General features: G+C 33.2%; 15 protein-coding genes and 1 pseudogene across 27 annotated transcripts; 7 read left to right on the top strand and 9 right to left on the bottom strand.

Moving 5' to 3' along the window:
* The first annotated feature begins 5505 nt into the window (after positions 1-5505).
* TFIIS (transcript elongation factor IIS) lies at positions 5506-7578 on the top strand. Of its 2 annotated transcripts, none has more exons than XM_022278358.2 (3): positions 5506-5660; positions 5886-6081; positions 6399-7578. In XM_022278358.2, the coding sequence occupies exons 2-3, from the start codon at positions 5920-5922 to the stop codon at positions 7368-7370; spliced, it is 1134 nt and encodes a 377-aa protein (XP_022134050.1). In that variant the 5' UTR covers positions 5506-5660; positions 5886-5919; the 3' UTR covers positions 7371-7578. The 2 variants fall into 2 exon arrangements, with proteins under 2 accessions (XP_022134050.1, XP_022134049.1); XM_022278357.2 differs by having other exon boundaries at positions 5520-5723.
* Positions 7579-7704: 126 nt separating this feature from the next.
* On the bottom strand, positions 7705-18658 carry LOC111006415 (RING-finger, DEAD-like helicase, PHD and SNF2 domain-containing protein). The gene is made up of 20 exons (XM_022278354.2): positions 18499-18658; positions 17190-18020; positions 16904-17110; positions 16726-16787; positions 16112-16595; positions 15146-15346; positions 14380-14635; positions 13879-14119; positions 13593-13762; positions 12968-13510; positions 12496-12662; positions 12190-12406; positions 11907-12107; positions 11446-11562; positions 10688-10930; positions 10394-10598; positions 9666-9874; positions 8797-8948; positions 8367-8631; positions 7705-8154 (listed from the first exon to the last, which is right to left on the bottom strand). Exons 2-20 carry the CDS (start codon positions 18011-18013, stop codon positions 7903-7905), a joined length of 5016 nt encoding a protein of 1671 aa, XP_022134046.1. The 5' UTR covers positions 18014-18020; positions 18499-18658; the 3' UTR covers positions 7705-7902.
* An 871-nt stretch (positions 18659-19529) lies between these two features.
* On the bottom strand, positions 19530-24501 carry LOC111006528 (uncharacterized). Of its 2 annotated transcripts, none has more exons than XM_022278523.2 (3): positions 24278-24501; positions 23288-23481; positions 19530-22906 (listed from the first exon to the last, which is right to left on the bottom strand). In XM_022278523.2, the coding sequence occupies exons 2-3, from the start codon at positions 23406-23408 to the stop codon at positions 19914-19916; spliced, it is 3114 nt and encodes a 1037-aa protein (XP_022134215.1). In that variant the 5' UTR covers positions 23409-23481; positions 24278-24501; the 3' UTR covers positions 19530-19913. The 2 variants fall into 2 exon arrangements, with proteins under 2 accessions (XP_022134215.1, XP_087979317.1); XM_088123191.1 differs by having other exon boundaries at positions 23288-23438.
* A 2423-nt stretch (positions 24502-26924) lies between these two features.
* On the top strand, positions 26925-30240 carry NRPB4 (RNA polymerase II, Rpb4, core protein). Its single transcript, XM_022277815.2, has 7 exons — positions 26925-27083; positions 27885-27968; positions 28669-28777; positions 28912-28989; positions 29398-29431; positions 29527-29595; positions 29974-30240. The coding sequence occupies exons 2-7, from the start codon at positions 27920-27922 to the stop codon at positions 30049-30051; spliced, it is 417 nt and encodes a 138-aa protein (XP_022133507.1). The 5' UTR covers positions 26925-27083; positions 27885-27919; the 3' UTR covers positions 30052-30240.
* A 750-nt stretch (positions 30241-30990) lies between these two features.
* Positions 30991-33380, bottom strand: LOC111006503 (sugar carrier protein C-like; annotated as a pseudogene). The gene is made up of 3 exons (XR_015790336.1): positions 33126-33380; positions 31757-32723; positions 30991-31606 (listed from the first exon to the last, which is right to left on the bottom strand). The product of XR_015790336.1 is annotated as a sugar carrier protein C-like (transcript).
* Positions 33381-33717: 337 nt separating this feature from the next.
* Positions 33718-37626, top strand: MEE50 (ARM repeat superfamily protein). Of its 3 annotated transcripts, none has more exons than XM_022278397.2 (3): positions 33718-34122; positions 35239-35957; positions 36062-37626. In XM_022278397.2, exons 2-3 carry the CDS (start codon positions 35351-35353, stop codon positions 36931-36933), a joined length of 1479 nt encoding a protein of 492 aa, XP_022134089.1. In that variant the 5' UTR covers positions 33718-34122; positions 35239-35350; the 3' UTR covers positions 36934-37626. The 3 variants fall into 3 exon arrangements, with proteins under 3 accessions (XP_022134089.1, XP_022134090.1, XP_022134088.1); XM_022278398.2 differs by having other exon boundaries at positions 33718-34131; positions 35239-35828; XM_022278396.2 differs by having other exon boundaries at positions 33718-34131.
* A 1317-nt stretch (positions 37627-38943) lies between these two features.
* LOC111006642 (protein NETWORKED 4A) lies at positions 38944-41822 on the bottom strand. Of its 2 annotated transcripts, none has more exons than XM_022278670.2 (3): positions 41602-41822; positions 40972-41088; positions 38944-40747 (listed from the first exon to the last, which is right to left on the bottom strand). In XM_022278670.2, exons 2-3 carry the CDS (start codon positions 41060-41062, stop codon positions 39252-39254), a joined length of 1587 nt encoding a protein of 528 aa, XP_022134362.1. In that variant the 5' UTR covers positions 41063-41088; positions 41602-41822; the 3' UTR covers positions 38944-39251. The 2 variants fall into 2 exon arrangements, with proteins under 2 accessions (XP_022134362.1, XP_087978496.1); XM_088122370.1 differs by lacking the exon at positions 41602-41822 and adding an exon at positions 41174-41558.
* Positions 41823-52760: 10938 nt separating this feature from the next.
* Positions 52761-56588, top strand: MES17 (methyl esterase 17). Its single transcript, XM_022278577.2, has 4 exons — positions 52761-53233; positions 53348-53488; positions 55760-55894; positions 56049-56588. Exons 1-4 carry the CDS (start codon positions 52955-52957, stop codon positions 56355-56357), a joined length of 864 nt encoding a protein of 287 aa, XP_022134269.1. The 5' UTR covers positions 52761-52954; the 3' UTR covers positions 56358-56588.
* Positions 56586-60057, bottom strand: LOC111006572 (thioredoxin H4-1). The gene is given in 6 exon segments (XM_088123096.1): positions 56586-56818; positions 57079-57201; positions 57377-57491; positions 58183-58223; positions 58226-58261; positions 59698-60057. Coding segments are annotated over 6 exon segments (489 nt in total). The 5' UTR covers positions 59722-60057; the 3' UTR covers positions 56586-56668.
* Positions 60058-61028: 971 nt separating this feature from the next.
* On the bottom strand, positions 61029-65866 carry LOC111006472 (uncharacterized). Its single transcript, XM_022278435.2, has 3 exons — positions 65133-65866; positions 63891-64163; positions 61029-61545 (listed from the first exon to the last, which is right to left on the bottom strand). Exons 1-3 carry the CDS (start codon positions 65739-65741, stop codon positions 61282-61284), a joined length of 1146 nt encoding a protein of 381 aa, XP_022134127.1. The 5' UTR covers positions 65742-65866; the 3' UTR covers positions 61029-61281.
* An 844-nt stretch (positions 65867-66710) lies between these two features.
* Positions 66711-69017, bottom strand: LOC111006723 (large ribosomal subunit protein uL16). Its single transcript, XM_022278804.2, has 4 exons — positions 68882-69017; positions 67519-68020; positions 67233-67314; positions 66711-66912 (listed from the first exon to the last, which is right to left on the bottom strand). Exons 1-4 carry the CDS (start codon positions 68889-68891, stop codon positions 66847-66849), a joined length of 660 nt encoding a protein of 219 aa, XP_022134496.1. The 5' UTR covers positions 68892-69017; the 3' UTR covers positions 66711-66846.
* Positions 69018-70475: 1458 nt separating this feature from the next.
* Positions 70476-74804, top strand: LOC111006722 (autophagy-related protein 18c). 2 transcript variants are annotated; one of them, XM_022278801.2, is made up of 5 exons: positions 70476-70636; positions 71734-72520; positions 73208-73466; positions 73889-74012; positions 74509-74804. In XM_022278801.2, the coding sequence occupies exons 2-5, from the start codon at positions 71813-71815 to the stop codon at positions 74612-74614; spliced, it is 1197 nt and encodes a 398-aa protein (XP_022134493.1). In that variant the 5' UTR covers positions 70476-70636; positions 71734-71812; the 3' UTR covers positions 74615-74804. The 2 variants fall into 2 exon arrangements, with proteins under 2 accessions (XP_022134493.1, XP_022134494.1); XM_022278802.2 differs by having other exon boundaries at positions 70479-70636; positions 71740-72520.
* Positions 74805-76120: 1316 nt separating this feature from the next.
* LOC111006721 (GroES-like zinc-binding alcohol dehydrogenase family protein) lies at positions 76121-80897 on the bottom strand. 2 transcript variants are annotated; one of them, XM_088122889.1, is made up of 7 exons: positions 80551-80897; positions 80321-80429; positions 78513-78604; positions 78095-78353; positions 77423-77566; positions 76695-76757; positions 76121-76417 (listed from the first exon to the last, which is right to left on the bottom strand). In XM_088122889.1, the coding sequence occupies exons 1-7, from the start codon at positions 80895-80897 to the stop codon at positions 76325-76327; spliced, it is 1107 nt and encodes a 368-aa protein (XP_087979015.1). In that variant the 3' UTR covers positions 76121-76324. The 2 variants fall into 2 exon arrangements, with proteins under 2 accessions (XP_087979015.1, XP_022134492.1); XM_022278800.2 differs by lacking the exon at positions 76695-76757.
* Positions 80898-81102: 205 nt separating this feature from the next.
* LOC111006720 (alpha/beta-Hydrolases superfamily protein) lies at positions 81103-84863 on the top strand. Of its 4 annotated transcripts, none has more exons than XM_022278796.2 (6): positions 81103-81298; positions 81581-82103; positions 82716-83034; positions 83225-83323; positions 83399-83510; positions 84396-84863. In XM_022278796.2, the coding sequence occupies exons 1-6, from the start codon at positions 81103-81105 to the stop codon at positions 84590-84592; spliced, it is 1446 nt and encodes a 481-aa protein (XP_022134488.1). In that variant the 3' UTR covers positions 84593-84863. The 4 variants fall into 4 exon arrangements, with proteins under 4 accessions (XP_022134488.1, XP_022134491.1, XP_022134490.1 ...); XM_022278799.2 differs by having other exon boundaries at positions 81158-81298; positions 81508-82103; XM_022278798.2 differs by having other exon boundaries at positions 81158-81298; positions 81424-82103.
* Positions 84864-85417: 554 nt separating this feature from the next.
* Positions 85418-91564, top strand: LOC111006719 (alpha/beta-Hydrolases superfamily protein). Of its 2 annotated transcripts, none has more exons than XM_022278794.2 (9): positions 85418-85599; positions 85692-85888; positions 86158-86187; positions 87079-87205; positions 87304-87450; positions 89060-89190; positions 89267-89404; positions 89537-89635; positions 91048-91564. In XM_022278794.2, exons 1-9 carry the CDS (start codon positions 85503-85505, stop codon positions 91258-91260), a joined length of 1179 nt encoding a protein of 392 aa, XP_022134486.1. In that variant the 5' UTR covers positions 85418-85502; the 3' UTR covers positions 91261-91564. The 2 variants fall into 2 exon arrangements, with proteins under 2 accessions (XP_022134486.1, XP_022134487.1); XM_022278795.2 differs by having other exon boundaries at positions 85441-85599; positions 85699-85888.
* Positions 91565-107700: 16136 nt separating this feature from the next.
* LOC111006178 (cytokinin hydroxylase-like) lies at positions 107701-110600 on the bottom strand. The gene is made up of 5 exons (XM_088122337.1): positions 110152-110600; positions 109791-110017; positions 109388-109629; positions 108894-109287; positions 107701-108476 (listed from the first exon to the last, which is right to left on the bottom strand). Exons 1-5 carry the CDS (start codon positions 110444-110446, stop codon positions 108057-108059), a joined length of 1578 nt encoding a protein of 525 aa, XP_087978463.1. The 5' UTR covers positions 110447-110600; the 3' UTR covers positions 107701-108056.
* Positions 110601-114604: the final 4004 nt, after the last annotated feature.

The following is a 114604-nucleotide window of genomic DNA, read 5'->3' as shown; positions in this document are numbered from 1 at the left end:
GATAAAAAATTTAAGTTACCACCCTCTATATTTTCGTTATATTGACAAAAACACTCTAGAATATGAAACCGGCTATAACGTCCATATGATATGTTGTTTTATACTTCTCGAAATTTGGCCAAAATCCTAATATTTGTATGTCGAGATTGTGGGCCCAAGAGAATATGGGTTCAGATCCGCCGCATGTTTAACGTATTGGGCCGCTGGACGATAATTGGGCCGAGATCAGGCACTCGGCCTCGGTTTGTGATTCGCCAACCCTCCGTCCGCATACGAGCAAAACCGTCCAGCACTAGAGCTAGTTATTTTCATATTTATTGTTCTTTTCAAATATATATATTTCATATTTTATTGTTTTGATAACTAATATTCTAAAATAAAAACGTTAGTCATTATTACTTTAAAAAGGCTTTTATATGTAATATTTCTAATTTAAAGTCTCTTCAACAATAAATATAAAAATGGGGATTAAATTTCTAATCTATTGAGAATAAGTAAATGTATTAATATTAAGTTCAGTGATTTAAAGTTTTTTTCAAGACAATAAAGATAGAAATGGATGATTCAAACTCTAATCTTCAGAGAACGAACAAGATTCATTAATGCTAAGCTATGCTCAATTTTCCATTAATAATCTAAAGTCAATCACCGTCTTACTAACATTGTTTTACATGTGATAAACTTAATGTTAGTTTGATTGACATGCACACTATAACTCTTCTAGGTTGATCACATGATTATTGTACGACATTCTTCAAGTTAGATGTAATGCTATTTTAAAATACATATTTATTTGTTCATCTGAGCGTAGCTCAACAGCTTTTAAACATATATCATAAATCAAAAGATCAAAAGTTTAAATCCATACCTTACATTTTTTTGTTGAACTAAAAAAACATATATATTAAGATTTCACTGGACCGGTTTACCTTTACTTTGACATTTCATCATGAATTTCGAATGGATTAGATTAGAACTACCAATAAAATCAACAATTAACTATAATTGATCAATGATTGAAATACAAAGTTATGTTGTCCAATAATTTTTTTTAATATCGGCCAACTTACGTGCACCTCGATTAATTTAACGAGGTAACTGTCTGACTCTACAACATCTGGTGTCGGGAAACACATAGTTACTAATTCCTAAGGTAGGTGACCATTATGAAGTCCAATCATTTTTTTAGTTCAATAACATGCAAGATCCAGATTCGATCCTCTAATTTTTTAATAAATAATATTTGTTTGCCATAATATTTAAAATAATTTTTTAATAAATGATTAACTTATTTTAAAGGGAAAAGGTTTCAAATGATGCTAATTGTATTTTCATTTTAAGAAACAAAATAACAATTTAAAAATGTAAATGACAAGTTTACATTCCGCACATGGGAAACAAAAAAAGAGTAGTATTGGCCATTGAGAAAAAGTGTCTAATTCGATCCTGAAAACACGTGGAGCGTTGCGATTTGGAAAAGGTGATATCCACGTCATCAGAAGAATCAGACGGCTGACAAATGATTCCCGGTTCACATGATGGATGGAACCGGATCCATCTTATAAAAACTTCCTGGTCTCTGTAATTGTATTAGGTTTGCCATTGGAATTTGTTTAGAGGCAAAGGAATTGAGAGAAGAAGAATGGCAGGCGAATCGACTTTGTTCAAGTTCTTGAGCCCAACACGCCGTCTCCAACCTACCGACATCAAAGCCGCCGCCGGCTGGGGTGTCGCCGCTGCCACAACTGCTCTGTGGCTCATTCAGGTTTTTTTTTTCTTTCTCTAATTCCTCGATCTCTACTGTCACTTCTGGTATTCGAAGATTTATATCGTGAATCTTTTGACTTTCTTCGATTTGTAATTTGCATCTATCTTCTGAAAGTTTATCATCGATCTTGTTGTTGGCTTTTCCGCGTTCATAATTCTTGCTTCTGGTGTTGGATGAGTTCCGGTGGCGTATACGTGATTTCTATTTTCTGATTTTCTCAATTCACTGTCGTGAACATATATCTTTATTATAGTGATTATGGGATTAGCTTTCATTTTCAGCTGGTCATTATCAGTTGAGATCTGGAAGAAATGGATTCCTATACCTAAGTATTCCTCATTGATGAGGAGCACAGGGTGTTATTTGTTTATTTATTTTTACTTGTTTTCTTTTTCATTTTTCTTCTTTTTTTGTCATTGATCGAGCAGAAAACGATGGACTCTTTGTTTATCAAGGCTCTTGGGGTTTCTAGATACAGTGTTTTAGTTCTTCAGTCTTCCGTAAGAAAAGCGTTTCTATATTTGTTTGACAATCATTGCTTATTTTCTCTCTAGCATGGAAGTAAAATTGAAAACAAACAGTCGGAGTTTTATTTTCTCTTCCATATTCAAAATACTCTCTGATGACAACAGAATGAAGTAACTTAAAATGCCGTCAAAGACATCCCTTTTCATCGACATCAAAGTTTTAGAGTTTCTAAAATTTTGGAGTAGGTTCTCAACAAAGAAATTTTTTTTTGTAGTAGGTCATCGACTCGTCCTGGGCCCAAGACCCTACCTGAGCAGAAGTAATGATATACCCTGTGCTGTTTCTATGGTTCTTCTTAACTCCCAATTAATTTTATGACTATACTCTGGTTTGAACTGTGGTTTAAACCATTGATGAACTTTCTTCCAGTACCTGCTCCTAAGTTTCCATTGATGCTGCCACAGATTCCTAACTGTTATCAACACTTTCGAACACTATTTGGTGTTATGCTAATAACTTTGCACCCAAGGTTCTGTCATCAGTACACTGAAACGGGTGAGAGCCTTTCCGTCAAAGCTTGCTACTGATGTCTTCAACTCCTCAGCATCTGGAATTCATTTGATTGTAAAGTATTCATCTGCTCGAAACACCATCTTCTCCCATTTCAAATTCTCATCTTTAACAAACCACCTTCTCTAGCGATGCTATGCTCCAATGTTTATTCTATCATAGGAAGCTTTACAAACCAATTCTTAAGAGTCTAGATCACATGACATTTATGCTATTACGAAATTCAAATTTGATCTCCCTTCTATCAAATCAATCCACTGTGCTATTCTGCTATGTTCTTTCCTCTCGGGATCCCAAAAATGGAGGGCTCTGATATCGGGGCCTATAGTTCCTATACTACTACTAGTGGATTAATGACTAATTATCAATTAGAAGATAGGAGATTTGGTTGATGGGGGGATGGTTTTATTAACTTTTCCTCTTTCTATGCTCCTCTTGTTCCCTTTCTATATGTTTAGTAATTGCCCCAACTTCCCCACTCTAACTAACCAAGACAGTTACATGACTGCCTTTCTCTTTTACTGATCTGGTTCACTGCCGTCTTTTCTTTCCTTTACCACCAGAGGCCTGGTAATTTTATTACTCTTTACAAAGTAAGCAAAATGGTCATTTGTTAATCGGGACGACGGGACTCCTTTTGAGCGGCTGATTTTTCTTTTCTTTTTTATTTTATTTTATTTTAAATATGCACTTGTATTTCTTTTCATTTTTCTTAATGAAAGAATCTTCTCATAAAAAAACAAAACAAAGTATGCAAAATGCAGGAAACTCTAATAGGACTGTATTTCTGGCCTTTGTAGATACTAGATGGAGCAATTTTTTTGTTTGCAGAGTTCCTTCATTACCTTTGATACTTGCTGACTATAGGGATTTTTGTTTCTCTTATGGCATTTTATGGAGAATACATTATCTTCTTTTTAGCATTTTTCTTTATTGAAAATATTACATAACAAATAAAGGAGATGAGACTTGAACCTACAACAGTTATTGGTGCCTAACCATTTAAACTATGTTCAGACTTGGCACATTTTAGTACTAGGATTGTTTTAGAATATCTTTTCTTATCCCATAGAAGAATGGTTGTCGTTTTCCTACTTGGAAATGCTATACAGATACTAGAGAAAAGTTAATTATGTTCATTTTCCCCGACTGTTTTGAATTTTTGGAATGTTCATCTCTCGTTCAAAAAGTCTGTGCCAATTAATCTTTTACTACATGTTATTTTCTTTGTAAAATAAAAGGGAGCCGTTTGTATTATGCTGGAGCTTTTAGTTCTAATATAATATTCTTGAAGAGAAAATGAACTGTATACAATCTTTCCCCCATTGTTGAGGTTCCTCTGTGGTGGCATTTAAATATGTTCCAAATCTTACCGTTCCTTCTCTTTTGAATGCCATCGCAGCCATTTGATTGGATCAAGAAAACGTTCTTGGAGAAACCACAAGACGCATGACTTGTTATTTGAAGATTCACCACAGTTTTTGTTAATAAGTATCAGTTGATTGCCGCGAATGGGTAAACTGCAGAGTTCATTGGAATAACATGTTTTGTAATGCACTCTGTTTTGATTAAACTGAGTTCTTCCTATTGCTCCAACATTTGAAAATTTATTGTTAAGCTCAGGTTCATATGTTTCCTTCCCCTATCTACTTTTATTTTCCAGGACGTTTTCCTCCGTCGCACACGGTTTATTCACTACTCGACGTAGTTGCTAACCCGGGTATCGGTGGAGGTTTCTGACATAGTGATTAGGGTTGGAGATTCGATCTTCGATCTTTTGGTCGGTCTCTTTCTATAAGATACAGAAGTCTCCCTACCATATGGCTTAGAGAACTAAACTTCTGTTATTAGATATTTAACTTGATTTTTTAAATTATTTTTTCATACCATTTAAAAATTAAATATGGGAATTTTAATTGAATTTCGGCGGAATGATAAATTTATTTTAAAGACTGTCATCTTTACTTGGATGACATAAATTTAATCTTTAACATACGGAAAAGATAAACAAATAGAAAACGGGTGTTAATTATTTCTTAGATTTTTTTAATTATATATCATTCAATAGTTTATACTTAAATCAACAAACATAATACTCAATTTGCAACTACTCGAACCCTAACGGTGCATTCTACATTGCCTTCTCCACATAAATTTTTACTTATTTGTCATTATTATCTTAAAAATTTAAGTATTATGATTATATTTAAGTATTTATTTTCAACAATTCAAGAATTGGAGGTTTTCCTTACTCTTCTTTTTTTGGGAGAATATAATGGGAGTCCTTGAACAGTCGAATAACATAGCTTTTATTAATGAATAATATAACATACTACTGAATATTCACTAAAACCAATATTAAAACAGCAAATTATTTAAAATGCAATCTAATGATCTTTGATTGGTGAAAGAAGACGACTTGTAAAGACAGAAAACTGCGAAACCAACGGTTTGAAGAAAACGACGTCGTAACAATTAAGAGTACAATTCAATTACTGAAGGTTAATGACCGAGTGAAATACCTAAAACCCCCTTACCTTTTTCCTTCTGCCTACGGATAAATAGGTAAATTTAAAAGCCCTTTTGACCTGTTCTATCGCTCTTGGATCTTACCATTATCCTGTAGTCCACGTGTTTCGACAGCAGCCGTCCGATCTGGCGCCTCTCTTGCTTCGTCTACCCTTATACCTCATCCCCAATGCCTTGTTTCAATTTCTCTACACTCTCCGCCGTCTCCCTGCCGAAAAAGGGGATTTTCCGGAGCCAATTGATTTTCCGTTCTATTTTTCTTGTCGTTTTTCTTTGCTTTAGTGTGCGACTGCGGGCGTTTTTGGAGCCGGCGGTTCAGATCTCTGTAAGTGTTGCTCATTCGAAATCGATCGTTTGCCATCGGCAGGGCGATATCTTTCGATTGATGGTATTCTTTTGCTTGTTCATTAAGAAAAGGAGTCAAATTTTGATGTTAATTCTGCAATCCTTTTTTTTTTTTTTGGTATGCGTGTGTTTGTATCTTTCCGCAGTATTTGTTGTTGGGATCTGATCATTTGCTCTTTTCTTCTCGTTCGAATGTGGGGGATAGATAATATAAAATTTTCAAGTTGGCGGGTGATTCGATGGAGAATGAGCTGGTGGAATTGTTTGAAGCGGCGAAGAAGGCTGCAGATGCCGCAGCAGCTCCATCAAATGATGGGGGAGCGGAGGAAAGTCGTTGCCTAGATGCCTTACGGCAGCTCAAGAAATTTCCTGTTACTTATCAAATCCTTGTTTCCACTCAGGTTTTCTTCTCATTAGACTTGATAATCGTTTCTTTTTCTAGACGACTAGTTCATAATATCATGCATGATTCTTATTATGAATTAAGCCAAAATTTCATCGGTTCCATAACATGCTGAGTTCACTTTATTTCATCTGTTATTCGAGATTGTTCACTTAATGATATCAATTCATTTGTGACCATTCCAAGTTTTTGGAACATAGGTCTGGAACCATAGTTCTTGATATGTTTTCTTTTCTGGAATTTCTTTAATCCCTGTTCCGGGTAATTGAGGTCCATTTGCCTGTGTTGATGACTCCAATATATTGCATTCTGTAGGTCGGGAAGCGCCTTCGGCACCTCACTAAACACCCCAAGAAGAAAATACAGGACTATGCATCTGACCTGATTGAGATGTGGAAGGAAATAGTTATCAAGGAGACTAACAAGAATAAGAAAAATGGAAACGGCAATTGTAAAGAGTCGCCTAAAATTGGTTCTCCCAGTGCAGAGTCTGTCAAGGTGGAGAAGTTTCAAAAATCATCTTCCATGAAGGTTGAGAGAGTTTCCAAGGTTGAGCAGTCCGATAGGAATGGCACCACGAGCTCTGTAAAATATTCTCGATCAGAAAGTGTGATCTCGGAGAAGAACATTGTCAAGGTTGAGAAAACTGATTCATTGGAGAAGGTCAAGGCTGAAAGGGTGGTTAAAGAAGAGAAGAAAATCTCAATAGATAAGAGACCATCAAGTGGCACTGCTGCACCTCCAAAGCTTACATCAATGATCAAATCAAAAGATGCTGCTCGAGACAAAATAAGAGAACTTCTTTGTGAAGCTTTCTCCAAGGTTCCTGGCGAGGCCGATGAAGATGTTATAGATGAGGTCAATGCAAGCGACCCCGTCCGTGTTGCTGTTTCTGTAGAATCCGTGATGTTTGAGAATTGGGGAGGTTCTACCGGGGCACAGAAGGCCAAGTACAGATCTATAATGTTCAACCTCAAGGATCCCAAGAACCCAGATTTCCGGAGAAACGTTCTTGTTGGACATATCAAGCCCGAAAGGCTAATTAATATGAGCACAGCCGAGATGGCAAGCGATCAGAGGAAACGTGAGAATGAAGAGATTGAACAAAAAGCTTTATTTGACTGTGAGCGTGGAGGAGCTCCGAAAGCTACTACCGATCAATTCAAATGTGGTCGATGTGGTCAACGCAAGACGACCTACTATCAATTGCAGACGCGGAGTGCCGATGAACCTATGACTACATTTGTAACTTGTGTAAACTGCAATAACCATTGGAAGTTCTGTTGAGTTTCTCGTGAGCTGCTGAAAATGTTATTTACTGAGCTGCTGCTAGTGTTATTTTGCCTTGACACTGCTGCAGTCTGTAATCTCATTTCACATTACATTTAGAACTTAGGAGTTCTCTACCCTAGGATTTATAAGGACTAATTTGTTGAGAAATTCAGTGTACAAACTTGTTTATTTGTTATTTCCTTTGGTATTTGTCCGAGTTTAATTCTTCTCTTCTAAGTAATTTACGTTCAGTTTCTGTTGGAATTTTGGTGCATGGTGTTTTCAGTTTGCACCCCAGTTGGTTGAATTAAATGATCTTATTAACCTAACATTCAACATATAAAGGATCTCCGCGGAACTGAATATTCTACATTGAATTGAATTCCAATAATATATACATATTCCTAATGATTAACAATATGAAGGGCATTTACCCACATTGTAAAGAGGGGGCCATATGCTGATAATGAAACCAATAAATAGCTTTATTCACGTTCCTTCTGAGCTTCTGAACCAAAATAAATTATACTCTTAAGAATAAAACATCCTACGCTGTATGCTCTCTGAGTCTCCTTTCAGCTGCCATAGCAGCAGCCATGGAAGGTGCCAAATGCCTCAACGTTTCACTTTCCTTATCATCACTGTCCCCTAATGGTGATGCTTTGGACGCAAACAGAGATTCGACTTCTTTAAGCGTCAAAAATGGCTGGTCTTGGTTCTTGGCATTTCCAGTGATGAAGGAGGAGTTCTCTCTGCTTCTGTTTAGCTTGTGTATGCTCTCTTCCACTGTGTCTTTAACCTACAAAGACCCCAAAAGAGTGAGAAGAAAATATTTAGATATTTCTTAGTGAAGATTGTAGTAGTCTAATCATTTAGGCTAAAGATTTTTCTTTGACATGTATGAAACACCAAGTTTTGATGAGGGGCTGAAGACGAGTGCATCATGATGGATCGTTTCTATATGTACATAATAATATGCATAACTGTAAAAAGAGAAAATTAGGTACATACTATAAACCGGTGAACGAACGTCTTATTTTCCTGTCCAATTCGGTGTACTCGGCTAATTGCTTGTGCTTCAGCAGCTGGATTGAGCAGTGGTTCAACAAGGACAACATGTTGAGCTTCTAGAAGGTTCAGGCCATTAGCTCCATGCTGGATCAAGAGCAATAAAACTTGAGCGGATTTTAACTCTGGCACCTGTGCCCGTTTCTTGTGATTTTCTTTTGCATTGATCTTCTGTCCTCTAAATTCACTAATGGCTGTTTGTGATTTTCTGCATTTGCAAAGACCAATCATCAATATTAATGGATAATGCAGACGAACTAGGAACCATAAAGATGGAGGGGGTCGAAATGAGGGAAAACAAATATATAGAGGTAGTTTTCCACTCTTGTTCGGAATTTGAGCCATTCAAATTATCATACTATCATCATCTCACCTGCCTCCTTTCATCCTGATAAAGGTAATACCATTGGCAGCAAAGGCGTATTGCAAAACATCAAGAACATCATTCCAACTAGAGAAAACGAGAACTTTTGCTTTGGAATCTGTATACTTGATCCACAAGATTCGTCTTACAACTGCTTCAATCTACAGAAGGTCGTACATAGTAAGTATGACTGCAAAACAGGCATGGACAAATGATAGAGAGACTAACACGATGTAGTTTTTGTTTTCTCTATGTTCTTATTTTGAACAAAAATAATGATAAAACAACTAGATTAACTGGTAAAAATGAAGATAGGCATGTGTTGGGAGATAATGTCCTCACGTGTCGTTCGCTCACACAAAGGCAACTGCATGACAACTAGAACTGAAATGAGATGCAATATTTTGAATTTAATGATGCAATCTGCAACACAACATGGAACCATGTCTCTACTATTCAATGCCCAATTCCAAACTAGCCCTCTCTACCGGCAACCCACTCCACGCAGCCTAGCCATCTATACTAGACTATTATCTAGGAAACATGTTAGGGCTCTCTTACCCTCATGTTTCCCTATTTCCTTCCCCACGACACCCAAGAATTCAAACATAAGTTAGATAGGAGCCTTTCGTTTACAACCAGTAAAAGATTGCAAGATCAAGCAGGCTCAACCAATTTTTGCAGTGAGTAAGCTCCAACTAGCCACATCAAAAGCATCAATTTAAGACTAAGCCCTTAACTCAACCAAGAAGTGTATACAAACAGAACAAGAACCTAATCGATTAAATATTGTTCAAGCATCAGACTAGGCAACCGGAAAACTATCTGCACAGCCATAAATTAAAGACGATTAAGAAGCTTTAGGTAGGAATTAAAACCTTTGTTCCATAGGAACCTTGAACTGTGATGAACGTTTCATGCTCCCTGGAAGTTTCGTGCAATGTTGAAGGATCAAGTATTTCATTTTTACTATCATCTGCAAAAGCAATATTACCAAAATCTGTGTGTTGGCGACAGGTTGGGCACATCACCCATTGAGTTTGAATTTTACTATCCTGCAGGGTCTTTTCAGTCATTGCGAACAAACCTGTCAGGAAAAAAGGCCGTTAGAATACATGATGAAGTAACCATTCAGAAATGGATGAAACCACAAGTTGATAGTTTTCAGAAGCAGGAAGCGCACTAGGTTCAAAGATGAATATATAGAATAAGATTTCACCCTCACTTCCGTTCTAAAGGATTTATAAGCACAAAATCATTGAATTTGATATGACTTTTGAAATAAGCAATTAAAAGTACTTTTTTAAGGTGTTTGGAAGTGATTCTGAACTTAAAAAAAAAAAAAACTTAAAGCAATATAGAATGCTAATAAAATGAGAGTTTCCCTTAAAAATACAACTCTCAAAACGAAAATGAGAGTTTCCCTTAAAAAATACCTCTCAAAACAAACTCACTCTAAATGTAAGTGCTGAATCAACTAAATCACATTTTCATCCAGGAATTTGGCAGTTGCATAGATGTAATTATCTTGTGAACTAATGTAGATCATAAAACACATATGCAGGTGACTCAAAAGACGAGCACTGATGTAAAAACCAACACTCACATTTACAGCATATCATATGTCCACATTGAAAAACCATCTTTTGATTGCTTAATTTTTCTTGGCAAACAGGGCATGATTCCTCATCAGCTTTCGGTGTGTTCTCACTTTTTTGTTCCATAGATGTTGACATGATAGCCGGCTCTTGAGTTAACGCTAGATTACTAGAACTACCTAATGGTGTGTTTTGTTTAGATTGCACCAAACCCTGGAAATAATAGAAATTGTGAGTAACAACATAACTATTCTCGATATGAAAACTTCCAATGCACTAAACAGATCTGGAAACATTTTAACCTTCAAATAACGAAGTTTTCCTTTTACACGTGATAACATAGCCAAGGACAAGAACTTATCGCTAGAATACTGGACACTAGCTGCAGGTAGCTCATGTTCACTAATCGCATAAGCTGAGTCGTCATCGTCATTGTCCCTTAAGCATAATCTCGTGGTTGCCATCTTAATTTCGTCATGAGCATTCAAAACTTGAGCTTGAGCAATGGCTAAGGACCTTGCATGTCCATACTCCTTTCGCATGTACTAGACAAATTGAAAAAGAAATCTAATCGTTAAAAATCCAGTAAGTTTTCATCTCAATGTATAATAAATTCTAGGACCAAGAATTGTCTTAAAATTTTAAAATAGTTTATGCCTATATCAACATATAAGATTTAAATATATGTTCCGAACTCTAAGCCCTAAACCCTGATCCTATGAGTTAGCTTGACAACCAAATGTAGTAGGGTCTCGTAAGAATAGTCAAGGTACGCACAAGCTAACCCGAACACTCCAGATATCAGGAAAAAAGAAAGCAAAAAATATCTGTTTGGTGTCTTCTAAATTATAGAAGATCGATTATATGGTTCACCTCTCTATCACGATGCCTAAGTCTTATAAATTAATTAGGGCTCCAAAATATAAAATTAATAAGACGAATTATTTGCTCTAAGAACATTAGAAAGCTCTTCATGCGAAAAATGGTGTCGAGGAATCAGTCATCACAGGACATTTGAAGGGTATTTTTTCTCATAAAATAGAATTTGACCAAATAGTACCTCCAGAAGATGTAGCTGCTTGTTGGCTGCTGCTATACTTTCTTTCCCTAGTTGTGTTTTACAGAAGTTCTTGATAACACCAAGAACGACCTCCAATTCAGAAGGATGCTTACACACCTAAAAATCAGATCAACAACGTACAAATTTGGAACAGGGTCTGTTGCCAGATAATATGAGGGTTGTTAAACAAGAATACATATTTCTTTCTCTCTCTCTCTCTCTTGCTTTTTTTTTTCTTTTTTTTTTAGTTGTTCGACAAAATATATACACTACAAAAATAAGCAATAATTTGAAAGAGAGGGAACCCACTTCAATTTTTTTTTTAAAAAAAAAGAGTACAAGAAATCAAACAGTTCACAATTTCCATCACGAGAAATAAAAAATAATCATATTATAAGCCAGATGTCACCAACCTGGGGCCCCCTTTCTAAGAAAAAAGTAGGTAAAGAAGAAAAACTAACCATAACTTTTTCTCCAACATCTCTTTTGTTAGATTCTTCATATCCAACTCTAGATGAACTTAAATTTTTATTTTGCTGCAACAGACTCCAATAGAAACGATTAAGTGCAGACTTCTTCTTCTGGGCTTCAACTGCCTCTTCAACAGAAGAAACCATTCCTCCTTGTACTTTATTAAGCCTGAAGAGCCTTGCCTCATATTCCTGGAAAAGAAGGAGAGCCTATATTCGTAATGCAAGTCAAAGAGAAAGATTTAAGGTAATTGTACAAATCAGGAAGAAGAACCTGAAATAGTTCGTCTAGTTCACAAAGAACACAAGGTGGTCCATTACTGTCAGCCTGGCAATTTTGACAATACCTAACACGTTCAATATCTTCTTCTTTTGGATTTTCCATCGTCTGATCAATTTCTAAAAGTCGATCAAGCACAACATTCCTAGAAGCTTCCAAAAGATCCAAACCAGTCTGAACATGATACTTTAAAGCATTAATGCTGCGGAAACTGTTATCAAGCTAGGAAATCAATCAGTAATCATGACTGGGGAGAAGGACAAAGTAATGATATAATGCAGAGAGTTTGACATGGTTTACCGGGATCCCACTCTAGATGATCTCGAGTTGTTAATGTTTCCAGATACGGCCTCTTCAATCTTTCTTATCAACTCATGATAGAAATCCTTGTTCTGTTCAGCATGATCAACTGCTTCCAGCCACCAAACTTTGTTAAGACTTTCCCTTTCTCTGAGTTCACTGCAGACCTTCAGTTTGTATTGAACAAATTAGCCATAAAAATTAGTGATATATGTAATACTCATCATGGCTGTACTAAACTAAAGTAGTTTCCAAGTGAAATTAATACACCAAGATTATCCATCGGAAAGAAATAAACTACATTTTAAGCACCCAATGATAAAAAGGATCGATAAGCAACCAAATAGTAGAACCCAAATGGTGATCATACCATCAATCTTTACCACAAAAAAGATCTTACAATGAACTTTATTATGAATGACGATATACATTGTAACAGCCTAGAGTAAAGGAGTAGCACGTAGAAACATACCTGCATGTGGGATTTTGTGAACTCTTGTTGGGCAATAGATAGCTTTGAGGAAAAGACAGCTAGATATTTCTGCCTCATAGTCTCACATGCTTTTCTAAAAGAACTATCATTGAAGTAACTACTTGACCGATGAGGCTTAAGAGGATTGTCTAATATCTTCTCTGTATCACTACAAGGAGCATACGAGGTCTCACTAACTTTTTGTTTCTTCATGGTATGATTATCATAATTTTCAGAATCATCCATCTTGGAGGCTTTCACTTCACAAGTTCTTGAATAAGATTGATCCTTTAAAGGAGATTGCGACTGGTCCACAGCTGATGGTAGTATCTCAGCAAGATTGTGATGGATGTGGATGCTCAACAAAGGATCTAAGCGAAAATCTTCATTGTTCCCCTCAGCCAATTCTAGAGCTTCTTTATATAGTGAGAAGGCTTCAGAAAATTTCTTCTCAATTATAGCTATCCCAGCAAGTGCATTTAAAGCAACAACCGACCTCCTCAGAGCTTCCTCTCCTTCTATCTTGGTCTTACTAACAAGAACCTGAGAAGTAAAACCACTTAGACTAAAGTCTTACACCAGATTTCATTTCATGAAAACTCACATATCTTGATCTGAGGAATACCATCAGTATTTCCTCCATTGTCATTGGGGATTGTTGCAATGAGCGCAGTCCCGAACTTCCTACTTGTGGGTGACAGCAAGCTTGGCGAAGTTTCAAAAGTGTGCTCAGCAGCTTTCCAGCATCGGTATGGGTGATGAGAATATCGGATGGTGCATCAGAAGAGACACAATCTGAAAAAAGATAGCAGTACGACAATGTAAGATATAACACTTTCCCTTGTGATGTAAATCATAGTGATGAACAAAGAAATGACTCTTGAATGAAGTCATAATCAACCACTAACAACCTGCGACTTTCCTTTTGACAAAATCATCTTTCAAACCCTGAATAACTTCACGGGCATAACTCACACAAGTTTCATGCTGCCTCTGGTAGAAGTGCTCTTCAATTGGTGAAAACGTTAGCCAAGTGACTTGCTCCTCCTGAGGAGGTAGCTGCAATTCATCCGTAACATGTATTTTTAAAGAGCGCCACATTATTTGCTTAAAGAATTTGTGTGTGAATTCCATAGCACCAGGATCCCTCCTCTGCAGAAGTTGTTGGTAAAAAATAAAGAAACCAGTGTATGTCAAAAATGCAAAATAACGTGGGTCAAGGATAGCTAGGAAGCAATCCCTGAATAAGACCTAAAGATAAAGAAAAAGGACAAAAAATGAACATGTATAAAAACGACTAAGAATGGCAGAGTTGTTATAATAACAAAGTTTATATGGCATTTTGTCTCTCTCTTTCCCTTTTCCCTTTTCCCTAACTACGACTGAACATTAAATCTTTGAATGCCACGTACCTCATATGGATCTCTTATAACTTCAACCCACCATCTATAAACATCAAATGGACTTGCTTTCACAAATCTTAGTAATCCATATAAATCTTCAAGTTTCCTTTGAATGGGAGTTCCTGTAATGCACCAGCGGTGACTAGCATAAAGTCGTGAAGCCATTTCAGTAGCAGCAGTAGCATTGCTCTCTACCATTTGTCCCTCATCCAAACAGATCCTCCACCAAAAGATCCTGGTGAGAGGAGTAGGGATAACAGGGTACCTAAAATGAAGTGGCCACAGCCCACATATATTTTCATGAGTTTTCAATTTCAAAAGAGGATTACATTGAAGAAAACAAATTGATAATTCCTTAAATATTTCTCCCTAGACCTCCTGTATGGAAATAGATAAAATAACACAGTGAAGGATGAATCGTTGTCATATTCAAGATTTACCTAAACAAGTTGCTAAAAGAAGAAAAAAGGATATTTAGGAACATAAACCATCAGGTTAAAAACTTAAAATAACTTGAAAGTTGAAACACAAGCATGCCAGTACAACTACATTTCACATTGTTTGCATGCAGTAAACACAGATAGTGAGGGCACAAAGATTGATATGTGATGGATATCAAGAAGATAATTCCCTAGAAGCAAACTGGTTAAAAGTATATAGTACCACTACAACCTTAAAGGCTTAAACTAAATTCTTACTCTGACTAGTTTTGAAGTAAGAAAGAAGTAATTATATTAAATTCCAAGCAACATTTCTCAGCAAGGTAAGAACAGACCTCTTCTGAAATCTCATGAATCGTCGATCACCTTCGTGTCTATCAGAATCATGGGATAGGTCCTCTTTAAGAACATCATATGATGTCAAAATTATATCAGAATTGACGAGATCGTTAATCTGCACCGACAATGTGCTAGAAAGAGAAGTATCCCTCACTCCTTCGTAGACAAGTAGTTTTATTGAACCTGGACGAGTATGACTGGGATGATAAATAACAATTGAAAAGTCAGATTGCACTACCATTTCAAATGAAAACTTTTAAGTGAACTAGTTTTAAATAGATGAACTTTTCACAAAAACGTCCAATTAAAGAGATAAGCATGCATGCCACAACAAGAAAGGTGCAGTCATAATCTACTAAGTTGAAATTGAAAGAGAGTAACGGCTATGCAGCCATAATTTTTAAACTTTTTTCATAAGTAATCTTTCAATTTCAGCACTAAACCAACTCCAATATGGTCATTTTGATTCCTTCTCATGGGTCCATAAAAGTCTCCGTACACATTTAACCAGAAGTACTGATTAGCAAATTGTCGTAAAAAACTGGCTCTGTGTAAACAAGACCTATCATATTGCTTTCTAATTGCTTAGCATTGCGTAAGTGAATTTATGTATGATGTCCTCAACCAGAGATCATAGGAATTAGGAAACATCAGGCTCAGATGAAAAGAATCTCATTTAGTTAACACTGAAGGATATTAGACAGCAAAGGTATTTTTATCATTCTTGGCTGCTGGCTATAGGAGAATGAGCAAATCCCCCTCGCCTCCTTTTATTCCTTTTCCCATTATTTATTAAGTAATCTAATGTTTCTTATTGGAAGAAAAAAGTATATTAGACAGCAACTTATTGAACATAATTTAGTCACAACATTTCAAGTTAATCGAGGTGTAAAATTGTAGGTGTCCAAAAAATCAAATGCAATGAAATGAGATAGGTAGAATATGGTCAAATAAGAGTATACCGTAAAATCTCAGCATGCCATTGGAATAATATGGGAGCTGGACAGACAATTAGAGTTGCAACTGTAGCCATTGGGGTGTCAGTAGCTTGCATCAGCTCTAAGCATGGCAAACAAACATGTTGCCCATCTCTAACGACTACATTTACTCTATTTTTTTTGTTTCTCTTTTTCTTTATACAGTTCCCACCCTCTGTATCAATGGGTCTGAGAACTCTTCCTTTAGGTGAATAACCAACGCAGTCAGCATGTTGCCATGCATCACAGATGTCACATTGTACCCACAACCCCTTGTACCTGTGATTTTCACTAACAGCTCCACATACACACTCAACACGCTCCCTTTTCAATCTTTTAAATTCAGTTCTCTGGCCTCCAACAATTTGTTGTGACTCATTACCAAAACCTTTTTCACCTTCAAACACTGACATCCGGTGAGAAAGTATGCATGCAAGTAGTTCAATGGTTTTTCCTAGACCCATCTCATCTGCAGACATCATATTATTCAGACAAAATAAAGACCATAAGAATGGATAATTGTATCAGAACTGAGTGCTGATATTAAATGAAATACCTAGCTTAGGAAAATGTAATAATTTCTAGTTGGTGGCAATTACCAGCTAGAATTCCCCCGTAAACGTGCGGCAAAGTTTTCTCTGCACTCAAAGTGAGATTTCCACTGGAGATAAACTTAAGTAAGCATACAAGAGGAAAAGTAAGTCTTTGTAACTACATCAACAAACACATATTGTTCAACTTTATTCACTCCACTCGGCCATGCTTGAAAGTAAATACCTGAAAGGATTATAAAACATTCTCGTACAAGTATCAAGACATTCCAGGGCTATACACAAGGGAGAAATAAGCTGCACGTTTTCCCCCACACCTGAGTTTCCAGAAAATCTTTTCTCCCGTTGTACCATCCAATAGGCAGCACGACGTTGATATGGTCTTAGCTTTGGAAGCAAATTGGGTATGTCTTCATCAAGCATAGGATCATCTCTACATTGAACTTATGTCAAACATTCTGTAAGTTAATAAAAACAGAATACACAAGTACGTGAATATCAAATACACTCACTTTGATGGCTTAATGGCATCATAAAAGCCAACTGTATCGAAATTTATGTGTTTCCTAGTGTTGGACGAGCCATCCCCCATCTCATGAAGCGAATGACTGTCCACATTAGTTGATTTAACAAGTCCATACTTGGCCTCAGATGATTCTACTTCAGGACGCAACCAAGCAATGGTACTCATCATACTCTTTTTCCACAACTGCCTGCCGTTATCAAATATTGACTCACAAGCATCAAGGGCACTCGATAACATTTCCACCCTCAACCTGAGAGATCCTGTACTACGGGAAAGGGTAGCACCCATAACTGGCCTTAATGTCATGAACTTCAAATTTGCAAGATGAACAAGGCCAGAAATGGCATCATCTGGTCCATCAAAGTTACCTGATAAAACCACTGAGCAAGCATCCGTACCTTCTTCCATGCCTTTATCGATGAGTTCCAAAGATATATCACTTGAAGATAAAATTGGCCAATGACCAAACTTAATACGACCAAGGAGAAACTCATTTACATTGCACAGCCGAAACCTTAATGAGTACCTCGAGCTCTCATAAAAACTATCATCAAATTGAAAACCGACAAAATGGTGTTCAAACCTCAAATCCATTAGAACAACTTCAGAAATATCAAGGTGCTTATTGGACTTCCACCCAGTCGGATCAACTTCAACGTAAAAGGGCTCATTAATCTCATTAAGTTTGATGTCTGATGATTTCTCAGTTTCCAAAACCACACTTATATCAACCTGTGTCTCGGGATTCGCATGAATTTCAAGTCTTATTCCACCAGAGCGATGAGGTCGACTTTGCTTCCTTCTACCCATTCTATGACTATTTTAACAAAAATATAGCAATTATCAAGCTGAAAAAATGAATATGTAATTTATATTAAATAGCAAGCTATAATAGTATTATAGTGGTAAGCAGTTGAACTAAAACAGACAAAATTAACTTAAATGAGTATCTGAATGAAAGAGAACATAAAGCCCCAGCTCACTACACAGAAGCAAACGCCAAAGATAGTTCATAGTTGGAAAACTGAACTTTCTTGTGCATGAGAGAGAGGGATAGCATCTGAACCATAAACAGACAACAAACCCAAATCATAGAATTCAAGAGAACTTCACCTGAACTATAAATCCTCTAAAACAACAAAGCTTAGACTAAAATGTCGAAAGAGAAGATAAAATGAAACCCGAACCTGGGAGATTATCATAGAATTCAAGAGAGTGTCACCAAAACAAGAAATTCTGTAACAATAAAAACAAGCAAATTTTGGAACAAAATGTCAAAGAGGGAAAAACTGAACCTGGGAAGCTACGAGTCTGATTATAGGTGCACCACGCCAATGATGAACATAGCCAATCTTTGTGTGAAGTGGTGAAATTCAAGTAAAATTACAGAGAAAATACATTAGCCTCTGCCTGACGGGTTACTCAAGTTGAAGAAAACCATTCAGCGTCGTTCGATACGTCGTTTTGGTTAAGCGCGAGTTTCGATCGTCACGGTGACGCAGAGTCGGTTTCGTACCGCCGGTCCAACAGAATTACGAAAATGCCCCTATGGAAATTCTTATTGGATATTTTTTTTCTTTTGGGGAGGAGATATTCTCATTTTTTCTAATATATTTGCAACTTTTTTTTATTCTAATATTTGTAATTGTATTCCTATTTTTAAATGGAATGTAGTATTTTTAAAAACCTGAATCTTTTTTTATTTATGCATGTATTTTTTCTAAGTAGTAAGATTTGTGGATATAGGAGATTGAACCTCCAACCTCAAAATAATTAATACATATCAATTACCGTTAACCTATACTCGTATTATGAGTGCATTTGTTTATCTAATAATTAAGATGAATCGTACTCAAGATAATAGTTGATGGAGTCTTCTTCCTTGCTTCTAACAACTGTGAAGTCACCGGATGAATTATTGAGTAGATAGATCATATTTGGACCGAAAACCACAATGGCACAACCCAATTTGGCCATAGTTATAATTATTTTTTTAAATGTTGTTTTTTTAATACTGACAGAAGAAAAAAAAAGTGTGTTGTCATGGTTCATCCAATCACAATTCACAAAAACATATATACCTCTCCACTCCATAAAGTATTTAGTTTTAGAATTTATATTGATGAAACTAGAATTTATAAGATCACAACAAAATTTAATTATTTCTTATTAGGTGCAGGTCAAAATGCCCGTTAAAATTATGAAAAATATTTAAGTGTTTAGAAGTTCTACACCACTGTATTAAGTAAATGACCAAAATGGCCTTCCCTTCAAATTTTAAAGGTTGGAGCTAATCCTCGAGCTTAGAAACTAGCAGTCATGTAAATAACTCAAATGTAATTATCCCTTTCCTTATATGAACGTAATGTAATATACATAACCTTTATATAACATATTCCCGTCTCTATTAACGACATATCAAACCTCCTGTAACCTGCATTAAATACAAACCAAAGAAGCAAAAGGTAGCTGTCTATACTTGTAATGAATCTATAAATACATTATTTTACGTGGAAGAATGCCAAAAACGTCGTCGAGCTTGTAACGCCTAGCATGGTTAGCAGATCCAGAAGTTTCAGCTTCATCAGTTCCTCAGAAAACTAAAATCATACATGTTATAATGTCGGGTTCAAAAGAAGTAATCATTTCAATTCCCTTCCTAGCTACTACCATTCTCATTCATTCTTATTCCCTTTCCATTCTCATTACCTTAGTTTTTCCTCTGCAGGCTTCTTGATGTCACTAACCCTCTTATGACTTGGCTTGGAGAAGAATAGCCCATGAGTCGATGAAGTGGCGAATTTGACAAGGTAGAGTGTTTTCTGACTTCGGAGGAATACTTATCAGCTTTGTAGGCGTGGGAGGAAGGCTCACCAGACTGGTATCCTGTCTTTAGATTCTTGAATTTCATATCCATGTCTCGGCGGGGCGGATGCGGAAAAACAATAGAATCATCTATTTCTCTGGAGCCACTTTTGCCAATCGCGAGAGCATAATCATCGCATTCGTTGGTCTCAGATGGCGGAAGTTCTGCAGCTCTGTGTGCATATGGAACAATATGAGTTCTGCTCTCAAGAGAAAACTCAAGAATCTTTGAGCAATGACCGCACTTGAGCTGATTGCATCTCCTTTTCAATAAGAGAAATTCTGCAGGAATCTGCAGCAACTTCAAGCAGTAGTAACAAGTTATGAAAGGGGCGCCTCCCGCCATTGGCCGAAGATGATGCTTCACCACACGATTTTTCTCTCTCAGATAATTCCTCTCATGATTTCGATGGCTGAGATGAGACTGCATATGACTGCCCCTTGCAGACAACTGTGTGCTAAGAAAATGTTGGGGACTCGAGGGACACGAGCTGTAAGAACTATAATAGTCATGATCGATATGCGCCATACGGGACCCTCGATTATGCCAGCGTTCAGATGGAAGCAGCTGCATTGAGTGAGGGCAGTTATCAGGGAAGTGTTCCATGCCAAAACGGTTCATTTGTGGCCCAGAAACAGTCTTTGCACCAGAAGTCATCCGCGACAAAGAATTGTGTCCAGGATAACTAGTTCGACGCTCATTTCTTTGGGAGTAAGAAGGATATTCTGAGTCATGCCAGCTTTCCTCCTGAGGAATCTGATGATCATAGTACACTGGCGCCCATGCATCCTTTTGAGCAGATCCCATGGAAACTCTTCCACTACCGTTTCCATTAAGATTGCAACTTTTCTCTAGCTTATCCTGCAGTTCATAAACCATTCTCAACAATCTAACCTTTTCCTCATCATGGTCCGCAAAATTGTCTGATGAATGCAATCTTGAATCACAGGACTCGTCAAACATAGAACCTGAAGTGCTGCCATTTTCGTAGCCACCATGGCAATCCCTTCCGAGTAATGACAACTTATGATATTTCTCTCTCCTTAACCTGCTTCTATTTTGCATTGAAAAGTCATGTCTTCTATTTTGACTCCTTTCATGGTACTCTATGTCATGATGCTTCTCACGAGACAAATTTTTCCAGGAACTCCTTGCTTCAATTGGAATTTCAGAATCTCTAGCCACTGCGTTACTGTTCACCAATGATTCTTCCCTTTTTGGACCTTCTACGGCAGTAAGAAAGTTGGAAGTTCCATGAATGTTCCTTGATGAACATCTACGATGGTCCAAAATCTGATCGTCCATTCCATCGTATGAGGATACACTTCCATCATATGCAGGAGAACCCTTGGTGGTTGGAGATTTGACCATACCAAGAAGGGCATCACTAGGTTCAGCACATTGATTCACTTCGGAACATTCAAAATTATCTACAGAGTTTCGATGGTCAAGATCATGGCTAATCGTTTCCTCGGGTTCCTTGACTCGTTCGGAAAGTGGAGCAAGAATTTTAGATGAAATGCTTGTCCCCACTTGTGTATCAGCAGTAATAATAGAACTTTTAGCTACTTCATTGGAAATACCTGAGCATTCTAAATTAGAATGAATCTTCTTCCTATCATCTGCTTCTGGACTTTCTTCTCCCAACAGTAAGATCTCATCTATCGATTCTGAAGAATCTCCACTTGGGAGCTTTTCATTCCCACAAGTAGCAACCCCATTCACGAAAAACGCTTTGTCTGAAAATCCAGATTGACCGTCGTGACAAGCAGGAGCAGGAGATTCGTCACCATTGCTGGCATTCTTTTGGTGTTTGCTCGAAGTTATCTGAACAAGTTGTTCGCTACGGTTGTATTCATCTCCTTCCTTTCGATCTTTCTCATCATTAGGATCCACAATGGACTCACCAGAGAACGGGATTGTTATTACTTCATGACTTGAAGTGCTAGTTTCCTCTTCTTCTGTAGGACCTTGTCCCGAGAGCTTGGCATTCCCATGAGAAGCAAATTCGATTCTAGAATAGAATTGGTTTGAGCCGCCTGGTTGCTCATCGTGGAAAGCCCGGGATTCATCATTGCTTCCAGCATTATTTAGGCATTCACTTGAATTTATATCAGCAAGCTGCTCCAGACTACAATCCCCAGATTCATTCTGATCCTTCTGAACCTTTATATCATTTGGGTCAATAAAACACTCGCCAGAGGATGACATAGTTGCTTCAGGACTTGAAATGCTATCTGCCTCGCCTACTGAAGGATCTCTGGATGGGATTGGGAGCTTGCCATTCTCATGATAAGAGCACTCTTCTTCGTAATAAACTTGATTTGGAAATCCTGATCGCCCATCGTCGCTGGCACGAGGTTTGTCATTGTTTCTAGCGTACTTTTGGCGTTCACCCAACTTCCTACGAACAAGTTGCTCACTGCCAGATTCGTCTTGATCCTTCTCAACATCTGGGTCTATAACACACTCGCCTGAGGATGGAATAATTGCTTCATGACTTGATGAAGAAATGCTAGCTTCCTCTGCTTTCAAAAGATCTCCATCCGAGAGTTCGCCATTCTCGTGATGAGATTCGCCATTATTTCTAGCATTCATTAGCTGCTCACTCAAAGTCGTATGAACAAGCCTCTCACTACCCCATTCTCCAGATTCATTTCTATCCCTCTCATTGTTCAATTCCAAATTAGACTCGCCACGGAGTGGAATAATTGCTCCATGGCTTGAAATGCTAGGCTCCCTATCTTCAGAAGGAGGGTTGACTTCATGCCTCTGGGCAGAATCTCTGTTTTGTGAGCCCAATTCCGTGTCGTGGGAACTATCTCTTCGATTTTTCGCTACATGAAGAATCAGAGTAAGTACGTAATAGCTTTCAAAAGAAGAATTACTAAGGGGCAACTACAAAGTTAACTATTGCGGTCGATTAAATATGCAAATCATACCTTTATGGTTTTAAAATAGAATCAATTCTAAGCACCCATGTTTTTGCCTCAATTCACCTTCTTATCAAACCATTAATAATTAGGAATGTATCACAAAAAGAACAATTCCACTATAACCAAACATTCTCATATTCCACTCTTAACCAAATCAAAACCGGTTTGTCCCAAAAACTCAACATATCCCTAAAGACTTTCCAATTTCCAGTACCAAAAACTGAAATATACTTGCATATTTGAAATGAAAGGTTTCTGATAAGATGTGTCGAAGAGCATTACCTTGAAGAACAGCTCCACATCCACCACATTTGTAAACAGGAATATCAGGCAACTCTGGAAGAAGCCGGCGACATCTAGGACACTTAACCAATCGAATTTTAGCAGTCAATCCAGTGGCCATCTTGCTCCAAAATCTGGCCCCTCCAAACACCTGCTGGCCACACCTCAGCAATTAATGAAGGTTTGCCATAAATCTGCAGTCACAACCATTCAGCCATATACTTGATTATAAAAACATCCAAAAGTTTTTTGATCGCTGCTAAAATCCAAACGATTAAGTACAATTATTCTTAAGATTCTCCTCAGATTGAAAATTAGCATAAAACTCAACAATCGACTATCAATATAAATTAGGAAGAAAATAACATTACATAAGTTCAAAGATGTAAGGTCCTGCTTTGATAGTATGTTAAATCACTGGAAAATTATTTATCATACTAAATCTAAAAGCTGAAGTCAGATATTTTAGGATATATTTAATCTTATCAGAAGTCATAACGAAAAGTCAACCTTCAATACCCAAAAACACGACGTGAACACAACTACTTGACAACCCAATTTCACTAATTTCATAAAATCATCATCATAATTCTTAACCTTACTTCTGGGATTAAAAAGCAGTAACCTATAAAGTTTTTAAACTGCTCGAATGAGAGGGAAACAACTAAAACAACACCGGGTTAATTTCCTCCACGTGAACAGAACAAAATCCAAAAAAAAAAATTCCAGAAATAAATGATAATAAAAGAGCACAAAAAACAGTCAGAAAACAGAGAACTCCGTGGAAACAATTCCGAAACTGGAAAACAGAAGGAGTTCCGGAATCATAGATCAGATCGAGAAGAGAAAATAATCAAACAGGAATTTGTACACTAGATGAGAAAATCCATGCATCGCACCTAAAACGCCGCAATTAGATTAAGATTGGAGAATCCAAGTTCCCAAATATATAATTAATGAAAAATAGCGCTGAGGGAGAGAAATAACAACCTGTGGACGAAAGAGAGCAGGAGAAATTCTGCATGAAATTCTTTTCTTGGACGCAAAGCAAATTAAGAAAGAATTCCCAAAAGAAAACTTCCAAAATCTTCGCGGTTCCTTCAGTAGAGACAAATCGCAGCTCCAAATTAGCGTTGCTAAGTTCTCATTCCCACTGAATTAAGAGAGGAAGAAGAAGAAGAAGGACTTCGACGGGAGGGAGGGGGCTGAAGTCAAAGACGGAAGCTTCTTTTTTCCACGGGGGAAAATTAAAAAAAAAAAACAAAAAAGTCGGGGTTGACTGGACCCAGTGGGGGCCAGTTGTTTCGTGCCACGTGGCGTTTGGATTGGAAGAAAATAGTGCACTGGCCTTTTTTCTGGGGCAGATATTAAATTCTGTCGAGGAATGTTAAATGTAGCAGCTCCCAATATTTTTATATTATATGATGAAGTATTTTTGGAATTGTAGGTGGTGACGTCAGCGTGGGGACCACCTACCTTTTTTTAAAAAAAAAAATTGAAAGTGTAAAACAGATATACAGGAGACAGGAAAATCAGTACAGGTAAGAGTCGCATTCCCACTGCTATTAATAATGATAAGGATCGTTCGCTGTTGTAGCAACTACTCTTACACCTTTCTAGTTTTTATTTGCTTTATTTATTTTTATTTTTAATTTTATTATTTATGTTTATTTTTAGTTTTTATTTTAACTTTAACTTTAAGTGAATAAAAAAAAAATAAAAAAATTTTAAGTTTAGGTTGCTTAAGTCAGTTTTGTTATGGCATAAAGTCGTTAAACTTAGTCTATAAGTTAGAAAATTTGATATCTGTGTTGCCCCGTGGAAACGAAATTTGGGAATGGACTATTGAAAATATTTGTTTATTATAAATTTTATAAAATTAAATCATTAGCAAATTTGTCAAGCTGGCCCAGTTTTCTTTGTCACTTTGTGGATATGTACCTAATGGAAATTTAATTTAGAACTTAACAAAGTTATTCTAGGCTTAAAATCCTTATGGAGAATTGTTAACTCATCCATTCCAATTAAGAATAAGTGGCGAAATAATGTCTTTCTCAAAATAATAATAATAATAATAATAATAAACTTGTCAACATGAACATAGTTTGATAGTAATTGACATGTACTCATTTTCTCGAGGTTAGAAGTTCGATCTCACGTAACCTTATTAAATAATAATAATAATCACTAAATATTGAAAACATACCTGTGAAATTAAATAGGTAAGAAAGGGAAAAGAAAACGGTTAAACCCAACTAAAAAACATAGAAAATAATAAAAAGTACCCACAAGGTCTCTCTTAGATTTGCAAGTTTTCGATAAAATAAAATTTTAACTAATTGAGTGCATCTTTTTTTTTAATTTATCCAAAATTATTATTCAATTCGATAAATTTAAGATTTTTGAATTGAATGTGTAAAAGAAATCACCTTGAATTTGGCAAGCTTTTATTAATTTGTATCATAAATGTCCAATTTCATCCAAATTGATACAAATTGTCAAAATTAATAAGCGACTTTTTGGTAAAAGTTAATATAAATGGTTATAATTTGATTTATATTTTCCCAAAATATGAGAGTATGCCGTAAAGTATAGAGTAAAAAAGAAAAAAGAAAAAACTAATTTATAATACTGGTTTTTAATAATAAGTTGACATTTTCTTTTTACTAATAATAAATTGACCCGACGAGGGACTGAGACGGTATTCAAGTTGGAGGGTAATATTGAATGATGGTTGGGTTGGGCGGCAACGTGACAATGAACTGAGATGGAAATATAAATAGATTAATAAATAATTTGCTGATTTCTAGAAACCAATTTAAACATTTTTAACTTAATATATAATTTAACGATTAAGATATTTTGTTTTTTTTCTTCTCTCTCTAAATCGAAGGTTCATCCATCCTCACATTACTAACAAATTGAAATGTTTTTAATATAAATAATATTTTGCAGGAAATTTATATTTAATTTTTAAAATTGATTTATTTTGTATTTTATTCTTATCCATGTATATTTACTGATTAAACTCCTTGCCATTCTTGAAGTTATCGAATCAGACTTCCTCCGTGCTATCTCCCTCATTATTGGTGATCATAAACTTTGAGAACTAAATGGGTCGAGATCAATGAAATTAAATTTAGATCTTGTGAGATCAAGATCGTTATTTGGAGAGCTCGTAAGTTATACCAATTATATAAAGTCTCGTATTATTATACTACATAAGTATTTTTTAGCTGAAATTAATGAGAGCAATAATAAGACACAAAGAACTTACATCTTCTACCAATTTCATCACATAAATTTTTCCTCGTTAATAAGTGGATGATAAGACAGTAAAGTATATTGCATCATTTTTCTAAATATATTATGATTCAAACAATTAGTGAATATTAAAATATCTGTAGAGGGGAGATGAAACCATAGATTTTAAAAATGTAACATATTTTGAGTTAAAATTTCAATATGTGATCGTGAAAAAAAAAACAATGATTCGAATTCGTGACTTATGACTCAAATTCTCAATAACAATTCAGCTATAGATTCATCTCAATACAAGTTAATACGGTAGAAAATAGAAACAATATATATTAATTACGTAAATAATGATTAATTTAAGGCTACTGCCACCTCACTATCCAGTGGCACTCTTTGAAAATATAATAGAAGTATGTGGGTTAAAAACGAAGAAAATCAGAGGGAGTTGCCCCGCGCCTTTTTCTGATCTCGCCGGCTCTCTTTTCGCCGTCTCGTCTCGCCGCCGGATATCGTACCGTAGTCATCTCTGTGTTTTGTGGTGCGTCCTCTCCCAGCTTTTTTCAATTTAAAATCTGATAAACTGATCATGAATTGAACGATTTGGCCTGATCTTCTTCTTCTTTTTAATGTATATACTGTTCTAATTCGAGACGTGTGTCTGTTACTCTCGATCATGGAGCTTAAATTCGAATCTTCAGCAATAGGATTTAGTATCGCCTAATCTAATCATCCTCCGAGGCCGCAAAATGTGCTGTATATGTTTCACAATTTTCTTTGACTCACCGTAATTTGGTACGAAGCCAATTAATTAGGGCTCGAATGCGCCAATTTGTTCCCTAAAGCTACTAATCGTTATGGTTAATGGAAAATTGATTTGGGCATCATTTAAATTGACATCTATCCACGATTTATCTCCAGAAAGATTAACATCAATCAAAAGTGTTTGTATCTAGGCTCGCAAAGTATTTTGAGATCTTTAATATTGGTTTTTTTAATTGAAAGCATTGGTAAGTTAGAAATTATGAAACATACTAGGGCCTTCATGTATTTTACGAGTTAGAGTTCAATCATGAGGGCAATTTCTTAATTTTATAGACTAAAACCATGAGAAGTAAATGAAAGAATCTGTTATATGTCATTCCTTATTCAGAGTCCTCTTTCTCAAGATTTTCAATATATATATATTTTTTTCTATAGGTAGTTTAACTCTGAGTTTCTCCCTTTCTTTTATTATCCTTATGATGGCTCGAAGTTTGGTAGGAAGTTTGTTATGTGGGATGCAATTTATATTAGTATTATTTTGTAGATTTAGTTTTGATCTTGCTGTACTCGTTTACAGATTCTTTAGATTGACGCGAAATCCAAATTTCAAGTATGTCTGGAGAGGAGGAAGAAAATGCGGCGGAGCTTAAAATTGGGGATGGTAGCAAACTGTCTATAAATCTCTGATTTTATAACAATATTCTATGAGATTTGAAGTTGCTCTATTTTCTATGGTGATGGGTTTCCTTCATAGATATCATATCTTGTGGCCATCTACTTAGGATGGCAGTATCTCATAAATTTCTTGGTTCCAAATATTGTTAGGTAATTAGAAATAGTTACATAAAAAAGAAGCTTTTTGCAGACACATTGTGATCTTTTTTATGATATCGTGTTTTTATTTTTCGTAATGCATGTTCTTAATATTTCAAGCTGGCTCATCTTCTACATTGAAACATTACTTCCTTAATATGTGCTTTAAGGTCCAAATAGCTAACTGCCTTGAGCTTTCTAATATTTTGGATTAATATTATATGGTCCTTGGGTTTCTGAAATTTTAGACAAATATATGTGATTATGCAAAATCTTAATTCTGATGTATGTCTTTCAACAAGATATTTATCTATTATAAGCTTTTCCATTTTTTATGAATCTATGATAACAAGAGGCTCTAGAATAGCCAAAATTTTTAGTTTACACGACCAAGTAATTATACAAAATTGAAGCATTAAGCTCTTGCCACTCTGCAAATCTTTTGGTGTACTTATAAACTCTTTCATTTTCTTGTACCTTGTTCTGAAGTGCATAAGAGATAACATTAAAGGTGAAAACTGACATTAACTTCCTTTGGTTGCCCACAGAGTTCTTGAAAGCCAAGTGTTTAATGAATTGTGAAGTTTCTTTGATCCTTGAGCACAAATATGAGCAGCTTCAGCAGATGTCTGAGGATCCAATGAATCAAGTTTCTCAGTGAGTTTTGTGTTTATTATTTATTGGTTCATAAGTTAATTTAGAGTTGATCTTGCTTGTCGAGATAATTAAAATCTAGAGATAAAGTTATGATGAAAGGTGGGCATTTTCTAATTCGGGTCTTCTTTCTGCAGAGTGTTTGAAAAGTCATTGCAGTATGTGAAACGCTTCAGCCGCTATAAAAATCCTGATGCTGTTAGACAAGTACGAGAGTATCCTTTAAACTGTATACATAAATATTATTTATTTTACGGGCAGTGGCTAGGATGGGTTCGTGCAGATCCACTAGATACTATAACTGACTCCAATTTGGACTTGTATTTTACAACCTTCATTTCCTTGCTAGCCAGGAACTATTTGGTTAATTATTACTAGGGAAATAGTCCATAACATTAGCTGAAATTCATTATATTCTCGGCAGCCACAAAATTTTATTTTTACTAGTATCCATCTGAAAAATCTCCACTACTTTGATATTTAGTTCGTGGAGGGAAATATATTTACTTTTATCACTTTCATTTATGAACTGGAAGTTTGGATTTATTGCTAACCATTTAGAATCACATAAACTAGAGGTGTTATTGAAATCTTTAAGAGGTTGAATCTTAACTAGCATACAGAATTCTGAGCAGGTATCAGTTGGCTGAGTTTGAGGTAATTACTGAATCTCTTTGTTTAATCAATTTACAGATTATTGTTCTCTTTCCTTCAGAAAGAAAGGTCTATATCATCACTCTTGAAATTTGCAGCTCTGTGTTCTTGGCAATCTTTGCCCTGAAACTGTGGAGGAAGCTATTGCCATGGTACCATCCTTGAAGGTATCTTTTGCCACCCTTTTCAAATGCCTATATTAGTTCTACGAGGATCGGTAATTTATTTTTCTGGTCCATGTAACTGGTAGTATGTTTATGGATATAGGAAGACCTATTGGATACAAAATGGATACAAAAATGATGGTTCAAGAACTTACACGGCACTTATTAAAGTTCGGATAGTTATTAGATATAATACAGATTGAAGTTTAGAGACCAATACACTTTCAAATTCATGGAAGTATTGACACAACTTTGATAGGCACTAAACTCGCAATTTAATCTTTATTTTTGAGATTCGAGAACGATTTCAAAAGTGTTCTTGAAAACAAAATCTTTATCAAATTAGGTGGAATTCCTTATGAATGCTTTTGTTGGTTTCAGACTAAAGGAAGGGCACATGATGATGAAGCGATCGAGAAGATGTTGAACGATCTTTCGTTGATCAAAAAGTTTGAGTAGTTATTTTCTAAGGCGAGGCCAAATATGTTTAAAATCCCTGCTCTTTTTCCTTTTTCCGCTTAAAACAGTGGAGAATTGTACCTTTCTTCTATGATTCTATCATTGATATTATGATTTTATGGGTAGGTTTGTACTTGTGATCAAATCTCCAATTCGAATTGCTCTATATATTAATCCTTTTCAACGTTAGATTGAAATTTGTTAATTAATAGCAAGAAATGTCCAAATCAAATTAAGGTGTAAAAAGATCAACGGTTTTTGGCCTGGCTTCTGAAGGCAATTTTACTTATCGAGTTTGTTTATGATTAACTTTTAAATTAGTGATAGATTTGCAATAACAGCTGGTTAAGACATTGGTATTTTTCCACAAAAAGGAATAAAGACCCTAATATTTTTTTTTCCTTTTTTCTTTTCATATTTTATTTTTTAGATTTCAAATTTCTGTGACGGGTTTGATTTGTGATATTCTAATAAATTGAAAATGAGTCAAATTATAAATGTAGTGAAGTGATTGAAGTTTGAAATTTGTCCTTTTTTTAATTAAAAAAATACTAAATAAGTTCTTAAACTTGTGTCGAAACTTTAAAAAATGTCTTAACAGATCATTAAAATTTTAGTTTTATATCTAATAAATATCTAGAATTCTTTCTAAATTCAAAACTCAATTAAACATTTTTTATACTTTTTTATTTTTTATTTTGAGATCCCTTATATTTTCTTTTGTCCTCATATATCTTTATCTTAATATTTTCTCCCTTTGATGATCCAATTAAACCAATCGAAATTCAATCTGCGTAAGATTGTAATCATTTTTAATTGATTTTGATTCATTCAAACTTTGTGTTAATGTTTTAGTTTAGTTCTTTTTTTCCTGGAAATATATTTTGAATTAAAACATTGGGGAAGAAAAACACCATAAATGTATCATGACATTGACAATAGAGAAACCAGAAATTTTATTCCACGACTTCAAAATAAACAGAATCCCTACCAAAACTACTAAGTACAAGAGTTAATTTCTGGAAATAAGAAAAAAAAAATCAAAAGGGGTACTGAAGTTCAAAAAAAGAAAAATTAATATTAGTAATAGGGTTGTGACTTCCGTCTCCTAAATTTGAGGGCGACTTTTAGTAAGTTGTTGAGGCACATATCTACTCCAGAACCAATGTTGTCTCCAAACACATGACATTTCTTCAATGGGTATGCCCTTTGTCTCCGGCAAGAATAAATAGATGAATATGGTCATAATAGCCACGAAGAAAGCGAAGAAGAAGAACAACCCAAATTTCATATGACAAAGCATGGTAAGGAAGATTTGGGCAATCAAAAAGGTAAAAAACATGTTCACCGACACCGTTACGCTTTGAGCAGCTGATCAAATTTCAAGAGGGAAGATTTCACTTGGAACTAGCCATCCTAGAGGTCCCCAAGACCATGCAAAGGCTTGGACATATATGCAAATGAACAACACCACAACACCAGCATACCACTTCGGTAAATAAGCAACCTCACCGGAAACACCAAATTTCCAAGCAATAAACAGAGCCACCAAAACCTACAAAATGTCGCGTTTATTAGGATCAAATCAATCCGAAGAGAAAAAAACTTTTGAAGAAATATTATTGGTCAAGCATTTTTTTTTTTGGCTCAATTTTGTTTTGGAAAACAAAATAAAAGCAATTTGAAATAGTAAAATTTTAATCACCTGGAAAATGAACATGATGGTTCCACCGAGCAAGAAAAGAATCCTCCTTCCCCACTTATCAGTACCATACAAGGATACAAAAGTTGCTAAAGCATTGATACCACCAGTAATGACAGATGAAATAAGAGAAGCATTGTCTCCAAATCCAATAGTCTTGAACAAGACAGGAGCGTAGAACATGACCACATTAATCCCTGTCAATTGCTGAAAAAATGGGATTAAAACTGACATTACCAATTGTGGTCTATTTTGCCTCTCTCTCAAATTCCTCCATGGATGTGTCACTGCTTTAGCAGCTATACTTGCTGCCATGATGTCTTGAAATTCCGCATCTACATCCTTTGAAGACACACCACGGATGCGTTGGAGCATGATTCTTGCCTTCTCGATTTCACCTCTCTCCAACATTGAAGTTGGGGTATCAGGAAGAAACAAAACTGAGATTGTGATGAACAATGCGGGCACTGCTGCACCACCTAAACTCACACGCCATCCCCATCCACCACGAATCTTAGCAGTACCATAGTTCACAAAATTAACCACCAAAATACCAATAGTAATTGATAGTTGGAAAACAATATTGAGAGAGCCTCGATATTTAGAAGGAGCCATCTCCGATACATAAAGTGGAACAGATTGAATTGAAAATCCAACACCAACGCCTAAACAAATACGACCGATAATAAGCATTGCAATATTCTGAGCAGCAGCATTAATGACAGCACCAACTAAGAACACAAAGCCACTAAGAAGCATCGACTTTTTGCGACCAAAGGTTTTGGTGACCTAAGATGCTACAAAAGAAGCCAAAAGTGTAGCCAAATAAAGAGATAAAGAGAAGAAGTGAAGATTGTGAGGGCAAGACTGTCAAATTTGGAGTACTGATTAGTTGAATTGTCCAAAGCCTCTTTCTCATAAACAGATGGAAAAAATGTCTGCAGAAAGGGAGCCATAGACGTGACGCCACCTAATCACAAAATATAAAATAAAACAATAGAGTGAGTGAGAATCGTAGGGGGAAAAAAAGATTTGCCGAATGGGATATTCCAAGTTTAAAAAAAAAAAAAAAAAAGAAAACCAACTTCGTCTTCACATTTTATGAGAAGAAAATTTAATAAAATTGTAATCCTCCGCTGTTTTACTATCGTACGTTGTTTGTAGGCTTATTATCAAATTTTCATGAATTTTAATTACCATGTTGGTTTTTCGTAACAAATTTCTCAAAATTAATTTTAGTATTTATTTAATTTATCTAATATATTTTAAATGTCTTTTATATTTCAAATCGATGAATTTTTAGTCTTTAGAAATCACATCTCATATGCCTATATCTTAAGCTAGTCCTACATATAAACAATCATTTAATTACTTGAGATACCAATGTCGTAATTAAAGATGAGTCCGCACATGACAGCAACAATGCATGTTATCAATACACAAGAAGTGAGTTCTCCAGGATAATTCTTAAACGAACCGCCTTGATTACCACTTAACTCGAAACCACCACCGACCATCTTAAAATTGAAGAGAGGAAGAACAAAGATGGATGAATACTTAGAGGAGAAAATATAAAAGGTGAAGAGATTAGATTGTAGTATGTGAAAAAGGAAGAGTCTGATGGAGGAATATATAGGCACTTATTTCCAAAGACAGCTAGGAACTAGTTTCCTACTGAATTACTAAAATCCGTGCGTGAGTGGAAAACTAAATTACGGATTATGAGATAATTAAGTCGATAAATCTAAAATTAAAACAATATTTATTTGTAAATGCCTCTATAATATTTGCTTATAAGATAATTCAGCTTATCGTGGTAAAACACAATTCAACACTTTTTATTAATAGTACAAATTTTTAATTTTGAGTTTTTTTTTTATTGAAGATAAATTATTAACCTAAGTTTTAGTTTAGCATACAAATAATTTTAATTAAAGCTATAAATCCCATTTGGCTAAATTTTCGGCTCAATTCAATTCCTGAAATCTCCCGATCAGAAAATAAAATTTAGATTTTCGTAAAAAGAACCTTTCTTCCTCTCTCAAACTCAGCCGACTCCCTGCCCCTTTCTATCCCATCCTCCGACGGCATCACACCCCCGAACGGCGACCACGAATTCCGGCTATCGACGAACGACGGCGGCGACGACAGATCTACGAGACCCGCGTCCAGACCCGTAGCAAATCCCAGCAGCAGCAGATTCTTCTCCGGCGACACCCAAATCGGCGACGAACGGCCATTTCGACGACTTGTAGCAGCGGTTCAGGCGGCGGCGCGACTTCCTACGAGCTCCGGCGAGCAGACGCGGCACGAACAGGTCTGCCACGTTCCTCTACTACCTCCAACTACCGATAGAGATAAACCTATAGGTAACTAAGGTAAGCAAAATTTCATAGAATTTTGTTTCTAATTTTAGGGCTCTGTTAGGTTTTGGAATGTGCATGAGATTTTGGGGTTATTGGAATTGTTTATATTATGGAATAAATATTGTATGTGTTCTTTTTATTTATTAATCATTATTATTTTTTTAAAAAAGGGTTTTTTTAGTACAAAAAAAAAGGGATTTATGAATCTAAAATTTTGTGGGTGTTTTGAGGTTTGAAAGTTCTGAAATCTCGGGATGTTTAAGCCGTGCATACTCTAAAACGTGGTGGGCGTCTTTTTTGTGATACCTAAAATTTTGTGAGTGTTTACAAATTTGCAAATTCTGAAATTTTAGAGAGTTGGGACTGTTATGCATAGTTTTTTACTGAAGATTGATAATTTAGGTGCATATTTTTGGCTTAAAATTATTGATTTTGGTACTGTCATGAGCGCTGTAAATCGTTGATTTAGGTGCAGTTTTTAGCTTATTTTGGTGCTGTTATGTGGGCTGGAAATTGTTGATTTAAGTGCAATTTTTTTTTTAATTTTTGGTTAAAATTAGTGATTTTGGTGCTGTTATGTGGGCTGGTGACTTAAGATTTTTGGGCTTAAAATTAGCGATTTTTTGTACTGTTATGTGGGCTGAATGTGGGCTGAAAATTAGTGATTTTGGTGCAGATTTTTTTTGGCTGAAAATTAGTGATTTTAGGTGCTTGTTTTTGGGCATAATTAAGGATTTCATCTGCTGTTATTTTATTTGAAATTGATGATTTTAGGTGCTATTTTGTTGACCGAAAATTAAGGGATTTGTGGTTGTTTCAATGCTGAAATTTTAGAGTTCAGGATTGCTCATATTATGTGTTTGCTGGAAAATAGTTTGTGCTTACATATCTTGATTGCATAAAAATTAATTTCAAATTGATTATGTGCCTTGATGTTGCATTTTGTGTTCATCAAATTCTAAAACATGAGGGCTGTGTACTGTGCTCCGCGTCGCGAGTCCAAGAGACCTTTTAGGGGATGAGTCGGCACTCCCCATCGTGATGACGTTGCGACACTTACAACCTAAAAGGAAAATGAAAATGTTCTCAACTTATACTTGGTTGTTTTGCTTTTGTTAGGAAAACTTGTCTCCTGTCCTTTTGCTATTGATCATTGCTGCCTTCACTTGAAGTTCAGAATTCTACAAAAAGGAGCTTTCTTTGTGGAGTATTAAGCATTTTTTACCTGAAAATGAAGAATCCATCATTATCTGAGCAATCTATACCTGAAAGAATTATTCAGCAATTGTTAAGTGCTGCAAAATCATTCACCTTAGAAGCATCCTTAGATATCCTTATTGAAGCTTCCAAAAGTACCGAGGGTCGATCGGATTTGGCTTCACAAAATATCCTCCCTTCTGTGCTTGAGTTGATTCAGCGTCTCATTGACACTTCTAGTGGTGCACTTCTCTTATCATCCTTGAAGCTCCTTAGAAACCTATGTGCTGGAGAAATTAGAAATCAGAATGTTTTCATTGAGCAAAGTGGAGTTGGAGTTGTTTCAAGCATTCTGCAGTACGCTATGCTGATGTGTGATCCTGATATCGTGATCATTAGACTAGGATTGCAGGTTCTAGCAAATGTTTCATTGGCTGGAGAAGAGCATCAACAAGCAATTTGGCGTGAACTATTCCCCGACAATTTTGTTTTACTCGCACGGATTCGGTACTGTGAGATTTCTGATCCTTTGAGTATGATTATTTACAATCTATGTAGTAGACACTATGAATTGGTTGCATTGCTTTGTGGTGACTCTGGGTTGCCTATTATTGTAGAGATTACGAGGACTGCATCCTCGGGTAAACTCTTAAATTTGCTTAAATTTTCGTTCTATCTTATATGTTTTACATATCTTTGGTATCATCCTTTTTTTTCTTCACACTCCTGTTTTGTTTTTCTGCAGTTGGTTTTGGTGAAGATTGGGTGAAGTTGCTTCTTTCGAGAATCTGCTTAGAAGAGCCTTATTTTCCTCTGCTTTTTTCTAAGTTATGCCCTGTTGATAATTCTAAAGATGGTGAAAAAGTTGAATCCGAAGATGTTTCATTTTCTTCAGAACAAGCATTTCTTTTGACAATCATATCGGAGATATTGAATGAGCGAATCGGAGATATTACTGTCCCCAATGATTTTGCATCGTGTGTATTTAGAATCTTCCAGAGCTCCCTTTCTATTATCGATTTCACCCCAATATGCAAGTGTAGTCTTCCAACAGGCACAACCGCCGTAGATGTTCTCGGGTACTCACTAGCTATTTTAAGAGATATTTGTGCACAGGATGGTAGACATAAAGATATTTCTGAGGATGCAGTTGATGTGCTTCTCTCTCTTGGACTTCTAGATTTGCTTTTGGGCTTACTTCGCAATGTCGAACCTCCAGCCATGATCAAGAAAGCACTTCAACAAGCCGAGAACGAGGATAGAAGTAGTCGCCCTAACTCATTAAAGCGGTGTCCGTATAAAGGGTTTCGAAGAGATATTGTTGCTGTCATTGCAAATTGCTCATACAGAAGGAAGCATGTACAAGATGACATTAGAAAGAAGAATGGAGTGTTTGTGCTGTTGCAGCAGTGTGTTGCTGATGAGAACAACCCATTCCTGAGGGAATGGGGCATCTGGGCTATGAGGAACTTACTTGAAGGAAACTTAGAAAACCAAAAATTAGTAGCTGAACTAGAAGTTCAAGGTTCTGTAGATGTGCCCGAGATTGCTGAACTTGGTCTTCAAATTGAGGTGGATCCAAAAACTCGACGTGCTAAGCTTGTAAATGCCTCGTGATTGTGACGTGGGTTCAGTATCTTGAACCTCAACCTTAAGTGAAGGGTTTAGGAAGCTTGAGTTTGAGAAAGTTGTGTGTGGGGCTTGATATCTGTCCTGCCCCATCTTCAGATACTCTTATGGTGGGAAGCCAATTTTGGGTAGAGCAGAGGATGGAGAAGCTGGGAAGTGCAGGGCATGTGGTGAATAAGGCACTTTGAAATGCAGCTAATTAATGCCCCCACTGCTATACGTTCTGCAGGAAGCAGCCGATGAACTTCAAAAACAGTTGCTGGGGAGACCTTTTTCAAGTGAGTTCTCTTCTCCCTTTTGCTAGTCCAGACTAGGCAGAGGAAGTAATATCTTCTTTTAGTGATGCATTTATGAAACTTAGCTTGCTCTTAGACGAATTTGACTTTTACCACCAGGAGTTGGTCCAGGTGATCACCAATAAAAAAAGTGAAGATTTAGTAGTCACCAATCCATCTAGGATTTTAAAATTTTACAGTTTTCTTGGTATCCAAATGTAGTTGGGATCAAATTTTCTCCATGATATTAGTTGAGGTGTATGCAAGTTAGTATGTATTAAAATGTAAAATAAAAATTGGCCTCCAAGGAGCAGCTTAGTTGGCAAGAATTTGGGTTTTAAGTTGAACTTTATGATGAACTTGTTATATAAAAAAATAATAATAATAAAAAACCATATTATGAATTTGTCTCATGTAAGATTATATGGTTGGCTTCTTTTCCACGACCCGAACACGAGCTTAATTTCAGGGAGAATAAGGTGAGTTCAACCAAGAAGATAATGATCGTTTGGTTGGGAATTCAAATTCCGTTTCTTGGCAACATTTTTTAAAATTGCTTTCGAATTTTATTATTCAAGCTGTGGAATTTTGAAAATAATATTTTTATGTTGTTATTGTTTTTAGATTTTGAATTTGAAACTTTAAAAGGTAGAATATTAAAAAATATCAAAATTTTGATAAATATATTATTTCATGTTATAAAATTATTTATTTTTTTTTGTTAATATTAAAACATCTAAAATATAATATATTATAAATAATATAATATTGTAAAATGATAATTATATAAATTTTATAATAATATTATTAATTAATTAATTAATATTATTTTATATTAAACAATTTGAGGGCTTGTAATTTGATGGAGTATTAGTCATCATATTTAGCTTTCATTTGGTGTTAAATTATCTGATTGATTATCGATTGATTACATGTTCATGAGTCGCAATTTCATAATTCTATATGCTTTCTTCACAAATATGAAAAACATTTTATTTTGAACTATTTACTAATTGGGTACTAAAAAGAAAACTATTTATTAACTGAAGAATGATATTGTTTAGAGGATTAAATATTTAGTGGCTCAATTCTCGTACCCTGTACCTAAATTTACTTGAGCAATTTCTGAATATCATTAAAAGTAATTTTTTATTATTCATCAACTTTTTATTAATCGAGTTAAATGGAAACTATACTTTAAATGAATGAATAAAGTCTTAAATGGTAACATAAAAGCAAAAATATTCTTCATAACAATATTTTGATAAGAATCCTATACGCAAAGAATTTTCAAGAACCTCTCACTTTGTCAAGTAAAAGCTAATTAAAAAAAAAAAAAACTCTAAAGAAGTTTCCAAGGCTAATAATATTCTAAGATTTTTTAGGAAATAAAGCTAACTTGTTCTCAATGTCCTCATAAAATTTTAAAAATGTGGGTAAAAATTATAATTGAATCATAGGCCATCGGTAGCTCAAATTAGGCTATTCATGAGTCTGTTCAATCAGGTTGATATTTAATAATTTTAAGATAACTAATAACAGAAGCTAAGAATGTCGAGTTCAGCGATAATTGATATATAACTCTAATTAATTAATAGGTTGTGAGTTCGAATCTCCTTAAAAAAACAGAATCCAAGAATAACAAATAACAAATACCTTTCACCAAGTTTTAGGTACTTTACAACTAATAAAAAAATTTGATAACTAAAAGAGCATAAAAAAGAGACAGAAAATCAAACAAATAAATAAATAATGTACCAGTAAGCACCTAGATATTATACAACAAAATATGCAGCTTTGGTCCCAAAAGGGAGAAAATTACTCCTACCAACATCCTTCTAACATGCTCGCTGTTTAACCAAAGCCGTTCAAACTACAACTGGGCTAAATATTTTAACAGGATATTCAATTGTCCTTAACCTACGTTTAAAAATCAACTAAATAATGATATGCTCATAAACAAATAAAATGCATGGAAAAAAATTAAAAGCAGACATGATAAGCAGTTCATAGATCTTACAGGCAAAAGATCTACGCAGTGAGTACTGGACGCTGTTTGTGGCCAACGAATGCTTGACGAAGCTCTTGATACCCACTCCTGTAGTGATCCAGAGAGAAACAGAGCTGCCTTATGGCCTCCCTTTTCCCCTCGGCCCCATCCTCGATCGTAACTTTTTGCTTGTTCACTTCTTCCTGCAACTCTGAGAGTTCCAATTTCAAATCATCATTTTGTTTTTTCAGGCTTTCAGATCCAGAAATCAAGCCCTCCTTCTCTACTTGTAAATGTTGAAGATGAACCTCCAATTCATGGACCCGAGACTCTCTGGATTCTTCATCAGCTAAAAGTTTGTGAACTGTGGCGGTCAATTCATCTTTCTCGGCCATGAGCGTATCGTGTTTCAATTTTAGTTCGTCGTGGTATCTATTCAGAGCTGCCAAACTTTCGCTTCTTGCAGATAGTTCATCTTTCAACTGACTAATCTCACCTTGCAAGGCTGTCTCATGAGCAATGTGGAGAGCTCTAGTTCCTGTTTTCTCAGCTTCAACTTGTTTGAGAATATCAGACTGCATCTGTTCTTTCTCAGCATGGAATCGCTCCTGTGAAACTTGAAAAACTGTTTCTAATTCCTTGATCTGAAGATGGTGGTCAGATTGCACAATATCTAGTTCATGCGTCAGCTTTGCGATCCTGTCATCTGAATTCCTGAGCATTTCTCTGCTCATTTCTAACTCTTCAATCAATCTTTCAATTCTGGAATCGGATTCAGAAGCCCGAGTTTTCAACTGTTCTGTTTGTTGTTGCAGTTCCAGAACTCGCATTTTTTCCACTTGAAGGTCCGCCTCCCTTTCTTCCTTATCTTTTTCAGCTGACGCAAGCTGAGCCTGCAATCCTTCCGATAACAAAAAGATTGTTTCGTTCTTCTCAAGCTTACTCTTTAATCTAGCTACCTCTTTCTCAGATAACTGAAGCTTTATATTTGAAACATTTAGTTCTTCCTCAATTCTAGCGAATTTGTCTTGCAACTCATCGTAATTTACCTTGTCTTCCTCGCCAACCCAAAATGCCCCTTTCATGTTAGGACGCTCAGTTTCTAACTCAAGAAGTTTTTTCTTCAGACCTTGGCCATCTTTTTCAGCACGTGAAACCGCATAGTTATTGTCGACGGATGAGTTAAAAGATTCTGACTCAGAGTCGGATGAAGAAGAAGAAGAAAATTCAGTTCCGTCCTTCAGAGAAAGACTGGAGCTACCACCACCAGAATCAAAAGAGATATCCAAGCCTCTATTGCTGGACATATTGAAACCCTGTTTTTGATCCGAACTTAAATCCGGAGTGCCTTGAGGAGATCCACAATCAGAATAAACAGGCACCTGCAATTGTAGCTCCGGTGACAATACTTTTTCAACCAACAATTGATACAAGCGGGAGAATTCCTCAACTTGAGAATCCATATCAGCAGTTTTCGGGAAATTATGGCTATTTTCTTTGATCGCCTTCAGCATCTGCTCAACACTCCGATTCATTCCTGTCATAGAGGAGAATTCTAATTATTTTCAAACTTTCCAAAGTAATGAGTGAGACATTACTCATAGCACAATCAATATGAGAGATAACAAGAAAATAAGTACAAGAGTTTTCTGTACGAGTAGAAGCTGATGAGCTGAAAACACTTCCAACAACAACAACGGAAGCTTATTACGTTAGGCTCGGACAAGTAACCAGAAAACTCAATCGTAAAACACTGCTTACCGTCTAGATTATTTGATAGCCATTTAGATCTGTTTTGAAAGTCAGCCTCGGCCGAAAATGGGCTCAGCTTGTTCAGTTCTGGATTCTCCATACGAACAAAAGCACCGATAAAAAAATCTGCAGGAAAACCGATCAGGAAAAGAAAAACATTGACTCAGAGTTCGAAGAATAACGTCAAACAATTTCTTCTGCTATATAGTACCAATTAATTAAGAAGCGCTGTAAGCGGACAAAGCAGCAATCAACAAAATCAGAAGTGCAGAATCCATCAACAAAACCACACATCTGAAATGAAATTCATCAAGAAAATCCAAACGAAGAGAAATCTACATAACTCAGAGTTCGAAGAAGTACGTCAAACAATTTATTCTCCGATATAGTAACAATTAATTAATGAGTAGCGGTGTAAGCTAGGACCAAGCAGCAAGAAACAAAATCGAATAGGCAGAATCCATCAACACAACCACACATCTGAAATGAAATTCATGAAGAAGATCCAAACGAAGAGAAATCTACATAACTTAAAGCAGTCACCGAATCATCTACTCCAGAAAGACACAAATCCGAAAACAACGTACAAGACGAACCAATCCTTGGAACAAATTAGAAAGGTAAAATCAGACGCAGTACCTGATGAACTTCCAAGTTCCAAGTTGATGAAGAGCGCAGAGAGATCTGAAATTCAACCCGAAGACGGAAAGCTCAAAAGCGAGTGCGATTGATTAGAGGAAAGTGGGGGCGGATTGAGAGCGAAGAAACGTAGCGGACAATGAGAAAAGTTTTGAGAGTAAGAACAGATTACAGTAACAGAGAGCGTAGAGACAGCGGCTAAATGACACTTAATAAAACTCAAAATGGTGGAAATAACGATAATTATAAAATTCCATTTTTCAAATTCTCCCGTCTTTTAATTTTACCGCCTTTTCCCCCTCTCCATATTAGCCTCTGCCGAATTTGCCCCTGGCTCTCTATATATTATACTTATTAATCACTACTAAATTAATGTTAAATTATGTATATATTTTATAATTCTATATTACAAATAGATGATAGAGATTCATCCCTACGAAGTTTAAAAAAAGTAACTATATTTCATAAGAACTAATCTTAGGTTAAGCGTTAAGCTTTATTTTTCTTGTTTTATTATTATTATTATTATTAATTTGGTATTTATATTGTTTAAAGTTTCACTATCGTCCCTACTATCTACTGTTTGATTAAAGCTAACCAAACATGTTTTACATTATTGAAAAGTAATATAGAATTTCTTTTTCTTTAATCTTATTTATTTATTTATGTTCAAAAACTTTATGCACATCTCCATCGTAAAATAAAACTAATAAATAACATGATGACCTATTTAAGATTTAATATCAAATGAGTTTTCTTAGTAATTAAATATAATAAAATCAGATAATTGTCTCGTAAAATCATAATTGGCTTGAATACTTACGAATATAAAAAAAAAGGAAAAAATAAAGGACGTGACCAATTTAGTAATTTGATAAAATTTGGAAAAAAAAATAAAGGGAAGATTCAATCAAACAGAGCAGAAGAAGACTAGGCGGGAAAAGGGGGGCTGAGTTTTGAAAAAGAGCCGCATGGGCCACTCGCTTGACGCTTTTTTTTCCCTTTTCCTTTTTTTTTTCTCAATTATTTCTCTGTTTCCGCCGGGCCCACCCTACTGATATGGATTGGACCGTCGACCTTGTTCTCCGCGCCACCACATTTTCAATTTTCAAATTTCCTTCATAATTCTTCGGTGGATCCAAGAGTAAACATAGGTTTAATTTTCTCTTTTATATATATATATATATATATATATATATATATATATATTTATTGTGATAAAGTAGGTTACATTATTTTGAGGAAAATATTTTAAATCTTAATTTGACCTTCAACTTTATGATCCGCCGGTGGCAAAGCAAAAATTATATTATATGTATGTCTAAGTACAATTTTTACTTTCAGTTTTGATTTATGTATTTATAATTTTTTTTTTCATCTGTATTTTCAAAATTTTCATTTTTGTACTTTTAAGGGATCATTTTAATATTTATTTAAAATATTTTAACACAAATTTTATACAGAAACTCTTTAATACAAAGTTATGATTGTCTTTAAAAAAATCAAAGCTATGACTATATCTCAAGAAATTTTTTCAGTACAGTATCGTGTTGAAATTGTGATCCAAAAAATGAGATAAAAAATAAAATGATCCAAAATGTCACTTTTTTAAAAATAGAGATATATAAATGAATGTTTTGAAAGTATATGGATCAAAGTAGACAAAATTTGGGGACCAAAATGAGCCAAAACTTAAAGTACATGACCAAAATAGTATTTAAACCCTGTATACATAGTTCAATAAATATGGTGTGAAGATTTTTTTTTCTTTGTTAAGTATAACAAATGCAGGTACGAAGATTATACTTGAACCTCTAACTTTAAAATAATGAAGTAGATGTCATTTACCATTTGACAATATTAAATTTGGCTATGACGTGGAGATTGAAGTTTTAAATTTTAAAGAAGCTATTACATTATACACTAAACTAACCTATGCATGCTTGGATGGATAAGAAAATTATATCTTAAATGTGCATATCTTAAAACTCAGTAAAATTGGTACGAATTATTATAATTAGTTTCAACTTTGAGCCAAATTAACACAAAAAATTATTGTCACACTCTCACTTCATTTTATAGTAATTAGGATCAATTGGATTTGAAAAATTAGCAACATGTGAACAATTGGGTTTTGTCTATTAAATTTCTTAATTATATGATTCAATTCGACTCAACCTAACACCCTTAATAATTGCTTACAATGACATCTACCCCTTAAAAAGTCATAATTATTTAAATCATATAATGTATAAAATAAATTTAAATCCTATTTTAGAAATATTAGGTTTAATCTGTGTTATTATATTTTGGTATTGAAATCAATAGAATTTGTAGGCTACTTATTTGTAAATTTGATATTGGACTAATTATATGGCTTCATTCAATTTTTTTTGTTAAATGTAAATATATAATTTTAGTAGAAATGATCAAATATGGATTTTTATTCAAAATGTAGAGATAAAAAAAAAATGTTTGGAGGAGTAAAAATTTTAAAAATGAAACTATTATGAAAATTTAGAGGCTTGGATCCTGAAAACAGAAGCAAACTTGAATTTAAACCAGTAAAAAATTATTCTAAGTATTTCTTATATTGTAAATATACAAAAATGTGGGATTAAACTTAAAAAAGATACAAAATAAACTAATTAAATTTATTTGATTTCTTATAGGATAATTATATATATGCCGCCATTTTCAAGATTTATACTATCCCTCATTTATATTTGATTTTTTAATAGTAATGGCAAATTGTGATAGTAGTTTTCATAATTAGACGCATAAAACAAACAAAAGTTATTTTCTAATTCATCTAGAGGAATCCCCTAGAATGTCTAAAGAATGAAAATTTCCACAACTTGTAATTAAAAGTCAAATTCTCTTTCCAACGGCATCACTAAAACAGCAAAAACCATACCCCACTTTCTAAAGAGGATATTTTTTGGGTCACAATGAGTACATATCCATTTATAAAATCTAGGTTTGGAAATTAAGTACTTTCAATTTTGTGCCATATTTGTGTTTAAATTATGCAAATAGCCCTTTGTAAAGACGTGGGCTGAGTTATTTATGTCGGGTTATTTTTGGAGTACTATTTATACGTTGGGTTTGTAGGTATATTTGTGAATATAAGCATAGGTCATATAAAAGATGAATTTGATAAGCTACTACTGATCTCATGATATCACTCGACGAGTAATTTGAGATAAATAAACCTTTACATATGTCAAAAATATATAGACTCGACTGATTAACTTCGGATTTTAAGAATCTAGCTTTAGATCCAAAAATCTTCTAATAAATTTTTTTTAGTACAACAAATATAGGGATATATGAAGTATTTTGAAACCTTCAACATTTAGGGAATGAACAAAGTGCCTTAACCGCTGAGCTACCCCAAGATTATTCCATAACTCGTTATTTTTAACTTTTAGATTGATGAGTTATTTAAGAAAGCTGGTAAAAAGTAAGTTTATGACTTTGATAGAGGAGATCGAGACCAGTATAATTTAGGTTAAAAAGTGGAAACTTTCTTGCTACCCCATCACTAAAGGGGCAAAATTATTCTATTTTCTTAGTGTGTGAGAGAGAGCTACCAACAAAAGAGAAAAGATATATAGTTAAAGAAAGAAAAAAAAAGTAGAGTGGAAGAAAAAGAAAAAAGAAGGGAAGAATATATAAGGGTAAGCATGGCAGAATTTTTGTAAGAAGAAGGTTTGAGAAGTGGGAGAAAATGCTTAAGCAAAGCCATGTGTGGAATGCCACCCACTCATGGAGACAACCAAACGTGGCCTTTGCATTGCTAGCTCCCCTCTCTTCCTTTTTACACAAATGGGCCAATTCATTGCTAACTCTCCTTTCCTTTCCTCATAATAAACAATAAATCAAACCGAGCTAGGTATATGTTTCAGTCCACAGTGTTCGAAAGAATTTTCAATTTAGATTTAACAATTTTCAATTTAATCTCTTACGTTTTAACAGTTTTTAGTTATATCTTTCGTGTTTGGTGAATACTAAAATTGGTTGATGATGAATTTATGCGACATGATATGTTTAATGAACTCATGGAAATTTAGAGAAAATTAGGTCACCTAGAAGAAGAAAATCGAAGCTTCTACCAACTTCTTGAAATTTTGGATGGAAAATTAAGGAGTTTTTCTATTTTAAGTGGCCTAATTTTTCATCCAAACTTTTGTTAATATTCACTCAGTATTATATCACGTAAGTTTATTATATATTAATTTTAACATTCATCAACAAAAATTGTATATTGAAAAATGTTAAAACATAAAATACCAACTTAGAAAACAGAATAACCAACTTACCATGAATTAAACAGTAAGCAATTGAGCGGTAGAATTTGTTACAATATATGTGAGTACTTTTTGATTGAGTGGAACTATTTTTTTAGTGTTGGTTTGAACATTTTGGTATTGAACATTAGGTATTTTTTTTGTTGCTCAACTATATCGATGATGAGTTTAGTATTTTTTTTTTTACTAAGTTTAAATCTCCATACCTCTTTTTTCTTTTTTTACTAAAAAAATACTTTTCTAATTTATATTTTAAAAAGTCAAATTTAGATGCTCTATTTAAATGAGTTTTAGTTAATTCTCTAACATGGGTTTGAGGGAGGTATTCTATTTTCACTCCTTATGTTTAATTTAAAATTGATTCATCTAAATAAATACATGGAGTAAAAAATCCTTTTTTCTCCCGCACACAATATCCCAATTGAGCTTATCAATTTAATTTATTATAAAATTAAAACAACTTGGTTTCAAATTATCGTAGTAAAATTATCGATATATATCTACTTTGACATCACCGTATCTAGATGTATGCGAGTACATTGTCCAAATACGATAATATATAATTTCAAACAAACAATGATTCAAATACTTACGAACGGATTCTATCTACTTAATTTAGAGTTGGATAATTTGATCTTGATTTTTTTTTGTAGACAGTTAAGATCTTTCAATTCATACCCGTGATCTTTTAAATTTTATATTAGAATCTCACCTACACGTATATGCACACAAACGTATTGTACCTTTATAAACAATTTTTTAATGAATTGGGAAAAGAAAAAGGAAAAGAAAAAAGAGAAAAGTTTCTCTGTCCAAAGGCTAAGACAAAGCATGGTTTTGCTTTGAGGTTGCAAAAGGGTTTAGTTATGAGTTGGTATGACTTTAAGTAGCTACTGGGAAAAAAAGGCAAAGCTACTTAAAATACAATAATAATAGTCCAATTATTGACCTTCCATGGGTCCTTTTAACTTTACCCAAATCCACACACCCAAAAGAAAGAAAGAAAAGAAAAGCCTTATATATATATTTTTTTTTTTTCAAAGCCAACACCTTTTTTCCGCTTCATAACCTCACTTTATTTATATATATATATATATATATATATATATATTTTCATAATTAAATACCTTTTTTAATTTGGTTCTCATCATTTGAGTTAAGTTTTCCTTTTCACTAGGTTTCAAAATCTTATACCTTTAGAAAATGCTCTATTTTTAGTTCGTGTTAATTTTTCATTAGTTTTTTCACTAGCTTTCTTAACCAGCAAAATATATATATGTGAAAAATATTTTTATTGACTATATATAAAAATTATTGAAAAATGTGAAAAAAAATTATTGAGTATATATATATGTAGTGACTTCTTTTAATAATTTTTTATGTCAATAATAAATTTTAAAATATTTTTCTCTACCTACTACTCTATATTCTTCCTACTTTTTTAAGTATAACATATGAGGGTTGGAATTCAAACTCACCACCTTTTGATAGGAAATAGATGTCTTAATCAATTAAACTCTGTTCAAGTTGACACCCATAAGGCCTTAGAATGCCGTAGAAAAGAAATTTGATAACAATAACGTTATCAAAGGACTTTCTAAAATTTTTGTATAAGGAAATAAAGAGAGATAAATAATGTGAAAAGGGGTTGGTTTGTAGATATATAACCAATATGCAAGCTCAATATGCGAACCTGATTACTCAACTGGACACCTATCTCTAACTAAAAAGTCTTAAATTCAAATTTACTTCCATACAATGATATTAAAAAAAATGTAAGTTCAATGCTATAGATATGAGTATATATGGCAAAAGAATAACAAAATTAGTTGAAATTTTGGTTAAAATGTAAAATACAAGTGATCGATAATAAAATATTATTATGATTAGCTAAAGTGAGCATAACTTAGGACACATATATATCTCCAATTAAGAGGTTGTGGGTTCGATCCTCCACCCTCACATGTTGTATTAAAATGTATTATTATGATTAATTTCATGAATACCTAAATAAATGGTCAATTAATTCACGATTATCGCAAAATGTAAAAAGGAAAAAAATAAGAGGTTAAATCAATATTGATAATTGATTTTTTCAAATACTTTATTTATAATTAGTTTTTTTAATTATAAATTTATAATTACTAAAACTCTATCTTAAAGTTTACATCTAGTAGTTTATGTTTCCTTACATCAATGCACTTCTTTTGACTAAGCTTATAACTTATTTGACAAACGCATTTATAAATTTAATGTTTATTTAATTTGTAAATGTTCAAGTCAACGCGACAACGAACACTAACTCCTCCTATTCTATTAGTTTTTTTTAGTAACCTATTCTATTAGGTATGTATTACTCAATATTTTATGTTCAATTTATGTCATTAATACCTTTAACTAACCTAATATTCCTACAAATTGATAAATAAATTTTAGTTCAATTGACACAATGAGACACAAACAATTAAAAAGGTTACTATATATTATCATAATACTAACTTATTTGACTTAGTGTATTAAATTGATTTTTTTTTTTCAGTTTAACAACAAACATGTGGAAGTGTGAATTGAACTTCCAACATCTTGATCGATAATATATATATATATCTTAATTAATGAGTTACAAACTTATTAAGTTGGATAATTATGTTACTTTCACTGGTTTTTAATCTCTATACTTTAATTTTAGCTTCAATTTAGTTATATGTTTAAGATTCATCACAGCTCCTAATGAAAACTCACTAAATGCCTCTACCATGATGGGAAAATAACAAAAATTCAATATAACAAGCTATTTTGGTATTTACACTCTTAAAAGGAACTGTCAGAGATCAAAAAAAATATTATTCATCACACTCCTAAAACAATAATGGTTTAAAACTTTACCTAAATTCATATATAGGTTCCCTAGTTACTTTTATACTTCAATCAAAATAATGGTTTAAAACTTTACCTAAATTCATATTTTGAAACCAATATAATTTACAAAGTCTCGAAATTTTAAATTAAATTGTCGTGTTAAGCATCTATATTCATCATTTCTACAAATAATTTGTCGCACTAGATTTTTGTCATATTTAAGAATAGTGATAAAGACAGCAATAAATTTTTATTAGAGTAAAAATGTTCCAGTGAAATTAAAAAAAAATTTCTAGTACAACAAATATATGGATAATGATTAAATAAAGTATCTTAATCGTAAAACTAAGTTTTTAAAACTATAATTTATCTATTGATGATTTATTAATTAAGACATTTGATCTTTAACTAGCATTGCATAACTTTTGCTAAACGACGCCGTCCATAAAATTGTTCGCTTTTGGACTGCAAAACTTGCGATGGACCCATTTTAATTATTTTATTTTATTATTTTTAAATATTTAAGTCGGCGTCGTTTGACTTTTTCTCCATTGCATTACATTTTTTGTTTGAGATTAAAAATTGATTTATTTTATAACAAAATTTCCGCAAAAATCTCGCTGCAAATATTGACTCTACGTAAGACAATTGTATCCTAAGAATACAAAAAATATAAATAAAATAATTGGTGGACGTCTTTTTAAAATAAAATTGTTTGATCTGTTTTGTTTACTTTTCTAAAATATTATTAAATCTTAACTAAATTTTAAAAATAAAAAAGCAGTCATCATATTATACATAATCAACATATTTTACCTGTGGTAAGTCCATTAGTCAAAAGATTTTTATTTCTAATAGAAATATCGTAGATATTACTTTGCCAATTTTTTTTTTGTATTCTTCATTTTTATGTATGTGCTTGATAGATGATTTAGATTGTTTTTATTATTCAGTGAAATAGTCTATTAAAATATTATGGGAATTATAATATTATTAAATATCCATGTCTATTTAAAAGTACTAAAAACATTACAAAAGTATCATATTCCTAAAAATATTATTAAATTATACACCTTATGACAAAGTGTATTTAGGAAGGGAATAAGAAATATGAAGATATGATAGTTATTCTTTCTAATTCTCTATCATATTATTTACTAACCTTGTAAAGAAATGATTCTCGATCAGTGGGATCCATACTGAGATTGAGAATTATTAACATGTCTTTAGAATAAGTTATTTATATTTATTTTTTTTATTTTATTAAGAGTGAGGAATATATATAGTTTTCATTCCCTATTTTACTTTGTCTCACTATCTTTCTTTATAGTTATTATTTTATAACTTTAAAAAGATAAAAATATGGGGTTTTGAGAACTGTTTTTTTATTTAATTATAACTATAGTTTTTAAAATAGATTATAAAATAAAGCAGTATGCAATGAACAACCTTAATTTTTAATAAAGAAAGGAATGAAAACAAAATATGTCGGTGATTTTGATAATATTTTTAATTTTTTGTTTCATTTATAACAAGCATGCCAACATTTTTGTTCAGGTGTAGATCTAATTTCAAAAACACTTTTGAAATCCAAGTAAAATTTGAGAATTAAAAAAATTATATATATAAACAGACTAAAATTTTATAAATAAGTATCTATTAAAAATACAAATTATTTTCAAAACTTTAACTTTTAAAAACATTAAACCAAAAATAAAATTGAGCATAACTTTAATAAACCGAGCTAGAAATAAATTGCAAGACAGAGAAACTTTTTACTTTATAACTATATAAGAAATTTTTTTAAATATTATAAAAAAAACAAAAATAGAAAAAGAAAACCATAATCAAATAAGCCTTCCAGCTAACTAAAAAAAAAAAAAATCTTATAGCGGTCGCAATTTAAACATATTAAACTATAAATTAATTAATTTAAACAGGTTAGGTGGGTAATCAAAATTCAAAGGGAATAATTAATTAAATTGGAAAAAGGCTTCTTGATTTTGTTTTTTAATCCAAAATTCTTATCTTTAATACCACAATAAATAAGACAACGAAAATGAAATCAATGAGGATATTGTCGGGGCCTGCAAAGTGGGCATAAAAAAACAAAATAAAAGGAAATTGCCCCAAAACAGGGGATATCTTGTTTAAAATCAGATTTTTTTTTTGCATTTAATATATTCTGTTTGTTTTTTTTTCCCAAAAATATATACTTGGCTTCTTTCCACTATTTTGCTGACGTGTCTTCCATGTCTAGGTGTCCACATCACCTAATTTTAATACATTGAAAATAACATGTAGAATTCCAATACTATTTTGGGTATATTCCATTCTAAGATATTCATTTCATATTATAAATTAACGTGTATTTTAATGGCAGATTTAAAAAAAAAAATTTGTCGAATATTATATAATATAAGTTGGATTTTTCTCGTGGTGTTTTATATTTAGATTGAATTTGATTTGAATTATGTTTTTTTTAATGTAAATTTTAAACTTTCTACTATATTCAAATATAATTTATATTGTTTATGTAAATACTTCTAATTTTTTTTAAAAAATAGTATTTTATGTTATGTTATACTATTAATCCCTATTGTATTTAAGAAAAAATAGTTTAAATTCTACTATAGTTCTTAAATGTTCTCTTTTGGTCTGAAAGGTTTTCACATACTCGTTTGGATCCTTATTACTAAATTTCCATATTATGTTTACCTAAAATCGTTAATTATTTATTATCAAATTTTATAACATACGTGGAAGAATCATATATTATATGTGTATATAATGCCAAACAAGATTTATGTTTAATGAAATACAGCAGTTTTATTGAATACAATACAACTGCTGTATTAATTTTATGCCACCCACCTCACATAAAAACAGAATTTAAATTAGTTCTGTGACCATATGGCAATATAATGGCCACCCACACACGGTTAAATGAATTCTGTTTTACATTAATTACTACAAAAATAAAAAAAAAAATTTGTGAAATCAGCTGCGCTTAAAACATAATACATTAAATACTACAATAAAATAAGTATAAAAATTTAGTGCCACGTGTGTGTATATATATAATAAACATACACATACATATATATATGTGTGTTAGTTAAAATATAGGTGGAGTAAAGTTTCAAACTCCAATCTTTTTGTCGAAATATTTACCCAACTAATCAACAACATGAGCATAGTTCATCGGTAATTGACATATACTCCATCCCTTGAAGTTAGAGATTCGATCTTTTATATCTCCAAATTGTTGTACTAAATAAAATAATAATAATCTCATGTACATTCTCACCTATCTTCCACCCTCGTTTTACTCAAATTCAATTTCTTACTTTCAAATTTAAATCAAGTGAATTGGGTGAACTTTGGTGGTATTTTATTATTATTACGTTTTTCTAAAGTAGGATTTGTATTACATTCAAATTCAGTAACTTAGAAAATTCAAAGAACGAAAAAAAGGTGACGATTTAAGTAGTCTCGATGGATGTTGTCCAATGACTAAAGTTCTACCAACGAAAATAATATTCATATATTTTTAGATTTCAAATCCGATACCAACTACGTATTTAAATTAAATAGCTAGAATATTAAATGCAACTCTGCTCTTCTTTAAATTTTTTAATTTTAAAATTTCCAACTATGACAAGTGATTCATTGGTTCTAGAGGCCAAAGGGAAAAAAAAAAATCAGATTTTATACCACCAACTCACTTTCAATCCAAAAATTTATTGCTTAGCAGTCAAATTGGTACTTATTTTCAAACAAAATTATATCATCATTGCCACGTCTACCTATTCCTATATTGGATTATATAATTCATTTCAACAAACTCTAGAATGCTTTCCCCTGCAGTTGCACACACAGAAGTCTCAATACGAGCGAGGCCGTGCAGTTGCAGACCTTCACCGGGATTAAATCTCGTCCGTCCAAGTCTCCAGGTGGACGTGATGATCAAGCTCCATCACTGTCTTCAATCGTTCCACTTCCAAGTTTTTCAACGATCGTGGAACTGAAAGTAACAATAAAATATAAATCATTAAATCTTGTAAGGTCCGAAATAAAAAAGAAAAACATTATAATGATTTCAAGGACTAGTTCAACTACAGGTTCGCCTATATATATATATTTGCAATCATTCCAATTCGTAAATATTGAAGACCGCCATGGGAGAGGAAGATAACCTGGCGCCAAGTGCCGTCTCTGTAGCAGTGCAGAAGCCGCTGCCGCAGACGCCGCACTTCGTGCTCGTTCACGGCATAAGTGGAGGAGGATGGTGCTGGTACAGAATCAGGTGTTTGATGGAGAATTCCGGCTTCAAGGTTACCTGTATTGATCTCAAAGGCGCCGGAATCGATCGCTCCGATCCTAATTCCGTCATCAAATTCGACGATTACAATAAGCCTCTGCTCGACTTCATCTCCACTCTGCCGGAGAACGAACAGGTATTTAATTTGTCGATGTATTTAATTTATTCGTCGGAAGTCTCTGTTTCTTCTATCGATTATACGATCGGGCTGAAAGTTAATTTTGAGAAATTTTTGTTGGAACTTTTACAGATCATACTGGTTGGACATAGCGCCGGAGGATTAAGTGTGACTCAAGCAACTCTCAAGTTCGCGAAGAAAATCCGTTTGGCGGTGTACGTAGCGGCGACGATGCTAAAATTAGGCTACCAGACCGATCAAGATATCAAAGACGTAAACAATCCTCTTCTTCTCTCTGCTTCTATTCATGAAATTTCATGTGTGTATGTTTAGAAATGCTAATTGAAGTAATCGTAGCGTAGTAGTGCAGCGTTTTAGTATGAATTTTCCTGCCGGACGGCGATGTTATTGTTAAACTCGTCGCCGGCCGGTGGCGGTTTAGAAGATTCAGGGCCAGGGGAAGTGAGAACTGAGAAGATGATGGCCAATGTGTGAATAGTTGGCGGTTAGGAAATCGGAGGCGCTTGCTCTCATCGCAATCGCACGAGGCAAATAACATTTAGTCAATTAATTAGTCTCATTATTTTGTCTTTAATTAAGAGAATGGATTAAAGACAGCCACCGGCCAGCTGGCTGCTAATTAACCATTTCTTATCCCCTATTACTGTAGTACTAATGCCCATCCTCTCTGACTCATAATAGTCTGAGAAGATTCCATTATGTTAAATAATTCACATAAGTTTCTGTATTCTTTTTGTGCAAAATTTAATTCAGATATACTTTATTTTTGTCGGTTACTTCATTTTTACAATTTACTGAAACTACCTTATTTAGAAGGTCTAACTTTTTTTTTCCTTTCTAGAATATTAAAATTCAAACAAAAATTAGAGATTTAATCCTATGAAAAAAATATTGTCATTGATTTGACTGGCTGAGTTTTACTTAGGTCATGAATTGGTTATAGAAAATTACAAGCAGAGATTTTTTTATAAAAAGAATTTTCAGATTATTATAATTCATATATGATCTTAATTTGATAAATTGTCATAAAAATTTAGAGTTTGTATACATCACGGATGTGATTTTTCTGATGAAATAGATTGGTACAGTGGTGCCGCAGCACCAGAAAAGGACGTGTCCCTTTCTGTGTAGTGAAAAAAAAAATTGTGCTGTAAATTTTCTGTGCCACAGTGCCATGAAATATTTTTTTATATAACTTTTAATATCTTTTAAGTTTTAACCATATTTTTATTTGGCCCCTAATTTTAAGATATCTGAATCTGTATATCTAAGAGAAAAAGTTTTATGTTATAAACTTATAACAGAATAATTACAAAATTGTAGGTTCTTGTAGTTGTTTGATCTATAGATTTGTAATTTATGTGGATAGTTTAGGGGTGATTTTTTTTAGTAAATCAAAGGTACGGTGAGTTTGAACTTCTAACTTCTTAGAATGTTACTTTTAATTGGTTGAATTATGCTCAAGTCACTAGAACACGATTTTAATAGCTTTGATTTATGTAGTTTATAAAATTAGTAAAAGTGTATAAGATAGGTTTAAGATATTTATATTCCATATGAATTTGACTTTCAAAAATACTTATTCAGAATAGAAATTTTTCTCTTTTGGAGAGAAAAAATATTTTTTATTTTTTATTTTTATAAAAAATAAATAATTGTCAAATTTTAAAAAATGACACAGGTGATTTGTGAGTCAAGTATTGGTTTAAAATAAAATCAAATCTAATAGTGAGAATAATATAGATGGTGTGTATGTTACTACAGTGCCTAGGTGGAATATTTTGCCTGGTATGTACGGAATAAAGTCAAAATTGGGTTAGGCCAGTTGGAGTTTTCAAGGCCGCAAATAGTGTACTCAATCGGAGCCGACAGCTTCCGCGAGTACACAGTTCTCACGTGTGCAGTCCACACATCTTTTTCTTTGTAAAGTTCATTACTTCATTGATTGAAGGAACTAACAATGCAAACCCATTCATTATCAATGGATTGGGGAACAGAATTTTCTACTGCTCTAAATAAGTGATTCACTCTAGAATTTTCAAGGTTTATTTATTAATTCTTTTTATTTTCTTTATAGAAAAAAGTCGTTCTCCAGCTTCATTATATTCCCTGCTTAAGTTGGCCAGAGAGTGCGTTTAACCTATGGTCTTTTGAAATGGTTTAGTAAAAAAGGATTGGAGGAGAAAGCTACGACCCCCAATTGTCAAAGAAAGAAAGATTGGAGGAGAGTATATTTTGAGCAGAAGCTTGTGTGATTTTGAGATAATTATTCTTGTCTATATATGATGGAACTTTGATTTTCCTAGTTAAGGAAGAACTTTGTTTGTACTCAAGAATAGAGAGATTTAGTAAATAAACGACTTTTAGACCTGGTCCCGTGTCTTGGACGGCAGGAATTCCTCAGGAAGTAGAATCTGTCTTATAAATGTTGTCTTTAACCTTTTTTTCTTTTCTAATCTTTCATCATTTCAATAGTACTGATGATAATTTGTTTATTTATGTATGTTGGTCAAATGTGTGCAGGGAGTGCCAGATTTATCCGAGTTTGGGGATGTTTATGACCTAGAATTTGGACTAGGGTCCCAACAACCTCCAACCACAGCCATCATCAAAAGGGAATTCCAGCGCAAGATCTGCTATCACATGAGCCCCCACGAGGTACCCAAAACCAAAATATTTATTGATCAAGATTATCAAAATTAGATTGAATTTTTTTTTAAATCTCTACTTCTTAATATGACCTTTTTTAGTTTAAGACAAACTAGGAGTAGGGGCAACATGAACCGTGTTTGAGATGTATGGCGTTTTTCAGGATTCTACGCTGGGCGCCATGCTTCTAAGGCCAGGGCCAATCCTGGCATTAAAGACTGCTCAGTTTAGAGAGGAGGAAGAATTTGCCGATAAGGTGAAACGAGTATTTATAAGAACAATGTATGATCGTGTAATCAAAAGGGAGCAACAAGATGCTATGATAAAGCGATGGCCACCCGAGATCGTATACGACATGGATACCGATCACAGCCCCTTCTTCTCCAACCCGTCTCTGCTCTTTGGCTTGCTTCTAAAGGCTGCTGCGTCAACAGGATGTAACTATACAGGGGAGGGACATTTTTATGCCTAATATAAGAACAGTATAAAATTCATGTGATCTCAACTCAACAATTAAAACTGCAAGAATAGATTTCGTAATTCAACACCGAAATTGCATTGCACTTGATAGCAGTACATCGAGTTCTTCCCTCCCAAGCAAAAAACCATAAGAACGAATGGATTTTAATGGTGGTGTGTATGGAATGAAAATTCACAATGAAATTTGATGATACAAAAGCCGAAAAGATTTCCTGTGTGTGTCTGTTATGGGCTCAGTTTTCTTTGTTTTGGAATTCTTTGTGCTGCTTTTTAGGATTCAATGTATGACATTAGAAAAAAGTATCAGCTCTGAGATTTGGTTACATCTTCCATAGCAGCTAGCTTCTGTTGCAGATCTGACTTGTTAGCCCCTACTAATTTATCTAATTGGCGTCCATCTTTAAGGAACACGAACGTTGGAGTCGCTTTGATCTCCCACGACGTACTAAGCTCCTGCACACCCCACACCTCAGTGTAAGAAATTTCCATTCAAACCACATTATAAAACAATAAACTACACCCTATTCTTTGTTTTCAACGTTCTAAAAACACAAGTATTTGATAATTGTTCTTTTATTTCTCATTTCTCATCTGAAATTGTATAGAATTTTTGGTAACAATAAAATCTAGATATACATGCCTAACTGTTAAAATTGAAAGGTAGAGTCATAGATAATGAAGTTCTATAAATATGGGAAAGTGCTTTTACTTACAGCCAGCTCGTCGACGTCAATGGCCAAAAATACCATGGAGGTATACTTATCAGCAAGCTCACAATACCCTGCTGTCATGGATTTACTGGGTCTACACCATGGTGCACAGAAATTTGCAATAACCTGTTGCATAGTTTTGAGGTAAAACAATTCTCTCACTGTAGATTTTTCTTCACTATTCACTTAGATAAATGAAAAAAGTCTTGAATTTGTTAAATGTCGAACACAATGAATAAACAAGCTAGAAATTTAGTCCCTATCCTGCCATTAAGGAAACAACACTGTAGGAGAAACTTACAATCTTGCCATCTTTGGTTGCTTCCAAGAGCTTCGCCTCCCACGTCTCCATTGATGTAATGAGATGTACGTTTTTGCTATCAACATTCTGGACCTCGCCCTGGTCTTCTTGATCACTATTGAAAAACTGCAAAATGTCAAGTGTGGATGTAACTTACTTAGAAGATAGATAAATTATTTGAAGACGCTGGGACAATATGACTGGTAGTTTTATACTGTTAAGGTGTATGAAAAGAAATTTAAATTGTACTTTAGTCATACATTTAATTAATAGCTAGAAGGCCAACCACATTCAATAATTTTTCTGAACGTGCCAAAGATGAGGGCCATCACTAAGATACCAACACTCCAACACTATCATTTAAGTATCTTTCATGATGTTGACATCATGTAAACCAACACTGACCATTAGCAGACAAGGAAAACTGGAACTTGGAATAAGAATTTCAGGATAAATCCCTTTAAAGTAGGTTTATTTTAAAAACTATGTGAAAGAGAGAGACCAGATATGATATTTCAAGAAAGAAAAATTGATCCTCCGCAAACTTAGTGGACTTGCATGATTCTGAACAAGTAAGAATCCACAGAAGCGAAGCTTTTTTTCTTTCCTTCTTTTTTCAAACTCCACTTGGTTATGTGGGCCAAGATGACCATGAACTTGATTGAATAAAAACAAAATGTATTAAGGACATGGCAGAAACTGCGGGGCTAGCAAACAAAACAAAGCAGAGAGCACTATACCAGAAATCCAATACAAAACCCGGAAGAAAAAATGATAGAGAGAGAATAATTTCCAGCAAGGCCTACCTTAGTCCAGCAACTTCCCATTGAAAATGCAAAATCGAATCTCTGTCTGAAAAATTAAGGTTGTTTCCAAACAGGATACCTGTTAAGTTACATGATATCTGTCAGTCAGCAGCACATGTAGGATTAGATATTAGTTCATTTTCTAATAGAGCTTGCAATCAGTAGTACTGGAAAATTGAAGAAAAAGTTGTGCTCCTTGTTCAAGTTTTTACGAGACTACTTTGATTTTTTCTCTCTCTCCTTTGCTTTGTGCAATTTTCATTTTTATTCAAACCCAATCTGATAAAAATTCTCGAGGAAGATAAGATGAGAAGCGTGTAGGTAGATTTCTATTCATAAGTGGTCTAACTTTGTGGCAAATTTCCTATTGGGAAGCAAGGTAACATACCTTCAAACTCAAACAAAGTACGTCTTTTCCAAGCACGAGTCAAAGAAAATTCAAAATAATGTATGCATCAAATATGAGACCATAAAATCCCAACATTAATAAACATGGCAACATTATAAGTAGCAAAGTCCTCTGTCCATTATTTTAACTCACAGGTTTTAAACTGGGGAATGATAAGTAAATCAAATCGAACCACTGTTTTTATGGATCATGGCCTTAAGCCATTATAAGGGGAGGTGGGAGGAGGAAGTTGTCCTCCTAGCAGGTAATGCCCTCATTTGATAATATACTCGTCTCCTATTCTTGTTCTCGTTTCTTTCTTGAAAATCATCTATGTTTGACAAAAAAGATTCCCCTATCTTCTATTTCAAGTGATTTTTTATTTTTAATCTTCCAGAGAAACAAAGGTAAAAAAACAACAAACAAATAGTCATTGGATACCTTTCCAATATTTTTCTCTGAAAAGATATTACAAATTACCTTTTCTTTGATCTATTAGTGAAATAGTGATGAGAAACTGAAACCAAAGAATTGTTTGGAAACTATTTCTAAAATATGTTTTTCAGAAAAAAAACAGTAAAAACATGTTTGGTAATGGTAACTAGTTTCAAATCTTCCGTACAGTGTTTTAACAAATGATCTATTTAAAATTAAAAAAATCACGATGCTATGAACAGTTATTTCAATGTCAATAAATCAATTTCTATGAGTCATTCAATCACAATCCTAAAATAAAATAAAACAAAAATTGTTTCCAAATCAGACCTCAAATATCATTCAAACGGCCTCTCTTCGAAATTTACAGAGAAAACTGCGGCCATATTGCATCAAAACAGATGTAAGAATTGAGATGCAGATATTTCATCAGCGCGGCCTCGGCCATTTCAAACTTGGCCTCGGCCTCATCAAAACAATCTCAGAAGCAAATGTAAGATGCAGACATTCAACAAAGGATACGGAATCACAGAACAAAAACACAAAAACAAAAAATAGCGCATAATCTATAAATCGGAAACAATGAGCGCAAAAGAATTTACGCATTCGCGAAATGTAGGTCTGATCGAATCAATGCAAATTCGTAGGCTGTCCATGTGAAGGAGGTGGAGTATGAACGGAGAAATTGTTACCTCGGGATAGCGTTGACTCAGCATCTTGTACAACTCGTCATTGAAGCCGAGCCTGAAATTTCAGGGGACGCAGCGGCAAGGGAAGGAAGAGGACGAAAAAATCGATAAAAGGCAGTCTAATTAAGGCGGATATGCGTTGGTTGAAGGAGGAAGAGGAATTTCTGAGCAGAGGGAATACGATCGATGAAGGACAAGCCATTTTTTGCGGCACGGGATCACAATGGAGAGCTTCCATTTGTCAACATCGCACCATCACACAGCTGCTATCCATCGTCGCACATAACTTCCATTTCAATCTGTTACACATCTGAATTTTGAAATAGAGATTTACGGTTTTTTTTTTCTTTTCTTTTTTTGAGTTCCACATGGCACATATAATACTTTAACTAATTATTATTTTCTTTTTAGTTCAAACTTTAATGCTAAAGGTAATTGTTGTATTAATTAAATTCAAATGAACGTTAGTGAATATATTAGGTTTAAATATTTTATATAATAAATTTACATTTATTAATTAGAAATATTGAAACGAGTCAAAGTTACGATTAATAAATTATGATTTCCAAAATAATAAAATTCTATATTGATATTAGAGAGGACAAAACTAGATAATGCACTATATTTGGTACGGGGTCATGAACATTTTTTAGGGGATATTAGATGAAAATGATGTAGAAACTTCTTTTGGTGATTATTTATCATGTAAAAAATGAACGGTAAACAAGAAAACAAAATATGAAAAGAGCCAACATGAGCTAATAATTGGTATATACTTCTTCCCTCAAAGTCGGAGAATCAATCCCTTACATCTCCAAATTGTTGTATTAAAAAGAAAACAAAATAGGAATATTGAAGGGTGAAGGGTGATTTTTATTTGAGGTATTTTCCGAATGTGTATTTTTAAAAATGGCATAAAGTTTGAAATTCTAAAAAAATAATATAGTCCAACCCCAAATCAAGCTAAATATAAAACATACTAAAAAAGTCAAGTTTATGCCATATTTGAAAAATAAAAATGAAAAAGTTGTTACATTTTTTAAAAAAATATACATTAAATTTGTGCTATTTAGTCTAATTTTCATGAAATTTTGAAGTAATTCATGATCTACTGTTTAAAATGTCTTTCCTAATGATTATTTTTAAATTTCAAAGTCTAACTAGTTGAAGTAAATGGAATGGATGATTACTTTTACCATTTAATCTTTATATTTAAAATAATGTCATTGAAGTTTAGGTAATAATTTGGTTGGGTTCTTTAGTTTCAAAATCTTAGCATAATAGAAGGCTCTGGAGAATCAAAGATTAATAAGCAAACTGATGAACAAGAAACAGAAAGGAAGGGGAAGATTAAACAAGAGGGATAACGTGAAAATCACAGGCAAAAGTTGAGTCCATAAACATGCCATGATAACATTGTAAGCTCTTTATTCAACTTACTTGCCTTCCGAGAACTCTAAAATTCAAAGGAAATCAAGTTGATTTTTTTTATGGATGAGGTTAGAAACTCAAAACCGCTTCAAAGAATGGCTATGAAGACGCAACGGGTAGAAAACGACATCGCAAAATCTGAAGAACGAAAGAATTTCAACTTCCTTTCTCAAGTTTTTCGATTTCTTCCTGGTGTTTTCTCTCTGCCTCTTGGAGTTCTCTCTCTGCATCCTCCTTTTCCTCAATTTGGTCAAGATCATCAAATTCCTTGGTTGCTGCCATAGCTTTCACAACGGGATCCCTTAGTTCAGATATTAGTCCGCCACCAACTTTGTACTCTTCTTCGTCCCCAATAAGGTATAACCGCTGGTCAGGTCCTGATGCCATGGGAATGTCAACTGCCAGTAGCTTCATATCATACTGTAAAAAAGAATAATACCATAACATTAAGATGAGTAATATCGTTCTTGTTATGTATAACAACATCAGATAGAATTTCTTAAGCAGCTTCATGTCTTATAAATATACTTGATTTTGAGTGTGTGTGTGTGTGTGGGTTGGTGGATGTGGGAGAATCAAATAATTCCAAAATAATGCAAATTTTCTAGTTCAATTCCAGAGGATATAGACCACAATAGCTAAAATTTACTTAAAGCCTCTTCAAAAGAAATAACCATATCATAGATTTATGTCAAAGTAGAAATAGCTTTTGGTATATTTATTTAGTTTTGACAGGATTCTTTGAAGATTAATATGATTGGTTGACAAATTCCAAACCCCCAAAAACCCAAAATGAAAGATTTTTTTGGCAGTTAAATTTAAACTCCCAAGTGCCTATAATTGGTCCCCCTTCATCTTCAAGAAACTGCACGCTGTTTTTTTCCAGCACGAAACAAACAAATTCAGAGGGAAAAGGAAAATTCCTCCATAGACTAAAACCTCGCGCATCAATGGCGGACCCATTACTCACTCTCCTCCATAGGATTCTTTGAAGATTAATAATAGTACATTGTATATAACTGAAGAAAGGAAAGTACAAGATTAATAGAATTCTCCAAAATCGATAGCAGATTCTACAACAATCCTTGAGTGTTTGCAGCTATGCACACAGAACTTGTGCATCAAGTGACTCACAACTTACCAATCCACAGGCCAATCGAGGCCAACAAAAAATTAAAGGCCTAAAAGAATGGGTTCAAACTATGGTGGTTTTCTATCCAAGATTTAAGATATACAAATTTTAGGCAGTTATTCCGTGATTTTAAGGTGCAATGTGCCACATCCAAAACATTCTATGATCTATTACTCTCTTCTTTTCCACCACTATAGTTACTCTTCCCTTATAGCCAATTGGAAGTGCTTCAATCCCTCTATGGGACTTTTGTAATTTCATGCTATAATGAAATTGTTTCTTTCACAAAAAAAAAAAAATATCTCAGTAATTTCAAACCAGATCCACCATAAGTCTAATCCAATTGCAAGAAGATTGTTCCCAGAGGCTGAGTTTTCTACCTTGCTTTCCTTTTCTTATCCATCAGAACACCTCATGGTTGGCTGTCTAATAAAAGAGACCTCAAAGACCCAGCCCAAAATTCTAGCTGTTTTCCTTTAGCCCAGGCCCAACCCCACTCTCAAATTGTACAATCACTCACGCTATCCCTTAAGAAAAAACATAGTTCTTGGCTTTGCTGCAGCCATCTTCCAACTGCATTCCGACCCCCTCATCAAACTCAATTTCATTCTTCTCATACGTGAACTTGTAATACCTCATATTTTGACCCATGCCAGAATCAGTTTGAGTCATGATAGAATTTGCTAAAACGGTCCACAGCCGCACCCCCCATCCTTTCTCTGATTTCGTCCCGACTGGAGTTGCTTTAGTGACCAAGCTTTTGAAGATCAGTCTTAAAGGTGAAGCTTTGTCATTCTCCAGGAATGGTCGAGTCTCTTCCCCACAAATTAGTTGATGGTGCCCTCCCTAGTCCCTATTCTGCCAAAATGACAATAATATACACCAACTCCTCTAGAAACTGTTGTTTTTCACCTTCAACATATTTATTCATTCTAGCTTCAAGGTTCTTTTAATCCATGACAAGAATAATGATTCTATACAATTTGATAAGAACCCAAGGTTGATAGAGTTTTGACTTTTGGGAACTTTCTCACCATGTTATGTGAATATTTGCATAATTCTCTCACCACATACTTAAAGCTCATGGCCAACAAACTCCTTGCACCATATTTCGACACTTTAACTAACTTATGTCAACAGTTCCCAACATAAGCTTAGCTCAAAGGTAATTGACACATGTCTCGACCAAGAGGTCATGAGTTTGAATCACTCATCCCCACTAGTTGTACTAAAAAAACTAACTTATGTCAACAGCCAATGTCCATCAACTAGCTTACAGATCTACTTCAGATGCCCATCAAAGATATTGGGAAAACAATTAATTGACCCATCAATGAACGAGTATATTCTTGTAATGTGCATGCTTATAACCTCTTTGACATTATGAACTAACAGGCATTCATTACAAGTTAACTAATTAATTAATAAAGCTAGCTGGTGGGAAAGTAATCAGAGAAGCAATAATAGATATTTCTCCACATGAAAAAAACGTATAAATGCATAATGATCATCCATAGATTCAAAAAGAGCCCATATTCATATCAAGAAAGAACAGCAAATGACTCTTCAAGATTTAAATGTATAACAGCTTCATTAGTAAACATATAAGGAAGTAGCAAGCATAAAAGCAAACCTGGCCCTTCTTCTTTTTGACTTCAACACTGACTAGACCCTTCCTTTCAGAACCCCTAATGGGAAAAAGAAGAAAGCACCGCTTGCTCCTACGATTTGGCGTGAAGTTCTTCAGAGTTAACCCACCTCCCGACATCACATAAGCTCTCAAGTCTGATCCTGAAAGAGGGGCACCCATGACCTCCAGAATTCCTGCTGATGTATTGAGCTTTCTCATGGCCATTCTATAAACTCTATCAGGATTGATTGTGAATCTAGAGCGCATATAGAGGCCCTTAAAAAGACACAAAGGGTAGATAACACTCAACAAGGGTAATCCATAAAGTAGGCTATAGTTCTTCATAAAAGAAAAAGTAAATGTATTATTCAATTTTCACAAACTGAGGTGAGGAGAAATAATAAAGTTAGGTCTCTACACAGCGGACAAATGAATTCTGGATTTATATAGAAGCAAAAATTCACTGTGCTTATTGTGTATAAGCAGGAGGTTTACATTCAAATTCTTTAGGTCTTGTCCTTTTGAATTTTTAGTATTATGTAATTATCCTCAAGTTCAAGTCCTTTTGGATTGCGTCCCCTTTTTTGTATAGCTAGTTTGGGGTTTGGAAATCCTTTTTATTGGGCTATTTTTATATCATTTTGCATTCTTTCATTTCTTCTCGATGAAAGCAAGTTTTCTTTTTTTGTTTTTTTTTTAGAAAAAAGGTATACATTCAAATTCCACGGCTAAAAGCTTAAAACTAAAATTCTCAGGAATCAAAGATAACATAATGAGCTCATATTGAAATAGTATGTTCCTTCATCAGATCATTTAGTAGTGAAACTAGATTGGCTAGGGATAGTAGTACATTTTCTTTAATTTTCTTCTTACCATAACGGTTAGAAAATGGTTCTGAATACAAGAGAACCTTATAAAATGCGAAAATCAGAAACAAATGTAAGAACGCCAAAGGCTTTGAAACTCTCATTCCGGAAATGAACACAAACAAGGGTGACGACATGGTTTGTTCTTAAATAAGCAAGAATGCTACACTAGTTCAATAATTTGTGATCTTAATCTCGTCTGTTCAAGGTTCTATAGAAACTTATTACCACGGTTCCATTGATGTTGATAAGCAAACAACGACATTCTTAACTCCATCCATCAGGGAGGCAAACAAAAGGATCGAAAGAACCATTTTTCCACATGAATGTAACAACTAACAACTAACACAGGGGGCGAAGAGATCTTAGAGAAACTCACAGCAAAAGCAACGATAGCTGAAGATAAAGCGAGAAATCCATACTTGGCCATGCCTTCTGAGAGCCCAATAAAGGTGCTTGCAATACCAAACATAATCCTCCAGAGCAATGCACAAACAAAAACTCCTCCAACCCCGAGTAGAACTAGATAATTTCTCCTGAAGAACGCCTCAATTTGCAACCCTATAGCTTCCCGATACCGCGAGAAGGCAGAACTAATAGCTGTAGCGGGCTTATCAAGGACCTTCTTTGCGAAATTTCCATTCAATTGACTCCCAAACCCGGGAATCTTTACAGAGAAGAATCTAAACCCAGAAGCAGAACAATAGGCGTTCAATTTAGTAGCTAATGAAGGATTTCCGGCAGCGGGCTTGGGAGAATGGAGGATCCGAGACAAACCAACATCGGAAGAAATGGGTTTGGCGCGAAATTTCGTATGGAAAGAAGATGCTGAGGAGGATGAATTTCTGACGATTGGATCTCGAAGAGGGGAGATGGGAGGGCGGGCATTGGAGGAGCTGATCAGATCATGACTGCACTGAAGTCTGAGCTTGAGGGCGAGAAGACCATCAAGAACCCTTTGTGAGGGTTTTGAGATTCTGGAAAGCATGAAGGAAAATTAGGAGAAATTTACCAAACACAAACTCGAAGGAGGATTTGCAGTAATGTTCTTCTGAGAAAACTGGACACAGAGAAGAGAAGAGAAGACGATTGCAGCGAGGAAAAGAAAAATTCGGGTGTCCACCGGCACCGAGTACCTCGATTCGGTTTTGGGCCAGCCAACCGAACCGGTTTTGGAGATGACCGAACCGATTTGGTTTGGATCAGATCAAATTACCAATTATGGGCAAGCAAATAATACAAGTCCTTTGCAAAAAAAAAAATAATAAATACATAATAATAATAATACAAGTAGAGAGAGTAAAAATGATTAGAGGTAGGCCTCATGTGGTGGCCTCTAATAACCTTGTATGTGTGTACAAAAAAGAAATTAATTCTAAAATATTATATTTGTGTAACTTTCGTAGAATAGAAACAAAACAAAACCAATGTTGAAAAAAAGAAATGTCAGAGGCGAAGAAATAGACGGGCAACTTAGCACTTGCAGTTTCTTTTTACACAAGGGAAAAAAAAGCAAAGCATTAATGTATAATAAATAACTAATTAATTAAAAAGGTATTTCATTTGAATCATCATACATTATGTTTTCTTTTAACAGTTACAACGTGTGACCTAAACTAGTGGGGTGAATTTTGTAATTGTATCTAATTGATTTAGTTTCAGTTTGCTAAAAGAATAAGTGCACGTCAATTTTTTATGTCAATTGGGGAATAATGATAATATGAAGCAAATATTTGACGCATCTTCATAAGATATTTCTAAAATCCTATCTTACAAAAAATAAAACTTAAATTTTGAAGTCACTACTGATCTGTTATTTTAAACACTTATTCCGTTAAAATTAATAAAATGATTAAACCTAATTTAGCAAACAAATTTAAATTTTTTGAAGAGGGGACGTTATGTTAGGCTATAACCTTGGCCTTAAACCTCAACTCCCTGGTTGGTATATCCGAAATTCTTAAGCAAAACTTGGTACTGAATTAAAACTGGCCTGAATAATGAGTTAATACAAACGAAATATAATGACAGAGATTTGTTCAAGTATCAAAAACTTAAAAATCAAGACAAAACGAAACAACTAGCTGAGAAGATTAGGCAGCTTCTAGAAAAGCTCTTCCAGGCTGACGATTCGCTAAAGGCCCGTGGCATCCAAGAAGCTGCAAAGTCCAAATGCGGCTCCATCAGTTAACAAATTGAAAGTAATAACCAAATTAACCATGTAATTATGACTTATCAGAGAATAAGAACCAAGAAAAATCGACAAGCTATGAGAAATAATGAAATATGATCCTACCAACCAAGTAACATTTATAGCATCCAGAGAATATCTATTATGTTCAGATGCTTCAAATGAGTCTTCATAAATTAGTTCATTACATAGAAGAGAAGTGGCGTCTGGTAGCAAACCTTGGATGGATTCTTGTGTACAAATGAAAGCAATAAAGCATGTATATGGAATGAATGCAATATAGCTTACCTTGGCGTTAACACCATCGGGAAGAATTCTGTTCTCTGCCTTGAACTTAAGATAATCAGCTCGACTGAATTTAGTGAATCCCCTGGAAAAAGAAATTTGAAACAATTATCAATCAGTAAGACTTGTATACTCCTCCATCTAATCCCAAACAAAGAATGAAAATTCCACGCAACAATCTATTTGAAAGGAACACACTCAAGGCAAGTGAAAAGTAATGCATAGCAGCGAAGCTAGTTTACAATGCAAGAGGAATAAAAAACAAGTTGCAAAAATTCTCAAGACGTACCACTTCCTGCTAACAATGATCTTCTGACGTCCAGGGAACTTGAACTTAGCACGACGGAGGGCCTCCTGGGCGTGCTGGCTGTTGCTATCCTTGCAGCGGACCGAAAGAAGAACCTGACCAATTGCCACTCTTGCACAGGTTCCTTGTGGCTTGCCAAAAGCACCTCTCATTCCAGTCTGGAGCCTATCAGCCCCAGCACATGAAAGCATCTTATTAATTCGCAGAACATGGAAGGGGTGCACCCTGACCCTCAAATGGAACGCATCCTTTCCAGCAAATTTGGCCATATACTTGTTACAAGCAATCCTAGCGGCTTCCAAAGCCTCACTGGACACATTTTCTTTCTCCCAACTCACTAGGTGAACACAAAATGGAAATTCATCCACTCCTTTCTTCTTCATTCCAACATCATAGATCCTGATTTTAGGATCAGGAACACCACGACAGAACCGAGATTTGGGATATGGCTTATTCTTAATCTGTCGGTAACACCTAGCAGGTCCTACAAAATATAATAAAAGGCAATGAATAACAAGCAGAATGAACATAAAAAGACAAATCATTTCAAACTATGACTCCTCATACAAGAGCATGTGGTGTGGATAAATAATTATAATTACATAAGGGTTGTCAGAGACTATCAACTCAAAGGAACATGATGGGATCCGCTACGCATAATTTATTTGCATAACTTAAGTATTCTAACAATCACCACCTAATATTTTCCACCGAGAAGATGCACTCAACTAAGTATGCACTTGCAACTAGAGTGCGATTAAAACAAAAAAGTTGCAATATTCCTCCATGTGCATAGTAAAAACCCCATTCTGTGTATTCACTGAAAAGCATAATGCGAAAACTAACAAGGGTGCAAGATGTAACTACTTTGAAATCTGCGCAACATATAACAATGCGTAAGCTAAACGATAATTAATAATTTGATACGAGAGATTGAACAGACTGCATCTTAGGAATTGAATGTATAATCAACATTAGTTTGCCTTCCTGCTCAAGAACACGCATGAATAACAAATTATAGATATCAAGACCAAGACATTAAAGAGACAGTTCAAAAGAAGACTAAAGCACCACAGATTCCAACAGGAAGAAGCAGAAACCCATCCATTTCCAACAGTTTAACTATGCATCCAAGATAAAGTGACGATCATCACCGATATACCGTACATTTTCTGATAAACTAATTTTTATCCTCAGATTGCGTCCGATAAAAAAAAAACGATGAAGAAGATGCATATAACATAAAAAAAAAATTAAAAAAAAAAGAGCGACAGACAAGTAGATTATTCATCAGAGAAGAACATGGAAGATTATATTAGATGAAGAAACGAAAAGATTTACGTACTTCTCCCCATCGCGAGCGTGCGTTCCTTCGTCCCTCTCTGCTCGAACTTGACCTCGTCGGCTCGTCCCTCTTTCGAAACCCTAGGTCCTTATATATGAGAAGACAGGGGAGGTCGAAGGACGGAACCGACATTTTGGAAAGGCCCATAACTTTGCCCGTGAAAGGCCCAAACCCACAGAATATATATTTTTCTCCCTTTTTTTTTTTCAAAATGGTTCCTTTTCCGTCCTCTTAGTATGGTAGAAATTTGAACTCAATATCTATACCTTAAACAGTTTAAACTGCGTATGTAATTCATATATATTGTGAAGCAAATTTTTATGCGGACCGACTTGCAAATCAAGCTTGTAACATTCCAATAGGGACTTATTAGCTCAAGAAGCCTCCTAGAAACATCCATCATCAAGTTTTAGCAGATATTTTAGGGGCCTCCATGATCCACCATATCATCTTGCAGTTGTTTGAGTTTTTAGTCATGTCTTACCTTCGAAAAAATCTACATCTGTATTAATGTGTATTAATGCATCTTTGATGGTATGTTCTACTAAACTTTTAATAAACTGTATTTATGTACCCTGTATTTCGGATATGTATTTGATAACAAATTTAAAAGTTTGAATCTTAATTTAAAACCTGTTCAACTGTGTTTAGTAATATATTTATAAGTTAGTTTGAGTTACCAATTAAATATTTAATTAAATTAAAAATAATATTAATTAATTTATTCATTTTTTTTTTGTTATAAATTTTGGAAAATCATTATCTTACAATATTATAAAATTTATAATATATTATGGTTTACATATTTTAATTAAAAAAATCAAACGAGTTTGTAATATGAAACAATACATTTATGGGTATATTTATTTATTTTTCAATGTAATTCTACAAAGTTTAAAATCTGAAAATATTGAAAATTTTTATAAATTACATAATTCATAAATAATTTTTAAAAAGTAAATATGCCAAAACAGATATTCATTTGACCAATAGATTCAGTTAATTTGAAAATAAAAAACATAATCAAAATTGCCTACCAAAAACAAGTTCTTAGTAACTTAACCCTACAAAACACATACTTTATACTAAATGTATATTGTTACTGTCAAAGTAAGAAAATAATTCACATCTTAATGGTGTGATAGCAATATTTGTCCGTTCGATAGATTTAATAGGGACTTGCTATAGAGTTGTGTAGAACAAAAAAAAAAAATTCATGAGTACTAAAAAAATAATTAATTTGTTTTTTAATGTAACATGTGGGATCGAATCCGCAACTTCTTAATTGAAAATTTATGTTAATTATTCTCGAGTTATGTTTGGAATATTAAATTCACAACTTTTTATTCAAAGATTTATGTCAATTATCGATGAATTATGTTTGAAAGATCGTATTCACAACTTTATGGCAAGAAATTTATGTCAATTATCTTTTTGGTCTTGACAAAAAAATTATTGATACTGTGTTTTTTTTTTTTAAGAAAAATCAATACCTACTTGAGCAAGAAAGATCAACCAACTTGAGCTGTTAAAATTATCGTACGAACGGTAATTTAAATATTTCAGGAAAGAAAAGGAAAAATCTCAACAAAGATCTTAAAAAAAGTATTCCAACAAAAAAACGTAAAAACAAAAATAAATAAACAAGAAGGGTGGGAGGTGGCGACGCCATATCTGCGGTTCAAGTCCCAGAGGACGGGAGAGCCGGAGAGGTACACAGAGGAACAGATCGTCGTGAGCTTGGATGAAACAAAGGTATTCTTTGATCTTCTTCAAATCATGATTATATTTTGCAATCCTCCACAATTTTATCCAAGATTGCTGAGATTTTGATCACCCTGCAATTCTTGCAACTCATCCCATTCTTTTTTGTGTAAATTTACAATCCATTGTCTTTCTTGTCTGCTCGTTCGCATGAAATCTACTGTAGCACTGACCTTTCCCTTTAGTCTTTTCTTCCCAAATTGCCTGCTCTGTTTTAACGTAGCCGTAACATCAATACCATAATTAAGATAGATGAAGTTGATGAATGTGAAGAACTCAATTGGAAGTTGGAAGAGGTAACAGGCGATTCTTCTGCTTTTACTTTTCTTGGCATTTGGTTATGGTAGGGTTAGGAGAGTAAGACGAAAGAGAATATAAAATTTCATTTCTAACAAGAATATGGGTCCTCCATTGTGGTAAATTTCATCAGTCTACTGGCGACTTGATGCAATTTTGACGAAGCATAATTGTTGCAAAGATTTATTATCAATAACCATATCATTCCTGATTCAACCTAAGGCTATAAATTTATTTCATAGCCATATAATGTCATGGGTCGAAGCATTCGAATATAAATAGAGCTGAGTTGCTAGCCAGCTCATCAAACTGAACTAGGTAATAAAACCAACTAAACTTATTTAATTACAACAGAAGTATTAACTAGTTAATATGAAGCAAACATTGTTAAATACGATAATTCAATAGGAAAACAATGCTCTTTTCAGTGTGACTCTATGAGTACCTGTCAAGTATTTGTACAAGTTCAATGAGTTAATCTTATTCTAATCCATCAGTACGTAATGTTGCTGTTGGCTGATCTATATTCGTTGATATATACTTGAATACATTCTTTTTAACTTTATTATTTCTCATTCTGTGCACGTGATATTCACAAGAACTATTGATATACCATAATTGATACTTCGTTCACATTTACAAGGTTGAATTACCAGTTTCATATCATTTTTTGTCTTGGTTCGAAGTTTCATTTTTGTTGGTTTGAATTTTTGAAATCTCCACTTCAATGATTTGATAAGGGTTACTCATTTTATTCCATATTTCCATGTAAATGAACTATTTGTAAATAGCTGCAGGCAGTGAATGATCATATCCCTCCTTCCACTTGAGCTCAGCTGTTAAAACATTGAAGGAATACTTCGACCAGAAATGCCGACTGCCCAGGAATCCTCAGAAGTTGGAGCTTCCAGATCTCCTGATCAAAATGAACCATATGGAAACAATGAGCTAGAACTACTTTCAGTGTTCTGGAATCAAGACTATAGTTGCTTTGCTGCTGGTACAAGCTGTGGGTTTCGTATTTACAATTGTGATCCTTTCAAGGAAACATTTAGACGTGAACTGGGCATTGGTGGATTTAAAATTGTTGAGATGCTGTTTCGGTGCAACATTTTGGCACTCGTGGGCAGTGGAACTAATTCTCAATATCCACCAAACAAAGTTTTGATTTGGGATGATTATAAAAGTCAATGCATTGGTGAATTTTCATTTAGGTCTGAGATTCGAGCTGTAAAGCTGAAACGTGAACACTTTGTTGTCGTACTTGAGCATAAAATATATGTTTACACACTGATGGATGTCAAGCTTCTTCATCAGATTGAGACTGTTGCAAATCCAAAGGGCATATGTTGCCTTTCCCACCATGTAAATACATTTGTGCTGGCATGTCCTGGTGTTCAACGTGGACAGGTGCACGTTGAGCACTTTGGGCTAAATGTGACAAAGTTATTTAATGCGCATGATTCTCATATTGCATGCTTGACGTTGACAATGGATGGTCTACTTCTTGCAACTGCCAGCACCAAGGGTACTTTGATACGAATTTTCAATACATTGGATGGAACTCTCTTGCAAGAGGTATTGTACCGCTAGACCCTGGATTTGACTATGGTCCCACGTTCTATTACACACATATGTGTGTGTGTGTATATATATTTAATTGAAAAGTGAAAACTGATTGTAGGAGCTAGCTCTTGTACACCTTAATGCTTCTGACAATACAATTACATCACCTTACATTTTTTGACATCAGAAAATTTGTAAGATATTTAATTTAAAATTTTAAATTGGTGGACACCATAGTTTGAACCATGATTTCAAATGCATTTGAGTTTGCAATTTGCCTTCCTAGACCAAGTTATTTATATTAGATATGATGTTGAAAGCAAGAGAAAAGAGAAGACATTATATGCACTCACTTGATTGTTGATCCTTTTATTTTTAACGCAATTAAAATAGAATTGAGCCTAACTTCGTACTTCGTGTCATGACTTTTATTTCCATGATAAAATATATTCTATTTTCAGGATGTATAAAGCAAAAGATTTGATGACTAAGAATATCATTCTTTTATGCTGTGCTTTTTGCAATAGAATGAGAATTATGAGTTTTAGGATTGATGGATGGCTTCTTTTGCACTTGTAATGTTACCTTTTCTTTTTTCTCTCTCCCTCTGTATAATTTTTAATTTTCCTTATTATAATAGTTATGAAGGGTTTTAGTGCCGCTTTTTATGTTTTTGTTGCATGTACTTCTTCTGTTTAGGTACGAAGAGGAATGGACAGAGCAGAAATCTTCAGTCTTGCTCTGTCCCCAAATGTCCAATGGTTGGCAGCAGCAAGTGATAAAGGCACTGTTCATGTTTTTAGCCTTAGAGTTAGAGTGGTTGGCCCAGATCCATCCCCTGATACAAATGTAATTCAGGGACCCACACTATTCCAGCAGACTCCTTCTACTTCCCTTGATACCCTCGTTCCTTTGAATACTGGTTCAAACCCAAGTTCATCATTATCGTTCATGAGAGGTAAGGTAGTTTGTTTATCAGTTATATTGGGGACTTTGAATGGTTATGATTAAACTCCATGATATTTATGAAGCTTAACATTGTAGTTAGAGTAGTTTCGTTGCAATTTATCCGGGTATCTGTTATTTTAAACAGAACAAATAAGTTTGGGAACTTCTAAATTTCTGAGGTTGGGATGGTAAACGACATTAGGATGGCCAACTGTTGATTGAAGTACATAACTTCAGTAGTAATCTGTACTCCTACTTCTTAAATTAGAGAACATGCCAATCATCTTGATGGGGGAAACAATGAAACAAAAGAACTGTTCTCTTTCTTGTTTGGTTTTGGCGAACGGGGCCAACATTTGCTTCATATTTGTGTTTGATGGAAGTTTTCTGAACTCGTGAAATCTTTTACTAATCTTTCACCACACAATGCAGGGGTTTTACCGAGATACTTCAGTTCAGAATGGTCATTCGCGCAGTTCCATTTGCCAGAGGTGACACAGTTTATTGCAGCATTTGGATCTCAAAACACGATCATTGTCGTCGGCATGGATGGGAGGTAAGCAATTGAATTGTAAATATGCTTTCATGTTTCCCTCCTGCTGTTTGTTGTTCATGCTAATGCGTAAAGAGATAAGAAAATTTGTTTCCTAGATCCAAGTTAACATATGATATATTTGTAAAACCTGTTTATTCCATTTTTGTTCTTAATCCCTCAACCTTGCTTAAAAAGTCATTTTGGTCATTGCACTTTTTTTAATTAAATTATATAACATAAACTTGATGGCATATAAAAAGTGTTTGTAACCGCAGGTGGTAGGTTATAGGTTGGTTTTCAAATGGATTTGGATCATTGTTAGATTATTAATAAAAAATATTCCTGCAATGAAAATGAATTACGTACGAAAGTTTAGAGATTAAAATAAGATTTAAACCAAATAACTTCGATGTCGGTGAAGATACTATTGGTTCTTAAGGTAGTGTTTGGGTGATGGAAACACAAAATACAGAGTTCATGCTTCTTACTTGTGGAATTTCATTTGTTTTTCGTTCAGTTTCTACAAGTGCAGTTTTGATCCAGTGCGAGGAGGACAAATGTTGCAGCAGGAATGCATCCGTTTTTTGAAAATGGAAGTAGGAGCCGATCGAATTGATCTATAGGCTATGGCCAGTAGATTCTCTTCCCTTGTAAATAGTAGCCTTCACTTCTGTGAATATAACAATAATTATTTGGAAGGGCTGCATTTCCATCTTGCCATTTGCTTAGATAATAAAAGATGAATATGGTAACTGCAGAATTTACAGTTGGTGATTGCTGAATAGAAACTTATGATTCTTTTGGCTGCTTCAATTCGTACTTTATAGAGAGATTTTTTCAGGCTATTTTTTGCCGTGCTGTGCCACTGCTGGCTTTTCTTTTTGGTAGCAAAATCAAATCTATACAATAGTTTTGTTAACTATTGTCTTCAGTCCAGATCTTCTTGATGAAGTGAGAGAATGTCTTTTATGTTCTTTTTTACTGATATTTTCCTTTTTTTTTTCAATCTTTGGCTTTTCAGTTTTCTGAAAAATAGTTACTTTTTAAATATATTTTTCTTAATTTTTTGATGTAAGATGCTTAATAGTAGTCATTTATGGAAGTGTAATTAGGAGGGAATTAAAAAAAAAACACACACAAAAAGAATATGTATTTATATATATAGCACTAGGTTATACAATCATGTGACAAACCACTTATATTTTTATTATTTGTTTTCTATCATTTTGTGCTGTTAACTTAAGTCATTTATATTTTTTAATTAACCCATTTTCTATCGCAACAGTTCTACTATTTTTTTTCTTAATATTTCTGTTAATTGATATAAAAAAGGTGTTTATAAAAATTTAAAGCTCAAATGGTCGAATTTATGTGCTTATAATTGGTTTTTGTAGAAATCAAATATCTTCCCATAAGAGATAAAACCAACCTACATGTTCATACTCATATTAGAATTTAAAACACCCTTGTTATTTATTTTTAAAATTAGCAAAGGTTAAATACATTTTTAGGGCTCTTATAATATTTTGGCCTCCGTACTCATTCAATCTTACTTAATAGTGGACGAAAACTAAACCATTTTTGAATTGTAGGAGTTCTTATGACTTCATGTATATGTTGTTTTTTAATAAAAATTTTAATGAAAAAAATATAACTTAGAATGCTAAAATATAAAAGCGCAATTTTAGACATTGATATCAATAAAACTGTAGAGGTCTCAAATATTGATGGAAATTCCGACAAGATGTCATTGCTAAAATATGAAAACTATGCGATTTTAGACGTCGATATCAATAAAACTGTCCGAGATCTCAAATTTATAAAATTTTGACAAGATATCCATAAATAGTTTTGAAAAAATTGTAAAAATAAAAAAATATTTAAATTAACAAATAAGTATTTTACCTTTTTCAAATAAGTTTAAAAAAATTATTGTTATTGAAATTAATTAGAGGTATATTAATGATATTTTCTAATACTTTATCGATTTTTTTTTACTATATCATAGAAATATCGACGAATCTATTAACGTATGAAAATAGATACATTCGTACCGAGAGTCAAACATATTTTTCCAAGAAGTCAAATATATATATATATATATATATATATTTCCAAGCACGAATAGATTCCAGTAAATTATTATTTTTCTTTTATTTTTTAAAATCCTTGCTTCTGTAGACAGCCACTCTCTGCGAACTTGTGCATGTATGTGTAGTTTTTAACTGACAGACTACAAACTTATTTCTGCAGAAAATGAAAAGGAAATCTTGAGTTTCAGAACATTACAGCTATTATTTCTTCAATGCATCAAGATCGAATTCCCGACGAAGTTACAGCTTCGATTTCACAGTCTTGTCTTCAATGACCAATACAACTTTTCCAACAACTTCTCTGTCCTTTATGGCTGAAAAGGCAAGGTTGGCCTGTGAAAAAAATTAGACGAAATATGTCAGATTAGATGCTATGTATTTTACCGTAACGTAAGGAAATAATCCAACATTGAACACGAAAGAAAATACTTATATTGTTTTATTTTCTAAAGGGATGTATCAGTTTAGGTTGATATGCAAGCAACTCAAGGATCTGACTCAAAATAAGCATGATAAATCAATAAGGGCCAACGTAAATAGTAGAGGATTTGGTGGAATGACTTCAAACTATAGTGACCAACTACCAAAAATTTAATATCTTATAAATCACCTCAACTAATTGTAGTAGGGTCAAACAGTTGTCCCGTGAGATCAGTGAAGGTGTGCTCTCAAGCTGATCCAGATATAATAAAAAAAAGCACATGGCAAATTCATTTACCAGTGACACATGATAAGTAATGAATCAGTCAAATAAGAGCAACAAGAGAACTTTTATACGTTTTTTTTATTGCAGTAGATATGGAAAACCTGAGTTCAACTCCTCACTCCTTTTAGACTTCCTACATGGTTTATCAGTTGTCAAATCCCTCTTTCCTCATTCACAAACATTCATGGTGAGCCACCCTTCTTTATACAGTTGCCTCGTAAATACAATCCTTGATGCGAGATCGGTTATCTCGGGTTGTTTTTTTGGGTATGGAAGGGGTGGGAGTTAATGGATTAGTGCTTGGAGTTCCAGCTCAAGCAACCACCCCTCATTCATCAAAGTCAAAATCTTATGCTTATTAGAAATAATTTGTACATTTTTTCAATAAGCATTCGGAGATTTGCAAACAGTAATATGCTCAAAGAATGGTGAACAGCCAGATAAATTTAATTACTAACACCTGACAGAGAACTGGCCCCAGAAAGAAAAGAAATCGCAATAACCCCGAAATAAAAATTCGCTAGACGATATCAAGAACATGATTGATAAAAATCCAATTCCACATGAATTTCTCAAGTTCTCAAATCTTTTGACATCTTTCAGCTATTGAAATAAGATCAAGGATTACTCACCTCTGGCAGGCTATAAGTATGAGAAATGTGAACACGGATTGATCCACTTGATAACCATGATATTAGCTGATTCAGAGATTCTTCAAGAACTTGGGGTTGATGGATTGTGTGGCTGCCCCAATAAAGTCCATGAACCGTCCAGTTCTGGTCATATTAGATAAAGATATTGAACATTTGATAAGTTCTTCAGCAGTTAGCAATTGAAGGGTCGTAAAAGGAAAAGGTTAATGTTATATCTATCTAGTCCTTGGATACTATAAAAAGTGTCTAACAAGTCTCCGAACTTTCAATTTCTGTGTTTAGATATGTCCCCGTGTTAACTATATTAGTATAAATATCATATCATCAAATATCTAGACCGGCTTGAAATTAGCCCATCGAATAATCGGTAAACGATACATTTAAATTGCCAGAAAAATATTAAACTGAAAAAGTTAACGACGATCTGTCTGGCACGAAACTAAAAGTTCAGAGATCGACTAAAAAACTTTTTAAAAGTATACAGATCTGATAAACCTAATTTTAAAAGTTTAAAGATCCATTAGTAACTTTTTAAAGTAAAGGGACTAAATAAAGCTGCGACACTAGGTTTACTGGGATGGAAATGGAAGAAGCAACCTTCTGTCCTTAAGTTGCCCAATATAAAACATGCTTGGAAGAAAAAGAAGTTACCTTAACAAGAGCGATATTTGCGGGAATAACAGGGATCTCCCCACTGGCGAACCCGATGACAAGAATGTTTGCACCCCAATTCAAAAGTTTCATCGAATCTTTTGTCAACTTTCCCCCAACTGGATCATACAAAACATCAACCCCTTTAAGTTTTCTTTCCTTGAGGAAGCCCTTCACACTTTCAATGACGTTCTGATGATTTACATCCACTACATGGTCAACGCCCAACGATTGGAGATACTCGGCCTTTTTAGCTCCCCTGAAAGACAATGCATGCAAGGGATAGATCTCATTTTATGTTTCAAACATCAGTGCAATAGACAGTAAACTGAATTATAATCTTGTCTAGGAAGTAGGAGAAATGGGACCAGCAAATAACAGAAACTCTTGGACAGAGCTGATGTTTGATTAGGATTACCTAGCAACAGCAATAACTACTGCACCGCAAATCTTTCCGATTTGAACAGCAGCTATCCCGACACCTCCAGCTGCCCCGAGCACCAGCAATACCTAACAGTTTCCATTTTAAAATCATGCATTATGGATGGCACGTTATCATACTCTCTCCAAAAGTCTAGATATTTAAGAACAAAACAATCTGAGAAGCAAATGGTCAAGAGAAAGGAAGTGAATAATAGCATGTTTAAGCAAAGGTGGGAAGGAACAATTCTGGCCTGTGGCTATTGACCATGGGCGAAAAGAGAAGATGTTGAAGTGATTGGACTTGTAATGCTTTTTTCCCTCTCTCTAATGGAAAACCGAGCTCTGATAGGAGGATACAGAAGAGCAAAACTAGAACCTAAGTTATGGTGAGAATACAATTTTTTTTTTCATTTTTTTTTAATTATGAACCAAGATTGGAAAGCTGTAATTCACCCGTTAATAAAAGGAGTAATCAAATACAATTTTTTTTTTTTAATTTATGAACCAAGATTGGAAAGCTCTACTTCACTAGTTCTCATAGGAGGGGGCTTTCTCATCGCAGCAAACTCAATATACTTTTTGTTTCTTACAAAAAAAGAAAAAAAAAACTTTCATTGGATCTTGACAAATGAAGCATTATAAAACGCCAAGGCTATCTAATATTTATGAGAATAAAATCTAACGAGCCAAAAAGCTATAAAAATAAAAAACCACTCTCACCAAGCTTCAATAACTGAATCATGCTTCACCCAAAAAAAACAAAAAAGATTGTAGAAGGCCAAAGCTCAAACAAGATTCCTAGCTATTATTAACAAAATCTTTCGAAACAGTTAAAATTAACCAATTTGAGCATAACTTAATTAATTAAAGTATCTACTTTCGACCGTGAGTTTGAATCTTCACTCCCACGTGTTGTACTAAAAAAACACCTAACGAAATCTGAAATAAAACTTCTACCAAAAAAAGAAAAAAGCCATAAACTATCATCAACCTTATTAATGGCTCAATCAAATGCTCTTCAAGCACACTTTTCAATTAATGTCTCAACCAAACACACTACTCATTAAAGATGGCTCAACTAAACCAAAGTAAACTTGGAAATTAGAACTTTTGGCTTAGGATTAATCTCACTTTTAGACGAAGTTCCTTTCACTATTTTCATCTTTTCAATCTATCAGAATACTACTAATCTTTGCATTATTTGGATTGGAGCATACAAGGAACTGAGCATCTGTAAGAGAATGCACGCAGAATCTCTTGCCGCCAAGTTTTTCTTCCATTGGTCAGCAACACTTACATATCGAAGTTGAAAGATTTTAATATTTTCTTTCTAATTTGTCTCCCTTGATTTTTCCTAAGTTGAAAGACTATATATATATAGGAAGCTAAAATGTAAAATTTTATTAATTTCTGGCTTTTCTCCAACCTGAGATAGCACACTTTGTGCCTTGATTAAAAAATTACTGGCTATTCTACTTCTTCTTCTTCTATTGATGTCAATTAGTGATAAAGTTTTGTTAAGATGTTTTCATAAGTTTCTAATCCAAAAATTACACGAACACCAATGATGCGCAGAAATTTGATTGGGTGTCAGGATTTTTGTCTTGCTGCAAGAAATTGAGGACTCCATTACGAATAAATTGCTTTCTCCGATTTCTTAATCGATTCTTCTGCTTCTGTAAAGATTGTTGTCTAAAATCTTATATGCAGAAGCCATTTTTGTAAGCTTCTTTTTGCGCTTAGAGATAAATCCATGAAAGATGTTAGCAAATTCACACATCTCATCAAGAGAGAGAACAATACCTGTCCAGGGGCCAACTTGGCCCTGTGTACAAGAGCAACATGCGAGGTCCCGAATGCAACCGGAAGTGCGCCGGCGGCCGCCAGGTCGCATCCATCTGGAACTCGGAACCTTCAGTTTGTTCATAAAAAAGGTAAAAACAATACAGAGAAGAGAGATGCTTCAGTGCAAATTCAATGGCATCACATGGCTGTAAGAGAAAGAGGCCGATGGCGGCGAGAAAGAATCATACAAACGTGACTCATCGACGACGATGAATTGAGCAAAAGAACCGTCACCGGCGAAGGAGCAAACGCGATCTCCGACTCGAAACTTTGTAACCTTGGAGCCCACGGCATCGACGATTCCGGAGTAATCAGAACCAGGGATGAACGGGAGAGGAGGCTTCTCCTGGTACTTCCCAAGAATCTGAAGGTAATTGGCGTAATTCAAACTTGTAGCCTTCACCTGAACTCTGACCGACGTCGGAGAATCCAACTGCGGGATCGGATGGTTCTTACTCAGTACTATCGGAGAATTCTCATCGATTCGCGTCGAAGTTGTTGGATCTCCGAGCTTCCTGCACACCAGTGCTTCCATTGGAGTTTATCTTGCTCTTGGTTGCCTCAATTTCGCCTCTGACGGAACCCTATGCTAGTTCTATACGTGGAAGACGAAAGACTCCTTCAACGCTGTCGTTTCAGAGAGATAAAACCAAAATCTTCATTATGATTAGACGACAACGCTTTTTGTGCGGCACGGCTCTCAAAAAGTTCGGTGGATCGGGCCGAGTAATTCGCGCTGGATGTTCGGGCACGTGCTCTCCCCTTCCGCTGCTCTGTTCTTGCATTTCGGTGCAGGCATCAATGGCGGTCCAAGGATTCATGGCAGCTATGGTTTTCCCTCTTCGCCGCGCCATTTCTCCTCAATTTCTCGCGTTTCTCTCTCTGTTTCCCCTGCTGCTTCTTCCTCCGTAGGCGGTTCCGGTGCTGAATACTCTGGTAATTTACTCTCCTTCTTCCTTTCTTCTGGTCTTCAATCTCTGTGTTTTCTGCAATTCACTTACGAAACTAGTTTTCTTCCTGTCGTATGCTTTCTGCGTTCTCGGTGAACCATGATCGGATAGTTCTTGCTCCAAAAGTAGGATTTAGGGTTTTATTTCTGAAGAAATCAGACTTTGACGATGTTTCCTTTCTTTTCTGGATGGAAGATAGAGTAGGCTTTTGGGTTTTACTACTGATGCTCACACAAATGTTCTATGGGTGACTTCTTCGAATCTACAGACCAATTGTATGATTCCAAAGCAAAACGGAGGAGGAAAATAGCTGGTATAGATCAAGAAGAACTGTTGGAACCAACAATGTTGGCTGATCCTGATAGTTGCTTCTGTAAGTTTAATGATTTGGAAGTACACTACAAGGTTTATGATCCGGAATTACAAGGGGACACCTTATTCCAGACTCAAACTACGACCCTGACCCCAAATCCAAGTCCAACTCTGCCTGTAACTTCGTCTCCTCATCAGACTAAAAAGATTGGTCTTCCTATGATTCTCTTACATGGCTTTGGAGCGTCTGTTTTCTCATGGAATTGGGTTATGAAGCCTTTAGCTGATATTACTGGTTCCAAAGTTTTGGCATTTGATAGACCAGCCTTTGGATTGACTTCAAGAGTGAATTATTTGGGGCATTCTTCTCCTGGTATGAAGGACGAAAAGCCTCTGAATCCATACAGCATGGCGTTTTCAGTCCTTGCTACTCTCTATTTTATCGGTTTCTTAGGAGCTGAAAAGGCAATCTTGATTGGGTATGCATATTTCTGTCTTTACTTCTGTGGGTTGTCTCTGGTGGGAACCCATGAATTTCATCAATCTATCCTTCCAATGCACCATTTCAGCATAGTTCTAATCGCACACACGCATACTGGAAAGGTTCATCTTGTTAAGATTATATGACTCTTCCTTTTCCAATCACGGAATCATTTCATGAATAGTAGCAACCTGTGACATATGATCTTTAAGGAGGATTTCACAGAATAAGACTTTGGTATGACTTTTGGGAGGATGAAAAATGTTTCTACTTTCCAAAATTTTCTCAGTATTTAGTTAGATAATCAAAAGTGATTTTGAAAATTCTTAAAAACAGTACAACATTACTTAAAGGCTTTTAAGGAAAAACATTTAACTAGTGCTAAAGTAGTTATAGAAAAAGTGTTTTTTACTTAAACTGAAGGTGTCATTTGAAAAAAAAAAAAATCCAGAGTAACAGTGGAGAGCTAATAAAGGTTTTGATATCACTTCCTAAATTTCTTGATGAGACCAAACTGTTTTCTGGTTTGATTTTTATTCATGAATTGGGTTCTTCTTCTCTTTAATTCTGCGACCTTTCTAATCTATTATGCAATCTGTTATCATCCTAGGCATTCAGCTGGCTCGCTTATAGCAGTAAATTCATACTTCCAATCTCCACAAAGTGTTGCTGCTTTGATCCTTGTTGCCCCAGCAATTCTGGCTCCTTTTGGGGCTAAAATTCGCGAAGACAGCCCGGTCCAAGAGAATGTCTTCGATTCAAATGCTGTAGGGAATCCAGTGATCCGGCTGTTCAAGATTCTGTCAGAGGTGGCCAAGCTCATTGTTCAGTCGATAATGCAAATGATGAAAGGAATTCTAGAAATTGTTGACTCTTTGTACATAAAACTTGTATCAGCTATTCTACGTTCGACCTTGATTCGAATGTTGGTAAAGTATTTCATCTTGTAGCTTGCTAAAGTTTCTCCCTTTACCATTTAAACTTAAATCTGTCGAAACTGAGCGCAACGGATTTAAATATGTATATATATTTTGTGCTGTAGATTTGTCCCTTCATTTTCAATTCCTTTACTTTTTCAACAACTGAACATATTAGTTCTTTAAACATTCTGGTGTCTAGGTACGGCTGATTATTGATAAAGCTGGTTTTGTTGCTATTAAGAATGCTTGGTACGATTCTGCTCGAGTAAATGAGCATGTGCTACACGGCTATACAAAGGTAATTATATTAGTTAGAGCTATCTTTATTTTTTCGTTTTTTATTCGAGAAGGCTATCTCATGGTAAAATTTCAGCCATTGAGGACAAAAGATTGGGACAAGGCACTTGTAGAATTTGTTGCGGCAATGCTCACAGATAGGGCTTCCCCACCACTTTCAAAAAGACTACACGAAATTTCCTGTCCTGGTAAGTTGAATAGTATTAACTCTTTATTCCTCCCAACACTATGCTGCCTGAACTTGCTCTGCATCTATTTAAAGAGATGAGATATATTAGGATTGGTTAAGAAACGGCTCATTGTACTATTATTAGAGTAATAATTTAGTTTCTGAATTTTAGTTTCTAACAATTTAGTCTTTGTACTTTCAAATTAGTTACGATTTTATCCCTGTACTTTAATGTGTAATAATTTAGTATTTGTAGTTTAAAGTTTATAACAATTGAGTTCCTATTGTGGAAAATGTAGTCAAGATTTAATATGATTTCTCATATATGTAGATCGATAAATTGATGAAGAACTAAATGTATTTATAAATTACAAAAACTAAATTGTTATATAATAAAAATCAATATTTGATGAGGCTTTTTACGGTAGATACTAAATTGTTACAAATTTTAAATTATATAGACTAAATTGTTACGTGCTAAAGTTCAGAGAATAATTGTTACAATGAAAGTACATGAACTAAATCGTTACAAATTAAAATTTAGAAAATTAAAGTTGAGAGAAAATCATTACTTCAATGAAAGTCCATGGACCATTTTTTAACCATTTATATTTAAGTGAAAATTTCAAAGACTAATTAATGCAGGCTGCTTACATACATTTAATCAACACTGTTTCTGCCAATTTTGGGTAACAAAAGTATTAGAATATTTTTCCTGTTCATTTTCCAAATCAATTCAACAGTTCAAACTTGTTGCATTCACGAGCTTAACCTAAACTAGTCTATAATTTGGCTGCTGTATGAGTTCTAGTCTATTTATTTCTAAATTTAAACTCTTCCTTAACAAAGGAGACATCTTATGCTAATGATCTTGCTGTTTTGCCAACCGATTTCGGTTTTTCAGTTCTTATCATAACTGGTGATAGCGACAGGCTCGTGCCCTCTTGGAATGCTGTGAGACTTTCTCAAGCCATACCAGGATCTCACTTGGAGGTGATCAAGCATTGTGGCCACCTGCCTCATGAAGAAAAAGTGGATGAGTTTGTATCAATTGTTCAAAAGTTCTTGAATAAAACTCTTGCCGATTCGCAGAAACCGTAATTTAAACCGCTACGCAGGCCTCCATACTGTTAGATTTGTTTAAAACTTGGGAGTTTTGAGGTATATGTATTGCATTTAATCCTTGATTTGGATGGTCCTGTTCTTACTATTGCGGTGAAATGGAGGAACCTTCTTGTTGGGTTTCATAGAGCACAACTGCTCAAGGTTTTTGATACAATAAGAGTTCCTTAATTTCATTTTACAAAATTGTATCTGACTATGGAGCAAGACCTGGGAAATAGTTGTAATTGTTGCTTAACTTTGTATCTAACTTGTTCTTTGGCATTTAATTTTAGATTTTTTACAAAATAATTTAAATTTTGTATTAAATGCAATGTAGGAATTTTATGATACAAAGCAATTGAACTTTTACAAAAAAATTAAAAGCATTAGAAATTTGTTGAAAATATTATGTTAATAAATAGAAGGAATGATTTGTACTAAAAAAAAAACAAGGATGATTTGGAAGTATATTCGAAGTCCAAAACATTTTTACTCACATAAACATAGTTTATTCAATCGAAATACTGTTGACTTTCTAATCTGAGAAACCTTTTTTAAGTTCAATCGTTGCACTGTGAAAAATCAAACCATTAACTTAATAAGTGCCTCGTCCATACACTTGAACCGACTGTTTTTATTAGTAAAATTTTTTTTAATAAAATTTATTTATTTATTAAATGCAAAAAATGTCACATCAAGAAGTAATTACAATTTACAAATATATATATAGTATATATTTTGAAGATGAAAATATATTCCTTTTAAAGTATACGAATAAGAAAAAATGAAAGTTTAGAATTGACCGTCGGGATATATAATATAGGATTTATAACTGTATGGCTGATTTCCTGAAGCTCTCTTTCACAATGGTTGGATAATTTCCTGAAGTTAATCATGTCATCTCCACATGGCATTTAGATGCAACTGCCATATTTTTCCGGCCACTCTTCTCGCCATACGCAACCTAGCTAGAATTGGAAGAACAAAATCGAGCATCCAAACACGTAAGTTTCGGAATCATTTGATTGATTGTTGAATTTTGTTTTTGTCTGCAATGTTTCGCGGAATTTGACAGGCATTATGTGAATTGGTGTAGAGTACAGCGATAAGGGAGGTTCGAGAGGAAAGAGGAGCTACAGGAAGGCGGTAATGGCGCCGAGAAAGAAATTGCCTGGTATCAGTGATGAGTTGCAGAAGCTAGCCGATGCTAACATGGACGACGTGTCGGCCAGACGCCGAGCGAGGGAGGCGTTTAAAGGAATTCAGCTCGGAATTGATCACATGCTGTTCAAGGTATCACTCTGGTTTCCCGTTTCTTTCTTAGTTTCATGCTCGTGGTATGTTATTAAGGCTTAGGTCGATTTTGGATGTTTGATACTTCATGCTCATGCTGTTCAAGGTATTCTGGTTTTCCATTTCTTTCTTTACTTCATGCTCGTTCATGTTCTTAAGGAGTTGGTCGATTTTGGATATCCGATACGCTGCTATTTGCCTTGTTTTTGAAATATGGGAATTCGATTTTCTATGGGATTTCAATGACTTTTGTCGTTGTTCTTTTTCAGACACCTTGCGATGGATTGAGGATAAAAGAGGTAATATCTTGTTCAATATGATTATGGTGTATCCCAGTTATTGGGATGCTATAAATTTTAAGCTTATAAACCACGCAAATTTTGAAATTTGAACTGAAGCAAGATGAATCAATCACCATTTCTTCTTACAGTTTCCATTACACTCCACGGGCATGGTTTTCTTGCAGCCGGCCCTATTTTTCTGTGGGAGAGAAGAAAGTATGAGTAGCCTTTTAGGAAAATTCCAAAATCTATACTTGTCTTAGATACATGGATGGTTCGAGAAGATTGAAGGTCAAAAATTAAAGTTAGACGTATCTGAGATTCTGAATTAGTTACATTCTTGAATGGTTGAAATATTTTATAAAACTTAATTGTTGAGTCTTTTGGGTTATTTTTCCAGAAGTATAAATAGATAGATGTGTAACAAGTCATTTGGCGTAGAATAGAAGTCAATTGCAAGACAATAAATATAAGTTAAGTTTCTTTTCCATTATTGTGAGTAAGAGAACAATTTTCCTTTCTCGACTCTTGTGTTTGTGTGTTGTTGTATAGTTGTGGATGTGAGTGTGCACTCTGTCTCCGACAAAGTGATGCCAAAGTTTACTTTGTTAATTATAAAGGTTGCACTTTTGTTTATATTCCCTTACAATCCTATCCAGACTGTTCTTCTTTAGTGTTCACTTGTGTATTCGTACCCACCCTTTGTTCTTTCATCTATCTCAATAAAAGTCTTCATTTTGCGTACAAAAGAAAGGTGGCATGTGCTTTGCTAAGATATTAGTGGGTCTCTTTCAAAGCTGCTCTTTTATATGAACCAGTATTAATGAAAGGTGTAATACCATTCTATACTTCCTATGAAGTCTATGCTATCTTGTTTTCGAGCTAAGACCATCAATTTTGTTGGTACAGTCATATGAGGTCAACTCCAGAGGATTGGAAATATTTTCAAAAAGCTGGATTCCGGAGACTACCCGCCCTAAAGCAATGGTGTGTTATTGTCATGGCTATGGAGACACCTGCACATTTTTCTTTGAAGGCATGTAGCTCCTGTGAAGCCATAGAAATGGCCTAGTTTGTCACTTTGCATATTGATCTCATAAAATGTTGACACTTTTTTGTGGTATTGTATTTCAGGAATTGCAAGAAAGTTAGCAATGTCAGGATATGGCGTCTTTGCTATGGATTACCCAGGGTTTGGTCTTTCAGAAGGTCTTCATGGCTTTATACCATGCTTTGAAAGGCTTGTAGATGACGTCATTGAGCATTACTCCAAAGTGAAAGGTGAGTTAAATTACTAAATTTTGTTGTTAACAGATTTGTAAATGTTTACAGTATTGAGAAAGCTGTTTTGAGAGACAACCAAATACCATTATTTGTTTAACATGAGGATGGTGAGCCCTTTTTTCTCCTTCCCTTATCCTTGCCTACTTCGATATTTCCAATTTCAAATTTGTCCTTAGAATGGATCTCGAGGAATACGAATAATATTTGCTTCATCCTTTTAAGTTAAGATTATATTTTATCTCCTGCTGCCTTTGGGTCCACAACCTATAGTTGGACTGTTGGAGGGATGATGTAAATTTTGTTGTACATAACAACAAAATTCCGACGTGAACATAGTTTATATAATATACCTCCTCTGGATGGAATTAGATATGAGTCATGTTGGTTTGGCATCTTGTATAATTTTTGCATCTAAAAATATAGCATTGTTGGGGAGACAAATTGAATAATGATGATAGTTGGGGCTCTCTTGTGTACGTGTGTAGTTTTGGCTATCCCCTCTTTTGGTTTGGCTGTGGTATTTTCAAGGCCAGCTTTGATTCTCTCTTTCATTTTACTTAATAATGAAAGTTGGTTCTTTATTAAATAAAAGAGAAGAATTACAAGATCAAGGAAGTAAACTTGATTATGAGAAGTCTATTTGGGATAAAATGATTCTACGCTGTAACTGGTATCTATGATAGATCTTTTCTTTAAAAAAAGTTATCCATGATAATAATATCACATGGGCTTCTCAGACTCTTATTCACGATGAGGATGACATATGTCATCATTTGTATGTTTTAAAGGATTTTCTGTAAGTACTGTAAAATAGATGTCAGTCAGTCTAATAAAAGGTCTTGCCATAGTCCTGCTTTTTCAAAAGTATTCCCATTATTGAGTTAATTTAGGTTGCTCGGATAAATTTGGGTACATCTGCAGTTTACCGAAGAAGGATAGGATTTTGAAAGCCTGACACTTTACACAGTTCTTCGAGGGAGCTCTGTGGGGTTAGTGGAAGATTAATTTCCATAAACTAATATCTTAAATTTGATATAGTGATATATGAAACTGATGGACCAAACATTTCTGTCTTTAGCCAATGGTATTTTGTTTTTGTGTGTATGCTTGTGGGTGAGAAAGAGAGAGTTGAGCTGTCAGTCTCTGGGGATGAATAGGATCTAACGTATAATAGGTTTTTGGACAGTGATTAAAAATTGAAAGGTGAATGAAACATTGTAATCAAATGGTTTTAAGCAAGATGAGGAATCTTACAAAATTCCCCACTCCCCAACTTTTCTTAATGAGAAGTTAATAACTGCAATCCACGAAAATTTTGTTTTTATTTGATTTTTTGCTGAAAGGTTTCCTTTATTTTATTGCTGCCTTCCTTGCCTTTTGTTTACCTTAGCAGCTTATGCCTTTGTTGTCCAGAAAAATAGATCCAACAATATTCTCGAATAAAAGAAGTAACAAATTTGTTTACTGCAAAACACCTTCTGTTCCACCTTTTCAAAAATATTTGTTTCGTGTTACTTATATCTCAACAGAGATCGTTCAAACAAATAAAAAACTTTGTGAATTACAGTCCTTTATTAGAAATTTATTTACTTGATTCCAAGGGCAGAGAATCCGGAGTTTAGTGCTCTCCCAAGCTTTATCTTTGGGCAGTCTTTGGGTGGAGCCGTGGCTCTCAGGATACACCTCAATCAACCTCGTTCATGGAAGGGTGCAGTTCTTGTTGCACCAATGTGCAAGGTATCTTCCTGAAAAGATCTTTTAGAACACTTTCTTTGTTGGTCAGGGCTCCAATCAACTAAAAAGTTTTCTCTAGATTGCAGATGATATGGTTCCACCATGGGCACTAGCACAAGTATTGATTGGAGTGTCTAAATTCCTTCCAAAGTATAAGTTGGTTCCACAGAGAGATTTGGCTGAGGCAGCTTTTAGAGACTTGAAGTATAGAGAACTGGTTTGCCCCTTTAGTAGAATGTTCATTTTAACAAAAGGGTGGTGTTAAAAATATCAAATGCCTGCCTTTTTTTTGGGGGGGTGGGGGGAAAATAGATCTATTTAATTTTCTTTTTCATTTCTATGGATGCAGACAGCATTTAATGTCATTGCATACAAGCATAAACCACGCTTGCGAACTGCCGTAGAGATGTTGAAAACTACAGAAGAATTAGGACGCAGATTGAGAGAAGTAGGCTACTCTCTTAACTTTTGGATTATATGTCATTTTTTTTCCTATATCTTGCTCCACTGGTCTTCACTGCATATGTTTTCCATAGATTTTTTCTAGATAAGAAATAATTTCATCGATGGGATAAAATTACAAAAGGTGGATGACAAGAGGAAGACCATTTACTATTTTTTGAAGCTTGATCTCTCCTTCAACCAACCCCAATCCAAGAGAATAAAACACTTCCAATTGGACAAAAGAGTCAACAAGCGATAAACTTGAAAATGAGGAACTTTTACAGCATGTGAGAGACAACAAAGTAATAGATTAAAGAAAAACTATCAAATGACTTTTTCTTATTTGAAAAAGGGTTACATTGTTTCTTCCAATCCATGTACACCATAAAAAAGCCTTAATAAATTGGACCCACAGAACTTTCTTCTCTCTCTTGAAGATTTGAGAGCGAGAAGAGGGAGAATAGGAGGAATAGAGAGGATTGAAAAACATGGAGGGACCGTGAGGGTGATAGGTACTATCTTTAACCTGTGGAAGGGATAGTAGGATTAGACAAGTCATGTTTGGACAAGGTATGATATTCATCACTTCTTAAAGATATCTGCTCGATTTGATTCTTCCTGTCGTGACTTTTTTAGCATAGTTCTAGATATAAAATTAGAGTTTTGGATTCTTTCTTGGCTTGGAAGAACAATACCCCATTTCTTAAACCTTTCGAAATCCACTTATTTATTTTCTGGCTCATGTATATGTTCACTAACAGATGCTGAAACATTTTGGCATTATCTAGTAGTTAGTTAAAGGGGCAAAAAGGATGTCATATTGTCATCCAGTCGTTAAATGACAGATTTACTTGAGCGGTTTATGTAAGTTTAGTATACCAATAGAGCAGCATTCCTTGTCAACAACACTTAGTTTTTATGTATAGAGAGGATCTTCTATTAGATATCTTAGCAGTACTGGAAAGCAATAAAAAGGTTTTATATAGGCATTCAGGGTTGTCCAACTCAAACCAGTCTTCATTTGAAAACCTTGATCTCTGAACTGCGAGTGATCTTCTGGTCACAATTTTGGCAGAATGTCATTCTTCTTTCGTCTAATTTTGGCAAGATGTCATTCTTCTTTCGGTCTCTTCTCTTGGGCCTTCGACTCGAAGTAATTTTATAATTACTCGTTTTTGTTTTGGTGACTAGTTGGAGAGTTTTAACTTCGTGGTCATTGTACATTACTTTTGATCCTTTGTTTGACACTATTTTTGTTACTTCGTGGTCATTGTAATGCAGTTTCTCATTTGCAGTTACTACTATACTTCTTTTAAAGATACATATTATGGCTGTTATTCCAAATTCAAGTTGATTCAAGGAAAAATATAGGAAACAAAACTTGAAGAACTATCATTTTACTGACATGCCCTCTAGGTTTCCCTGCCAATATTGATCCTGCATGGGGAGGCTGATATCGTAACCGATGTGACTGTGAGCAAGGCATTATATGAGAAAGCTAGCAGTACAGATAAGAAGCTTAAGCTTTATGAAGGTGCATACCATGCTCTTCTGGAGGGTGAGCCAGATGAAATGATAACCCAAGTATTTGACGACATAATCTCGTGGCTGGACGAGCATTGCAAGTAACAGGTTTGCTGATCGACCTTCGTCGTTCTTTCGTGTATGATTTGGTGGATAAAGAAAAAGGAAAGGGAATGCAGGGAAGAAGCATTTGGAAATTATGTTATTTGGCTTGCAATATCAAGAAGTTGAAGCAAGTACTAATATTATTAATTAAACTTGCGGATGCTTTGAAAACAGACATCTTTTTTTCTTTTTGTTTTGTTTATGGCCCAATAAATCCAAACTTAATTTGGGTGCAAGTTGGAGGGTATGAGTTCAAGAACCAGACACAAGCTATTGAAGAGTCCTTTCATAATTTGAACTTTCATTTCTTACATCTAGTGAGGTTAAACTCGATGGTTTTATTTTAAAGTTTTCTGTTTTAAAATCATTATTATTTATAAACATTTTATTTATTCAATAATCTATTTTTTAAAATGTTCTTGAACCCTAGTTTATTTATTATTTTCTTAATATACAACGAGAATATGGAGATTTGAACTTCTGACTCTAGAAAGTTACTCTAGTTAGTTTTCATATAAAAAAAAGTTACTCTAGTTAATTTCACCTTAAAATTCATTAAAAGGAAAAACGGCTTGAAAGATCTCTTTTAATTTTAAAATTTTGGTTAAAATGCAAGTATTTTGCAATTTTAAAAACTAAATACAATTATACAAGATATAAATAACCTTTACAAGCTTGATTTTCCAAAAATATTTGATTAAATAAAATTTGTAATAATTTAGTCATTATTAAAAATCTCATTAAAAATAAGTGTTTGATTTTTATTTTTTGTCACGTGATAATTTAGTCTTTGTAAAATATAAACATATTTAGTCCCTCATCTACGTATATAAAAAATTTATCAAAGAAATTTCACAATAAAGACTAAATTATACTATAGGGACTGAATCAAATTGTTACATACTAAAGTTTTTTTTTTTTTTTGAGAAATTGTTACATACCAAAGTTAATAGACTAAATTGTCACCAATTTAAAAGTATAGAGACTAAATCATTACAAAATAAAGTTCAAAGACTAAAACATTACTTTAACTAAATTAAATGAACCGAATGTGTTTTTTTTAACTAAAATACTTTATAAAATTATTAGAAATAATAATTTGGGATTAGATCATGGATTATTTAGGGTATCTAGATTGGATCATGGATCAAGTTTTGTAGGCTTTTCCGAATAGGCTACCCTTCTCGTTGAATCGGCTTATTGGATCAGTTCAAAGTAATTCAAACAAGTTGGCCCAACCCAAAGTCCAAATTGGGTTGGGCCTCTGTCAAAATTTTGATTTTTGGGTTAGGTTTGGGTCGGTATTTGGGCCATATATGTTTTGATGATTTAAGAAGTCGAACCAAAATTAACTTGAATTTATTAGATAAAAAATTACTTTTTTCTTATTTATTATTACACTTTTTTTTAAGTACATTACACATCCATCATTTAATTACTTTTAAATTGTTTATTTTATAATTCTCCAACCTGTTTTAGAAAGTAGTTAGATCAGTTCCTAAGCATATTATTTTTCATAAAGTATAGTTTGAAGATAGGTCCTTAAAATACCATATTTCAAATTTTCATTTTTACACAATTTAAAGATAAAATAGTTTAAAAAAATTTCGAACTAAATCAACTAAGACATTACATAGTATGATTAAGGTCTATAAAAATTGCACATTAAGGATCCGTTCGGTAACGTTCCAATTTTATTAAGAAATCTAACTATTTTACAACTAACTTTATTTCTTGTTTTTCCTTTTTTGAGAATATTCTCACAATTATATAGAAATTTTGGGAACAACCAAAACAAGTTTCTCACTTCTTGTTCTCATTTTCAATTTGTTCCAAAACATAAATAAAAAGATTGTTTTATCATACTTCAATTCTTGAGAGTTGGAATCATGCAATACATTTTTCTTCATTAAAAATAAAGAAATAGAAACAAGAAACTGGAACATTACCAAACGAAAACTAAATATTTGAGTCGGATCTAAAAAATTTCTTTTTTGACACAACTCAATCAAACACAACCAAGATGAACACCTTATTTTAATTCAACAAAATTGTAATTCAAAGATTTCTTTTTTTATTAAAATGTGGCTTAAAAGTCAACCCACCACAATTCATTGATACTATGAAAATCATACTTAAAAGTTTCATCACTTCAAACATTACTCCAATGAACTTTAGAAAATTCGAGTCATCCATAGTACATGTCACATGCATTTTTCTCAACTCTTTTAATCTCGTTTCAAATAAAAAGAAATTTTAAAATTAAATTCATAATTCAAAATTAAGAAAGTAAAAAAAGAATACAAAAAATTAAAGGGGGGTTTGATAATTATTTTATTTTCTATTTTTAAATAACAAATTCAATTTTCAGTTTTTGTTTTTTAAAAGCATTTTAAAAATTTTATGTAAATTAAAAAAAAGTAGTTTTTAAAAATAGATTTATGTTTTTAAAATCTATTTTTTCTTTTGTTTTTTTGTTTTTTTGTTTTTTTTTTTTACATATTTCTCTCCAACAAATTTCATTCTCACCCTAAATCTTTTTCTTACCAGAATTTTCTATCTAAAAAATTTATCTCTCTTGAAAATTTTCATTTCAATAATATTTACTATTATATTTTTCTTCAAAATTTTCATGAATATCTATCTTTATTATTTTATTTTTTTCCTAACATATCATTCTTATTTTTCTCCCTCTACAAATTTAATATTTTCCAACTTTTTTATCTCTCAAATTTCTGGTTTTATAACTCTTTTCTTTTTCTAATATATTTTTCTCAAACAAATATATGTCAAAGTTTTTTCTATCTAATATTTTTTTGTTTCAATTTTCTTTCACTATAATTTTTCTTTCTCTTTTATTTATTTTTCTCTCACAGATACATCTCGAACTTTTTTTTCTATTCTAAATTTTTTTCTCATTATAATCTTTCTTTCTTTTCCTATTTTTCTTTTTGTTTGATCGTTTCTCCCACTAAAATTTTATTTTCTCTCTATAAGATTTCTCTTTAAAAAGTCTCAACTTTTATTTCTATATATTTACATTAGGGATAACAAAAAAATCTCTACACGACTAGTCATCGCTCCAAGAACAGGGAATGCATTTCCCTCCATTATCCCAACCCCAACCCCAACCCCAATTCTATTTCTCAAATAATTAACATACATGTTATTAACTATTTTACTAAATTAGGAATAAAATATTAAATATTTGTTAAAACTAATTATTTATATTAGCAAATAATAAATTTTTAGTAAACTAGACATAATTTACATTACACTTATTTTTTAAAAAAATTTTAAAACTAACTAAAATTAATTTGGGATAATTTTCCCTGTAAAAATCTTTGTCCCCAAATAAAGATTTCTCGATTTAGACCTCAATTTCTGGGATTGACGATGAGGACTAACAATTTCAGTGAGGATGACGATGAAGAGGGCACTCCAAATCTCACCCTACCCCATTGTTATCTCTACTTTACATAATTTTTTTCTCTTCCGCATATCTCTTCAACCCCGTAACGTTTTTAAAAAAATTAAAAATCAAAAAGTAATTTACAGTTATCAAACATATATAACTTTTTCTTTTTACAAAAATAGAAATAATTACTAGCAATTCAAATAAAGAAAAAAACTTGCATAATAGGGAAGTAGATTTGATTCAAATATTATTGGATGCATATGAAATATAATGTATAGTTCCAATGTATGGCCATTCTGAATTTTTTGATGAAGTGGTTCAACCACTTGGGTTATTTGTGGTTGTGACTCTGCAAACATATTCTTTTTGAAAAACTTTGGCTGTCTCCATATATATATATCAAAATTTCTATGATCAAATATTTTAAAAGTAAAAGATCTGTTTTCAACCCAAAATCTATCCAGATCTTCCACAGTTCTTTTCATATACCAAATTAAAGTTGAGGATTTCATAATTTCTCTTTTTCCTTCATTTTTTCCCATTTCAATGGATCATATTGTTATCACATTTATAATCTTCTTCACGGAGAGATAGAGAAATTCTAATTCATTACGTCATCTTAGTCAACTCTTATACAAGTAGTACAATTGTCAAAATATATTATCAAACCATAGTTTTTTTTAATGAATTATACATGCATACATATATATATATATACAAAAGCACTTTCAAATACAATTAAAAAATGGTTGAAATACGCCAATACCAGTATAACTCAATTAATTAATACATTTATCTCCAAATAAAAGATCGTGAGTTTGAATCTCCACTCTCACGTATTATACTAAAACAACTGTTAAAATACACATATTTTTGTTACTCTTACGCTTTTAACTTTAGTTTGTCAAACTATTGTTCTTATTATTAAATTAAAATTTATTGAACATCTCTACTATTAGACTAATATATATGTCAAGTTGACAAATATATTAACAAGAAATATAATATTTTTCTTTTACTAGGCATGCATTTTTGAACCTATCAAAATTCTGAGAGAAAAAAAAAGCAAATTATTTACTTCTTTTTTTTTCCGTTGACTATTAATTTATAACACATGGAAATTATACTAGTAAAATTAAGATTCAATATAATAGATGGCATTTATTTATTCTCACTTCTAAATTCAATTTTCATTCATTCATAATAATAACAAAAAAAAAAAAAAAGGTGGTGCAGCTTCGATTAGGCTTGTCATGAATGACACGTGTTAAAATATTACATGAGAGAGAGCTGCTTTGATTTGACAGTAGAAATTTGTTTGGAAGCTCCATGCAACCCCACTTTGCTTCACAAATTTTTGTCTGACAAAATGACTCATAAACCCATGGATTAAGTTAAATTTTTATATTTCACATATATATCAATTTATATCTCAGGGCCATTTAATAAATATTTTATTTTTTATTCTCAAGTTTTTAAAATTAAGTTTATAAACACTAATTTTACCTTTAACTTGATTTTTAAAAAAATATTGGACTAAAATTTCAAATATATTAAAAAAAAAAGATGAATAACACGATAAGAAATTTGTAAAAAACTGAAAAAAAAAATTGTTATCTAGAACCTCTAAATTAGTAGTTTGTTAACTCATAAGTTACCTAAACAGTACTTCAAGATATCCAACTTAAACATAATTTTAATTTGTTGAAGCATATATTATGGGTTAGAAGAATTTAAATTTTCATCCTACATATTATTGAATTGAAAAATGAAAAAAAATATATACTTGTGTCATATATGTCATGTCCAAAAGTCGTAGGTTCGAACATATATTGTTAACATAAATTAAAATTATGATTCTTAATCCTACATAGCTCACATTTTACCTTATGGTACTAAAATTTACAAATTCAAACTAAACATAAGCTACGAAGAACTCAAGTTCTTACAACATTTTTTATACGATATAGATTATACAAACTCAAAATTTCCAACCTCCCCATTCTCATTTTCAGTCTATACATATTTTCTTTTTCCATTAAAAAATTTTAGGGTTTCTTGCTCTCCCTTATTATTAATAAGTCATGACTTAGTTTGAAAATGAAGGAAAAATTGTTCTTTATCAACATCAGCCAATTAATTTAATTTTATTATGAACATCTCTTTCTAAAATTATTCATATCAAAGGCAAAGGCAAAGGCAAAGGCAATACAATAAAATCCAAGGGCCAAACAAGTCGAACCAAATCTTGTTGATTCGATTGACAAGCTAATGGGGTGCTGTGAAAGCTCAGTCTCCCAAATTCCTCAACACACACAATAATATTTATTCATCTTTCGTACAATTTCAAAAGAGCCCTAATTTAATTATGGTGTCCCCAAACTTGAAGTTGATGAACACTTGGAATCCATATTGGATCATCACTTTCTATTCTAATTCTAGTTCTTCTTCTTCTTCTTAGTTTTCCTTTTTGTAAAGCCCTTTGCTTTTTGAGGGCCCAATACACAACAAAACGTGTTTCATTAAAAGGTATATATGTTTGGTTTTTGTTTGCATAAAAACTCTGTTCGTGATCCATCATTGTGCCTCTTTTCTTGTTTGTGTTTGTTCTTGATCTATTCAGCTGCTGGTGTCTTTTGGATGTCCAATTCCATGTTTGAAAATTAGTCCGTGGGAGCACCAAAAGTAAATGGTTTCTTGTATTCTAGTTTGCTTTTTGTTGGTTCATTTATTTACGGGGAGTGATGACGTTGCGTGTCGTCATTGTATATATAAACCACGTTAGGACCCGTTTGATTTAAGAGGTGGGAATGAGTTTGGGCATATAAAACTTATGTTTGGTTGAAAGTTCGAAATGATTTGCGTGGAAAACTATTTTTCCAAGCATTGGTAAATAGGAGGGTTCTTTATCCTGTCAAAAAGCGTGTGTTTTTGGTTAATCCTTCTCTCTCTTCTAAAAATTCGTCTCTCAATCCGCTAAAACGGATCTCCCTCCATCTCTTTCTTTTCTTTGGTTTTTTTATGTGCGGTTTGTTTTTTTCTTGGGCCGTGCTTTGCTTTTTTCTTTCTTTATGCTATTTGTTCTTTCTCGGTGCTTTGTTATTATTTTGTTGGTTAGTTTTTATTTCTTAATTCGTTATTCGTTATTTTAATTTTGGTTATTATAAAAAATTCAAATTACTTTTCTATCTATAAATCAAGTTAAACAACAAATTAACTCTACCTCCTCAAAAACTCCAAATAAAATTTTAGAATTGGAAATTTGAACCGCTGAAGCAACTTTTCTTTTTCTAAAAATAAATTGTTTAGAATTATTTTTGACTAATTTAACTTAATAAAATTAAATTAACTACCAATTATTTATTAGAAATTATCTAATGTAAATGAATGGTTGAAAGCTGATTTTGATTAATTTTAAAACAAATCTGAAAACATCTCTCATCGACAACAAGCACATTAATCATTTATTTTTATAAAATTCTGTTAACATTTTACTACCCAACCAAACACAGTTATCCTTCTCAAGCATCTTAATCTCAAACTACTTAGCTGGTTGGATTTGGATTTGGATTTGGATTTGGATTTGGATTTGGATCCTTCTTATTCTTTTATTTTTTATCAATATGATTTTGCATTATTAGTCAATACATTTTGTTGAAAGAGATAATTATATTAATTACTGATAGATCTTACAATTGCTTTTTTAGGTAGTTATTTTTCGCAATATTGAAATCTTATAAAGGGTTTCTAGTTAGCCTAAAAATTTTGGGGAGCAAAAGAAATTCAAATGTTTTCGCGTCTAGCTTTCTTTTGAACTTTTTTTTCTCTTCGTTTTAATATTGGGAGAACCATATTGCCTGTTTTGTCATTAATTCCTTCTTTTATCTGACTTACTTATAAAAGTAAGTAACTATATAATAATGTCAAAACAAGTATAGTTCAGCGGTAATTGACATTTTTTGTTACTAAAAGAAAAAAATGGTCATCACTAATTGATGTGAGATAAAAATTACGTGAGCAAGAAAAGTAATATTTTTCTTTTGCTCTTTTTAATGAGTGAATGATATCATATGTCGTCATTATATATAGATCCCGTGATAAGAAAAGTAATGTTTTTCTTTTTCTCTTTTTAATGGGCAAATGACATTGTATGTCGTCATTATATATAGATCCCATTTAGAGATGTATGATAATTATTAGGATTGAGTTTGGGTTGATTTTTCTGATTAATACTATTTTTTAGATTGAGTAATCATACTAATAATCGGAAAACTGTAGTATCCACAGTTACTTTTTTTAAGTTGATAATTTTTACAATATTGAAACTTTATTATGCTATATTTGTAATTAGGAAAAGTAAACATTCATATTCTTTTTAACAGTACAATAATGACATTTTGACACATATCCTTTTTTTTTAAGATCACATTTATAGTTATTCTTTTGATTATCGTTGCAACAATTACCTTATTTTACAATTAAAGCAAATGGATTTGAAATGTAAAACAAGGGGCACAAAAACCAATTGGTCCAAAAGGTTGTTCTTTTTTTCTTCTCATTACTTAGATCAGAAACCTATTTAATAGATAACAATTTGTACAATTCAATATACAAATTTGGATTAGAACAAGGGCACAATCAATCAAATAAGCTGTCCCATTGATAAAAAGAAGTGGATTATCCTCTTTATAAGCCTAGGTAGGGGTTATATAATTAAAATTCTTGCCCCCATCAAAAAAAGAAAAAAAAAAGTTAAAGGAAAGAGGAGGTGGTGGTTTCTAATTAGTTTCAGAAGCAAAAGCCAAAAAAAATGGGGTGGAAGATACTATATATGGAAATGGAAAATGGAGATAATGGAGTACCATATCTTATCCTTAATTATTTTTTCCATTCATCAGCCATCAGCCATGGATGCTATACCAAATAGCACTACCCATTCACTACAGCATCAACAAGATTTCATTTTCACAAGGGGGAAAGGAAAAAAAAAAAGAAAAGATAAAAAAAAGAACTAAGGCCTACGAAAATTTTCTCAAACCCTAGTTTTTTTTTTTTTGTGATTTTATGAGGGTTGGAGATTTTCCATGATTTGAAGCCATTGAATTAGTAAGATTAATAGGCAAGAGTGGAGTGAGGAAGGAAAGGAGAGGGAAAATTGTCCCTCCTTTAGTTTGTCAAAATTCACAAAGTATATATAAAATACTTAAGATTATGTAGTTTTTGTTTGATCAAGAAAACGATCAAGTATCGTGAAGTTTCGACTGACTGACGAATGAAGGGGCTTGCAAAAGAGAGTAAAAGCTCAAACACTCATAAGTCAATACCATCCGACCAATTGTGTGAGAGAGAATAGTTTCGCGTACCCAAAAAATATGAGGCGGTTGGAGGAGGTAAGCGCCTCCAAATACTCATGAAGGTCAGCCAACCTAGATGATATAGGTAGGCTCAACATTGTTCGTCGAGCTATCGTGCATCTTTCGAATGATGAGTCATGTTCCATTTTCCACGTCATTAAGATGACTAACCAATAGTTTCCTCTAGTTTGCTCCCTTAAATTTTTTAGAAATGAAAGATCTTAAATACAAATGTTACGATGCAAAATTTATCCCTCCCCTCTTGTAAAGTACGTGACTCCACTCCTAATAATAAGTGATCTTATTTATTGAGTTAGACTCAATTAACATCTCATGCATCTAATTCTATTATTATTGACTGATATTTAATGAGAAAAACCAACATTAACATAGTTTAGTAGTTTAAGGGATAAAATATTTAATGAAAAAAATGAAAAAATAACAATCCAACTGCATATAATTATCGAAGTGATGTAGAAAAAAAGAAAACATTATTAGATTACATTGAAAATGATTTATCGATGATCTGTAACAACCTTAGATTCAATAAATAAAGATAAAGAAAATCAAAATAATAATAATAAAAGAGAGCCTAAAAGATATACCTAAAATTGTAGCTATATATACACACACGGATATCCATGATTAATACATGCTGAACTGTTAGATTTTGGGTTTGTGGGCGTTGGTGACGAAGCAATTATGTAACTCACGGGTCAAACAAATATTACCCTTAATGTTAGTCAAAAGGTGCATTATTAAAAGCATATAGTATTTTCTTTCCATATATACTTAATATATATCCTCTAAAGAAAATTAATCAACAATTACCTAATTATCTCAACAAAATTATTATATAATTTTATTGATATAGAAGAGTATGATTTCACATGTTGGAAACTAATTTTAGAACATAGATATATGATTTATGTAATTACACACCAATAATAAAAGTTGGACAAAATATATATATATATATATATATATATATATATAATATTTGATATCCGTGTTATGTTTCAAGTCAATTTATGCGTACATCAACTAATATCACGGAACAATCACTCAATTCTTTAAAATTTACCTTGACCTCTTTGAACCAATAGACTAACCCATAATGATTAAAAGTTAAAAATACTATCAATTTAGTCCATAAATTTAAACTATTAGACAACTTTGATAATTATATTCTTAAACTTTAGATTATACTTTTATTTAGTCCTTTCATCAATACTATTTATGGAATACAACATGATATAATATGCGACTCAAATTAATTTTGGTTGAATAAGAATAATGTGATAGAACCATTTTTTTATATATTTTTTTAAGGATAACAAAACAATTCGATAGACTTAATCATTAATGAACAATCCTATATATCTCAATATTATTCCATTAGTCAGATTATGATAAAAGTTAAATAAAAGCATAATTTAAAGTTTTCAATTTTTTAAATTTAGAGATTAAATAAATACAATGACAACCACTAAATTTATAATTTAGCTGTAGTTATTTTAAAGTTAATTAATTGCTAATTCTTGCATGTAAGGGGTAGAAACCTTAAAATTAATTAATTAATTTCATTGTTATTATTATTGTGTGTATATTATGGTCCACTTTGACCAGTAAGCAAGTGTGAGCAATATATGAACTATGGAGGATCTTTTGAGGCTTTCGAGTTCTAAAAAGATTATGATGTGAACTTTCTTTTTTTTTTTTTTAATAACAATTTTGAGGGCAAACCATAACATTAATTTTTTTGATTAATTTATTTGATTCATGATTTGAAGATGATACGCTCCCATTATTTTCAACTATAAATAGAACCTCAAACTTTTTATTTTCAAAGGGTCTAAGATGACATTTTTTTTTATTAAATTAGTAAATTGTCAAAGGGTCATAATTGCCCTTGTAGATTGATTAATATTATCATTGAAATATGGTTTTAAAAAATTATTAAAATAATACAATGACATGAAAAGTTGTTGGTACCAATATGAACATAATTCGATAAAGATATCTACTTCTTGTCTAAAGACTGGAAGTTCAAATTCTCTCACACCTCACATTGTTGTAGTGAAAATAAAAATAATTGTTCAATTAAACATTTAAACTATACATTTTGTCTCTATACTTTTATCATTGTAATTCATTTTTGTATTTAATTAAGTGATATATATATATATATATATATATATATATAGTTCATTATATGAGGATTTTAAGTTAAAAAATGATGGTAGAAATAAAATATTGGAAATTTATTTCGATTTTAAGTTAATTTGTTTTCTGAGTTCAATAGTGTTTTTAACATTTGACATTTTATGACAAAAATATTATGTTTTAATTAGTTTAGTTGTATGAGAGTAGATTATTCTAGGTAAATTACACCTAAAATGACCATTAAAAAAATGAAGACTTTGTTGCCATACACTAAAATTGAGAAATTTATTCTTCTAAGAGTACTTCTACATCAAATTAAACTTGATTTCCATTTAAAGTATTAGGAAACAACATGAAAAATAGTCCTTAATTTTTCATAATTTTAGTGAGTAGAATATTTGAAAATTTTATTCTAATTTGAAAATGATTTCTCGTTTTAAAATAAAGTTTTCAAGGAATTGTAGATCCCATCCGTTAGACTAAAAAACTCTACTTGATCTTCTTCTACTCATTCAAAAACCTTAACTACTTCCCGAACAGGGATCCTTTCACCTACAAAATAAATAAAGAAAAATTGATCTATCTTTGATTCAGCAAAGGTATAATAAAACTCCATAAAAAATGAAAGGGAGAAATTAAATTAAATAAGGAATTGATTTTCTTTTTTCAGAAAAAAGAAGGGGTCAAAAAGCCCAAGAAACAAGAAGAAATAATAATAAGACGGGGCATGGAGACCCCATAACATTAGCCGTTAACAAATGATAGAGTCTAGGAGAAGACTCGATATAAATATGAAAACCCAAAAGGAAGAAAGTAGCACAACGAGCATACCTAATCAACACAAAAAGTTATCTTTCCAATAAATATATTGGATATCAACATTCCAATTCAGAGAAACAAGTCGTAGTAAAATGTTTGACACCAATGGACGGAAATGAGGAGAACAATGAAAACGCTTAGACAAAATATCACAAACCGCCGTAAAGTAAGTAAAAGAATTGATTTGAAAAATTAAATGTTGCTTACCAATACTATATATCTGTCTATTTTGTTAGAACAACCATACTATATATCACAATTATAAAATATTTATATAAATTTTACCTCATTAACTATATATAAAGAATCAATCCATAGTCCATTGTTAAATTAAATGCACCTATTACTATAGCAAAAATTAATGGTTTGATCTTCTATCCTTACAATATTGTTGAACTAAAAAAACACTATAAAAAAGAAGAAAAATAATACGTATGAGTTTATTTATTTATTTTTTTAAAAAACAACAAATGTGAGAATAGAAGATTGAACTTTCGACTTCTGAGAAAGAACAAAATATCTTAACCGCTCAACTATGTTTGTGACGTGTGTTTTGTGAAAAATTAAAATTTAATTAATTTAGTAATTATATTCGCTGATGTGTATTAGACTTTACTGTTAATTGTTTTGTTACCGTTAGTTATGGCTTTGTGAATATTCTGTAATAGCAGTTTATTTATATGACTTCTTGGTCAATCAATAAAAATCAAGGAAGTTTTATTTAGACTCTCAAGTTTAATAATGTGGAAGCCTCGAGATAATATCTCTTTAGAATATATCCCAAAAGAAAAAAAAAATCAACACTACATTTGAAGCCTAACTTAGAATTGCCATATGGGAGATCTAGTTCCATGAATGTGATATATTTAACACTTCGAAGCCTAACTTAAAGTAGCTTTTCACACCTTCCAAGATTTGAATTGATTAAATTAAAACAAAATCACTTAAAAAGACCATCACACAAATATTATAAATTAATACCATTAGATATTATTATTAATTAAACATATACAAAAAATAATATAAATATCCCTAAGTTGTTAGTGCAGAAATGTTTGATTCACGAGTTATATATATCTGTACAACTTAAAAATTAAGAAACACTCATTAATGAGTTGATATATGTAAATTTTATTCATTCTAAATTCCTACAAATCTGTTAAATTCTATGAACTGTATAAACTTAATTACTTTTATCAAATTTTTATTAAAATCGAAAGTCAAACATTTCATCAAAGTGATCGCTCTCAGTCTAATGATTATGTTGAGAATCCGGATTATTTTATGCATATAAAAAATAATATTGAATTGAGATATGGGACTTGTTATTTTTTAAAAAATATATTATATAAAAAGTATAAAATGATGGTTACAGCCACTTGAAAAACACTGAACGGTCAGATATTAACATCTTTTCTTTACATTTAAAGAGGAAAAATATTGTCTAGGCGTGAAGCTAAAGCACTTATAATAAACTATAATATCTACTAGTTGTCTTCATTATATGTGTAATTATTTGAAAGAAACACTAAAAAAAAAATAAAAATTGGGAATGGTGGAGAAAAAAGGTGGTGGGAGAGGGTTGGTATTTTTTGATTTTGTTATGGTGGAGCATATTTATTATTTGAGATCTTTAATTCATTAATTCTTTTTGTGATGCGATGATTTTTCCATCATTTGTTTATTACAACCCATGTAAAATCTAGCCTTTCAATTATTATTTATTATTTATTTTTTTGTTTGTTGAGGTTTTAGATTTCATATTAAAGTATTATTAATGTAATCATGCTTTTATATATATATATATATATATATATATATATATATATATATATATATATATAATAAAAAGGAAAAGTTATTAAAATAGATAGTCATTTATGGTAATTATTTTTAGTAGTTTAGTTCTAGCTAGATGAGTAAATATAGATTAACCTTAAATCAACAAACACTTAATTACTATAAAACCATATTTTATTTTTGATGTCTTAGAAAGAATTTTTTCCTATCAACTAATAATCATAATGTTTTTAAAACTTTAGCCAGATTTATAATTTATAGGTATAATTCATTCTTGATGTTAGCTGTACTCTAGAATAATAAACTATGATCATGATCATGATCATGATTTTTCTTTTTCTTTTTTTTCCCTTTTTTAGCACATGATTTGTATTAATCTATAAGAGAGACCTAAACCTTAGTTTTTATTAACCATGGTTTATATATAGGTTTAGTTCACATTTTTTTGAACCACATGGTTTAAGACTGAATTTTTTTTAATTACTGTAGAGTATATTATTGCTTGTGAATTTACTTTTAGATCATATTATATACACAAACTCCCAAAATAAAACTACCTGCATTTCTCATCAGTACATTTTCATTTTTTTTCCTCGACTGCGTTCTTCCCATTTTAGGTGCTTTTACAATGTTTTTATTTTTATTTTTTTATGTTTTGAAATAGATATTTTTTTAAAAAAATATTATAATGGTAAAAAATAGCTAATGGGATAATTAATGAAAAACAGGCAGATCTCTTGGAGTTAAAAGGAGTCAAAGCACTAAACATCTAGTTGTTATTAAATATTGTTATATATAATTAATTAATTAATGTTGTAGCAAATCTCAGAATTTTATAATATAAGTCTTGAAGTTAGTTATTTATGAAGGAAACCCTACTTGGAACACTTCTTTTTTTCCACTTTACAAAGATCAAAAGAGAATTGAATGAGAATCCCCACTAAAATCCGCTCGTGCAAGTTTTTATTTAAAAGAAAATATATTTATATATATATATAATTAATATTATTTTAAGGGTTTGTAGAATGCCAATCATTATAAGTGGGATAGTGACTTGTATAACCATCACCAGCTTCCTCTTCAATTCCATGGTGGAACTCAAGTTACACGTGGATATATATTGAGCGATTTGACGTTGTGTTTTTGACTTACATGTTTTGATTTGTATAACTTGAAGCTTTTTCAAATCTAACTCTCCAATTCCATACTTTTGATTAGTCTCAAATTCCATAAGTTAAATATTGACTACATAAAACTAGATTCTTATAATCCATTATTATTCTTTTACACAGGCTAAATGCAGGAAGAGGGAAATTAACAATCTTGTTCTATAATTTCCTCCTCCACATATAACATCCAAGTACAATAAAAAAAAATTAGGTAGATAGGGAGAAAACTGTAAACACACCAGAATAATGACATGACAAAATTATACTGTGTAGTGGTGTCGCGTCCTCGGCCCATGTGGCCTGTACTGCCCCGCTTCCCTATTTTTCATCACTGCTTCGATCTCGACGCGTCCCGACTCGATCCCGACTCATTCCAACGTTGTTTTGACTCCACCAATTCCAACAGTACAAATGTCTCGGTCTTTCTATTTTTACTTTTAAACTATCTTTCAGAATTACAATTGTACAACTAGTACATGGACTTGAAATCGCAACATAAAAACTATTGGATCCGTCGGTCGAGATATTATTTTACCTCACTAAATTGCGAAATATACATGTACAGGGGAAGGTTATCGTGAGGTTCAATGGGGGCAGCATATCCCTCTACTCAATCTTTTTTTTATCTTTTATTTTTAATACAAAAATTCTCAATAAATATTCAATATTAAACTATTTCCCACTTTAATTTAACTTTACGAGCTCATATATGTATATTGTGTAGTACTGATTAGAGATTATAAAGAAGAATTTTAAGATATAAAACTCCTTTTTTCTTTCATTAATATTGAAATTGACAGTTTCCAAACAAATTTCCTTTTTGGGATATGGTCAGTGATGATCTCGACTCATTAAGAAAAGAGAATAAAATAATTGAGCTTGATTAATTTCAATTTAACCTAAGATGTCATTTCTACAATTTAATGATTAAATATGTTTTTTTTTAATTACACTTCAATAAAGTCATTTCTTCCATCCTTCCTAAATTCGATGCCGAAAAGATTTTTTCTCTTCTTTGCAATTTCGTGATTAAATATTCAATTTCTTTGATTATGTATATCAACTGTCTCAAAGTCGATGCCAGAAAAAACTTATTGTGACATATAGCTTTGTGCTATAGCTCTATTCTTCTTGTTATAAAAAAAAATATATATATATTATATTATTTTTCTCTTCTTTTAAATATTAGATCGAAAAGTCTAAGTCAAATTATAAATGAAGTACCAAATAATAATAATAATAATAATAATAATAATAATAATAATAATAATAATAATAGAAAGAAAAAAGAGGAGTGAGAAATGAAAATAGATAGTGGGATATGAACAGAACCAAAGACTTGTCGCAGAAAAAAGGCATTTTTTCTCTCTGTTTTTTAATTTTATTTTTAATAAGCTGTGTGAGTTGGAGCATAAAAGTCAGAGACACCCTTTTTGGGGAAACTGTCTGGGAGGCTTAAATAACCTCCAAACTCGAAAGCGGTGCACCCAAAACATTTCAGTACCCAAGAGATTGGCTACATTTCTAAGTTTTCGCCGTTGAAATTACTGGTCCAACCATTCAAATTGAATGAGATAACAATCTCTAGAGATCTTTCCTCCTCCCTACTTATATGAATCCATATAACCCGACACCTATTTATCATCTCAAAAGTCAATTTTCTTTCAAAAAGGGAAGAATCGACAGTAAAAAAGAAAGGAAAGAGCAACTAATATTGATTTTAGCCCGATTCTTTCTTCTATTTAATGCTGTTTAACATTACAACCAAGCTTGCATTCCACCGCAGATAAAACTTAGATCTTGAAGGAAAGAAGGCATAAAGAAAGGGGGAGAAAATAGAATAAAATAGTTGTTAATTTTTTAAAGTTGGTAAGTAGTAAAATACCCGCTCTCGATCACTATTACTTTTTATTCTTCCGCCATATCTCTTTCCTTTCACTGAGGCAAAAACAGAAAGTGAGACCAAAAAAAAAAAAGGAAAGAAAGAAAGAAAAAGAAGAAAGGGGGAAAATGACCAGATCCCTCATCTCAAAAAGAAGAAAAAAAGGAACTCTCCCTCGAGAAAATTGATTAATTTAAAGGCTTCAAGCAAACTTGGACGCCGTATTTGGGCTTTATAGTGAGCACGACGACGGGGGCATGACGGTAATTTTGAGAGATTGTGAAGCTGAATTTGGAGATGAGCATGGCCAATATGATCTTGGTTTCCATGAGAGCAAAAGATTGCCCAACGCAATTGCGAGGCCCAGCAGCAAAGGGAATGAATCTACCAGAAGTAAAGGCTTTTGAATTCGCAAATCTCTCAGGATTGAACTCATTTGCATCTTTTCCCCATAGCTCATCACTGTGGTGAATTGCCAGCACTGGAATCCATATCGACAGCCCTTTCGGAATCTCGAGATCGCCTAGTTTTATATCTTCGAACGCCATTCTCGGAAGAATGCTTGCTGGCGGGTACAATCTCAACGATTCATTTATCACCATACTTAACTGTGTGTCAAAATAACTCAATTAATTAAGATATATATGTTCCAATTAAAAAAGAATAAATTATTGGCTAAAATATTGGTTTCACTTTCATCCCATTATTGTTTAATAATATGATAAAGAGATTTTGAATGATTCAAGCCTGCTTTATGAATTCAATGTCTTTTCGGTACCAGCAAAGTGGCTACAACAGTCATGAGGAAAAAAGTTTGGCCTTTTTTTTCTCTCTATTATTTAACTCATATATATCTCCTTGTAAAAATATCAAAATTCAATTGATGAAAAGACATTTATAAGTGGTGTGTGTGCCATGATTCATGAAGTAGGCCATATTGCAATGGCTTGGCTCCCACTCATAACTTTCTAGGCTATTATTAAAATTGAATTTCATCGATCAAAAGGTTAGAAGTTTAAGTTTACCAAAGAAAGTTTGGAGAGATGGTGAAGAGCGGGAGTTGTGCCATTGCAGACGGACATGACTTCAGCTCGGACCTTGTCTTGCCAAGATGGGTTAGTGGCCAACAACATTACAGTCCACGTCAGCAAGAGAGCAGTGGTTTCATGGCCAGCGAAGAAGAAGGTCTTGCATTCATCCATTATGATCTGCAAATTCAAATTACTAAGCTGCCCATTGCCACCTAATTTCTTCTTCATCTGCATTTCATTCAGTAACATTCCCAATAAATCATTCCCATAAGAACTGCTCCTCCCCACCTCCACACACTCCCTTCTGCTCTCTATAATCTCCATTAACAGCTCCTCCACTTTCCCCTTCAATCCCTTTATCTCTCTGTTGTATTTACTCGGAAAAAATCTGCGTGAACAAATTTCCGAGTAAATGTAATTAGTATGGATACTGGATAAACATCTAAATATTTACTATTTTTTATTAAAAAAATGAGAGGAATGCTGACCGGCTACCGGGAAGGCAGAGGTGGCGGCTGGCCTGAGCGCAGAGATGTTGCAAAAGGGTTAGCAAATGGAAGATTTGCTTTCCCTTCTCGTAGCTGCTTTCGAACTCGGTTCTGGCGATTATATCGGCGGTGAGTGTAGTCATATACTCGCCGATTTCGAACTCGGATCGCCCTGATTTTACCTCGTTTTCTATTGATTGAAGCATTTCCTTTGTGCACTCCACCATGTAGCCCGCGTAACTCTGCGCCAACGACAAAACCGCTAAAATTCAAGCTAAACTAAAAACGCTAAAAAAATTAGAAATTAAAGCAAAAACATTGACTTTATTTAAAAAAAAAAAAGCTATAAGTTTTCAGTTTTCAATAGAGTATTTTTATTAAAAAATTGAATGCATATGTGGACCTTGAGCTTGTCCCCGATGAAGGCCGGCGCGACGATGTGGCGCTGGTGGTGCCAGTTTTGGCCGTTGGCCATTAACAGACCTCGCCCAATGAAGTGCTTTGAACCCTCTTGTTGGAGCCACGACTTGCCCGAAACCGCGCTGTACTTTGAAAGTAGCTCTTTTATCAAATCCGTATCCGTCAGGCACATTCTCGGCTCCATCCCATTCCAAAACACAAATCTTTTACCTTGGCACACCAAAAAAAAAAAAAATTCACTAGCCATAAATGGAAGGAAATAATAATGTAGGTTTTGAACCCGACAAATAAATTACAACTCAACCAAAAAGCATAAGTTGATGGATTATAGTATATTTAGTTACCGAATTGGGCTGACCAGGCAAGGAAGTGGGGAAGGAGGCGGGGGACGATGTCGTGGGAGATGGAGGGCATGTCGTCGGAGGTGGACTTGGAGAGGAGGGCGGCGACGTCGAGGATGTTGCCGAGGAGGGGGCGGGGCTTGGGGCCACGCACGCCTTGCTTAGCCATGGCCTTCTTGATGCGCCTGGGGGTCAACCAGTAGCAGCAAACGGTGTCGTATGCGGCGGAGAAGATGATGAAAACCAATGTGACGGCCAAAGCCACGGTTGTGAGCGCCACCGCAACCATCACGGCCATCGCCACACAAAACACAAAACAAAGATCAGAGGGAGAGGGAGAGGGAGAGGGATGTTACTATTAATATTAATATTCTATTTAATTTTTTTTTCTTTCTTTCTTCTTCTTCTTCTTTTTTTTTTTTTTTTGTAAATTTGCAGCAGAGGTTGACACTGCAAATGAGGGAATGGGAAAGACGATGAAACACGTGCATATATATATAGTTTTTTTAAAAAAATTTTATTTATTATTTTTTTTCCGAGCACAGAACTTGTGCAGTTTTGATCGTTTGAACTGTCGTCTGTGGGCCCTACTTCTAACAGTTTTTTTTCTTTTTCTTGAATGAACAGAATACAACACCGTTTTTTTTTCTATCTATTTCTAATTTTGGTATTTGGATTTGATTAAATTACAACTTTGGTGTTGGTTATGTCTAAAGTAACCGATCCGTTGTATTTTTGTTTGATTCATCTCTAAATTTTTTTGGAAGATAATTACGTAATTACCCATCATACTTACCTGTCTTTTGTTCGTTACTATTAAGTTTTTTTTTTAATAGGAGAGAAAAATATTGAAAAAGAAATATTTTTTAAAAAAATTTAAAAAGATGTCAAACTTTATTCGTGTCGGTATAAAAATGTGCGAGTATTGTTCAATTTTTTATTGAATAATTCTTGGCTATTAACTTTCTTCCCTTGACTACCCTTACGTCGGTGACAAGTAGGAAAGAACAAAACAAAAAGGAGTTGATAGCTATTTTTATTTTTTTTTCTGTTTTCAAAAAATTAAAAATAACTATCAATATGTCAATAGTGATTAGCAAGAAGATTTTTACTAATTCGTAATCAGCTAAGTAGGGTTCCTTTTTATTTTTACATTTAATAACTATTTAAACTTTAATAAGTGTCGACTCCTAAAATTTAATTTTGTATTTAATAGGTCCATAAACTTCAAAACATGTCTAATATGTTTTTAGACTTTATATTTCATATCTAATAGATCATTGAACTTTAAAAAATGGTGAAAGATTATTTCTAAATTTTCAATTTTGTTATTGACCTGTTAAATATTTCAAGCATAGTTTGGTAGATACAAGACTTGTTTCCTTCCTTGAGATTATTGTAGGTTCAATATCTCACCTCACATTCAGTTGAACAAAAAAAAAAACTCAAATAATCTATTATACATTTTTAGAACTTTAGAGACGTAGCTACGAGATATAAAATTAAAAGTTTATAAATTACTTTTTATTTAACTCAATAGATACTATATCGAAAGTTTAGAAACTTGTTAGATACTTTTTAAAATTCAATAATTTATTAGTCGCAACTTCAAAACTTTTGAAGTTTGTTTATATTATAATTATATATACATTATTACAACATTAATCGTAAATATAAAGTTTTTTTAGAATGGTAACTGTAAAAATAATAATGACTAAAATTCAATTTGCAGGTGCTCGCTGCGATGAAATTGAAACTTCAAATTTATGATTAAAATAGACTAAAGTTTGGTATTTCCTTTAAACTAAAATCTCACGTTGTGAATTTCGCTTTACATATATATTAATAAATAACTTGTTAAATTAAATTTCTATTATTTTTACAGAAATGTATAATAAACTATAATGAAATAATATGAACTAAATAGATCAAGAGGGCCGAAATAAATTAGATGATAAAAATATTATATGTATTTTAGAAAACGTCAATACTTTTATTTTTTTTCCTGAAAATGTCACAAACTTGACTTTTTTTTCTTCCTTCTCATGTGATAGTTGTCTTTTTGTTTGAATTCAAATCAAAATAATTAATATAATTTGAGTAAAATTTTGCCATTTTTGTGATTTGCCTTCGTTCCATCAATGAAAATATATTCATCTATTACTTCTAGATTGGAATTAAAAACAACTGAATGAAAATTAAGACAAGTGTTTGAAATTAGATGAGAATTTCTGGAAGAAGAAACATTACACTTGTCAAAGGGTTTGACCCAATAGTTTTTACTCGAGAAAATCAAAACTCAACAAATTTTCCTAGTAACCAAACAAGAAAGTTAATGCTGTTCCCAGACTTTTAAACCCTTTCATTATTCAATCATCCACTATCATTTCCAGGGAGCGGTTCCAATTTCCCACATATATATATTTTTAATTAGAATTTTCGAAGCCAACTTGAATTTTGCTCAACAATCATTAGTACATGTCTCCGACAAAGAGGCTATGAATTCGAATTCCCCACCCCAATTATTGTATTAAAAAAATTAGGATTTTCGAAATGATCTGATCTTCAAAAAAAAAAAAAAAAACTAGAAAGGTATAATAATTAGATTTTTTTCCTCTTTTTTTTATTTTAAGAAATATCGTTGCTTGGACTGAGTAACAAAGTAACTAATAGGACTCGAACCGAAAACTTCATAATAGGTGATACTATACAGCTCCAGGACTCTTTGTCACTGTGCTATTATTCCATTGGACTATTTCACTTTGTTTGTAATTTTTTTTAAATTTTTGCAATCCAAATAAATAGGTATGCATTTAAACTTATAACTCGAGATGTTACAAATGCCTTAGTTCCATTGAATTATGTTGAAGTTAGCCTCAAAGAAAGTTTTTGTTAATCTTTCTCCGGGTATTTATTTTTCAATGCAAAGTACATAATTGGAAGGAAACTAAAACCCTAAAAGATAAACTTAAACCCATTGAATTTTGACATTAGTAGCTAGATTTATTATTCCCTGGAGAGAATGAAAAAATATATATATGAGATAGAAAAAAACAATTTTCTTTTTTTTTTTTTATTTCTTACATAAGGAAATAATATTAATTTTTTTAGTTTTGAAAATTTGACTGATCATCACATCAAGTTTTAAGGTAATAAAAGAAGGTACTTCTATTGCTTTCAAAATTTTGAATTTGAATAGTTTCAATTCAAGAAATTTTATAGTATAAAATAAATAAATGAAACCATCAATTAAATTAAGTTTTTCTTTCTCTAACTAAAAACTTTCTACATCTTTAGATTAAGAGAAGAGTCCGCGTTGCCGTCCATTTGATGTATTGAATCAAGACCAAAAACTCTGTGAATATTTAATTTTGTAATTGTTCATTAAATTTTATTTTAGGGTTTTTTTTTTCTTTTTTGGTCTCTCATGTTTGTCTCTTAATTATTGGGATTAAAAGCTTGATTAGTCTACACGTTGCTTAATTAGAGTTGTGGAACAGAAATCTTGCAGGCCAAAGGATCCTAATAGAATCTTTCTAGTTTCTTTTGGGTTTTATTGTATAATCTTGAATATTTATTAAAAGATTGAAAAATATAATACTACATTTTTTTCAAGTTAAAAACTATTTTCATTGTGCAGATCATTGGGAAATAAGCAGCTTCTATCCACTGGACCCATTTCTCATTTTGATGGCAGTTATTTTGAAATTTATGCATTTATGTTTCTTGTTTTTCATTTTTTCTAAAACATTTTCAAAGTTATACAAAAATTTTGAAAAGAAAAAATTTTTCTTGTTTTTTGTTTTTAAATTATTCCAAAATATAATTAAAAAATTTATTTTATCATTGATTCAAAAATGGGTTGAGGTCATGTAGTTCTATTTTTCTTTTATTAAAAAAGAAAGCATAAACAAGGTGACAGTAACATTATCAAACGGACCTCTAAATTTGGCTAAAACGTATTCCGAATCATGCATGATATGTATGATGTGTATTAGGAGGTGTGGTCCACCAGTCAAGAAATAAAACTTCTCGTGCATGCTCTCTAGGTACAAGCCTGAGTTTTAACATATTTTAAATAATTTTAATGAGAAATGATATGTTTAAAAAATATTATATATTAAAAATAGATAGTAATTGAAAGGAAAAAAAGAAAAAACTATGTAGAGATTTGACTCAAGTATTGGTAATTATTTCCATTTATTAGCCTTGAATTCAATTTTCTTCTCAAATAATTAGAGAGAAAAAAAACTTGGACTAAAATGTAGAAGGCTTATAAGCCAATTGAGACATAATTAAAAACTCACGTCTACAAGAGCATAGTTTAACTTATCAAAGCTATATGTTATCGATGAAAAGGTTGTAAATCCGAATTCCCAACTACACATATTGTCAAACTCAGAAAAAAAGACTTAAAAAAACAATCGATAGCTTGTTATCTAGATTTATAATTAAC

The sequence above is a fragment of the Momordica charantia genome (genome assembly GCF_013281855.1).
Source record: "Momordica charantia cultivar OHB3-1 chromosome 4 unlocalized genomic scaffold, Mcharantia_2.0 BLBB01000004.1, whole genome shotgun sequence".
NCBI lineage: Eukaryota > Viridiplantae > Streptophyta > Magnoliopsida > Cucurbitales > Cucurbitaceae > Momordica > Momordica charantia.
Note: the sequence above shows the minus strand (reverse complement) of the source record. Positions and strands in the feature narration are given on the sequence as shown.

Excerpts from the sequence above, each read along its gene's own strand:
- TFIIS (XM_022278358.2), top strand. The coding sequence starts at position 5,920 with ATGGAGAATGAGCTGGTGGAATTGTTTGAAGCGGCGAAGAAGGCTGCA. Across the intron at positions 6,082-6,398 it reads AAATCCTTGTTTCCACTCAG|GTCGGGAAGCGCCTTCGGCA; the intron begins GTTTTCTTCTCA and ends TGCATTCTGTAG.
- LOC111006415 (XM_022278354.2), bottom strand. The coding sequence starts at position 18,013 with ATGGGTAGAAGGAAGCAAAGTCGACCTCATCGCTCTGGTGGAATAAGA. Across the intron at positions 15,347-16,111 it reads TGGCATGCTGAGATTTTACG|TCATACTCGTCCAGGTTCAA; the intron begins GTATACTCTTAT and ends TTATCATCCCAG. Across the intron at positions 12,108-12,189 it reads AACTAGACGAACTATTTCAG|GAATATGAGGCAAGGCTCTT; the intron begins GTTCTTCTTCCT and ends CTTCTTTTCCAG.
- LOC111006528 (XM_022278523.2), bottom strand. The coding sequence starts at position 23,408 with ATGGCCACTGGATTGACTGCTAAAATTCGATTGGTTAAGTGTCCTAGA. Across the intron at positions 22,907-23,287 it reads ATGTGGAGCTGTTCTTCAAG|CGAAAAATCGAAGAGATAGT; the intron begins GTAATGCTCTTC and ends TTCTTCATGTAG.
- NRPB4 (XM_022277815.2), top strand. The coding sequence starts at position 27,920 with ATGTCTGGAGAGGAGGAAGAAAATGCGGCGGAGCTTAAAATTGGGGAT. Across the intron at positions 28,778-28,911 it reads CCAATGAATCAAGTTTCTCA|AGTGTTTGAAAAGTCATTGC; the intron begins GTGAGTTTTGTG and ends TTCTTTCTGCAG. Across the intron at positions 28,990-29,397 it reads GCTGTTAGACAAGTACGAGA|AATTCTGAGCAGGTATCAGT; the intron begins GTATCCTTTAAA and ends ACTAGCATACAG.
- MEE50 (XM_022278397.2), top strand. The coding sequence starts at position 35,351 with ATGAAGAATCCATCATTATCTGAGCAATCTATACCTGAAAGAATTATT. Across the intron at positions 35,958-36,061 it reads TACGAGGACTGCATCCTCGG|TTGGTTTTGGTGAAGATTGG; the intron begins GTAAACTCTTAA and ends GTTTTTCTGCAG.
- LOC111006642 (XM_022278670.2), bottom strand. The coding sequence starts at position 41,062 with ATGGAGAATCCAGAACTGAACAAGCTGAGCCCATTTTCGGCCGAGGCT. Across the intron at positions 40,748-40,971 it reads GCTATCAAATAATCTAGACG|GAATGAATCGGAGTGTTGAG; the intron begins GTAAGCAGTGTT and ends CCTCTATGACAG.
- MES17 (XM_022278577.2), top strand. The coding sequence starts at position 52,955 with ATGGGAGAGGAAGATAACCTGGCGCCAAGTGCCGTCTCTGTAGCAGTG. Across the intron at positions 53,234-53,347 it reads CTCTGCCGGAGAACGAACAG|ATCATACTGGTTGGACATAG; the intron begins GTATTTAATTTG and ends GAACTTTTACAG. Across the intron at positions 53,489-55,759 it reads CCGATCAAGATATCAAAGAC|GGAGTGCCAGATTTATCCGA; the intron begins GTAAACAATCCT and ends AAATGTGTGCAG.
- LOC111006472 (XM_022278435.2), bottom strand. The coding sequence starts at position 65,741 with ATGCTTTCCAGAATCTCAAAACCCTCACAAAGGGTTCTTGATGGTCTT. Across the intron at positions 64,164-65,132 it reads CAGCTATCGTTGCTTTTGCT|GGCCTCTATATGCGCTCTAG; the intron begins GTGAGTTTCTCT and ends TGTCTTTTTAAG. Across the intron at positions 61,546-63,890 it reads TCAAAAAGAAGAAGGGCCAG|TATGATATGAAGCTACTGGC; the intron begins GTTTGCTTTTAT and ends TCTTTTTTACAG.
- LOC111006723 (XM_022278804.2), bottom strand. Across the intron at positions 67,315-67,518 it reads ATCATTGTTAGCAGGAAGTG|GGGATTCACTAAATTCAGTC; the intron begins GTACGTCTTGAG and ends TTCTTTTTCCAG. Across the intron at positions 66,913-67,232 it reads CCGATGGTGTTAACGCCAAG|CTTCTTGGATGCCACGGGCC; the intron begins GTAAGCTATATT and ends TGGACTTTGCAG.
- LOC111006722 (XM_022278801.2), top strand. The coding sequence starts at position 71,813 with ATGCCGACTGCCCAGGAATCCTCAGAAGTTGGAGCTTCCAGATCTCCT. Across the intron at positions 73,467-73,888 it reads ATCATTATCGTTCATGAGAG|GGGTTTTACCGAGATACTTC; the intron begins GTAAGGTAGTTT and ends CACACAATGCAG. Across the intron at positions 74,013-74,508 it reads GTCGTCGGCATGGATGGGAG|TTTCTACAAGTGCAGTTTTG; the intron begins GTAAGCAATTGA and ends TTTTTCGTTCAG.
- LOC111006721 (XM_088122889.1), bottom strand. The coding sequence starts at position 80,897 with ATGGAAGCACTGGTGTGCAGGAAGCTCGGAGATCCAACAACTTCGACG. Across the intron at positions 76,758-77,422 it reads ATACTTATAGCCTGCCAGAG|CTTGAGAGCACACCTTCACT; the intron begins GTGAGTAATCCT and ends TATCTGGATCAG. Across the intron at positions 76,418-76,694 it reads CCCTACTACAATTAGTTGAG|GCCAACCTTGCCTTTTCAGC; the intron begins GTGATTTATAAG and ends TTTTTTTCACAG.
- LOC111006720 (XM_022278796.2), top strand. The coding sequence starts at position 81,103 with ATGTTCGGGCACGTGCTCTCCCCTTCCGCTGCTCTGTTCTTGCATTTC. Across the intron at positions 83,324-83,398 it reads TGCTACACGGCTATACAAAG|CCATTGAGGACAAAAGATTG; the intron begins GTAATTATATTA and ends GTAAAATTTCAG. Across the intron at positions 83,511-84,395 it reads ACACGAAATTTCCTGTCCTG|TTCTTATCATAACTGGTGAT; the intron begins GTAAGTTGAATA and ends TCGGTTTTTCAG.
- LOC111006719 (XM_022278794.2), top strand. The coding sequence starts at position 85,503 with ATGGCATTTAGATGCAACTGCCATATTTTTCCGGCCACTCTTCTCGCC. Across the intron at positions 85,600-85,691 it reads AAAATCGAGCATCCAAACAC|AGTACAGCGATAAGGGAGGT; the intron begins GTAAGTTTCGGA and ends GAATTGGTGTAG. Across the intron at positions 89,636-91,047 it reads TAGGACGCAGATTGAGAGAA|GTTTCCCTGCCAATATTGAT; the intron begins GTAGGCTACTCT and ends CATGCCCTCTAG.
- LOC111006178 (XM_088122337.1), bottom strand. The coding sequence starts at position 110,446 with ATGGCCGTGATGGTTGCGGTGGCGCTCACAACCGTGGCTTTGGCCGTC. Across the intron at positions 110,018-110,151 it reads TGCCTGGTCAGCCCAATTCG|GTAAAAGATTTGTGTTTTGG; the intron begins GTAACTAAATAT and ends TGGTGTGCCAAG. Across the intron at positions 109,288-109,387 it reads CTCTGCCTTCCCGGTAGCCG|ATTTTTTCCGAGTAAATACA; the intron begins GTCAGCATTCCT and ends TTGTTCACGCAG.